Source organism: Psammomys obesus, unplaced genomic scaffold (assembly GCF_907164565.1).
Source record: "Psammomys obesus unplaced genomic scaffold, mPsaObe1.curated_primary_1811, whole genome shotgun sequence".
NCBI classification, from domain to species: domain Eukaryota; kingdom Metazoa; phylum Chordata; class Mammalia; order Rodentia; family Muridae; genus Psammomys; species Psammomys obesus.
Window position 1 is genome coordinate 24667788 of NW_026593286.1, and position 125627 is coordinate 24793414.

The following is a 125627-nucleotide window of genomic DNA, read 5'->3' on the forward strand; positions in this document are numbered from 1 at the left end:
TTCTTTCTTTCTTTCTTTCTTTCTTTCTTTCTTTCTTTCTTTCTTTCCCTTTTTGACAGGGCTTCTTTATGTAGCCCTGGCTGTCCTGGAACTCACTCTGTAGACCAAGCTGGCCTCAAACTCAGAGATCCTTCTGTGTCTGCTTCCCTAGTACCGAGATTAAAGGTGTACACCCTATTCTCCCATGGCAGGCCTGGCTGATCTAACGTCATTTCTAATTCTCAAAAACCATTAATAGGGCTGGAGACATGGCTCAGTGGTTAAGAACACTGTTTGCTCTTCCAGAGGTCCTGAGTTTAATTCCCAGCAACTGCACAACCAGTCTATACTGGGATTTGATGCTCTCTTCTGGCATGCAGGTATACATGCAGGTAGAACATTCATATATAAATCTTTAAAAACACAGGTTGATGTTAAAAACTATCAATAACTGCCCTTTAGGTTTCACAGTACAATATCATCTTCAGAGCATGTTAAAATATTGAATGCTGTTTCTAGGCTTAGGCTTTGTTTTCCTAAACTCACGTACATTTCAGGTGACTTTATGTTCAGGATGTTTCTTTTCACTCAGGATGTTGTTTGGCCTTTGCTTAGAAGTCCCCTCCATCCCATTGACTGTCCTTTTTCTTTTCCTGTTGTGGCTTTGTGTGAACATGGACTCCTATTTATCCAGTGCTCTGATTAGTCCTGGAGGATGTTTCCTTCTTTTGTCCCCAAATGCCTCTGGGGCTGTAGGAGACAATACATTCCCATTTGATGTTGATGGTCTTTATTCACTTTCTATTTAGAAGCTGATTGACATCAGGTCTCAAAAAGAATGTGTGTGATAGTTTGAATAAGAATGGCCCCCATAGGTTGATACATTTGAACCCTTAGTCATCAGGGAGAGGCAGTATTTGAGAAGGATTAGGATATGTGGCTTTGTTGGAGGAAGTGGGGTTGGGATTTGAGGTGTAAAAAGCCCATGCCAGGCCCAGTATCACACGCCCCCCCCAACACTCTTCCTTTCTCTCTTGTTCTGCCTATCAGGAAATAGCTCTCAGATACTTCTCCAGCACCTTGCCTGCCTGCTGCCATCCTTCCTGCTGTGATGATGAGAATAAACTTAACCTCTGAAACTGTAAGCCACCCCAATTAAATGCTTTCTCTGATAAGAGTTGCCTTGGTCATGATGTCTCTTCACAGCAATAGAACAATGATGACTAAGACAATCCCCTTCTGTGGTATGTATATCAGCAGTGGATGTAACACCAAGGGATCAGTTAAAGGATACACACTGAAGACGAGTGTGGTTTGATGTGAGACCATTAATAAGGGTTTTTATTTGGGGCCCAGATTCAGTGTTGTTTTTGGGTCACATTTTCTGTTTAGAGTAGACTATATGCTAGCTTCTTAGATTAATGCAGACATCCAGGGGGCTGATTAAAGGGCTTTGAAATGAGATCCATAAGGTTGAGATAGCGGAAGACATTGGATTTCTACAGAAATCTAGAGCTCAGGAGAAAGCCGGCTGTTCTAGATTATGATGGGATGATGCTGAGGCAGGAGCATCTCCACATCTGGAGTTGTTATGGTGAGGAGTCTGTGAAGGCCAGGAGAGGCTCACAACAAACTGTTCCTTTGCAATAAAAAACTTTTTTTTTCCTTTTTTTTTTTTTAAGGGAGAGAAAACTCAGAAGCATGAAGCTGAGCTGAGCTCTTGGGTGGGAAAGAGGAAAGAGCTGTTTTAAGCTGCAGGGATCACAGAATGCCAGTCTCTAAATGTGTTTGACCTGCCATTATGCTCTAAGCGTTATCATTGAAGGCTGTAAACACAGCAACTGCCAGGGTAAAAAACAAACAAAATAAACAACAAACAAACAAACAAAAAACTGAATTTGCAGAGAATACCCCAAATGCCACGCAAACTCTCAAGTCCACGGTGTTTATTTTACATCATCAGGATCCAAGTTTTGGTTATTTTATCACTGGATTTTAATATTTGAGGCTCTTGGTAAAACTTTCTCCGAGTAACAGGGTTTCATTATCAGAGTGATTTGAAAGTCATGGGTCTGCCTAAGTCTTCAGCTTGCATCATCAGCGAATTTCTCAGTAGAATAATGTTTACAGATCTGGAGACAAAGGCAGGTTTGTGTTTTGATCACAGTTTGCAAGTCAGTCACAGTTATTCATTGTACTGGTCATATATAGAGGGACATAGCATATTGGTACCCCGGTGTCTACAGAATAAATGCTTTTGCTTTTTCTACATTTCAGTCAGAAAAATGGCTGAGAAACCTCTGCAGTATCTACTTCTGTCTTCATATCCTGATGTTAATATAATCAGCAAACTTTTGCTTATGAATATTTAAAATTAGAAAGATTATCTAAAATATATATTCAAACATTTTCGTATTTCAGGCTGTAAGCTGTGGAGCCTTGTTTTTTTTAAGTAAGGATTAAACTGACATTTAGACTTGTAATAAATGCAGGGAAATTAAATGTAATGGTGTGGCATCAGAAAAAAACCTACAGCTTCTAAGAAAGCTAAATGGCACTGAAGGCAAGTTTGCTATTGAAATAATTGGTCACTAGAACACTGTCATAAGTTAAGTTTATGGAAATGAGAAAAACTAAGAGACTCTAATTAAGAAGAAGAAGAGGAATAAAAACAAGGGGGGAGAAGATAAACTAACAGTAAGGATATCTGAAAAGTCTGGAGAGGGACCATACTATCATCTTCATAAAATACCTATATATTAAACATGCAAGTTGATATATACATATAATATATACATATAGTGGCATATATGCCTTGGATGTAACCAACAGCTTTCTAATTTGACTTAAGACCCGCTCAACAAAAAGAAAAATCATGTACCAGAAACCTAGACAGCTACTCAAGGCTAGTGAAGTCATGGGTCTTGAAGGAGAATGTAATACTGCCACTTACTTAAACTACAGAATCCTTAAATACATTCTAAATATTTCTTCTTATACCCACTGGTAACTGTGTCCTCATCCCTTATTAAGGAAGCTTCTCCTTGCAACATATATAGACCTTTACAGAAAACCACAAGAATCAAAATGCAAAGTGCAGTCCCAACTGATAAACCTACAGTACAACCCCTGAAACAAATGCTCAGTGATCACTGAGGAAGAGAGGGCAGAAAACTTATAAGAGCAAGAGGAACAGTGAATTTTCCTTGAGACTGTGTTTCCTAGAAATGCCAGAAGCTACACCCATAAGGCCTCATTCATCAACATGGCTGTTTAACCATGACTTAAACATGGATGACACCAAGAGCCATGTCAACGTGAGTGAGGGATGGAGACAAAGAACTAGAGGTAAATAAGGAACTGCAAAGAGTAAGAGAAAGACTCATCTCCAGGGAAGAGCACACCAATTAGTTACACAACACCAAATTGTCAGCCCTGAAAGCGTACCTAAAAACAGCTTTATTCAGACTGAGCAGGTTGTATTTATGTAAGTGTGAGTGTATGTATGTGTGTGATATATATTATTGAACACACATACACACATATAATTAAATAGAAGAGAGGTCATGAATTTGAAAGAGAGCAAGGGGAGGGGCCAAATGGGAGGTTTTGGAGGCAGAAAGGGGAATGATATAATTATATTATAATCTCAAAAGCAAATGCATATTTAAAAATTTTTAAAGAGTTCTTTATTATTCTCAAATTATGATTCCCAAATCTATGTGTTAAAACATTTGCTTGTCAAACAATGTGGGCTGTCATTCAATACTTCACCCAGTTTTCCTAATACCTTCAAGTAAGTTGTGGATTTTTAGGAAGGACTGATCTTTGCTTGACACAGACACCACTTGTTAAATGATCTATCTACTGAGCCAGGCTTCTACAAACAATTGCATAAGCTTCTACCAGATCCTCAACTCACTGTCACCAGATGACTGGCATTTATTTCAGAAAAATGATTTTGTCTTTATGTGACTGATGGGGAGCATTCATATTCCTATTTCATCAGATGCTGAAGTAACAACAAACATGAATGTTTTTCTTCTTCTTTAAAAACAATTCTTTCTCATACAGTGCTTTCCAGCAGTTCCCCTCTCTTTCAGATTCATCTCTCCCAGTTCCTCTCTCCCTCAGATCCACTCCTCCTTCATTTCCAGTTTCCCTTAGAAAAGGCAAGCTTCCCAGGGATATCAGCTGAACATGGCATAACAAGTTACAATAAGACTAGACACAAACCCTCACACCAGGGCGGGGCAAGGCAACCCATTAGATGAAAGGGGTATCAAGAGCAGGCAGAAGAGCAGTGAATGGTTTTAAAGACTGTACTGCTGAAGTCTTTCCAGAATGTCTATTTGATGTCTTCGTAATTGGCTGTTATAAAATGATTGATTAAAATATATGATTAAATCAAACCGTTCATCAGTTGAAAATTCTATTTTAGACTGCTTGCGTTTAATCCTGAGCCAGTCTATTAAATTTTAAATATCCTCTTTTCCCTTAGTTTCCTTATCTATGAAATGGAGCTGCTGAAAATCATAGAACTCTTAGGTTGTAGGCTTTGATTTTGCTTTATTTGGGGTTCCTGAATGCCTCTCCCTTCAATCCCTGACCCTAGGTAGGAGAAAAGGAAGGTTAGTAGGGACAGGGGATTTAGGCCTCTTTAGACTCAGTTTCCTGAGGCTTTTACTCTTTATTGTCAGGATTTCAGCAGTCCAGCCAAACAGCAAACAACAAGCAACAGTGGAATGAATCAGCGGCAGCCCCCTGAAGCATTCTTCAGAGCATTTCTCTCTAGAAGAGTCTTGAAACCCTTTCTCTCTCTCCTTCTGTCCATCTCTCTCTCTCTCTCTCTCAGCTCCTATTTATACCCTCCCACAGTCTGTACAAGGATGCTTTTCAGCTGGCAAAACCCATAACCCCTGCACAAGGCAGTTTCCAACTGACAAAGATCACATGCCCTCTCCAGGCTGTTATCAGCTGTGGATAAACTAAAAGCATTCCTACATTCTACACGTGTGCTTACAACAAAAATCAAAACTTCTATTACACTTAGGCCTTAGAATAAATTAAAGGAATACCTGTTGTGATCACTGAATAAGTAGAAAATCAATATTGTTAATGGCTATGACAGTTGGGCTTTGGTGGGGGTTAAGGTGGGGACAATTTCAATAAAGACCATAAAAGGTTTTACCTTACGCATTTTTAACCCCAAGTCACCCCTTGGGGACACAGCTATTCTTTAGTACTTCCATCTGTCATTGGCCTGAGGAGCTCCACCATGCCTCCTTTGTCCCTGGTCCTCATCATGATAGCTCAAAACTTGTGGTTACTGCAGTTTCCGTAAGAAAACCACATGAAATGGAAGTTTCTGGTTTCTTCAGAAACTCAGTTGTGTCATGTGACTATGTTTTCTGTTTGGGTCCCAAGTGTGGGAAGTGTAAATGTTTTCCCCCTTCAGAAAACAGCCCCCGGAATGTTGGTCAGCTGAAAGCTATCTTGTTTGAGGGATGTGGATTGTATGATCTGTAAAACATCCTCCTGGACTCTAAAAAGGGGTGAATTGGGTTTGGCATAGAATCAGTTCTTTCTTTTTCAAGCAGTTACTCCTAATTTTGTAAGTTTTTTTTTTTTATAAGTCTTGGGCCTCACTCATACTATTCTCTTAGAATAGAAAACCAGATGTCCACTGAAGATCTAGCTCAGAGGTGGAACATTTCTCTGGTGTGTACACTGCCCTTGAACTGATGCCCAGTAGTAAAAACAAAACAACAAAAACAACAACAAAACATTTGTTAGGTAATATAGAATTGCCTTCTGTAGAGACTGACATCACATAAAGGAATCTGATAGATAACTGTGGCCTTTAAACCTTAGTTTTTGTTTGATTGAATGAAATAATTTGTGTGTACATGTACATATCACAGGACACACACACACACACACACACACACACATTTTTCTCTCCAGAGCTGAAGAAACAATGTTTTTTTTTTTTTTTTGTTTTGTTTTTTTTTTTTTTTTTAAAAAAATCTCAAATTTGTAGTTAGGTGACAAGCAATTTTATTTTGCAAAACAATCACTATACAGCAACAAATACATTTGCAAATTGATTGAAAAACATGAACTAACTACAACCAGCCATTGAAGAAATGCCTTTCTATGGTAACAGGCTCTAGAATTATCAGAAGAAAGACCCCCCCCCCCCCACAGATTTGTAGTGGTGTGTCAGAACCTTGGGATCCCAGCATACAGAGTACACTTTGTGTTGAAAAATATTTCTTTCCTTTTTGCTAAAGTTGAAGTGGACTTTCATGATTGGCATTTTTTGGGGGGTTGAAATAAATCTTTTTCCTACAGAGGACTCTTGCCTCATTCTACATGTTCAGGCTCAAAATTCTAGGTATAAAAACCACAAACACCAGTGCTGATTTTAGCATATCCGTCTTTGAAGAAATGCCTGAAATTTGCCTCTCCAACCGATTAATCTACTTTTCTTCACTACTTCTACTACAAATCATCTCCTTTCCTGTGGCATGAAAAATAAGAGGAAGCCTATAAATGCAGCTACAGCAGAAGCATGCATGTTTAGATTATTCCTTTACTACTACTGACATGATGCTCCATTCGGCTGCTGACCTCCCTTCTACGCCACTTCTGTGTGTGTGTGTGTGTGTGTGTGTGTGTGTGTGTGTGTGTGTGTGTGGAGAAGGCCAACCGTGGTCTGTTTCCTGGACCTCTTCCTTCAGCTACCTTCAGCCAAACTGAGCTGGAATTGCACAGGCATCTTTCCTATGGGTTGGGATTTCAGCCCCTCATCCTGCTGGAACTCAGCAGGCGGATCCAGAGAGAGTTAGTTCCTAAATGAACACGGCCTTTGAAACTCATCGTAAGCTCGGATCCTTCCTGCATTGTTGCAAGGTACCCAATTTTCAGGCGCAGGAGACCCAGAGTGCATGAGTTCACTGGAAAAGTTGGCCTTCAAACTCTTCAGAGCTCTGGATACTTACGTATTCTTAAACAGGTTCTCAAAGGCTGGGGCCCGAGAGAAACTGGCATTAGTGGATCTAGAAATAGAACCGTGAAGCTTTCATTTCTAGATCAGCGTATGTGTATCCCCACAGAAGTGGTGTGCAAAAAGCTTAATTTGAGTCATTATCTTAAGAGAGTAGGTACGGTGGGATCCATCCCAGATTCCCATAAGAAAATGGTTGTAGCCTGTGCCTTTCTCTGTCTCTGACTGGTCCAAAAATTCAGGTCCTTCGTGTGGTGTCAACTTGATATAGAATCACATTTCCACATAAAACAGGGAGTTGTATTCATTATAATTTTCTTGACATTAGAAATAAATGATTATTTTAGTACCAGATCTATTAACATTGGGGCTTACATAATCTCATTTCATTTCCAACACACGTTCTAAGAAATTAAATTTTAACACTTAGAAAATGTTCTCTTACTCTTAATTTTTATAATAAACTAGGCTGGAATTATTTTCCTTATAGTTTAAGACCACACTAATTATCCATTCACTTCTTTCTTTCTAGATAACTTCAGTCCATATCTAGCACTATCAAAACATGTAAGAAACAACTGTTCTTCTCCACACACAATTATCTCTTTTCCCGTTCCTTGTGCATTTCGAGAGAAGGTAACGGATGAATTGAAAACAAACATTATTCAGCAGTTTTGAAATTATTCCAAAAAGAACCAATTTAGAAACAAGGACATGTTTTTGGAGTGTGTGTGTGTGTGTGTGTGTGTGTGTGTGTGTGTGTGTGTATGTGTGTGTGTGTTCAGCCTCTTATCTGAGAAGGCAGTCTCGGTTTGATGCAAAGTTTTCCATGTGGCTTTCCATTGGTCATAATGCTCCATGGGTCACTAAAACGCCACCTGTCTCTCTCCAGTTTTGCATCCCCTTGCCTTCTGTCTTGGATACTCCGACACCTCTCTGTCCTGTTCATATTCACCTTCTCCTTTATTTTCAGGGCTTGGTTTGTTTCACAGACATAAAAATAACCTAGCCAATTTCTCACATTTAACTCTTCAGAGTCAGTCTACCAATCCTGAGCAGGAAAAAGAACAAATAAAATATTAAGAAAAAAGTCCACCCGGTTTGATGATGCTTTGTTCTATTTTGGGCCATTGACTATTGCTTATTCATTAAGTATTATTTTTAAATTGAATTAATTGAATTGTGATGTCTAGACTGTATTTGAAACAAGAAGAATAATATTTACTGATAAATAAGTCATACCATGTTCCTGTACAGATGGCAATGTGGAATCCTGGAGCGATGAACTTAGGTATCTGTGTCTCAAAGTTTTTAATGTATGTAGCTTTTTAATATGTTGCCTTTTTTTGATCAAGGGGTCTTTGGGGTTTGGAAGCCAAATATCAGAGAACTTAATCAACAGATACTATTTGGAGAACAGGAGAACATATACAAAATCATATTCCTAGTTTCAACTTTAGCAAATGGAAACAAGAAGAAGAGCGGAAACAAATAATAAGGAATCGGTTTCATGAATGGTTATAGGAATAAAACTCCAGTTATTCTGTGGCTGAACATAAGCTCAATCCATGATCCTTGAACCAACAGTCTGTAAACCCTTCTAGGTATAACTGGACCCACTCCACAAACTCCATGTCGGTGAAAGCAAAGAAAAATAAAAATTTCTAGCATCACGGGAGAGACTTGATTCTGCCACTGAAACAGGGTTACAGCTTTAAAGTTGTTACAGAGAAGCAAACTTCATGCTAAAACTTTTCGTCTTTTTAAAATGTAGTTTTAAATAGGGAGAGAGAACCCTGCTAACATCTACTCACACATACCTAAAATCGCAACACCAAAGGGTGCAGGAGACACAGATACTGTGAATAAAGATGTATCATATTCAAGTATATGAGGAAGTATCACAAATGGCCACAGAGAAATATATATATATATATTTATATCTATAATACTGTATCAAACAGATGAAATGGGGGTGTGAAACTGATTGTGTGGACACAAATCTAGCCAATCAACTTACATTCTAATCAGACACAAGCCCATCCTGAAGTGCATCACTCTTGACAGATGCACTTTGACACGACTTCTTCAACCGCAGCTCAGATGCTTTATATCTAGCTTTTAGTTAAATAATTTATTGGAATGGTATACTCTGATATAATCATCCAGGTCCCAAATGTTAATAACTTAGTTACATCTTTCTTCCCATTTATACAAAATAACACTTTTAAAAAAATGTGTTTCTCACATGCTCTTTCCTTCCTGCAATCAGACTCCTTGATTTCATTTAACCTGTAGTAAGTGACAATGGGCAGTTTTTAATAGTTTCAACCATAAACAGAATAGTGAAATGAGCAGCTTGGATTTTTAACAAGGCCTTTCAGAATGTATTGGATAGCCTTCAGGCACATGAAAGGTAAAAATGCAATTTTTAAAAATTATAATAATAATAATAATACTCCATGCAAAACAGAGCAGAGCGAAAATAATTGTCCAATTGTATCCATGTAAAGCCATGTGTTTCTGTTGCGGATGGAAATCAGGTCATTTTCTGCATATACTATTCATTTTTTAATATAAAATTGTAACAATTACTACAGTTTGGGGGATGAGATTATTTATCTATGGTTTGTAGAGAATGAATGTGACACCTGCTCAGAGCCCACTCCTGCCAAGAGCTCATGCCTAAATATTACTCCAGTGCTAAAGGAGAAGTATTCACAAGCCCTGCTTAGCAAGCGCAGCAGTGACGTCCTCAGCCAAAGTGGCAAGCTGAGGGGATTCGAGCAGGTTGATGCTCCCAGAAGAGGAGACATTACTGAGCCGTCGGGGGGATGCCACGCTTGACCTGCTTGGGGACTGTGTGATGATCTCAGCCCCATGGTCTACGCGGGCCTTTGCATGCTCTCTGAAGTTCAACTTTTGGCTGTCAATCTGTGAAGGAGAAACAGTAGTCCTCATTAACGCAAGCATCATCCCCTGTCACCAGCTCTTTCCCTGTATCCCCCAGCTGTTAAGAATAGGATGTCTATTCAGGTCAGCACCCCTCCTTCCTGTTTGAGAAGTCCTTTAGCCAGAGATCCATTTTGATCAAGCTATTTCAGAACATTATGCTGGGTTACTAATGTGGTAGTTGTGGGTTCTCCTGTTTAGGAACATATATGCACATAAACATACATATATGTATGAAACAACAGCTAATTAAAAAATAGCCACGAATTTGAAAAAGAAAGAAGGTTTCAGAGAGAGGAAAGGGAAGGAGGAAATTATATAATTATACCATAGCCTCGAAAATTTAAAAAGAATATTTCATAAAAAAATATGCTTGCACAAGCATGTGACTGGCTCATGGCCTCATCTCTTACCTTCACATTACCACCTCCAGGTACATGGTGAGCATTGTCAAGTGAACCAACTTTAGCTTGGGCCTTTTCCTTGAAATCCAGTTTTACACTCTCAATTTTCACACGGCCACCACCTTCAAGAGGAGAGAGCCTTGTAAGTGCCTTCCTGAAATGAAGTCTTGTATCTATAAAACACTACCTTCACCAAAGGATGGACCATATAGAATGCCAGAGATGTTTACGTTCTTCTATCCTAACCCGTACATGAGAGGAACCTGTTAGCATTTTCAGTCCGCACCATTTCTCCTTACCATCCAACATCATGACATCCTGCCTATACATACCACTGTACCAGATTGCCTCATATATTACTTCCTTATCAATGCCTGCCTTAGAATCCAGAGAGGTTTTCTTGTTATGATAAAACCTTGAACACAACAATGAAAATACCATATTGCATCCTTTCTAAAATTTCAGAGGTTAATCTATTATTTTTTTATTGGAACAAATGAAATGGAAATGAAACTGTTCTTTATCAGTCTTCACGATGACAAGCCCCTCATCTCGAAACGTTTTAGGGTGGGTTGGTGCATGTCCTGGACAGCTTCAGCTGTTAACCTGACATACCTAAAGTTATCTGAGGGAACCTTAATGGAAGGCTTGTCCAGGTCAGACTGGCCTGTGGCAGCTGTCTGTTAGAGATTGTCTTGTTTGCTGATTGATGTGGGACGGCCCAGCCTACTGTGGGTGGAACCTTCCCTAAGCAAGTGTGCCTGGGCTGTAGGAAAGCTCGATGTATATGAGCAAGTAAAGGAACTAGATAACAACCGGGGAAGCAGCCATTTTATGTAAGAGACCGGAAGACTGGGTATCCACATGAAGTCTTGGAACCAATCCTCTGTAAACAGTGAGTGAGAATACTGCTTTCCCGTGTAAATTTTCAGCATCAACAATATGGCTGACAAAATGTGTCAGGAGTTGGGTCCTCTACTGCTTCCCCTTCAATACAGAATGCTAGACTATGACTTTGTAGGTTCCTATACAGGCGCTCATCTGACCTCGCCACGGGATTTCTATCATGCCATTTCCTACAACGCTGACAGTCTCAAGTGTGAGAACCTGCTGATGGTTATGACATCACAACAACCCTTAAGGGGTCTTTTCTCCATCCCTGTGTGCCTTTCTCAGACTTCCAAACACAGGGGTTTCTTCTACAATAGTAAGTGGTAGCTATTCAGTTTCTCTCAGCCTGTTCTCAAGCATGGCTGAGTGTTTGCTGATATTGTTGACTTAGAAAGGTAGACTAGAATCTTTTCCTTAAATATATATAACTGCACCTAAGAGATTTGTTTTACTTTCGTAGGGTGCTTCATTTCAACCATGTGCATTTGTCTGGAAGGAGTGCATCTTGAACCTTTAATCTTATATTTCCATGGGGGTTTTGATTTGAAAAAAAAAAAATGGTTACAAGGATTTATAAAAACATGGAAAAAAACTTTTCAGTTTGGAGTTCTTGATGCTTAAGTATCTCTAGTATTTTGGGGGTCAGTTTTTCAGTTCCACATATTATCCAGCTGAGTGTCCCACATTTGGGAAAATCGCAAGGGTCAGCATGTCCCAAGTGCGCTGGAGGAGGCTCACCTTGAGAAAACTTTCCTGATTGTAGTATCCTATCTGACAGATATGGAGAAAGAGGTCTCATGAAGATTTAATCTCGTGTCTTTTAACCTTGTGGCATCTCCACTGTGCTAAATCTAGACATAAATGTTAAGACCAAACTACAGATGTCTTGAAATTGGGAGGGACTGAAATACTTCTTCAAAAGCACTCATTTTTACCTTATACATCCTAATGTGAACTACCATGTAAGGAGATACCTCTAAGTATGTGTCCTTTCATGGGGTTGTTCTTATGCTTTTTTCTAGGCTGTGGGCCTCACGTGTTGGTTGTGATGGGATTAGCTTCATTCTTAGCGATTCATGTAAATGTAGTTGTCTTGGTTAGGAGCTGGAGGATGTTGAGGCTCTCAACTAAGGACTATTGCTTCAGAATCTTATTTTTTGTTTTTTTGGTAATCTTTGGAGGAAATTGCTCTCTTAAGATTCCTTTCTTTGTATGCTGTGTCAACATAGTTCAGTTAAAATGCTACTGAACTTTTTCTTAAAAGGAAAGGAAAATGATATATAGACACAAACAACACCCAACAAAGGATGCTTGCACAGGCTAGCTTTGTTGGTGTCCTGCTAGACAATTTTATATGTAACATTTAGACAAGCCCATTTGTATTTACAGATATATGCCTCTGGCTTTAAAACACTTTGGCATTCACCGTGAGCAGTAATTATGAAAAACTATAATCTTCATCAGGCCTTAAACTGAAATGTAGGTATTTTGATTTGTGCCTTCAGGTGTTGAGCTGTTTTCTTTGCTTTTGGTGTGGAGAATGCACTTTCTCACAGCAGCTTTGTGAAAAGATTGCTGTTGTCAAGGATCACCACACTGACATGTTCTTTATGAATTTAGTCATCCTCTGATTATAATAGAGGAACCAGATTTAGAAATAAGTGGGAGTCTGTGACAATAGTCTTTTATGTCCAGTAATTCATACACAGAATAGTTCTTTATCTCTGTGATGGTTTCTGAGTATCCAAACTCCAGGTGAATTTGACTAATTCCATCTGTCCCGAATCAAAGAAACCAACATTTTCTTTTGTATTCAGCAAGAAAATTGGCAATGTGGAAAAAATACCTCAGTTAAGTTACAAATTGTACAGTACAAGTCAATTGTGCAGTGGTAAACCACCTATGGACGGGTGACTTTGAAGATCTAAGCTAAAAGACATGCTCCTGTGGCTCATGAGCAGAGAAGACAGACCCACTGGAGCAGCTTTGCACACAGCAATGCAGATTCCACATACAAAGATCCAATCTCCTTGCTTTGTCATTAACATCCTTTGGCACAGTGAAGACTTATTTCTAACTATTTCCAATGTGATGGTTCACGTTGAGACTTGTTCTGCCCATCTTTGTATCCAATCAAAAGTCTTAATCAATTCCTGTCCCAAAGTCTCAACTCAGTTGTTGCTATATCTCATTTTTGATGATATTCGAGATGGTAATTAATCTACTAATCTACATTTGGTTTATATGTTAAGATGACAAACATATGACTAGATTATTTAAAATAAAGCCAATTATGTTGCCATTTTGTAGTCCAATGGTATCCTATAAGTTGTAGAGTGTCAAATTATCTTCAAAAACGTAAGACATTTGACAGTTTTCTATTATCATATATGTCTGGAGGTGGAATTTAGCACAAATAAATTATTTGTGATCCTCAGAGCAATGATGACTTACCTCATACTTAAGCTTTTGAAATGAGGAGGCCACCACACAGGTGGAAATTGTAATTTCTACCTCATAGTACTACCCTGTGAGATACCCTAAAAGGACAAGAAGGTGCCAAGTGTGTTGGGATGCATTGCAAACTCCTGAGGATTCCCAGTGCTTAATTACTCAAGAAAGGGTTGCAGGACTGAGTTAGATAAATGACTTTCTTCTGCTGTGATTTCAATCCTATTTCATCTAATGTAGAAAACCTAATTTTAGGAAAAATATTTGGAAATCCTGTCTTTGGTCACTGTTCCCATCTGTAAGGCTTGATGTATACAGTAGTCCGCATGTTCTGAAAGAACCCCAGTGTCCATGCCTGTTTTAGACACATGGTCTCTTCCAGGTAATTACGTTCACTGATGCTTTGATAGTTTGAACTTAAGTTTTTATTAATAAAAGTATGAAGTACCAAGAGTTTGAAACATTTTTTTCACTCAGGTTTTTCACAAAAACTATCAAGAATATTTTTGCCTGTCTACTTCTTCAAGTCCAATTAAGTATTCTTAAATTATTGCAAATATCTTATTTTTTTTTTACCTGGCCTGTGACGGATATTCTTTAGAGAGCCACATTTGGATGTCACATGGCTTAAATCTATCTTCTTTGTAACAATCTGTACCTGTGTGAATCACAGAAAACGAGCTTAAGATATTTTAGACATGGAAGGCCCTCCCACCCCAAGCTTACATAAAAATCTGGACATGTACCTCACATTCAGAAATGTACACACACACACACACACACACACACACACACACACGGAACTTCCTGTCTGTTCCCCTATTTGAAACTGGAAAGAACCCGAATAAGTGAAAACCCTGGAATAGAAGTTTCATTAGTAGAAAACAGATAACACAGTAAGAGCACAGGAACATTTGTATTAATAAGGCAAGCATCCTTGGAGAAAAAAGCCCCACCGTGTTAAACTTCTCCATAGCAAAGAGCCAAGAGGAGGATGGATGGATGATTTCTTATAAAGCGGCTTTTATATGGAAGTCACTAACGCTGCTCACAGTAACAAGACCAGCACAAAGACAGAAGAAAATTCTAAGTGATCTTTCCTAAACTGCTCTCTTAGCTTAGCTAAGTGGAATTTTTCTTGCACGCTGAGCTAGAAAATGATACTGTCTTTTCTTGCTTTTATGTTTCATTAAAATGTTTCACCTGTCCATATCTAAAGCAGTATTCCATTGCCTATTGGAATGGTCCAGTGTCCATCAACACTGGAAGAATGTAAGAATAGAAGAATTCCTCAGGGAATGTGCTCAATAAAGCAAACGAGTCCTCTCTTAAGGAAAGCTTCAAGCTACTGTCTTGTGGGTTGGAAGCTCCTACTCTATGTTAGTATAAGATCATAAGTTATTCTTTACTGCTGTATTGGAAACAAAGGCATTTGCCATTTAGGACAGCAAGGTCCATTTTCTGCTACTCTCAAGGGAATGAGCTGGACCAGAACTTCTTCTGTGGAAGAGCATGTGATGTTAAACAACTGAGTCAGTGTGGATCCTGATCCCGAGGCACAGACCAGCATCCATGAAGGAGCCCAGAAAACACCCTGTGGGATTCCCATGGAGGAGTCCACTTTGCTCAATCTGCTTTGATTGTCGGGTGACATATTTTCTTTTTAGCACTTAAATCCATTTCTGCCCAGCGGAAGAGTGAGAAGGCAGAGGAATCTTAGACTATCGAAGATTCAGGCTCTGACATCCTGTCCATTACTTAAGTCACAGATGATCAGCGTCTCATGTTTAGATGGCGGAAAAATAGAGTCAGCTTGAGTCACATGTTGCAATTATCCTATTTTATAAGGAACCATGCTTTCTTTAGCTAGAATTTAATTGAATACTTCAATTTTGCCTCAACCAACATGTACCAGGTATGAATTCAGTATTCATCTCTTCTCATAAGATATTATTTACACTAAATGAAAGAGACAGGAAAAATCTCATAGGACAGAATGTATGCTAGAACCGTAGTCTTTTCACTTTGAATTATAGATGAGCTATGCTTTGGCAATTTTGTATTATTCCAAAAGCTATCCTGATTTTCATAATGAGCCGTGGAGGATGGACAGTATATTCTGAGCATTTTCATATATACTGGTCTTTGCCTCAAGAGTAATTTAAATAGTATTAGAAAAGTGTGAGCCTGGCTCACTTTTTCAGAGGAACAGAGACACCAGTAGAAGTACCTCGATGGCTGAAGAAGGCCAGAAAACCGTTAGCAGGTGAAGAGAGTTTGCCATGCTGCATCTAGCAAGCTTTCCTTTCTCAACTGATCTGACAGGAAAGAATGGGATGCCCATTACCAAGAAAGCAGGCGATCCTACTAGATGGCACCGGCGGAGCAGGTGATGTGCCACGAGGAACGTGAGGAAGGAAAGAAGGTGCTGGCTGTGCAGGAGGTGCCACACAATCAGGGCAGCTTCCTCAGAGGAGGCTTCTACTTACATTTCCGCCCCCAGCAGAATGTTTGATGTTATCCTTGGAACCACATCTTGACTGAACTTTGCTAAAATCGATCTTCTTGTTTAAAATCCTAACCTAAAAGGAATCGGAGGCAACGTTTTTTCTTTCCAGACACTGGGCAGAGGGAGCTAGAATGGGGAGTATTGCAGAGGCTCTCAACTCCCTTCCGCCCACGGCCATGTAGGAAAAGAAGCTACGCTACCGTGAACTATGAGACCCTATTTACCTGGACCCCCAGATTCTAAGAGCTTTCCAGTGTTAGGCGTCCTAGCTCTAGAGATACAGTCTGAAATGAAGAAGAATGAAAAGAATAAAGCTGGATCCTGGGTGACAGGGAGGCTGGCGTCCCAGCGGTGCTTGTTTACTCCAGCACACGGTAGGTTAGCCCAGGGTCTCCGGTACGCTAGCGCTCGCAGCCCCACAGTGACAGTCCCTTCTTGCCCGTTAGTTTACACTGCATTAGAGAAGCTCAGGGTTGGTCTGGCTGACAGTTCCAAGTCAGGATTCTCATTCATGAAAACATTCCCGGTTCCCCAGGAACATCAACAGGGAACCCCCGTGTCTGCTTTGGCAATGGCTGTGGCCTTTGAAGGCCTCCTTCTTGCAGCTGCTTCTGGGCAGCCATTAGCCATTAGTGGCCATGGGGAAGCACTCTTTCCAGTTGCCAAGGTAAGAAAACCAGAACCCATCAGTCAGCTGGCATATGTTAGGTCATCCAGATGTCAGCCAGGCTTTGCTGCAGCCTCAAGACTTCAGGCAAATGTTTTATTTCTTTATTCAAGAAGTCAAGCATTCATCCTGAAAACCACAGCAAATCAGGACCTGGGAAATATTACTGTGTTGTAACATACTTAAACTCTTATAATTTCTTTCATTTGTCTTTTGAACTTGGCATGTTTTGAAGGACAAACAAAATAAATATAGAAAGAAGGATTCCGTTTTGTTATTCTGATCGCTATCCTTTATTTGTTTGTTTTGGAAACTTCTCCCTCATAGATTAAAAAAAAATCACATTGTTGTATCTTTAAGGTACAGTTTATCCTCTATCCAAAACCTCAATAACTGTAGTTTAAATGTACAGTCTTCTTGAGAACATTAACAACGCTATGGGTGTTTGCAGAAAAGAATCTAAAATTCGAAAGGGCATAGAACCCTATTTTTAGCTGGGCAAGGTTTGAATTGTGCCTGTCTAACAGTGCCTGTCTAACATGAACAAGATAGCTTGTCCCTCGCAGAGAAATATCATTGGCAGCTCTCATCAGGAGCCCAAGGCAAGGACTTCTTGTCAACATTTAAATTCAGAAGACATGATGGCCAGGCTGCTCTCTAGGGCATAACAAATGTAAAAAGTGTGAGTTTAGTGCAGGTTGCACAGCTGCCAATAAATGTGCCACACTCTTAAAGGGTTTTACATAAGCTGTGGAGGTAGTTAATTTTAACACTGTGGAGACCACTGCATTTAAAACTTCAAATATAAGTTAGTTTCAGAAGGCAAATCATATTGATTTACTATGCCCAGTAATAACATTTTAAATAATTCTGGAAATGAAATGGAACTTATATAACCATTTTTACTAATCTGTGAGAATGAAATGTATTTCTGCTTTTATTTCACAAATTTCAATTTAAGCATTGAAGTCAAGTGACTCACTACTAAGTCATTAAAAGTCAAACATTGACTCTGATTCACTTACTGCAGGAATGGAAATCCAAGTTCAGTGGCATATATCTTTTTGACCCTAATGCTTAATTAACTATTTGGTATTTTTTATGATTTTCAAAACACATAATCTAAATAATGGCTAAATGTAAATGTTTAAAGGTGGTTCTATTCTCTCTGATTTTACTCAGACACTGGACATTGACTAGCATAGGTGACTTTTTATTCAGATAGAGGTCATATAACTATGAGGCTGTACTTAATAAGTAAAGGTTAATATATCATTAGAAATTTAATCCGAAGTTTGAAAATCTTACTAATTCTGTCTGTTCTTCTACCTTGTTTGAGAAGCACACAGTTAATTTTTGGATACTCTGGTGGGATTTTGGCACGGCGATTTAATTGTGACAACTTGTCACCATATTCTGTATATATGATAAACTGTTCCTTTAGAGGGACTAACATTTCCCCCACCAAAAATGGGTTTTTCTAGGAAAAGGCAGGAGAAGGGCAAATGTTAGTAGTTATGAGCCTGTAAAACAAAAGAAGATAAATCCCTGAAGGACCGTTTTAACAAAACTATACAAGCCTGAGTCATACATTGTGCTACCAACTTTAATTTCTTGTACGAGGAGAATTTCTTTATTTAGATACAGGGGAATTTATTTATTTATTTAGATACATATTGAGGCTTCTGCCTTTTATGTAAAGAACCATGTGTCAGCCTCATTGTTGAGATACAGTTAATATGAGTGTGTGCCAAAGTCAGGACTCTGTGCAGTCTCCCAACACCCCGGAGTCATGGAGCTTAGTTGCAAACCCATTGCCTTCTCCTGTCTGAGTCTGTTTCATAAGAAGACCCCCGTGAAAAGGAGGGGGACAGTGACCTCCAATTGGCCTCTCAGGAAAACGGGCATCTCGTTCGATGTTGACTATTTTTCAGCACAGCTTAGAGTGAAGCTCTCCTTTGATTACAAAAATCACCTGCCTGTCTCTGAGGGATTTCCCACCCCACAGCTACAATGGAATGGAAATTGTTGATCTGGTTGCTTGAAAGACCACCGAATGAAACAAAAGCAAGAATATGTGTCCTTCAGGTGTCCTGAAGATGGGAAGTTGGCCATGCTGATGATACCCCTCAATGATTTATGAATCTGAAAAGCTTATATTCTGATGAAAACAAGTTTTTTATTTAGAACCACGACTGTTAACTCAGAATTTAATTAGCCATGCCTATAAGGTCCTCAAAATTACTTATATCAATGTAAATAATGAATATTCTTAAGTAGTCATTTAAGTTGAAATAAATTTATATCAAATGTAGAATTACATAAGACTTTAATTACATAAGACATTGTGAGGAACTTGGAAAGTTTTGTCATTTGACACACTTCAAGACTTCAAAACAGTCTCCTAAAGGAATGTGGAAGGAACTCGTAAACACAGCAGTCATTGTAATTCTAGAAAATCAGCAGGTAATGAGTCCTTTCAAAGTCATACACTATAATTTCTTCATATTAATGTTTTCTATTAATGTACATTTTTAGAAAATACTAAGAACTAGAAGACCATGTCATTGAAATGAATTAACTTCTAAACAATCTGCTCAGCTCCCACTGCATACTGAGGGTTAGGCTGTTCTTGTCCTTATTTTAGCTGAATGAACAGCAAACAAAATGGGGCAGTACAGACTTCAGTCTTGTGAATTCAAAGCAATAATTTTCTCAGAGCTTTGAATAATTAATATTTACAAATACGGCTCTAATATTTTTGTTAACCTACAAAAAACCCTTTGAATTACAGTTTATCAATCTCTGTTGAATATAGACAGGCCCATTCATCTAAGGACCATCCATTTTGAGATAGCAATGGCTTTAATAAGCAAAAGGAGATGCATACAATCAGTGAATAAGTCTCTTCATTATAATGTAATGAACTTCAGCGAATAGTTCCCCCTTTTATACTAGGGTGACTGGCACTATTTTAACTTCATAAGTTATTTGATTTTTCATCTATTTGCCACTTACCTTAGCCTTAAATAATTAAATGAAAGTAAGGCAGGAGAGGAAGACATAAGAAGTCAAAGCAAAAACTGTCCAATCTGTCTAAATTTAGACACCATGTCTTGTTCTCTCTTGTCCTTCTGTCATAAACCAATGGTCAATCCTATTGTTTGATTTTTCATATGTGACTGAGAACAGTCTTATCTGCTCTCTTTGCCTCACTCTTTTTTCTTTATTATTATTTACAGTTTATTCACTTTGTATCCCAGCTGTAGCCCCTTCCCTCATCCCCTACTAATCTTGCCCTCCCTCCCCCTTCTCCTCCTCTGCCCCTCCCCCAGTCCACTGATAAGGGTGGTCCTCCTCCCCTTTCATCTGACCCTAGCCTATCAGGTCTCATCAGGACTGTCTGGATTTAGTAAGGGGGAGGTGATCAAAGAGAAGACAACTGAGTTCAGGCAAGAGATTACCCCTGCTCTCCTTTCTAGGGTACCCTCATGGACACTGAGCTGCCATGGGCTACATCTGTGCAGGGGTTCTAGGTTATCTCCATGCATGGTCCTTGGTTAGAGTATTAGTCTCAAAAAAGACCCCTGGGCCCAGATTTTTTGGTTCTGTTGCTTTCCTTGTGGAGCTCCAGTGCCTTCTAGGTCTTTCTATCTCCCCTTTCTTTCGTAAGAGTCCCTGCACTCTGCCCAAAAGTTTGGCTATGAGTCTCAGCCTCTGCTTCAATATCCTGCTGAGTAGAGTCTTTCAGAGGCCCTCTGTGGAGTGGAAGGTACCTGTCCTGTTCCCTGACTTCTCCCACTGCAATATCTATCCTGTTTGCCCTTCTGAATGAGGATTAAGCCTCTTCCCTAGGGTCTCCCCTTGTTGTTTAGCTTCTTTAGGACTATAGATTTTAGTGTGTTTATCCTATACTATGTGGGTGGCTAATATCCACTTATAAGTGGGTTTATACCATGTGTGTTCTGTTTCCTCTTCAGGTTGTATAAATCTTTCACCTTTTACTTTGCCTCACTCTTTTTTGGAGAATCCACTATCTTTGAATCAGTTAATCTGAGAATGGCACACTGAGGAAATGAATTCACAATCAACCAAATTCACAGGCACAGCCACAGCTTTGCTTTCTCTCTCCCTCTAATAACGTGTCACCTGAGAAAACAGGTTCTGTTGACTGGCCCTGTTAGTAATATGCAACCATTACAGGGGCACATAACTTGTTTTTGTTTACAGGGTCCCACTATGTAGCCCAGGCAGGCCTTGAACTTGAAATCTTCCTGTTGCTGCTTCCCTATTGCTGGAATGATACTGTGTGAAATACCATCCCCCCGAAGAGCATTTGTTTTTAAACTGACATCGATACAGGTGATGGAGAAAAATTAGAAATGTCTCAACACATTTAATCAAATGTATATCCATATAAATCCATATAAATCAGAGCCCTTATATAAAACCTGATTTACAGAAAAAGTAAAACAGAAGTTTTCATCAAGCTGCTTACATTTTATTAAGCTATGCATTTGTTTAATTGAATTTTTAAAAGGCAAATGTTAACTTAGAACTTAGATTAAACTGAGATAGAGGACCTGGCCGCGGATAGCTTCAATTTAAAATATTTTTTATTAAATTTTTATTTTTTTATATTACTTACAGTTTATTTACTTTGTATCCCAGCTGTTGCCCCCTCCTTCATTCCCTCTCAAAATTAAAATATTTAATAAGATAGTTGCAGTATACTTTGAGTTAAATGAGTCAAGTTCACTCTCTCCAGCAAATTCATGGTTTTGTTTTTTTTCCCCTTCTTGGTAGAATGAGCCTATGCTTGAGCTGAGAGGATTAAAGTATATTACTTTCTGCAAAACTCATCATATAGTCTATTAAATCACCTATTCCATCAGGCTCTGGCGTGTCTCATTAAATTGCATTGAGCTTCTTTGCTGACAGAAACCAGACTTTAACATAAGAGATAAGAAACACAGGTACAAAAGCTATGCACCCAGAAAGCAACAAATATTCTATTTGGCAACCAGTGACGAGGTTGCCAAATTTCTGCATGCCACCGTTACAAACCTAGTTTCTGCACAAAGTACAGGTTGGTCTGTCTTCTTTGATTATTCTGGATTGGTTGCTGCTTAATCAAAAGTTCAGAGATAATATATTTGTAACTGAAAGTAGCATGTCTGTGGTTTTGATTTTTTCCAATGGTGTGTATTTAGAGATGTTCAATCAGATAATACAAAAGCTTTTAACAAATCGGCCTGATAATTTCTATGACATCTTAACATGAAATATTTTCCATTTGTTCTATAAAGGAAAAGCAAAAACCTCTAGTCAAACTCTCCAGTGAACCTCCACACACAGGCTTCCTTTGTTCCTAGTATTTGAGAAGATGCAGTGTAAGGGGGTTCTTTAGGAGGAAAATGCCACAGTGTTGCGATGTAAATATAGTCTGTAAAGATAGTTCAGTTTATAAATTTAGTTAATTCATACCATCCACTACATATTAGAGAACAAGTATCTTCTCTCTGCTTCTCATCTTGGTGAAGAAGTACATCCTGTTTCTGCAACAAAAGTCCTACATCATTTCTCTCTTGTGGATTTTTTTCCCCCTAGTTGTCTGGGGCTGAGATAGGATGCTCTGCATCAGGCTAACACTGGCCCAGTGAAAGAAGATATTTAAAAATAACATCACGATTTTGAAGCTATTTTTGTTCTTGGTGTAATTTTTGGCTAATATGTCTTAACTAGCTCTTAAGCATTATCTCTGGGGATCTCGGACATCAAATAAAAAAAATAAGGCATTTCTATACCAACTGTATGAATTACCAACTTTAGAAGAGGCCAATCTGGAGTGGATCTGGGGACACAAACAAAAAGAGAAGAAAATGGACAACCTATTTTTTTTGTATTGACTTAATCTTAAAGAATCTTGCAAATCTATGGCTTAAACAACAATAGAAAGGGTAGGGTAACATTTAGGAACTCTAAAAGAAAAATCTTATCTTATACAAGTTCTATAATGATATCAATGTCCTTTTATCTTTTTTACATTTTTCTCTTCAGTCTCTATATGATGTTACAGAAATGACTTACATTTTTTGTGAATCAAGAGTCTCCCCCTTTCGGTGGATTAGGGGAAAGGGATGGGGAGGGGGAAGTGGGAGGGAGGGTTGGACTGGGAGGAGATGAGGGCGGGGATACAATAGAGATATAAAATGAATAAGTTGTAAAAAAAAAAAAAACTTAAAAAAAAAGAGATAGATAGATAATTTAAAAATCAGTGTACTCCGGGACACAAAGAAAGCTACATTTAGTGAAGGAGAACCTGGGGACAGGAGGGTTTTATAACAAGGGAACCTTGTTATTGCGGGCCTATAATCTCAGCATGTTACGAGCCGAGGCAGAAGTGTTAGTTAAAGGCCGTCTGGGCTTTGTAGCAAAACCTTGTCTCAAAACAGGTTCATTCGTTTTAGACACCATGCTTATAAAAAGCGATAGTAAAGAACTTTCCATTTAAGGGAAGGAGGAGTGGGGGAGGGGCAAGGGAGGAGAAGAGGGACGAGGGAGAGGCTACACCTGGGATGCAAAGTGAATAAATTGTAATAATAAAAATATGAAAAAAAGAACTTGCCATTTAAGCTTAATGATATATTAAACTGATTTTACTCAAGTCATTCTTCTAAATGATTAACAAATAATTATTAAGAACGCAACATGTGGCTATTTCTAAATGATCCAAAAGGTTTTCTTCTCTTATATGGGTAAAACTGATGAATATAAGAATAACGAGATGACTTTTATTCTTTTTTTTATTTGTAGGATTTGGGTTATATTTTTGGTTATATTAAAGGTTTTATACACCTCATTTTCGCAGCACCTTCCCATGAAAATGTATTTGTCTGTGACCACACTATTGCATCAGCTCTTAAAGGAATCCACCCCTCTCCCCCTCCCTGGCTCATAGGTTGATTTTTTTTTTTCTTAAGCCCTCAGGTTTCCTAGAACAGAATTATAATGTAAAACCCAATGAAAGCTGATGCTAAGGATGGAGCAGCAAAGAATTTTGGTACTGACGGTGGGCAGGAATGCTTGAAGGCTTCACACTTCAGCAAGAGCTTTCTCTGAAACCTCCTAAGATAGAATTTTCTTGGCAAGAAGAAAGGATATCAGAAATCAGAGGCAGAAATTATAGGAGACAAGCAGACGAGTGATAGAAAGAGCACTAAGATTCAGAGGACTCTGGGATCCAAAGGAACATTGTGTGTTTGTTCAGAGACAAAGGCAGACCCTGCATTTTGTTTTTCATTACAAGAATAATTTTATGAAGTTGAACCATCCAATAGTATGTTAATATTCTATGAGACATATTAAACAATGTTTATACCATTTTTTTTTTCCAAGAATGGTACAAGGGCAATCCTGGCCAAAACAGGATGAAGAGCCCTCTGCTTAGAAAGCAAATGAGCTCTAGACTTGCTGGCAGGAGGAAAGAGAGCTTTCCCACAACAATCCAGTTATTCTTCCATGCCACTGACTTCCATTTACTAGAGCTACATAGGGTTGTCTGTTAAGTATCAAGAAAAAAACAAAACAAAACAAAACAAAAAAAAAACACCTGCCCTTTGCAATACCTAGGCACTAACAGGCAGACAGCAATTTGACAAACCACATTGTGATTCTGAAATAAAGATAAGGAAATGGTAAAGCATAACATAAGACGCCATTGGTCATGAAGGAAGAAGTTAAAAATTGAAATCACTGAAGTGAATAATTAGGTGAGGACATGGTCTGAACCCAAAAGAGAAAATTCAAAACTGTATTTATCATGAGCTAACTTTAATAGATCCAAATCTACAATGCTGCAGAGACCCATCCAGAAGTCAACTAAAGGATCCTTGCATGTATGGCTAGGCCAAAACCAGTAACCATTAATGACCAGAAGGAAATGACGTATCAACTGATTTTCAATGTATTTCCTGAACTTGATTCTCCAGACAAGATCCAGACTCAGCAATGAGTGGCAGCCGGTGACCCTGTGACATCTCCCTTTCCTGGACACAGGATCATCAGATTCTAAGGCATGAAAAGCAACTTAACAGTGAATGGGACTGAGCTTCTGACATCATGTGTGTGCTCATGGAGCTCTTACCTGGCCCCCCTTAGGCTGGTATTTGATGTTGTCAGTTGAGCCGATTTTGGATTTGACATTCTTCAGGTCTGGCAGGGGCTGGTTAATAAGCCGAAGCTGCTTGGGAGTGGCTGGGGACTTTGGAGGAGTGCGGATGATTGCAACCTTCTTCTCACTGGGCACCAAGATAGCAGATTTGGGGGTTCCTGGTGTTCTGGGGTAACTGGGAGTTCCAGGGGTGCCTGGGGTGCGTGAAGAGTAGCTTGGGGGAGTGCCAGGGGTGATTGCGGTGGATCCAGGGGTGGTAGGTGTTGAGGTGCCACTTTTTCCAGCTCTGCGAATTGGCTCTGACCCTATGTTAACAATCAGGCAAGACACACATGCGCGCGTGTGCGCACGCACACACACACACACACACACACACACACACACACACACAGAAAAAGGAAAAAGAAAACCACATCAGAGCATTAGAAAATTCTCTTCAAGATACAAAGTCAGTCCTCATACAGTACTTAATTCAAATGCATTCTGAGCATTTTATGAAAGACCATAGTAATACTCAAAGAGGTGAGAACCCCCTTTCCTTTCATCAAGTTCATAAGCTGGTGGTATTTTTTGATATACGTTAATATACAAATTTAGAGCTTGTACTTTTTATTTTTCTATTTAGTCTCACAGTTTTTATCGGGAATTCGTGGGAAGTATTCTTCCATTTGTGTGGTTCGTGAGGCATATGGATGACCAGAGGCAGGAAGCAGCCTACATTTACCATGTTCTGTGGACTGCTTGTGGGAGGACTCCTGAATGGCACATGGATCATCCAATTCTCTCTGCAAGTACATCCATTCTGAGACTCAGACATACACACGACACAGCAGAACTGTGTATTTACTTCCCATAGTTTTAGCCTGGGGGAGGGGTTAAATGTTAACCTCCCCAGTTTGTATTGAGAGCTCAGAAAGTTCCAAACTAACACATTTAATAAGATGGTTTTATTGTACCTTGAGCTAAGTGAACCAAGCGCCCATCTTTATCACATCCAGGATCACACAGGTTCCATTCTCCCAGCAATCATGAGATTCCTGCACAGTGCTGTTTCCTTCAAATCTTTTCAAAGGCTGTGTAAATGCCAGGACATTCCCGTGTGTAGTTAAGGAGACAGCAGGCAAATAAAGGAGGGTGAAACGATTGCCCTTCTAGTTGTCTATGTATGTTTTTGCTATTGCTGTGCACAGCTAAAATAGACTCAATATTTGTAGATGTCCACATGTCAGTTATACTTGCTATCAAATGACACAATGCGACAGACTTGTGAACAATGTGAAGTTAGAAAATCATAGCAGGATTGGCTCAGAACATTATACGAAGCAGTTTAAATACAGACAACCTCTTAAAGGGCAGGACAGGGTGGCTCAAAGAGGTGGGTTTATGTGGAAAGTGCCGTTTTGTTTCTATAGCAACAGATACAGGCATAACTGAAGCTGTTCTTTTGGAGAACATCTTTGCCTCACCCTCCTCTTGTGTATGTATGTGTGTGTCCAATTCCAACCCTAGATATTTGGAGAGAATGTCGCGTCCCTAGAGATTCCAACTCTTACATATCCTCTCTGCTTGTTTATTTCAACAATTTATTTTTGCTATGGAAAAAGAGTTTTGAAGTTTTCAAAGTGTTTCTATCACAGACTTCAAAGGATGCAGATATTTCCTAAAACTAAATGACGTTGGGCATAAGTCTTTAAAAGACGAGAATATTTTCACTGTAGACAAAATAGCTAAGTATCATGTTACACCTCAATAGGACAATTATTATTACCATTTTCTGAAAGCAAATGTTGAATTAACATCAGCTCCAATATGACAGTAGTGGCAGTTTCCATCATTATATACAAGTTTTTAAATTACCGAGGTCTGGTTCTCCACGTACTTTTATAGAGCATACTGTTTCTTCCAAATCAGTACTGAGCTGTTAAGAACTGTGAAGTTAGCAGTGGACTGAAGACCAAATCCAGGTGCCTGTGTAGCATTCAATACGGTTCTCCTGTCTGTTAGGTTAGTTTCTTGTCACCGAATCGAAGCTGCTAACATATCACCATCAGAACTGTTAACTCAGTCAAGTAGAAAGCACACCTTAAATGTTTTGTGTCTAATACATGCTAAAAGTGGTACCTATTTTCACTGAATGGATAATAATCGGATACAGGATTGATAAGACGGCCGGCCCCCGGCAACAGTGTAAACTACGGTGTAAAGACTGAAACATTACACACACCACACAGCTTGCTATCACTGTGGATCAGTCCACCGTGGGCCGAAGGAATCAAAAACGTTGGATAGGACACATTATGTTAAAGGTCATTTGGCACACATTTTTTTTTTTTTTCCTGAGAAACTGAGGAGAACTTTCATTTTTCTCTCTGTGTCTGTTTATGAGTAGGTTATGTGTGTAGAAATTTGGGGTTGACATCAGGTGTCTTACCGTTCTCTGTGTTATATTTTGACTCAGGGCCTCTTGCTGAACTTGAGGCTCATAGGCTTGGCTGAGCTTTCTGGCCGCTGGAGAAAGGGACTCTTCTGCCCCACTCAGGCCTGGGGTTATAGATGCCCAGCACTGCGCCCAGTTTACACCAGTGCTAGAAAGTTCAATGCAGGTTCTCCTGCTTTTGTAGAAGTACTTTACCTATTGACTATCCCTCTAGCCTTGAGTTTTTGGTTATTTTCATTGATTTTTTTTTCCATTTAGATTTTAAGATGTTGAATTCTAATAAGAGTTAACCTTGTTTAGATATCTATAGCAACTCGATGGGTGTTTTTTTCTATTAATTTCTTTTCAGAGACTTGAAGTTTTTTTCAAACAAGACTTTCACTTGCTTGGTTAGAGTTATAACCAAAGTACTTTATGTTATTTGTGGCTATTGTGAAGGGTATTGTTTCCTATTTTCTTTTTAGAATTCTTCTGTTTTAACTTTGAAACAAGAGAGAAACATCTTTCTAAAAATGACTATCTCCAACTCAGTAGATATGAATACAATCTATTCCCATTTCTTCCATCAAAGAATTGTTTTGGAACAATCTACCACGTAGACTTTTTAATTCTTACCTATGACAATAATGTCTTTTAAGTACAAGCACATTGTACTTAAGCATTTCTTTTTCATTTACGGGATTAGACAATGATCAAAGCAAAGGCATCTAGGATAACGTACTTGTGGTCCGTCGTGCTGAAGAGATGGAGCTGTTCAGAGAGAATGAGTTCTCCTCCCTGTCTCCTGACACACCCCTGCGAGGAGGGAGGATGGAGGAAGGTCTCGGGAGGGAAGATCGCTTTTCCGGGCTCTTGGTTATTCCATCCTGATTAGGAAAAACAAAGACATTAGGTTCATCCTAACTACACAACAGCGTTTCTGGTAAATTCTCTTTCAATACACCACCAAGGTTAATATGCTAATACAACTTTCTATTTCATTATGTAGAGTTTATAGTTTCCAGGTGTCCTATCAGACTGAGTTTATTATCTTGGAATCACATTTTTGAAAATGAATTGTGAATTTTAATTTTTAGACAAGAATGTAGATGGAATGAATTTATAAAAGTGTTCTTCAGACATTGCTAATCTGACGAAAAGCTTCATTAGCATGACTGTTTATTAGTAGAATGGACTAGACGAAGAGCTTTCTAGTATAACATTCCACTCATGAACACAACTACCTGTTCCCTAGATATGTAACTATACCATATCGTTATAATTTCATTATTACTGCCACATATTATGCACATTCCCAGGACTCTTTGACAAAGTAGAATCCTACCCATGAAAGAAAACAAAAAAGTACCCAATAAATGAAACTATAAAGTAGAAGAAAAATACAAAATACACAAACACGTAAGAACCTAGATGCTTGCTTTTAGTAAAACCTTCGTCACGCAGCTATAAACAGTGACAGATGAATATGTGAGAAAAGGGGATGCTTACTGAGTAGCATTTTCTTTTTCAAATGGAATTTAGTCAAGCTGTATGTAAACGCAAGAACAGTGCTAAGCATTTGAGCCAGTATGTGTCTGATCTAAAACAGACATCATGCTATTTACCTTTTTACTTTCAAATGCTCTGTTTATGCTTCACACACAGCAGGCAAACAATTAATAATTGTGAAGTGGTGATGAGGCAGTGGAAGTAGCTGGAAGAATGGGAGAATGAAGAGTATTGCTTAGGCTCAGACACTGGAAGCCCAAAGCATGTGCACTGTCACGTGCTCAAAAGATGACATGACATGGGAGCCAGGAATTTTAGAACTTGACCAAATGAGATGAAAGACAGGACTCAGAGTGGAAACACTGTAACCAACCCCGTAAAATGGTGATGTGTAAAACAATTATTATTATTTTATTTTTATTTTTTAGGAAGAAGCAGATTGGCGTCAAAAATCTCTCATGGCTGAAGGTCATACTAGACGTTGGTTCTGAAGTGTGGATTCACAAAGGAGGCATGGGCAATCCCTGAAAAGACATGATAGGCTGTTCTCTTCTGAATAGTTGTTCAGGAAAAGGAAACATTTCGAGGTGTTCCTGTCTCTCTAAATAGATGGGCTATTCTGAGTAGTCAGCTATACAAGGTTTGTGACAGCAACTCCCATTGCACATGCTATGCGCCTGGATATACATACATAATGCACATTATTTTCAGTGAACTCACTTTGAAAGGAAGTTAGTTATTTCTTTTTCAGTGGCTTTGTGAAGGCAGGGGAAATATGCTCTCTGAAGTGTTCTTTATCTGGAGGTGAAGAAAATTGGCACAATGGCCAATCATGGGAAATTACAAACTGCTAATATTTTTTTGTGTGTGTGTGAGCAAAATCACCCCAGTTACAGGGATTTCAATACGAGTCCCTAAATTCACAAATTCCACATTTCAATTAAAAAACTGATCAGAAAATCAGCCTAAAGATAAGAATAATATAATGGCAATAAGCAAATCTTATTATGAGCTAGAATAAGAGACAATGGCAAACGGTAAATTCTGGATTGCCTTAAGGTTTCATATAAGGTTCTTATTTAACAAGAACAGATAAAATATTCTTTACGGATTTAATGTATGAGGTCCCCACACAGTCTGCAGATTCTCCGGTTATGCTGCAGTTAGAGCGTGTCACTCATAGGAATTGCTCCTCTAATAAGTGTAGCCTTTATGAAGGTCCTACTAGCCAAATCTTGATCAAGTTTTTAAAAAATCTTGGAAGAATGCATATTTAAGGCACAGTCACAGTAAATATTACCTTAAAGATGAAGAAAAAATTATTTTTTAGATCATCTGCATGAACCCAACGAGAAAGATGATAAGAATCATTGGATAAGACCATTTTAGGAGCAAAACCGAAACCGTCCAAACTATTCTATTGACTTAATATGATTCTCATGGGTATACAACAGTCCTATGATCAGCACTGAAGAGATTACCAACAAAAGATCCACAGGATTTAATTTACAAGTAAGGCTAAATCCTGGGGAGGCTGCATGCAGGGAAAAGTGGGTTGGATTGGTAACTCTGATAGAGGCAACGATGCCTGGGAGATACTGTTAGAAATACGGGCAGGAATGACGAAACCAAGAAAGATTAACTCAACAATTAATTTGACTGAGCTGTTATAAAAATAGAGGATGAAACTGAGGGTTTCATTCTAAGCTCTAACTCCACAGACCCTTCTGCTCTCCTTCCTCTGCAGGACCAGCACTTTGAGTGGGAAGTGTAATTGCATGAGCACAAATCATCATTTCTTGACTGATCTTACCAGAAAAGAATGAATTTCAAAACCAGGAAAGAAGAATGCAATAACTAGATTGCCTCTAATTGAAAAATGAGACAGGCAGTGATATTAAATATACTACTACCCCAAATCTAAATGAAGTAAAAGGGTTTGGTGAGTTTAATAATGAAGAGCAGCTGAAAATTCTGGGTTGGATTCAAGTTATTAGAACTACACCAAATGTGAAGGAATTCGAGGTTTTTAACAAAATACATTAGGTATTAGGAGGAAACAAATGATAAAACAAAAGTAGAAACAATAGAGTAAACTTTTCTTTAGAAACATGAGCTAAATGGTATTTAAAAGGGAAAACATTTACTTTATGGAAATAATGCATATAGCATCTGTTTAAAGTTAATTATTAAATGCCAAACAAATGAGTTACTTGGTCCTGAGGCAACTTCAAAATTTTCTAAAGTTTTTCCAAATAATGTCCACTTGAAACTTTTTCTAAAGAGGAACTTTTCAGAGTCATTTTCTGTATCTGTGACTGAATTATTTTGTATTTTAAAAATAATATAATATCAACTAATAATTAGTCTTCTTTAATGAATATTCAATGACTACTATATGTAGGTACTATATTATTTTATAAAATTACTATGTTTAATTTTCTTAACTAAATAATTATACAGGAAATTTTAGAAAATTAAGATATAGGAATAAAAGATCACATAACTAAAAATATTTAAGATTCAGACATGATAAAAATACTAGTTTTTTTAAAGTCAGAAATAGACACTAGTGATCCAAATATCACTATCATATTGTCATCAAAATACAGCCTCATATTAACTAAGTCAATAAATAAGTTATATTACTTGCCATTTATTAAGGCATGTGTCTAATTTGTAAGTACTCATATAGAGTTTTTCCCCTTATTAAATAAAGACCCTGAGTTTGAAATGATTACCAAAAATTTGGCCAGTATTGGAAACAAAACACCGTCTATATTAATAGGAAAGTAGAAGTATAAAGTGTTACCACATCTGATAAACTAAGAACTGTGATTTATATATCATATGTGATTGTGGGATGCAAAATTGTCTCATTAGCTACTTATTGGCATCAAACTGTTCACTATAAATATATGATTTCTTTAGTAGAGCTTTTTATTTTTCTTCCAATTATTAAAAGAATAAAAGAACTTCATATTATTATTTTTTCTTTTTAAAACATAGTGGAAAGTCATGTTGTCATTAAAATGGTTATTAAGCATGCTTACTATTAGGGACTGAAAGAAGAGGAGGGAGGGGAAGCTATGTTGGAGATGTAAAGTAAATAAATAAATTAATAAAAATTTAAAATAACAAATACTGCTTACTATTAAATTAAAAATCAAATACATGCTGTTTCTTTTTTTGTACTAAACCTATAAAGGAAAAAAATAAACTTTTTAAAAATCAACATGGTAACTCTAGCCATCTTTAGTGAAATAAGTTATACTTAATTTTACTTCTTACTCATCCACATAGTTTCATCTAGACTTACTTTGTAATGAAAATGTAAAACAGTATAGTAATTATAAAAGCTAAAGTTGGTTCTATGAAATATAAGCGAATTGCTCTTCCCCATTTTTGCCAACTCATTGTGCAGTTTTCTGTGTTCTATCTTCCCTATCTTCCTAACAGAGAGCAAGCCAAACTGTGTCCTCACCAACTGCCATGAGTGATCATTCTAGATGATGTCAGTTTTGGCTTGGATGCTCCAGAGATCATCTTGGGTGAGCTAACAGTTTTCAACATAAAACATAAGTAAACATTTAAACATTTAAACATAAGTACAATTGTCTTCACAATAACTAAAGTTTGTAAGACACTGGATGAATACCAAAAGTAGAATGGAGGACAGGACAAAACTTGTTCTACTCACAGTGACTTTGTCCTTCGCCTGTTTAAATGCACTGGGGGCCGGAGCTGATTCACCACTTGCTGCTGTTGAAAAGGAACAAACAGTTAAGTCTCTAAAACCCACACAAATGTGTCTTCTAATATTGGAGCGTTCTACTATGTCCTGAGCCTGATGCAAAGTGCAATTCTCTTGCTTTTGAGGCTCAAATTCAATAGCCAAACAAACTTGGGTAACAGTAATGCATTATGTGGCTCCGACTAGCATGTGCAAATTAACACAGATCAGTGTCTACTCAAGTACAAGGGAGCACAGTGCACACCCTCATTTTCTATGGGTCACCAAGGTGCTCTTTACATACACATACAGTCTTCAGACCAAAAGTCGCAGAACATCAAAGCAAGTGCTGCCTGAATAAAGGAACGGGATATGATTTTCTTTTTCTTTTTTTTTCTTCTTTTTGGAGAGATCGGGGGGAAGGGGGTTGGAATGATACAGAAATGTCCAACCCTCTTTTTCTAGAAGCCACTGGCTTACCTACAGCTCCTTCATTTTACCTCCTAGGGTGTCATGATCAGCAAACCCTTTGCCTGTGCAACTCTTCGCTTTGCAGTATGATTGACACACTTGTCTGAGGTGAAATTGTACCGCAAGAAGGGAAGGAAAACAACTTCTCAGGGACAGAGAATGAGAGACTTCAAGCTCAGCAAGTACAAAATGTGTTCTAGGCATGCACTTCCTGTATGACACCGTTACCACATCTGTTACTGCTGTTGTTTGCTTCTGGTCTCTTTAAATTCCATCATTTCCAGCACATTCTGTGTGGATGACTTACCTGACTTGATTAAAAAAAAAATCTCACAATATAAGACAATCCTTTGTGTTTAAAAAAATCAGTATTTGACTAATATCCTCAGATATATCCTCAGAAGGAAAACCCTCTAGCCTGTATGTTTGCTTTCTCCTTAATTTTCTTTGGTAGAAAATCTTCATGAAAAAAAAAGTAGCCTTAAAAGCCATTTCTGAAAAAAAAAAAAAAAAAAAAAGATCCTATGCTATGTGAGCTCTTACATCGAGGCAATGCCTGCCTACAGTGTACTTTTTTATGTGCAGGACAGCTAGAAGGACTTTGCAGATAAGAGCATTGATTTTTTTTTTCAAGAGGCAGTGAAAATGTCATCCACTCCTTCTATGACACATCTGAAGTTCCTGCAACACATATATGTAGTTTGTTTTGATTCAAGAACATCTGCATTTTGTATACGTTTCCTGCTGGGTTCTCTTGACATTCAAGCAGAATAAGGGAAGACCCTAGTCAATCTGAAAACTTAAATTTCCTTTAAGAAGAAATATAAGGAGGGAGGGCTGGATTTCCGTATGGCGAAGTGAGTGCCAATGACATGGAGTCATGTCATACAAAAGATTAACAAACTATTTAATATTTCCTCTGAAATTCCACAACTCTATAGCCTCTTCGGCTTTCCAGGTAGGATACAGGATTTCTTAATATTCAGCTCAAGAGATTCTACTTCCCTAAGCATCTCTCCGAGTGAAATAAAACTTCTGACAACTTAACAGACTTAGTTAACTAATCAAAACACAAGATGCGGAGATGGTATGTTAACTCCTGACTTCTAACTTTGAAGTGCTCTGTATCGAGTCTTTCTCAAGATTTGTGTACAGAAGAGCCTTCCAAATTCAAATCCTGGCTTAGGTATTATTCTTGCATAAAAGGCACCATCTGGTTCCTATATGTAGAACACAAACACACACTACTTGGAACTTTGGCCAAGCATGGTGTTGCATGCTTGCAATTCAGACACTGGGAATGCTAAGACAGGAGGATCATGAACTCAAGGATGGCCTAAACTATCTACAAATACTTTGTCTCAAAAAACACAGAACTCAGAAATGCAAGCCCCCAATATAAAATCTAAACAAACAAAAATACTAGTGACTTTTGGTTCTAGAAGATCAATGATTCTGATCTTTTTCTCAGTAAGGTTCATGATGCCACTCCCAATCTTTAAAGTGACCCAAAACTTTATATTAAGCCATTTGTAATGCATAATCAAAAGGAGCATAGTTTTTCTTGATATTTCATAGAATAGAAGAATATCTATAGAAATACCAAGAAATTTTAAAATTAAGATAACTGTTCCATAATTAGGTGCACAAAGTAAATACTGCTATTCTACAGTGAAATTTCAAAATAAAATTGCATTGTAGAGAGGTGTATAGATTTTCACTACGATTGATTTAAAAAAAATATGTTATTGTATATGGTGTTTTGCCTGAATGTGAGTGTACAAGAAATGTGCAGTGCGCATAGAGCCCAGAAGATGGGACTGAATCCACTGTAACTGGAGTTATAAAGGTTGTGGATTGACATGTGGTTTCCGGGAACTAAACTCAGGTCCTCTGTAAGCACAATAGATGTTTATAACAATATATGTTTATAATGTTTATAAAGCCGTCACTAAAGCCCACTTTCTGATGATTTTTTCCATGTTTCATTCTTTTGATCTACCAGATTTTTAAGCTATGGGTGTGTAGTTTTGGGAGAATCAGAAGTAGGTGGGAATCAAAGCTGAAATGTCTCCCTCTCTCATATGTAGCCCAGGTCCCTCAGTGCGGCCCAGACTAGACTCACGCTGGAGATCTGCCCAGACACTCACCTGCCTTTGCCTCCCCAGGGCTGAAATTATAGAAAATTCATTTATTTCTAATTTAACTAACTCTGAGGGAGTGGAGTTTTAACTTAGAATCCTACACATTGTTAGAACATTTGACAGTTTGGATGAATATCTTAAAGAAAATTCCGAAGTTGAAGCACAGGAGACTGTAAAGGTGTTCATTTTGAACATGACGAATAAAATCTGATAGGATAGACATCACTTCCTTCCTTCCTTTCTTCTTTTTTTTTTTCCATCCTAAGAAAAATAATCTTGAAAATTAGTCTTACTCCAGGAGTTTTTTCATTTCCAATATCTAAGTCAGTATACATTGTCTCAGTAAAGTCAACATCAGTAACAGATTTGGCAGTAACAAGAGAGAAAATCGGACAAATATACATGGATTTAAGCATGGAGGAGATAAATAAGCAAAATAATGAGAATGCATACCACGGTTAAATTCATCGCCATCGTCTAACCAAACACACAGAATGAAAATAGGGATCCCCAGAACGTGACACTAGAGCACAATGCCAAGATACAATCACGCACTGTTATGTCTGAGCATGACAAAGAAACAGATGGTCATGACCTTTTCTGCAGGGAGGGAACAAAAAAAAAAAAGAATAATGATACGAGACACTTAATAGCGAAACTGTTCATGATTGCTGAGATTTGGAAGTAAAACAAAACGAAGAAGCTTCTACAGTAATGAGATTAAAAAAATACACAACCATGTTTGCCAGCCACATTGCAGAATTGAACAGTCACCTGTGGTTTTCCGCTTAACACAGGAGAGATGAGTTGGTCTAGTGTATTTGATAGCAGGTTTTAAAATGAATTTCCTGGAAGGAGAGTGGGCCTGAACTTCTGTTTTTTTAGCAAGTTCAGCCTTCTTATAAACTGCTATGAATAAGAAAACACAAAAAAAGCATACCATCAGGAAAGAAAGTGAACAATTGGAACAAAAATGAACAAGATTTTCATAAGTAACCAGTTAGGCAGTTGCTTTTTTTCAAAAGAGTAATAACAAATTAATTTAAAAAAAAAACGCATTTGAAAAGAAGTGATTGTTAAATGAACCTTTTTTCCTTCTCACTTCATCCCTGGAGACCGCGCTAGGTTCCTTTTTAGCTACTTTTCTTTCAGGAGTGGAAATTCTGCCTCTCCCGGTTCTAAAAGGTTTTTCTTTTCTATGTTTCTCGAGAGATGGTCTCCGAGCTTCCTTCTCAGCTTTCTCCTCTTTAGGAATAGTTTCTAACTGTTCTGTCATGATGCTTCTATCATCATCTGTGGATCAAAGCAAACCACGGCAACAAGAACAGTGAGAACATTAGTGACAGAGGCACAAAACCCTTCATATATTTAATACAACGTAAAGTAAATACAGACTTACTTCTTTTAAGGTTTAAAGTGAAAACCAAATTCCCCACTAGGCTACCAGTTTTTTGTTTGTTTAGGAGAAGATTGAAAAAGAAGCACACCTTGAGTGTCCACCCACAGGCTGTCGGCATCCATGATGGAGTCATCAATGGTGGTCTCGTCCTTGTAATCGTCATAGGTTTCTGTTTTGTATTCCGAGTATGCAACCTCTTCTTTCTCAGCTGGAGCATCTGGAGAGCCATCCTTGGGTTCTGCCTGGGCTTCTGCTGCCATCTCTACCTCAAGCTCTTCATCATGAGGGCATGGCCTCCTTTCTTCCTCAGGCTGAGCTAGAGCTGCAAAGCGCACACTATGGGACCCCGACTCCCCTTCATCAGTCGTGGTTTGCACTACAGTGATGAAATCATCCTCGATGGTCACCACAGACTCAATCACACCTTTGTGCTCACCTGGGCAGGTCTCCACCAATTCCTCCCTACTTCCCGGGACAACCAGGTCAGTCATCTGGAGGGTATCTGAACGGAAGAGCAGTTTGTCATATTCTCCTCTAGCTTCTATCTCTTCTTCCTCACTTGGGACTTCTGCTGGTTCAGACACAATTGCTTCAGGCTGTGGCTGGGTGACATCAGAAGGTATGGCAGGTATATCCGGAGTCTCTGTGCTCTCTTCCTTGGGCAGCTGAATACATTCCATTTGGACCTCAGCTTTCTCATCAGTGGATGAACCAGCCTCTGAAACAGGAGGCGGGCAAGGGATTTCCACAGACAGTTTTAGGGCAACTTCATCTTGAATGAGTGATGACTCTGGAGAGATTTCCTTCTTGCCCTCATCAGGCTTCAGAGACTCCATGGTGAGGCTTTCGTGCTCACCACTAGACTCGTAGGACTCTTCCTTGTCTACAGCCTCCTGATGCACCAAGTCGGGCTTTGCCACCTTCTCTTTGACTTCTGTTTCATTGACTTTGACACCTTCTTTCATGTGGCCAGACTCAACACCCATGAATGTATCTGCTTCTTGGGGTAAAGCCTCGAACTTAAGCTCTGTGGCTCTTCCAGCATCCACATTCATCCCCGATGCCATCTGTCCAAAGTCACTGACTTTTATATCTAACTGACTCTGCTCAGCTAGCTTTGCAGCAAAATCTAGACCTTGATCGGCTTTTGTGGTTTGCTCTACCTCAGCTACCTCTGGCACTGAACTGAGACCTTTTTCTGCTTTCTCAGGCGATGCATCTTTAGTTGTTGTTGCCAGTACATCGGTGGAGGCTTGCTCATAGGTTATACCTAATCCGAAGAGCTCTACTTTATCACTGGCCTCTTCTGTCTCCCTGGCATGTTCTTTTGAATCGACATGCTCTTCGCTCTTCTCTAGGACAGTATCCAGTTTGTCGCTAGGTTTCCTGTCATGGTCGAACTCCCTACTCAGTCCTGATTTGTCAGCAGATGTGGGTGAAGATGCCTCTTTCTTGGCAGCAATCTCTTCTTTGACCCTTCCAGCAGCTGCAAGTTTTACTTCAATCAGGGAAAGGTCTGTGGCCAAATCTCTACGGACCTTGTCATCGGTTCCTTCATAAAATGAACCACTCTCTCCTGACAGATTCTCACTGTCTTGAACTGGTGATGGGAGAGGGACTGTGTATTTATTGAACACACAGTATCCCATGTCTTCAAGCTGACTGTCAGGTTTTACAGTGACTTGGTTTTCATCAGTGACAGGTGGCAAACCTGTACTACTCTCAGCAACCACAGCCTCTGACGGGACTGATTTCCTCCTGGCGACCTCAGCCTCTGCACTCACAGAAGCTAATCTGGACCTGGTTCCTGCCAGATCTAGCATCTCAGGCAGATCAGGGGCCATGACAGTACCATTTTTATAATATTCTTTGGCTGGGAAGGGTGACTCAGAAGATGTTTCAACTTGAATGGTCTGCTCGCCAGTTGTTTTTGCTTCCTCCGTCTTCCCTTCTTCCTCTTTGCTCTCTGTTGAGAAGCAAGGGACTTTCTCTACTGCCGGTGTGGTGGGCGGCAGGTAATCATCTCCTTCATCCATGCTTCCGCTAGTGTTGGTTAGAATATCAGAAGCCAGAGGGGAGAGATCATGGCCACGGCCAAAGTTAAACCCAAGGGCAATGGAATCGAGGCAAGACATGGGCAAATTGATGGACATGCTTCTTTGTTCTATGGCAGACCTACCACCAAGCCCTAAACTTCGACTCAGTGTCAGATCATCCTTGTTCTTACTGTGAAGGCCTCTTTTCTCCCCATAAACTTTTGGGTCAATAGTGAACATTCTTTCTTGAGGAGAACTTGGTTCTTCAGGTAACTCAGGTGGATAATCAGATGGATAACCCTGGGCCAGAGTGCTGTACCCTGCTTCTTGTGCTGGAGCGCTCGGCTGGGATTCTTTGGCCGGAAGTTCCTTTTCATCGGGTTGATTCTTGGGAGATGCAGTGTCAAGTGATTCCTCGGTACTTCCTCTCGCATCACTCAGTTCATAGTAATCACTGCCCAACTGTTTGCTCTTTGTCACTTCTTCTTTCAGTGTAGATGTTTCAAAGTACTTGGACATCCCAGATTTATCTTCATAAAATGGCACATCAACCTCAGCTACTGTTGCAGATCCAACTCCTTCTAACTTATCTTTGATAGCTATGTTCTCCTCAAAAAGTCCCTGGATTTCTCTCTTTTCACTCACTGCCTCTGGCTCAGTTGGCACTTTTTCCAAGGTCTTGGAGGCCATGGCTAGATCTGTAACTGCTTGTTCCAGACTTACAGGGAAGGAGTCCTGTTTTAACTCTTCAGCTGCATGTCCTTGGACTTTCTGTTCTTCTTTGGAGATAGAATGCTCAGTGGAGATCTGAATTACATCTGTTTTATCATCCCTCAATTTTGGGGTTTCATGTTCTTTTGCCACAGCTTCTTCAATGGAAACAGTTGTTTTCTCTTCAAGCTTTGTCTGTGGTTCATTTTCAGTGAGCATTGGCTCCTGTACACTGGGTGTTGAAGTTTCTTTTTTCTCTTGATTTGTGATACTCTCTTCTTCCCCTGAAACATTGTCCCTGACATACCCTTCCAGAAATGGACTATGAACATCTTTGGGTAAAGTGGCAGCTTCTGAGACTGGAACATCTACCACCTTGTCTGCTCTATCTTTCTGTGGCTCCTCATCTCTGGAACTATCTTTGGCAGTAGCTAGACCAGTGGTGTCCTGCAGAGACGTTTTGTCATCTGGTTGGAAGAAGACAGGGGCAAAGGGTCTGGACACTTCTGCAACTCTCTCATTCTTCATAGTATCTAAGGGAAGAGTGAAACTTCCACTGTGAAAGGGACTTGGCATGGGCGAGTCAAACTGCTTCCCTTCCCATCTTGGGATATCCTCTAGTACATCTTTTTCCCTCATGGGTGTCAAGGGACCAGGAGATATTGGGGCAGCTAGACCCCACTCATCCTTCTTGGATTCCATCGGCATTTCGATGAACCAGTCTTTCTGACCTTTTGGCTCTGCAGAGAGGCCAATGCTAGGTACTGCTATGCTTGCTTCTGGGCTCTGTTTTATGTCTTCAAGGTTGGTACCAAAAGTCTGCGCAAATGGAATGGTAGGTGACTTTTCTCCTTCTGTGCCTTGGATATCCTTTTTGTCATGGGGAGTTTTAGTTGTCTCTGGCTGAGGAACTAAGGCAGTGTGTTCAAAGTCTTCACCAGGCTTGCTCTGCATCTTGAACTCCTTTTCATCCTTGTCTAAAGGCTCAGCGAAACAGGAAGGCATTTTCTGCTGCTCAGGGAATTCCATCTTCGAGGCTGTAAGTAAATCTGAAGTAATCGGGTTGATTTTTAAATAAGATAATAGGCAACAGCTTTCTGTCAGTTAGCTTAAAATCATACTTACAAACAGGAAATGAATGGCAGGAGGGAGAAGGAAGCTATGAACCATGCAAGCATGCTGCTCACTGAAAATGAGCATGGAGATGTCAGGACTGGAATCCTTATGTCCTAGTACTGGGTAAGGTCCTGTTCTAAGTGAACTGTGTACATGTAACAAGAAAAGCTTATTGGGTCTCTTCTAAACAGCATATGGTGCATAATTAGAAGGAAAAAGAAAAAAAAATTCTATTCATTCTATTGATAGAAGTTGAAATTAATCCATATCATGGAAGTAGATAAACAGGGTACAAGGACTTATATAAATAAGGATGGTTATTGAATAGTTCAGATTTTCTCACTTGAAAATAAACTGGCAGGCTGTGGGTCAGATGCCAAGAAATACATAATGATAAAAGCATTAGCAGTTTCACATAACTTGATGAAAAATTGCAAGGGCCCCTATGGGCAAACTACAAGTTACTGGCACAAAGTTTTAGAAGATAGCTGTGATTAAAGTATATATTTGCTGTCAATTTTATATACACGACCTAAGAATTGATGAGCCAGTTTATACTTAATCTAAACTTATTAATTCCCAGTCATGACTTCTGGATTATATAAACGGGAAGTCACAAGAGCAAGACATTTTTTTTTTCAAAAGAGTCAACTATTACAATATTTTTCTTCCAGAGTCCTGATTTCATTTCTTGGACATGGCCAGGTAGCAACATATTGGCTAGTATCGGCAACATATATACTTGACATCAAATAAATGGCATGGTCTTGCTGTCATTTATACGCCAACCCATGAGTCTCTGGAGTCCTTGTTATATTTTAAATTATTTCCTGTGGTCACCAGAGCTGGGTGTTGTTCTCTGGAGAGGATTTGACAGTGACTTTCTGGAAGATGGGTTATTATGAACTAGACTTGTGTGTCCTGTTATAGTGAGAGTAACAAAATATTTTAAACTTGTAATGAAGGCTAGATGAATGAAAACTCAAGCGATGCAGGCATGATAAAGAAGTTGGCTGCCCTGGAGAGACAAGGAGAAGAGAAGCATTGATGGGGCACCTGAAGGAAACCAAATCAGCATTTGTTGAAGCACGTAAAAAAACATAGCACTCTGCGGCTGCAAACAAAAGCGATCCTATCATTTAAGCCTGTATGTGCGAAAATCCAGCTCTAGGGTTTGAAAAAGAAAAGCATATGAATTGCTGTCGCAAAACACAAAAACAAAAAAAAAATATACATGTATTAGCAATGTGACTGGCAAACACTGGCGATGAGGAGGGAGGGGATAAACCAAGAAGAGTTCACACAGCATTATCAGCCCGAGGCAAAGCGTATTGTATCATGGCAAAGGACAACCAGCTACAGCGGGGACGACCAAGCTCTCACAGCACCTGCGCAAGCCACACTCTCTGCTCACGAAGCCTGAGATGGTGGTCTGATGATCATGAGAAGACCCAGCGGGATGCGCCAGCGTTGGAAAGGCATTCGCTTGGGGAAATCCACGGCAGCGCATTTGCAGCAAACATGCAAATCCTGACAGACACACACCTTCCTTGGCAGAGGAAGGAATTTTTACTTCTGGAGCCACTTCCGTGACCTCTTTTACACTTTTCTCATGCGGAGCCCCTGCCAGGGCACTGTCTTCTGGAACTATATGCTCCTCTGCACTAGATTCCACTCGGCCCCCACTGAGGCCCTGGGGGTGGGCTGAGGATTTAGCAGCCCCACACTCTTTGCCCGGAAGAGCGGCAGGTTTCATTTCCTCAGCCACCGCACCCTCTAGATTTTCTTCTTCTTGGGGATGAAAAAGATGTTGACATCATGACCACAGAACAACACACACAAGGACAGAAATATTATTCATGGAACACTTTCAGCTCCATTTCAATGACCTCTCCTCAGCGTCAGGTATATTTGCTTTTTCCATCTGCACGAGGGAATTAGTAACTGAATGAAAGGCACAGAGTGTACGTGGCTGGAGAATTAGGGTGTATAAAACAGGCTGATAGAAAGGCCTTTTAAAACTCCAGTTAAAAGGCTGCACGACACGCTTTAAAAATTGAGAGCTGAAAGGGTTTTATGGACTCATCAGCCTTAGTGGGGACAGCAGCGAAGATGAGCACGTGGGGATGGATGGCTTGCTGGGAATCGGAGATGGTGTTGCCCCAACAGATGGTGGTGAGGAGAGAGATGTGCTGCTGTGCTGAAAAAAGCCTTCCCATTGGTTAGACAGGTGGTGTTTTCTCCAACGTGGGAAGTCCCTACATAAGAGCTCCTGATGGCTTTGTTTAAAAATGTACAGTCTTTGCAAAAACAATTTTAGCCATGGAGTAGGCTTAGCCTCAAAGTGATACCTGCCCAGTTGCCTAACACTTTTGTCAAGAAGTCCATCAGAGCCCTCTAAATATAATACTTCTAAGAAAGGGCTAGAGAAGTCAATTCGTGTTGCCTCCATTGAATTACGCGATACTCAAGGAAAGGAAAAATTGGAAGTAAGATACTTTTTAACTTTAAAATTTCATCATTTACTAAAGTATTTTTATCATATATAGTTGTTTTGATGCTACTTGAAACAATAATAATTCACATATAGTTCTTTTTGACACCAAGGAAAAGTGTCCATATCAGCAATACAATCTTACTATGCAACTAAAAATTAAATCAGTAAGAAAAAATGACCAAGAGGCATTTAGGATGCCAAAAAATATCCCCCTAAAAGTATAAATGACATGAAAAAAATATTAGCCTTTAACTGAGAACAGCAAGCTTCCGAAGGGCATGAATTATTTTGTCCATTTGTTCCTCATTTACAATTTAAATGCCCATAAGTAAAAGTAAATCCATTTTACCCTTTAATAAATGAAAGGAAACTACATTAGCTATTTTAGAAGTCTGTAGTGGGAAGTTTCTTACGATATTGCCATAAAAAAAAAAATGGACATTGTGCAAAAGGCCCTGTGGGAAAGACTACAGATGGAAAAGAAAAGGAATTTTCTTTTTTTAAAAAAGAAATATTAACACCATGGATGATGGAAGAACTGCCTCATCTACATTTACCATACAGACAATTTTGTATCTGTAATTTAATTTTGTAAGTGATATTTCAGAAATTCCAATTCTTCCAAATTATTCAGGAATTTCTTTATAAGGCATAGATTTTTATTCTAGTTAAAAGAACTTTAAACAAATCTAACTTCACCAAAGCCAGCTTATTAATGAGGTCTAACCAAGTAAATTTACAGCTTCCAAATCCATGTGGCCTTAAATTACTTGACATAAAATACTTCTTAGCTTTGAGACTCTATTATTTACAAAGGCATTTCTTTCTCATGTACAGTTGTTCTCATACTACTCAAAACTGTAATAGTTCATGTATAGTTCTTTTAATTTAATGACTTAATATTTTGGCCTTAAATTTTTAAATTTTGAATTAGGCATGTTCATGTCAACTATACCGATCTCTTAATTGAAAACCTCCCATATATTTTTTATTAAACTTCATACTGTTGAAAGGACTTATTTTCATTTAATGATATTTATATTTCCAAGGGTGTCAGAGCTGTAGGAGCTCACTGGTTTTCGAAAGGACTCTGAGAGATCCTGTCACGAACGTGGCTGGTGAGCTGTGAGTTGATTCCTTGTTGCCTTGACATTGTCTGTCCTCCTGTCTTTATCATTACATATTGTCCCAAATGAAAACAAGCTCTTCTGTAACCAGTGGGTCACTGTCCTCACCTGAAAATATTTCTGTCTGAGCAGAAATACCTTAGCTATACTTTCTTCTTGATAAAAATCCCTAGTTAAAACGAGACAAGTTGCAGCCTGCCATCCACTTCACGTTGTCATTCTCAGGATAGTCACTTATACGTCGCTAGCTCGGCTTTATGGAACAGAGGTTCTGAGTCAAATCCTTCCTTTCAGCCCTAAACTGAGATACAGTCACCTAGGAAATCCCCACAGGTTCTGATTTATTGATGTGGAGACATAAATTCAACCCCTAAAATTTATTCTGCTCTAAGCAGGTTCTTTATTTTTTTCTGTTCTAAAGAACAAATGTATGAATATAGTAGTAAAAAGGTGATTTTTCATTTAATGTTGGCTCTAGTAATAGTCCAAGGAGGAGAGCATATAATATTAGGGTCGTCATCTTTAGTTTAGGTAAATAATATGTTCTTACCGAATAATTAATTTATTTGCAAGGAACAAAAAAAAAAAAAAGACATCATGCTTTAATTGAATTACTTCTTGTTCCTTTTTTCTTTTTCCCTTCTCATCTCATAGGAGAAAAAAATGTAAAAAAGAAAACAAGAGAAAGTACTTGTTTGTTTCACATTACGAATGTCTTTTATATAAATGTTGAGGCACTTCCGTGTATAACTCCTTATATAGGGACTTCACTTTCATGTGGACAAAACAGGCTTGTGCCCACCCCGCCCCCGCCCACGCGAAAGAACACTGAACATGACGCTGAATGTGGGCAGGGCTGCAGGGCTGGGGAGGAGGAGCAAAAGGGCACCATGCTCCCGTTCACCTTTCTCCCGGCCTAAGGGGGCCTCTGCACTCTGCGCTGTGACACTGGGGAGCACACTAGTCCATTCTGAGCTGAACAAAGGATGCTCATAGTACTCCTCATCCGAATTGTAAGGCTCATCATCAGGCACAGACACGGAGATGGAGGGGGCTAGGAGCCTACGCCTCTCCCCGCTGGTGGCAGGTTCATGGCTGGGGAACCTGTGTAGAGGACCCACTTGATCCTCAGCCCCTTCATCTACAAACAGACACATAGGAAGACACTGTAGGGAGAACTGGACAAGACAGACATGAGGTCAGACAGACAAGACAGACACCTACAGAAGGACACGGAGGTTCACCGAAGCAGCACAGCAGGATGGAAGGGGCTGAGACAGACGGAGCTGATGAGAATGGGAGGCAGTGACCATGCTTTGCTGGGTACTTAATTTAAACTATCACTTAGAAAATTTTGCCATTGAGATAAGAAAATAATAATAATAATAATAATAATAATAATAATAATAATAATAATAATAAAACATGGACACCTCTGCTGCAAAATAGAAATTATCTGCACATTCCTCTCCAGTAACTTAGAATAACCAAGGAAATACTGGAACAGAAACAAATGTCACGAAACAAATGTCACAAAACAAATGCATTCTTTGAAAGAACTTCCTTCCTGAAGGGGAATTCTAAGGCATACAACAATACAATTAGAAATTAAGAAAGAGAAACATTGTTGGGGTGCCATGTCTGCTCAACTATTGGGGGAAAACTGCTCAACTATTGGGGGAAAAAGGGCTCCTGTTGGAAACTTTGATTATCCAGTCATGTACAAACACTTGGCATTTTGGTTAATTTAAGTTTTAGTTAATTATTTCAACCAGAAAATAATACAGTTCCTGAAGTTCACATTGTAGATTAGTCAGCTTAGGAACATTTGGATTCTCTTACAAGTCAACAAGCTTTAGGAACTGTTTGGGTGAACCCCACTTGGCTTTTGATATAGATGCTGTCTCTCAGACTTATGTCCAGGTTACTCAGTATTCATTAGTCACTATTTCTTATATCTAGACCCAGTTAAACTTCCTCACCCTCAGCAACAGAAACCAAACCTGTAATATCTTCCTGTGTAGTATTAACCTTTCAGATTTTAAACATGCAGCATTATGACATTATTTTGCCAATGCACTGTATTTTAAGGACTGTAACTTTTTTTTTCAACAGACAAGTACTGGTAACTGAAATTTAGTTTGAAAGCATGAATATATTGAAATAACACTCTGTAGAGAGAATGTTTTTAATCCCTTCAGAATATTTGTTATTAATCAGCAAACTGGGTATTGATAGTTCTAGGGAAATTGTTTCTGGCTGGGTGCTGAGAAACTTCTCAGCCATGTTATTTACTATACCATGGGAAAGAACCCAAAATGACATTTGACATTCTTAGTAGCTGAGCAGATAGTTTTTCAGGATCTGCTCTGTGACAGGGTCTAAATGGTGGATCTGGGCTTCTGATGTGTCCTTGTCAATCACATGTTCATCAGGGCCTTTCAGAATTCCCGTGAATACAAATTAATCCTACAATGTCTAACTTGCTCAACCAATTGCATAGGCTGCCAAGTAAGTAAAAGTAAGGTGTGCATTTTTCTGCTTTTCAGCATTTGTTTTCTGGGAAGCAGAGAAGACCATGGTACAAATACAAACACTGAGAACTGAAGGCTGGTAGAGAAGAGGTGATGGATACTCAGTGACGTTTCAACTTTCGGAAGCATTCCGCCTCTGTTGTCATTATTGTTCTGTTTTAAGTGCCAAGACATAAGAAAACAGCTCAGAGATCTGTAACAATTCACAAGAAGCCTTATTTTTCTATCACAAACACATTTGTGCTAATCCCAGGGTGGCTGAAACACTCATGGGACCTTTAATGGCCCCAGTGGAAGACCATTTCGCCTTAGTCTCAGGTCTCGTCATTAAGGCAGTCTCAAATGTGATAGCTGTTTAGACCTCTCCTAGGACTGTGCCCTCTAAGAAATCCACGTGTATGCTCAGAACTTGTGAGCAAAGACCCTGTATGATGCAAGCTCTGGGGATAAGCCAGGTGTGTGGGGCATGGCTAAGTATGAAAAGTGCAGGGGTCTCTAAGAGGGAAGTCAGATGACATTAGAGTCTTTGTTACAGACATGAGATGTAGATGGCAGGTGCTTTTGGTTACCATGCACTAGGACAGATAAACAAACAAACAAACAAACAAACAAACAAACAAACAAACACATAAATGAATGAATAAGGAATAGAGTTTGTAGTTGAGAGAAGTTTTATAACAACCGACACAAGAATAGTAGCTTGTAACAAAACTCCTATCTGAAGGCAATTAATTTTCACAGTCCTGCAATAACAACTCGGCGGAAACAGCTCTAGGGAATTAGATGGAAGACTGAGGCTCAGATATAAATTAGAGCTAAGCCATTTATCCAGATGCAAACGATGATATCCCTGACAAAACATGAAAATCTCTGTCTCCCTGGGTTGCTGGAAGAAATAAGTGAGAATCTATTTGCGAGACTATCAAACACGATGTGTGACTTATACAAAACAGTCTACTACATTTTATTTATTTACCTATTGTGTGTGTGTGCGCATGTGCACCTGTGAGTGTGTGCAGGCATTTGCACAGGCGCAGTGGATACGGTGGTTTGTATGTGGAGTTTAGAGGACAACTTAGCTGTCTCCTTCCCCAGGTGGCCTTGGGGGTCATGCTCAGGTTTTCAGGCTCGGGGGCAAGTGCTGTTCACCAGATGAGCAGTCACACTGACCGTGAATGTGACTGCGAACATGTCTGCCTACTGTCTTCCCTCTACCCAGCTTCAAGTTCTCTTCTTCACCTTCATTTAACGTTTGAACTTGGAATTGAGCAACTTAGGGAAAATCTGAACTCACTGTATATTCTACTCTTAGATCTAAGGTAAAAGTTACGTGCATGAATCCATCCTTTATCATAAGAAAACATGCTTCGCCAACTCTGTTTTTGTCACAAAATGGTCTACCTCATTTGGCAATGTAACCTATAAAAGGATACTTTTATGGGATGACCTTGTGACCCTTGGCCTTGTCAACATAGCTCTTTTGCTATACGTTTTTTTTTGCTACCGTTTTCAGGAATGAAATTTAGCTGGTTTTTGACTGAGGAATAATTTCCTTCTAGTTTGCTTTTATTTAAACATTATATTAGCACATTTTATACTGGGTAAAAATAATACTTATTATTCTAAAATCAGCCCTGGTTAGTCAGACCATTCTGGAATGAATTCTTAGTTATGTTTATGAGAAACTAGGTCTCATGGGATATCAAGGACTAAAGACTACTGTGGCTTTGTGGTACACAGTAGAAGTCAGGTGACCCCCTGTGCACTGTCCTCCACCATCTCTAAACCTTTCTCTACTTCATAAGATTGTGACCAAAGCTTCCTCAGTTTCCTGATGGTAACTGCCGCCCCCAATTGATATAGTCTAGACATGTTATGGCTAGACCAAGGAGGGAGGACAGTTCGTGAGAAGACATTCTAATAGATTTAGCGTGTTCTCTGATTGCACTTAGAACACTTAGGGGAAGGCAATTTTTTTTTCCCATCCTAGAAAACTGACAACTGTAAATGTGCCACAGTTTCTCAGCTATTAAAAACAAGGAAATCATGAAATCTGCAGGCAAATGGATGGAACTAGAAAAGATTGTCTTGAGTGAGGTAACGCAGAAACAGAGAGACGCATGGTATACACTCACTTATATGTGGATATTAGACGCATATAATAGGATAGTCATACTAAAATCTACAGACCTAAAAGAGCTAAACACTAAGGAGGATCCTAGGGAGGATTCTCAAATCTCATTCAGAATGGCAAACAGGATAGACACCAGAAGTGGTGGAAGAAAGGAAACAGGATGGGAGCCTACTATAGAGGGTCTTCTGAAAGGATCCACCCAACAGGGGATCAAAGCTGAGACTCATGGCCAAACTTTGGGCAGGGCACAGGGAGTCTTATCGAAGAAGAGGGGTGTGGGGATAGAGGGACAGGGAGGGGACAGTAGTGCCACAAGGAGATCAACAAAGCTGAAAAAAAAAATCTGAGCCCAGGTGGTCCTGCAGAGACTGATGCACCAACCAAGGACCATGATGTAGCCTATGGCAGCTCAGTCTCCACGTGGGTTCCCTAGTAAAGGGAGCAGGGGCCGCCTCTGTCACTAACTCAGTTGCCTGCTTTTTGATCACTTGCCCCTGGTGATGCAGGCATCTTGCCAGGCCACAGAGGAAAAGGATCCAGGCAGTTCTGATGAGACTTAATAAACTATGGGCAGATGGCAGAGGAGAACTCTCCTTTTCAGTGGACTAGGGGAAGGGGATAAGAGGAAGAAGGAAGGAGGGTGGGACTGGGAGGAGTTGAGGGAAGAGGCTTCAATTGGGATATTATAATGAATAAATTAAAAAAATAAAATTAAAAATACACACACACACACGTACACACACATGAAAACTGAGAACTAAGATTGACATGAGCATGAGTCCATGTCTAATTTATTCATATTTTCACTGTGCATTGTGTTTCTAGAAGGAGTAGATCAGGTGAATCACCTGTATCGATGGGAGGAATCTATTTCCTTTTCTGCTACAACTCCAATTGAGTAAGGGGGAGTCAATTATAACTACCTCAGATTTCTGGAGTGGGCCAGATCTGTCAACATCATAGACCTTTCTGGGTTAGGAGGATTCTAAGGCACTCAGTGGTTTTAAGTAGGAGCTCAGAAACATTGTCAGTGACCTGATGAGAGGAGTACAATTGTCACACACAGCTTCTTACTTCATCCTGAATGAAATCTAGGCCCTTGGCCCAAGCTACTTACCACCCTCTCTCCATTTCCTTAATCCTTTCCCCCTTTCTCACTACCAGTGAGCCATGGTTCTCTGCCCTAGAACATGACGTCTTTTCATCTATCTGTATGCAATTGTACATCCTCTTTCCTCTGCCACCTTTCCCTGCTGATTTATTTTCTCTTATTTTGGAACTAGCCATACAGTAAGAGAAGGATTCCCTTGCTGTTCTTTCTGGAGGCTATCCTGTTGAAATATTTGTAAGTGTCTTCATTGCATTTCTGCTCACCATGCAGTTACCCCTTTGAAAGCAGGGAAAATGTATATCTGGTTCTCAAGCATTTGCTCAGAATCTGAAGTTTCCGGGACACTGTAGATGCTTAGTGAATATGGCCCAGATGACTGGATAAGCGTAAGTCCAAAACAAAACAAAACAAAACAAAACAAAAACCCAAACAACTTTCAGATATATGAATGATATTATAAATCACATTTAAAGGGATTAACAATAACCAATAGCTGTTATACACTAATTACAGTTGCTAAATCTTCTTTTTTTCTCATAGAATGATTTTGCTTAGTTAATGTTATTTCAGGTATCAGATTAGATTTCTCAATTAAGAAAAGTCTTGCTTTTAAAAAGAAAAGGTGTTGCTTAAAAATCTGTCATAAAAACAAATCAGAGTTAACAGTGTGCAGTTGAGTAATTGAGCTTTCTGTATTTAGGAAATACTGAAATGAATCAAATTATAAAATATAAAATGATAAATATTTAATGATGCTATTTATCCTTTGCATAGAAAATGATCAATGAAGTGACAACATATGGAAGAGAAAATGAAGGAGAAGATGAATAAAATGGTCTTTGCATATGAAAACAAGCCACTCTTGTTCCTCTGAGTTCAGCTAGCCTTTGTGTGTATTCTGAGTGTCAGGAGAAGGCTGTAGCACTGTGATCTAGTGCCTTTCATCTCACGTCCTGAATGAATGTTCTTCAAAGTGTCCCTCTGTTTTCTCAATGAGAACTAAAATGCTGACACGGTGTTCTGTGTGGAGCAAGTACATAAATGTATTCATGGATGGTAGTAGCTCTCAGCGGGGAGGCCGCCACGGTATCAGCTTCTAGTTCACTGCTCTCAGTGTCCATTCATTAGCTTCGTGGTTTATTCATTAATATTTGTGGAGAGTTTGCTATGGAGCAGGCTCTGGGGAAGGTCTTGGGAATACAACAGTGAGTGGAATCCATAAATTCTGACACATCCATGAGAAAGTACTGACTCCTACTGTCATGGAGAATATATGTTATTTCTTTTCATTCATAAGAGAATTGCATCGTGCCTGTCCAACATCTCTACATTACGTTAACTGCTTATAATTATCCCAGCAACTTGAACACAAAGTTTTCTTCACATAGTCAATCTTCCCATTTAAGGAATAGTCACCATATTCCTACTCTCTTGATTTTGCACAGAAAACTGATCCGTTTTTCAGTTATGGGGTTAATGTCTTCTTGATTATCTGAAACAGTACCAGTCCTGATCTACATTACCTGACACCCGCGTCCCTGGCTGAGGACTGGAGTTTATTAGTTATGGTTTTGAGAGAGGCCCAACCCTGCCAGGTCAAGACCTTACCTTCCTCCACTGCTGCTGTTTGTTCTGAGGCTGGCGATGGTGGTGGGGACGGTGGCAAATTAGCTGTTTCTTCTGCTGCTACAGGTCAAAAATGGAGACATGAGACACAACAATTAATTCTCTCATCCCAGTGGTACTCCAGTCTGCAAATAGGCACCCATGAAACATTATCTTTTACCTGACTTACATGTTGACAACTTAGAAGATAAACATGCCATTTATCTTTTTTATGGAGAAAATCACTTTCTCCATACAAACGAATTGTTTCTGTCACAAAGTTGTATTTGTAAAGTTAATTATGTATTTCATTTAGCTGTGAGATACCAGGTAAGCATTTTGGTTTGGATTAGAACTGTCTAATTAAAAATGAAACTCTTTGAATGGTCTGCTAGGTCTAGAAACAAATACTATCTTGATGATTGAAAGTCACATTATGTGACAGATATTTTTACCCCCAGTTTCAGTTGAAATCTCTTTTCTCTTTTACTGTCAGAAAGGAAAAGTGAAGTTGGTTCAGACTATGGTAACCATCAGACAAGCCCCACCCACCCAGTGGGAGCTGGGGAACCATCTGGAAGATTTTGGTATCACTGTGAATTAGTGTGGTGGGAAAGGCTCTGAACCCAGTTGATGTCCTCCTGGACACTTACCTTCCTTGTAGCCTTCCTATGCCGGGAAAGGACTTCAAAGGAAACAGTCCTCAATTAACGCAAGTGGCTGAATCTATTTTATAGATTATGTGACTTGAAATTCCATAATACAATGGTTAGCTTAGTAGAGATGGCTTGTGACAACAGTATTTAGTTCCTTGACTGTATGGGATTTGTGCCACATATTTTTATGAAAAAATTTTTGGTGTTTTTTTTTAAGACAGGGTTTCTCTGTGTAGCCTTGGTTATACTGGACTCACTTTGTAAACCAGGCTGGCCTCAAACTTACAGAGATCTGCCTGCCTCTGTCTCCCTGAGTGCTGGGATTACAGGCATGCACCAAAGATTTCAAATTTTAACACCTGATTTTTTTTTTTAAAGTAACAAGAACAGGAGTGAATGATAGATTAAAGGTTAATTTCTTTTGTTTCATTTCTTGTCATATTTATTCATTTTAAAAAAAATTTATTTTTAATTTATATATTTACTTTATATCCCAATTGTAGTCCCCTCCCCCTCCCAGTCCCACCCTCTCACCTTCTTCACCCTGTCCCCCGCTCCCTTTCTCAGAAAAGGAGAGTCCCCCCAATACCAATCAAACCCAGCACATCAAGTTGTATCAGGACTGAGCTCATCCTCATCCACTTAGACAGGGCAAGGCTGCCCCTTGAGAAAGAAGTGACCGAAAAGTAGGCAACAGCGTCCATGTCATAGACTGCACTTGCTCAACTTATTAGGGCACCCACATGAAGATAATACTGTAACTCACAGGCCCAAAGAAACTAAGTAACAAGGAAGGCTCAAGAGAGGCCCTCCTTGAATCTCACTCAGATGGGGAAATAGAAAAGATAGCAGAAGTGAATGAAGAAAAGGAACTGGGTAGGGGAGGGTAAGGAGAGGGAAATAAGGGAGGGTCAGATATGGGGAAAGTGGGGTGGGAAGGTGAGAGGGCTTGGAGAAAAAAGAGAAACTAATGGTGGGAGCATCTCTGAATGAAGGCTAATGTTTTAAATTGGGTATTTTGTTTTTCACCGTTTCTGCTCATGAGAAAGTCCTTGATAATCAAAACACTCCTGATGATACAATACTGACTGTATTCTAAACTCTTAATCATGGAAAGAAAAATATTCTTATTGTTTATTTTTAGTAAACATTTCAAGAACTCTTAATGAGGAAAACAAATATTAAGGCTATACTGAACTATAAAATAGGAAAAAAATTAGGATTTAGAAGCCGTACCTTTTGAAAAATTGGGCAGATGCACCTATGAAATAGATACACTAAATTCTGGAAAATATCCTCCCATTTATTTTCATGTATACAAATATATGTTTATCTATTTACTTCTCCACCTACCTATAATCTCACCATTCTCTATCTATAAGATTGTATACATATTGTATACATATTATATTGTATACATATCTATAATATTGTATATATACATATATATGTGTGTGTATGTATCAGTCTATCTACTCATCCAGGTATCTGTGTGTACCATTTAGCTATGTATCTATCAATCATCTATGAATCTATAACTTATTGTTGTATCTATGACCTATCACGTATGTATCTATGTGTTTATGTATTTACCTACACACCTATTTTCAAGTGCTGGATAATCTATCTTTCTGTGCAGGGCAGCAAGTCTCTGGATGAGTGCCCTCCTCTGTGATTATGTGTTACACACCACTGTGGCACAAAGGGCATTTGTGACCGTGGGAAGGAGCAAGGCTATTGAAGTGTCCTCAGATGAGCTATGTGGTCAATTCTCAGATCACGCATCAGTCTTTCCTGTGTGATTCAAGTCACTGATGACTCCGACAAAGTTCTAGCTACTGGTTTTGTGCAGGTGAACCCACAGGGAGAGACAGTCATTTCTAGCTGAAGTTTCGGTTCACTTTCTTTATGTGCATGGAGTCATAAAATCCCGATTTAATAAATAAAAGGGTCATCCTATTTAACAACAACCAATTACCCCAAAGCCTATCGGAACATCCCAGTGAACCCACTGAGGGGTCAAAACAGGTACGTCTTCTTCTGGTAGAGGTGACAGGTGAATGCCACATATATGAAATATGTACAAAGTAGAATATAATCTCTTGAACATGTAGACTTTATACTGGGGCAAGGCTGTGTTCACCCTGTGGTAGGCTCTTCCCGTTTACCTAAAGGCAGAGCTGCAGGCTTGTCCTTGTGTTGGGCTTCCTTCTCCTGTTCACCTTTCAGGACTGCCACAGCTTCAGCCGTGACGACTTGAACGATCCTTGCAGACACCTCCTCTGCAAATAAACAGTAACAAAAGAACATACAATGACCAGGGGTCCGACCAAGTAGCTTCAAGGATTGCTCAACAGTATTAAAAAAATAATTTTAGGCTGGGCACAGTGGCGCACACCTGTAATCCCGGCACTCAGGGAGACAGAGGTAGGCAGAGCTTTGTAAGTTCGAGGCCAGCTTGGTCTACAGAGTGAGTCCAGGACATCCAAGGCTACACAGAGAAACCCTGTCTTGAGAGAACCAAAAACTAAATAAATTTAAAAATAAATAAATAAATAATTTTAGGAGTAAGGAATTCACAAACACATTACTTGTTCAGTACAAGTCTAAAATTTAAAACTCCCCAGTTGAGAGCACTTCTAGGATTCTAGTGTTTTATGGGAAACTGGGAGCAAAGCAAAGGTAGGACAGACATTTTACAAATGCATAATTATTTCATATATTTTGGAAGAATTTGACATATTTTAGAACAGTATCATTTGAACTGGAGTCCTGAGTACTTGAGTGTTTGTTAACTTTCTACAGTCTAAAACTTTTAGAATATGAATTAAAGCTCTTTTATTGGGAAAATAATAATTGAAAAGGAGCCCAAGTATCATTAGTGAATGTGGTGAAATTATAACTGAATGTTACAGTACTTCAGTCTTTTGTGTAGGACTGCATGTTGGTTTCAAATGGGAATTATTTTAATTGTTTATTAACATAATAGGACTCCATTCATAAAGAATGTATTCATACAAAATAGCCAAAAACAATATTTTGGACATTATAAAGCAGCTTTAAGATAGTCTAAGAAGAGACAAGTGAGGAGAGAATTGAAGGCAGGTCCATTTGCCAGTGTAATCACCGTCACTATACACAAAACAAACTGTATCCTTATTATCATGTTTCATTGGTGAGAAGTAATTTAGTTTCAGCTTATTTTGGAAAATAAATTGTAGGAAACTTGAATTTTATTATTCTTGTTAGAGAAAAAGCTAACTTAGAAACATATTTTTGGTTTACAATTTAATATAAATTATGAATGAGGTAATTTGATTTTTGCACGTTTAAGCTTAATTGTCAGAAAGTAATTTTAACATGATCTTGGAAGGCTTGATAAACTTTCGTTTTCAAAAGAATTTATCAAGAGCCAGAGAAGCAGTTCTGTGATACTGCACTTCTCTTGCATGTGCAAGGTCGTGGGTTCCATTTCCAGCACCCATTTTTGATTAAAAAACACTCCTAAAAGAATACTCTGATAGTATCTAAGAAGTCAAGTTCATACTGGTTTAACTAATGTCTTCTAGTTGTTTGGAATAATAATATTAAGTCTTTTCAAGCAGAAGATAATATATCATCTATTCAAAATTTCACAGCGTGTTAGGGAATACATGACCATGAACAGGTGCTCTGGGAGTTTCGTTTGCTCCAGCGAACTTACAATCTTCCTTGAAGGAAGCAAACGAATTTATCAACAGGACAGCAATTGCTATTTTCCCTGCAGAGTAAGAGATGGCTTTTTATCCCCCTAGCAGAAATGCTATTAGAGATCTCCCGGGTGGACTTTGCATCCCCGCTGCCTGGCTCCTGGGACAGGAACTTATTTACCCAGAGCTTGGGTATGTTCAGGGAAGATGAGAAAGAATAAATGCACCAAAGCAACACAAAAGACAAAGTGTGGTGTTCATAAAGTCAGAATAATAAAAATATCATTGTGAAGACCATGATTCTTGTCTTATATGTATGCTTATTATCTTTATATATTTAATCATATATTATATGTTTCCCTCATGCTACATATATATCTATTGCTTCCATCCATTTATCAAGCCATCTGCCCACCTAGCCACTCACCTACCCACGCATCCATTATATTTTCACCTACTTAGGGGATTACTGTCCCTTAGGGTAAGTTATTAAGAAGTTACCACTATTTGACTGGTGTTCGATGTTAAACTTGTGATAGTCTTTATTTTATCATTAATGTCAACATGACAACAGCAGAGTTTCCACACTTAATGAAAGTAGCTTGGCTGTAAAGTCAGGTCAGAGCTAAGAAATGTTTGTAAGGAAATCTTGTAAAATATTAATAACCCAAGAAGTAGATCTGATTACAAACTATTTGGAAGGGAAACATTAAAAAAGTAGCTTCCCCGATTCTAATTCACCTCATAGCTTTTTTATTTTTTTATTTTATTTTATTTTTTACCAAGTTGTAATGTTGTTGATTACTGGATAGTGTGAGAATAAGTGACATACAGATAGCCTAAGGAACATTGAGATAAGTAACATACCACCACTTAGGAAAACATTTGAAATACCTCCGTGCTTGAATGCCTGGCTCTGGCTACCAGACAACACATCAGGCTTTTGACACTTACAAACTGTATCTAAACTAGGCTTGCACCGCTGTTCTACTTTAAAGCTCCATATTTAAAGCTCCAGCCCTTTGTTTCTCTCCAGCAGATTATTCACACTGCACCGTTGCTAGGATCTTTTTGTTCACAGTCTTCATCATAGCAAAATTTTAAAGGCAGGCCCAGGATCTGTGCTTAGCATATCTTTGTGCTTTGGTTACTCTGATATCAATAGAGTAAAACCCAGTTAGTTAATAAAATTAATGGAGTTGACCATCTCTCAACACCTCAAAATTCTAAGCTGCTTCTTGAGTGAAGATGTAACATTATTGGTTGCCCCAATAATTGTTGTTGAATGTGCAGCCTGTGGACTTGGAGCAGGACCAGCTGGGCCTCTTGAACATGCAATGGTTCACCAGTTAGACTGTCAACACAAAATGCAAGCAACTCAGCATATGCCCGGACACATATTTTTGTTGATTTCTTACAGCTTGTTAAAAGTGAACCAAGATGCATTGACAGTAAATTCAACCATATGGATATAAAATCCACTAAATGTTTCTGCTTTGAAGCATCGTGGGTATAATGGTGTGTTAAAAGAAATGACAAATAAGTCTACCGTACACTTGCTGAAAAAGGAAAACAAAACAATTTAAGACAGAATGCTCCTGTCAAGAAGGTTTTTCTCAGTGGGATACAAAATGGTTGCCTAGGAAACCAATGTTAATTGCTGCTGCTGCTGGAATCTAGTCAACAAGGAAAGCACTGTGTAGCTCCAAGTGCTCTGCTAAACAAACACCCTCCATAAATTCACAAAGAAGAGAGCAAGAAGGAAAATTCCTTGCTTCTTCCTGCTTAATTTGGAGAGTAAATGGCTACTCTGAACGTATTTCCTTGAATCAGCTGGCCATGAAAGCACTGAAGGAGCAGATTGTTGAAGGGTTTGGTTCGCCTGTTTCCCTCGCATCTTTGCTTTAATTAAGAAGGATTGCATTTTGCATCGGCATACCCCACCATACCTCATACTGGTGCCCATCATCACAACAGGCAACCTTGTGGCTACACATCTTTGCTCAGCAGCCATTTCTCTTGAAATGTTTCTTCTAAGATATGGTGATTGAAAAAAAACAAAGCTCCCTCTTATTTAAGGGGGCAAATGAATTGTAAGTAAAGTCAACTTATGAAGACAGAGGCATATAAGAAAAGAAATCACAGTTGTATGAAGTTCAGTCCTTTTCTTTTTCTTTTTTTCTCTCTTTCTCTCTTTTGAAGGGAGCCTATTTTGTGTCTGCTGCAGACAATGTAAGGATGCTAATCCATCCCCGGGAGATGGATTAACAAAGATGAAACATAGCACCCGTAAGCACAATTGTGTTTTGAATTGTTAACACATAGGGTCATCTTATGGAGGGATGTGTTTTGTTTTTCTTCTTCCTGATTTTTCTTTAGTGGCCACAGGTTTTTGACTGGTTCATCCATGGCCACGCATAAAAACTCTTGTTTAATATCCGTGTCCAAAAAATTAGGAATGATGATTATAGGAAGAGTTTCCCGTCTCTTAAAAAGCAGAATTATGTGCATTAAGAAAATGATATGTAGATGTGTATTTCTGTATATGGGTATGTGCAGGTGGTAGCAGGTGTTCTTGGTGGCCAGAGGTATTGGACCCCCCGGAGGGGGAGTCAGAGACAGTTGCAAGCCATCTGATTAGATGCTGGAAGTTGAACTCAGGTCTTCTGTAAGAACAGCACATATCACACTTTTAACCGCTGAGCCTTTGCTCTAACCCTCCCGACTCTCTCTATCTCAACCTATGTATTCAATCCCAGATCTGAGTATACCTTCGCATATTCAGACAAACTCTTTAGAGATTTAACTGGACTGGCCTGACTTTCAAGTTTGGTTAAGGAAAAAAAAGCGTAGCAAACCGAGATAAATGCCACTGAGAGGATACCACAACTCAAGGATGCTAATGTAGCAAGACAAAAGTAATTGTACAAGCACAGATCAGGATCAGCACCTACTGGAGAATTTTATTTCTAAATTTAGTGACCCAGATGGAAATAGAGGGAAAAGTATTTGCGCAAAAGACACAGTTAAGTGAATCTGATGCCAATCTAGGTTTATATACTTACATGTTCTAGTTTAAAATTTGCGGGCGCTGATTTCTAGTATTACCATACTTTTAAGCTTATGTTGCAACTTGTAGCCAATACATTAGAAATTTGATAAGTCAAGTATAATATTTCACTGATATAAATTAGTTGTATGAAGAATTTACTTCCTAAAACTTTCAAACAGGTTAAATCCCCCAAAATTAAATATCACCATTTTGGCATTGAGGGATCGATAATGCAAAATGAGGGATTTAAATGTTCTATGTTATACCTTCTTAAAGCTTTACTATTCTGGGCAGACTTCTGAAAACTTGCAGTGTCTTCTCTGCTAGGTATTAAAACATACTACACTGTAACATGATTACAGTATAGAACATTATTAGAAACATTAATGTGAAAATAAATGATTGAGAATGAGACTCTGAGAGATGAGAATCTGAATAAATCTACCCCTAAAAAGAACTGTGGAATAAAAACAAAACATATACATTTGTGTACATGCGCATTCCTGTCTGTATATGTCAGCACTTATTGATACAAGAGTTTTTTCTTGCTTTTAAGGCTTTGTCTCTGTTCAGATACCTTGAGAGGCTTCGGCACCAGGAATAGGGGGAGGGTTTCATCTGATGAAAGTAATGTTAAGGGAGATGATAGGATAGTAAAATGGAAAAATGATGTAGACTTTTAAAAAGTCATTGGGATGAAATTTGGAAATGTAAATCCCCTTTATATCAGAAATAGTTTTTACTAGTTACCTAAACACATTTTTTTTTTCTATTGTAACCTATGTTATAATAATATGGTTAAAGCCATTAAGTTGGTGAACATTTGCTTCCTCGCCTTCGCTTATCCTCAGCACAACTTGACCAAGTTTTAAGAGATCTTATATAAATTAAAAATTCCCTTCTAGGAAAAATTACTTTTTCCCAAGTGTTTTACAGTACGCTCAAACAGCATATGGAAAAGGCAGCATGACTTCTGCGTAAGTACAGTCTGATTGAACATTCAGTCCTAACACATTCCTGAGAGTGCGTGTACCATTCTCTGCAGCAGCATCGGCTCGGCCTCACGAACTACAAACTCAGCGACTGTCCATAGTCTAACCACAAATTTTGTTTAGACAAGAAAATTGTGGAAAATATTGTTTACTCATTTCTTGTCTTAGCACTTGAAAGGACTTTAATTATAAGTTACTTACAGTAATTCCTTATAATGTATGAATTATAATGACATATATACATAGAACCACAATCTTAAGAAGTACAATGAAATTATGAGAATTTTTAACCTACAGTTAAAAAAATAAAACATAGAGAAGTATACACATAACCAACCTTGTATTATTAATAATATAGTGAAAAGTTCAGCCACAGCACAGCATAAGTAGATGCCTTTGTTGGAAATTTCCACACAAGCATAACTGATGATTTTTAGATGCACTCTTCTAGGATCAATGAGTAGCAAAGTGGAACTATTTTTCAAGAGCATAGTTTTAAGGAGGAAGAGAAATGTAAAATCCAATATTGCCTTTGTAGCTTGATATAATCATGACAATAAAAGGAAACCCTTTGATAGATTTCCAAAAATTTCTTCATGCCAAAAATATCCTAAAGTAATGATTAATTTTTTTTTCTGGACTGATGAAAGTATCCCTTCCACCAAATGAGACGAAAGGTTCATTGTGCAAGTTATGTAAGGAACAAACAGCAGTAACCCAAAAAATATCTGTATAAACTTATAAAGGAAATGTGAAATGTATACAGGGGAGCTACTAAAATAAAATTTACATAGATGAGTTGGCTTCAGTATTGCTTAGTTTTCTCAATCTCTATTGGTATTCACTTATTTCAGTCTCTATTACTATATTTATTCCTTGAATAGGAGCCCAGGAGAAAGATAAAGGTGCATGCGCTTTGATGTTGCTGTAGAAAGAAATATGAAAAGATAGGATGTCATCCTGGTGGGAAGCTGTAGGGAAAGGTGAGTGGGCTCGGGAAGAGGGAAACAGGTGAACAGCTCATGTATGAGCCTGTGAACACTGACAACTTGAAGGAACCAAGGAAACAGAATTGAGAAAGCCAACAGAAAAGTGCTCGGGGCATGTTTGAGTTATTTCTGGACTTTGCCTAGGGTATGATGCTGTGGCCTATTCTACATTCTATAATCAATTTAGTATGGGGATCAGAACCCTCTGGAAGAGATGTATGAGCTTCCCAAGGATACAGAGACTCAGATTTCCTATGGAATTCTACAACTTTCCCAGGAAACTATGTTAATGAGAATTAGTTGGTTCCTGTTTCTAAAAGTGTATCTAAGACTGCCTAGTTACTCCGACCTGTTTTCATTCCATGTGCATTGATTAACTACTTATCCCCAATTTCTACAGAGACATCCCACCCCTCAAGAGTGTTGTGTTAGCTGGCAGTGTGGGTTTAGTTTCCTAAGGAAGAAAAAGTAAAGCAAAAACTCCCAAGAAGTTCAAGAACCTGTCTGTCCTCCTCCCGCACTTCTGTTTTGCTCTATAACTGGGAAATGTAAGAAGAAATAGTGTAACATGAAACAACGAGGCAGAATGACTTGGTTCAACAAACCTCATAGAAAGAGAAGTTTTCAATACAGAGATATATTAATTAGTGCCTTCTCTGACAATTTGAGACCATCGTGAAGGGATATCTCAAAGCTGTAATGGCGGTGGTGGCACACGCCTTTCATCCCAGCACTCGGGAGGCAGAGGCAGAGGCAGAAGGATCTCTGTGACGTAGAGGCTCTACTGCCAGAGCTGAAGGTATCGTTACGCAAGGCCCACAAGGCTCAGAACATGGTCTTCTCAGTAAAGAAGTGCCAGTATTTTTCAATGTAATATAAAAAAGGAGGATATAGTTTCAACACTAAAACACTAAATTCAAATTTGTGAACCGACACTGGTTATAAAACGCTAACTCACAATTAACAACTAGAAAGGAGACCTATGACACCAACAGCCAAGCTCTTGAGCATAATCCCAAATGGATCAGCTGTACAAACTACATGTGTTCCACCGAGAATCTTAAGCACTGAGTGTTGCTTATAAAAGGGAGAAAGGTCATTGCATGGAGGCAAGAAGTGACTGTGATCCAAACTAAATAAAATTTCCCTCCTATATTATGATTTTTTTCATCGTGGCTACCTTTTAGCTTGCAAACTTAATAATTTGTTTTCTCCTGAAATCAGGACTTATAAAAATTAGGTAAGAAATGGCCTGGGGACGGTATCTACATGCTTTATAATCCTGTGTCAACATAGCACTTTGTTTTTTGAGGAAGAGGTCAATTTTTCAGAGCTCAGTTTTGTGTATCTGTGTCAAACACACACACACACACACACACACACACACACACACACACAGAGATGGGTGGGGGAGAAAGAAGGGAGAAGGCAGTTTTCTTACATCAACATGTGTGTTGTCTTTTAGAAAAGCACCAAGAACAGCAATTGCAGTCTAAGGGGGTTTATTTCTCAGTACTGGGGCTTAAACACAGGGTTTCACACATCCAGGTAAGAAGACTACAATGATCTATATTCCAAGCCCCTAGTGTAGTCTTTTCAATGCTGTAGTTTCAAATCTTTGCTTTTCAATCCGACAATAATCAATAGCTCTCTTTTAAAAGAAGGTGACAAGTTTGAGCACTCAAATACAACACTCTCCACGGACAAAACATCAATTATTTGACTTTCTGTGCTGCTTTTAAGTGAAGCAGGTACTTATAGCTCAATCTATTATCTAGAAAGAAAGGAAAATGACGCATCAGAAGATGGACTCTCCCCTTTAAACAATGAGACAAAATAAGTCCATCTAATTGAAAAGCAAAACCGTTTTCCTAGGCTAGTGATGTGGCCCTCCACGGAGTGCTTGCTCACCGTGAACAAGGTCCTAGGCTCATTGCCCGCCATGTCTACAAGCAAAAATTACGTTTTCTGTAGTCAGTGTATGATCTTCCCATTCAATATAGAAATACTATGTACTCTCTAAAACCTTACCATTGGCAAGTCATTTTACAAACTCAGAGATAAGCCAGGAGAACTGGTTTGCTCATTCATAATTTGCTCAGTCACAGTTTGCTCACTTTCAAATTTGAGGTAACATCTTTGCAAGTCCATATTGCTACATCCCTCCCTCCAACAGAGTACAGTTAAGCCCACGATGGAGAACATACAATATACTTCAAGGCCCAGGTTGCCCTTCTCTCAGAATTGAGATATGCTGTGTTCTTGGCCTAGAACAGCGAACCAGTCCTTACCTTACAACCGGAAGATCAAAACCAACTGACTGACCAACACCACCATTGCCACCACCACCACCATCACCATCACCACCACCAGCAACAAAAATCCCACATACAGGCCTGTGTTCCAATCTCAAGAAATCCTGGGGACTTTTTTTTTTTTTCAATCCAGGCCAATGATACATTGGGTTTAGTTTTGTAAGAATGAAAAAAAAAATACTTAGCATCTATATGATTCTGATCTGTTATATTTTTATGTCTCTCAGAAGGTAACTGATCTTCACCTCTCATGTTATTTCTAGTTCATCAAGCAAATGTCTCTGATTAGATGTGCCACATATTTTTGTTATTCTAAAACCCTCCAGCCTGAACCCTTGGTACCAGAGAAAGTCAAGTCTGGTAATACTTTCCCCACTGAAGTATTAGAGGGATTCCTTTGAATTACTTTCTGAAACCAACAGATCTCTCATTTTTACAGTGAATCTAGCCTCCTCTCACAGACTCTCAGTTTATTCTTACATTCCCGCTGTATCATTGTAATGTATTGCAACATCCCTTTTTGTACCACAAAAAGGTCTATGGGGTTTCCGTTCTTAACTCCATATTTATGGATTCTCAATCTCTTTCTGTATTAACTAAAATATTTATTAGCATCTAAACCAGTAAATAAACAGAGTAATCTATGTCAAAAAGAAGAGAGAGAATCAAAGCACAGGCTCAAAGCATTTACAGCTTTGGAAAAAACAAAACAAAACAAAACAAAACAAAACAAAACAAAACAAAACAACTAGGTAATCAGTAACCTTAGTAGACAAACACTGGAACAGATGTTCTTAACAACATATAGCCAATAGCCCCGCCAGGTGTTTAGGAAAGCTTCTCCAGAGAATGAGATCACAGCAGCTCTCTGCCTTTGCTGGTAGACTTCCCAGAAAAACTTCTTAAAGATTGCCCTACTGTGTCACAATACTGCTCTAGAAAAACAACAACAACAACAACAAAAACATTATAGATTGGCTTGGTACCATGCAACTGTGACACAAAAAGAAGATTTTTCAGTCCAGGCAGAAGACTAATCATTCAGGCTAAAGAAAGCCATAAAAAAAAGGGGGCACTCATTTGCCAGTGCAGCCCCTGATCTGTTTTTCCAATTTAGACTCAAGTCTAATGTTCAGGCTGCTCTACTGTAGATGCATTGTCCCGGAACTAGGAGTCTTCTTCTTATCTACCTAAGTATGTAATGTTTTGTGAAATCTTGAGTATTATTGCAACAAACTCTAACTACATTTCACTTTCATATTTGTATTCTGGTAAACACCTAGCATTTGCAGAGCTGTTAAAAGCTGAAGGAGAGCCCAAGGCATATGTTTCGCTGCCCTCCCCACCCCGCTCTGCTTAGCAGCTTAGCTAGGTTAGAACTGTATTTTTTATGAGTGTAGCTGAACAGTGTGACTCATTTGCTGAGAGTTGCTGCCGGTGAGCTGGTAGCATGTGGTTCAGTCTTTTCCCCCAGGACTCACAATCCCTGGTCAGACAAGGCTGAAAGCATCGGGGTTGTAAGGCAGCACCAGTTGTTTTATTCATCTGCTTTTGATATGAATTTCCATATTCCCCCGAGAGCAGGTGCAAATGCTCTATGTAACATGCGAAAGGGCAATGAAGCACGAAGGTACCGGGAGGAAGGGAGAAAGCCTCCACAAGCCAAAGCAGAAAAATCACTGTATCTAAGTAGCTTGTGGAAGAGCGGAGTGTTGACTGCCAAGTAATCGTCATCTACTGAGTAGACTCCCTACTGCAACAAAGGCAAACTCCAAGCCCAAAAACATGGCAATCAGTGCCAAATAGTTTTCTGATATAAACTAGCAATATTGTCACAGCATATAATATGGATGTATGGATATGTAAATATATATTACTATACAATTCAAATGACACATTAATGCTTGATGATACATATGTTCTCAAGATGCCTGAAAAATTATTTAAAAATTACAACCACATTTCTTTCTCCCCTTCCCTTTATCTCTCTTTCTCCTGTTTTGTTTTGTGAGGAAAGAATGCTTAGACAGAGCATCAAAAGATCCTCTATAGTATTAATCAAGTCAAAGGCTTACTAATCAAATTAAATCTCAAAAGAGTCACTTTCATTACTGATTATTTTCCCATATTTATTTTAGTTTTATTTTTTATGAACCTGTGAGGGTTTTTCTCTAAGTGGAGATTTGTTTTTTTTTTTTTTTTTTTTTAACTTTTTGAAACTGGAAAGCAATGAAATAATTCACAGTGACAAAATATAAGAGCCAACCAGAGAGGAGAAAACATGTAAAGTTTTAGAAAATTTAGAATTAGGAGAAGTTTGAAAATCATAAAATATAATTAAGTTATACTTACAGTTAATTTTCTCTCTCTCTCTCTCTCTATTGGCTCAAATAGCTCTATGCACAATTCTATAATGCAAATTCAGTAGAATAGTTTTTCCAGTGTCAATCAGCCAAAAGGGTCTGACAAAATACTTTTTATAATATAATCATTTTATAATCATCCCTGACGTGGTTCCTTTATTTAATGGAAATCAAGACAAATGAGATGGTCCTTCAATGCACGGGAGACATTCAAGAACACAACAGAGGTAACCATGTGAAATAAATGAGCATATTAAAGTATCGCATTGTATTCTGTGAGACAGAACTTGCTAATCTCAACTCAGACATTTGTAGGCATTTAAAATTCCAAGAAAGAAAACAATTCTTCAATATGTTGAGTCATTGGGGTCAATTGAAACAGTCTTGAGAAACCAGTTTTTTTTTTTCATTATTTTAATTCAGAAATACCAGCTTAAGACAAGATCATCCCATTCTGACTTTGACTGAGAAGCAAGCATGATGGAAGGACCACCGTAAGACTGTACATTTAAGTGGAAAACTTTACTCGGTGCTCATCCCTTCCTCTGTTGTGTAAAGCACATAGAGCTCGAGCTGGAATTACCTGGTCTATACAAGCCCATTCCTCCCCAGGAGCAGGAGCCATCACTCTTTACAATACTGTCCATGTAAGCTGGCCCTGATAGGCTCAGACGCAGTAGGTATCGACACAGCAAGACGCACAGTATGACAGAAGTGAACACCCGCACCCGCTTCATCTGGCAAAGACCACACAGGACAAAGCAAACAACCACAGACACAAACCTCATGGAGCTGCCTTAATTAAAAAAGATCATCCATCTCTCTCTCAGGCTTTGTAGCCCAAATGCCTAACCTTCATGAGGAGAGAACTGAAAAGAGTCCCGTTTTCTGGTCTCATCCACCGGTGTCGCCAGGCCAGACGCTGTGCAGTGAGGCTGTGTGTTTTTCTGCAGATCCACCCTTGAATGCTAAGTAACTGCTCTGCACACGCCTCTCTCTGCGGAGCTCAGGGAAATGGCAGCCAGAGCAATGAGTGGTTGGCATGGCAACAAGAAGAAGAAAATCTGCAACCTCTTGTATTGTTAGGCCTGCTTGTTTATTTGCCTCAGGGGCCTATGCAGATAGCTTTAGTCATTTTGCTGGAGAAATGGCGCTGTGCTATTTTGCCTGGTGTATGTTAGTGTAGTACATACAAGAGGTCCTGTTTTAGAGGGGGTCTCAATGTAGAAATGAAGGTAGGGTTGGTGGCAAGTGCCTTTGATCACTTCCCCCTGAGAGGACTGCCCTACCAGGCCAAATGGAAAACTAAACTCAGTCCTCTTGTGAACAGATGAGCTGGGGTGTCCGGATAGGAGGCCCCCATATTTTGAGGAAATGGCGGGGGGGAAGAGGATACAGAAGGGTGGATGGGACGGGGAGGAGAGGAGGGAGGGACCTATGACCAAGATGTAAATTGAATTAATTAATAAAAGAATTTACAAAAAAGAAAAAGACATGAAGGCAGGGACGGTAAGAGGGTAGCAAAAAGCAGGTTTCATTTTTTTTTTAAGGTTGAAAAATAGAGAACAGAGAGGAGCTTAGAGCTATTTGCTATTTGCATATGAGTGGTACCAGCCTTTGCCTCCACTATGTTTCTTCCAAGCTTCAACATGTAGTCTTTGCAACAATTATTTTATGTGTCTAGGTCTGTCACAGGGCTGCTTGAGTCATGGGGATGTTCAAATGTAGACATACCACCTCCCGGGGAAGGGGCAGACCTGGAAATATAGACATGCCAGAAAAAAAGTCATTGTAGGGAATAGTTGGGATTAAGGTAAAGAAACACTCTTCGGTTTTTTATGTTTACCCCAAGTGATATCCAAAAATGAGCCGCTTCATTGGGAACATGTTTATTTTTACTGTTAGTGTTTGGAGCATCATGCCTGAGGACAGCAGAAGTCACCAGAGTCTGCTTTTAAACACTTGCATGTTTTGACATATATAAATATCCTTTTCTTCTCTGCCTCCTTTCTTTCTCCACTTAGGAGGAAACTGAGACTCACGCTATGATTTCATTCCATGCTCCAGGAGTGTGAATATAAGTTCTGCAACAGAAATGTGCACTTTGCCTGCCATGGATGACTACTGGATGAGGGCACCCCATAGGAGCTCTTTTCTCTCAAGCAAGAAGCCTGGGCTCTGCAGCAAATGCTCTCAGGTGAGACTACACCCAAAGAGGGATGGATGTGAAAGTGAGTATTCTGGATCCCTTCCACGGATCCCTATCTAGAACCATGGCAAGGGAACGGCCAGATTCCATGAATGTTTTTCAATAAAGGAAAAAGGTGATGTTCACAAGTTTGATTTTGAGAGGCAAGAAAAAATAACTCTACAGGAACCCTGAAAGCCTTGACAGTCAGCAGCCTGCTTAGAAAGTAAATAAATGGCAAAGTGCACACAAAGATTACATGTCTCTTTTGGGGGAAAAGGACAATTCAGAATGAGACCAAGTTGACACTGGCCACTGGGCTCTCAATGCGGCACCCTCATCTCCTAACTGTGCATCTCTAAGTCACTTAAACAGCCTGTGCCCAAATTTTCTCATTTGAGAATGAAAACACTAATGACAGGTATCTTTGTGGACATCCCAAAATGATAGGATGTGATCAAAGTCATGATGGTGCATGAACTGAAGAGCCAGGTGGGAGCACATGATCTATAAATATTTTCAAGCTGTGGCTCTGAGTACACAGTTGTGCTTCTGTGTCCTTGTGGTGGGGACGATGGCAGTGGGGAGGGATGGCTTCAGGATCCCTGCAATATCAAAATCTGCTGTTCAAGTCCTTATGTAAAATGTCATAATGTTTGCATAAGGCCTCTTCAGTCCTCACATATGGCTTAAGTCATCTCTTGACTGCTTGTATTACTGGAAAAAGCGCATAAATTCTACATTAATAATTGATATAGCGCATTAAATAAGGTGCAATGACTAGCAGGAAAAACACAGTTATTCTTTCCTATTAATGTTCTTTCAAATTTATTTAATTCACAGTTGTCTCTATTCAGGGAGAGCAGATAAGAAGAACAGATTCCAGTTTTTCAAGCAACCCTTGAGGAATGAAAAGGAATCAGAAGACTTTTCTATCTCTAGATAGATAAAGGTGTTCAGAAAAATGCAGAATTAATTAATAGTTTGCAGGTCTAACTTTTATAATTAGCAAACATTATATTAAAACGATTTCATAACTAGACTCAGTAAAGATAAGATTTAATGCCACAGAAAACAGGACACCAAATGAAGTGAAAGCCAGTCACATTGCCACACCACAAGCACCCTGACTACAAAAACTGTGTCTTCACATCCTTAAAATGCCACTTGAAAGGTAGTTTTCAATACTTCCACTTCCTATAATGATGTTCTGATCAAAGTTTTATACATTTTTAGATACAAAGAGTTACTAATTTTATAGATACAAATCAACCTTTCTGCCTTTTTGCCAAGTAACCCCATTTTACTTTAATATGAATTCTAATAACTTTGAGCCTAGAACCTGGATAAGAAGCTTATAGGTGAGGTGCCTAGTTGTCACTCTGGTTTGGAAATCTGTGTGGGCCAAAGTGTATTTATTGTGCTTTCTTTAATAAAGTGCAAAAGAAAAGGATGGATTATCACAAGCTCTTTTTCTTCTCAGTTATGCTTTGCAAAACAATATAAAAAGAAGAAAAAAAAACTCTACCCTTTGTTTAGGTGGCTTGATTCTGAATAGCTTCACATATTTTTACATACTCCTATGACAAAGCTTTAAAATGGACACTTTAGTACAGAGAAAGAAAACATCAAAATTAGAGTTGAGAAAATAATTCTACCCACCTTTCTATGGGCTTCCCTTTACACTGTATGGAAGGAGACAACATCTAATAAGCGTAGAGAAATAAGATTTAAAATGTCTTCTAACATATCCTGCTCTCCAACCTGATCTCAGTGCACAAGAACAAAATTAAGTTGACCACAGATGTACATGTTTAGAATGTCCCAAAGCTCATAAATGAAAATGGACATTCAAAGGGTGAATGAGAGAGAAGAAGGTAGAACACCAGGCTAAAGGAGGCCCAGTCTTGAGAAAATATGATGTTTCCATCCTTGATGATTACAAATAAGCTTAGGGAAAAGACATCTGGAAACGAAGAGACAACCACAGCCAAGAAGAAAACAGAAGAAACATTTTGTGGCCACCTCAAGCATAGCTAAGGACGCCCCTCCCTGCTGAGGAGCTCTTTTTGGGAAGAGTTTTGTTTTCGAAGATTATTCTTTGTGGAAGAAATGTGATATATGACTGCACTGTAGATAAATGAAGAAAAGAATGAGCTCTTTGGTCCTCCTTGAAGTGCCCACCTCCAAATATAATGCTAGTTCCCATCAAGTCACCACCTTCAAAGCACAGGATTTTAAAAATGTCAGATTTAAGATTTAAGAGGATTTGCTTATACAGGTGATTATTCACAACACACATTTTAAGGAAGTTATTTATAAATCACCAATGACAACCATTATCACTTTACTAAACTCGTTTGGAGAGAAGCTGATTCCATATTGCGTATTCTTTGTTAAGTATAAGGAAACCAAGTTTTACATTTTTCTTTCCCTATAGCATTCCACGCTGGCATATCTCAGAGACTCAATAATTGGCCTGTTATTTTTAGAATGGAGTTAGTTTTAAAAAATTATGGCATAGTTTGGATTGAAAACATCACTATGGCAACCCACAGATGACGATGTACCACCTCTGTCCCTGTGAGCATACATATGAATGCTTAGAAATCATTTTTTCCCAAGATAACATAAGACTAATTTAATACATGTTGAGATGATTCCACAATAAACACTGGATGTTCCTGAAACCACCACTCGAAAGAAATACCTGTGAGTTGGATTTAATTTATCTTATTTTCTGAAAGAAGCTGGCAAGGACACACTGACCTGACAAATATATTTTTCTGATGCTGTTAAATACTTCATTTAAGACCACTGAACGAACAGGATATTAAATACTAGTTGTCCATGGCTTGAACAAGCATAATATATACAGTGATTATTTTTTCTGTAGTTCATTGTATTGCTCCACAGTAGTCAATAAGGGTCATGTGTTGAGTATCCAAGAGACAAAGCTAGCTAGGCATGGTGGCTCATACCTGTAATCCCAGAACTTGGCAAACTGAGACAAGGGGACAACCTTGAATTTAAGGAGAGTCAGAACTATACAGTGAGTTCAAGGCCAGCCTGGGCTTGAGTAATACTCTCCCCCCAAAACAAAAACAAAGTCAAACCAACAGCAGCAGCAGCAGCAGCAACAACAACAAAGGCCTCTATAATCAGAGGATAAAAGTATAGTTTCAAATGAATTTGAAAAAGACGGTCTTTGCATTTGTCTATTTATTCAGTCACTGGCCCTGCACGTTTATTGACTGCATCCGTAAAGCCCGGGGCCGCAGGATTTGAGGCTGAAGAAACTCTTGATCGACACCATTATCCCTTTCTTTCCTCCTAACCACGGCGCTGTTGCTTATTCTCATCCCTTATGCCTCAAACCTATCAAAGTCCATTCAGTGTGGAGTCCCATCCACAGCAAGTTACACTGCACTCAGCTAGCGATAAATAGTCCTTGTTCAAGAGTGTCACCACCACTGTCAGTCTACAATGGTGGTAACTACCAGATACGATGCCTGGGAGCATTGGCTTTATACTTTTTGTAGTGTTTGCATGATCCTCACTATAACCTATACAGGTTCTCAATTTCCCTATTCAGTCAACCTACCACCGTCCTCTTTTCCTGTTCTCACGGAATTCTGCAGGGCCCTGGCGTTGCACCAGAGCAACTGTCCAAGATTCAACTTAGTAGAGAAGATACACAATCTTTAAGAGGTGTGCAGTGATGAAACAGAACTGCCAGGAGCTAATGGCTTATGCAGTGTTTGACAGAGGCTGCGTTACTCTGAACTGCACTGAATATTTATACTACCTTGCTATATTCCTGTGAATTTATTTAGCATCCCAGGACACATTTGGGAAGATCTGCTTAAGTAAAAACAATCTTTAAGAGGTGGACAGTGCTCATCCCCCATCTCTTTGCTCTCTTTCTCTCTGTTTCTTTGGATTTCATAGTTCTTTCTATCCTGAAAAGAAATATGCTTCTAATCTATCTGTTAGACTTAGTCAGGCCCAATTTCACTCAAGGTAATAAGAAGAAAACATTGTGATTTTTTTTTTCCCCAGTGACTTAAAATACTGACAGTTATAACAAAATATACATATACTGAGTATGTGGCCTATAAAAATTGAGGTGGTGAAAATTAAACGGGAAACAAGATTGAGACTACAACCAAGTTGGGGGAAGTCAGGCCAACTGCCACGAAGTTGGCGCTTGCCTTACCAGGGTGTCTAATTCTCCTGACTGGACTCCAGTACTGGCAGAGTGACAGGGCCGGCTGCTGTAAATGAATTCACTTTCAGAGTGACCAGACTACAAAGCACAAAGACATCCTTGCAGCCCTCAGTTACCTGCTGTTTCCCTGTCAGCCGAGGTCAGTTCTCCATTGATCCCATTCTCTTTGGTATCTGAATAGGTGCCCTGTGAACTGTGCTCCCCGAAGGCGCCCTCCACCTCCTCTCTGTATGGAAATCCATTGGCGCTGCGGCTCAGCCCTTCCTCTGCCCCGCCTTGGTCCTTCATCTCTGGAGGGTGAGGGTGTGCAGCTGCCTCTGTCCAGTGTGGCGCCTTTCCTTCGTCTTTCCGCTCATCCGCCATCTTTAAGAGCTCTGTACTGTCTCCTGTTGATAGAATGTATGCATGTTAGTTTATCACTTGGGGGAAATCTCCTGAAAATATTACTGACAAACTAGGGAAAATCTGAGGCCCAGTCAGTGGCTTGCTGTATCAATAACTGTTCTTTAGGAAAAAAAGAATATTAACAGATACTACTGACACCAAAGCTTTTACATTTACATTGCTTCTGCAGAGCATTTCTGGAATGTTCCATGAAATTACATATAGTCTTTACAAAACAACCATATCAGGACACATCTTCACCAATGTCTTTGACATGTAGTCTGAATATTGACTGGCAGTCAACCAAAATTATACACCAGGGGAATCTTCAGTACGAGAGAATTGAGTAGAAAAGGCAGAATGAGAAATGGCTGAAGGAAATAACACATTATCAGACATGACTCAACTACCCTTTAAAAACAAGTTTCAAGGGAATTTGGAAGAGAAAATACCCAGCACCTTCATTTCAGCAGTATTCCAGACAAGCCCATTAGATACAGTTTTCTGAGCACTACAATGTAACGAATGATGGGTACTGACTATATTTTCCAACAAACATTTTTTTATAACCCTATGTATAACTTAAGAGGGTCTGATGCTTTTCTATAAACACAAATTTTGCAGGGAAAAATGAAAACATAGTGTCCTGTTTAATGACATCATCCCACTATTAAAGTAAGATCTGAAAATGCTATGTCATTGACATGAGTGAGGAAGCTGGGAATTATAGTAAAGATGGTTCATTGTGGAGGAGGCATGTTCTTAACCTTAAGTGTGACGTTCTCTTACATGGGGATGCTGCTAAGTTTAGAGAGCTGACTGACAGGATGATTCACCCCTCAGTTTGGAAAGCTGTTGCCGGTGATGTAGTCTTATTGATGGCTTATTGTCCCCACAGAATGAATGACAACATAAGTAATGACTGGCTCTAATGGAAACCAAGAATGCTTGTGAAGACTGCCAAACAAACAGAAGCAGTGTTAGGGGAAATCCAATTCTGAGCACCAGCTGCTTAGGATTCCCACATATAAGTTAAATGCCATCGAAGCAAGCTTTCCTATAAGATTTCCCAGAAGCTCTTGTTTGTTTCCGAATTTGTTTTTGCTTCTTGTTTCTATGTATGCACAAGCATGTGTCAGGCTGTACCTGTGGTTGTCAGAGGACAATGTGATAGAGTCGGTCCTCTTTTTCCACCTTTATGTGGGTTCTGGGGACTAAACTCAAGTCATCAAGCTGGCATCATTGGAAAACAAGCATTTTTATTTGTTCCTTGCTGAGGCATCTCACAGGTCCTGCTTCTGAATTTCAGTGTCCTTCTTTGCTTCCTATTTATATCAAAAAGAATGAGACAACAAGCCCATTCATCTAAAATAATTATAAGACCAAAGTCCCTCCAAACTTGTTTCCAAAAGTATTCTGTTTATCGTCCATAAATAGTACTTAAACAACATATAAAGAGCTTTGCCTTACAAACACTGACTGAAGGATTCGTGGATAAACTGAGTATCTCAATATCACCTACAATGGGCAAAGAACTTCACATAACAAAGAGTTTCCTCAACCATTCCTAGTTTGACTGATTACAAAATTAAAGCAAACGATGCAAAGGAAACATCAGTAGTTATGCTTTTTGTGGTCATAATTATTCCACCATTTATTGTACCATCAGTCAGTACATGTAATAATTTCAGAGAGTTTGTCTGCAATTTCTGGTGAAATCACAGGAACTTGAAAACTTGGTCAAGTACACGTGTGAGAATTACTTGTGAATCTGTCCTGAGCTCTTAGGAAGGACCCCATGGGCACCCCGAGAGGCATGACAAATGTCCCAGCAATGGAACCTGATGGGAAGGACACGCTCTCAGGACTAACTCCCCTCTGTGCACATATGAGAAACTACATATGTACACTTTATAAAGGTGATCCAGCAACGTTCAGTGTCCCCTATTCTATTCTACACTGTGTACCGGCCAAATATCAAAATACCTGATGTAAGCACTGTGCCTTTTAAACTGTCACAGCATCTTCACATATCTTAGACTCAAGTAGCCACCATCTGGATACAGACTTACCTTCCATAGCATCCTAGTGCCTGCATGCCTTTTTACTATTCCTGATCAAAATTCCCATACTTTTCTGTGGCCCTATCTATTTTTGCATGTGTGCAGAGTAAACAGTAAATACAACAAACAAACAAACATCCTAAAATCTTACATAAAGAAGCCCTGGCTTACATAATGTATCTTTTTGAATACTGAATAGGCTTTGTGTTTTATAATACTTTTAGATCTGCAGAAAAATTGAGCAGGTAGTATAGAGTTTCCACAACCTCAATGTTAATAAACTTTCCAATTTTCAACACCTTTCACTAATATGACACACTTATTATAAATAATAAATAATAATAATAAATAATAAAACAATGTTAATACATATAGCTAGAATCTATAGTGTAGATTACCCAATATTATTTTTTGTTTGTCTGCTTCAGGGTTTCAGTTAAGATATTACATTACTATAGATGGTTGTGAGCCACCATGTGGTTGCTGGGAATTGAACTCAGGACCTCTGGAAGAATAGCCAGTACTTTTTACAAAGTGAATAAAGTGTAATTAATAAAAATTAAAATAAAAAAGAATATGCATACAGCACTTTCAGTGGACTTCTAATAAATATAATATAGAAATATAAAAAAAAGATATACCACATTTAGTTTTCTAAATTTAATTTCTACTAAACTACATTTAATTAATAGAGGAACTCTAGGTTCCTCTAAGACTTTAACCTCCTGGGTTAGAAGTACTATTCAAATAGTACTCCAGATCATACAATTGGATTCTATTGAAAACAGCCTGTTTTTTTTTTTTTTTTTTTTTTTTTCACGATTAGTGTTGGTATGTATGTTTATGAAGGAAATCACAGGGGCGCAAACAGGTGGAGGAGGTGCTAGTCCACACAAGTGTGAGCCTTCTCAGAGTTTCTTCCCCACGCTGCTGGGGATTTCCATTTCAGGATGATATGATGATACAAAATCTCACAGAACAGAGGCCAGGAGCTGTTTCCTCGTATCATATACACTAGCATATCTATGAGGACCTGGGAAATATTTAAGTCTGTAGTGTATGTTCAACTCTGGAAGTTAGGATTTTATTTATCTTTTTAATGAAATGATGTTTAATTCAGAAACGAAAGAACTCTGTTCTGTGCAGATCAGCGGCTCTCAACTTTGCTAATGCTGCGGCCCTTTAATACGGCTCCTTGTGTTGTGGCGATTCCCAACCACAAAATGATTTTGTTGCCATCTCATAACTGTAATTTTGCTAGCTCTAGATTGTCATGTAAATATCTGATGTGGAGGTCATGACTCACAGGTTGAGAATCACTCGGGTATATATATTCATTAGTCTCTGTATGGGTCAAGAAGGGAGCACCAGATCCTCTGGAACTGGTGTTACAGGTGGTTGTGAGCCACAAGAGAGCACAACTAGGTCCTCTGTAAAAGCAGTATACATTTCTGCACCATAAAACAAAACAAAAACTAAAACAACAACAACAAAAACAAAAACAGACAAAATAGAAAACCACAAACAAAAACCACTCACTGATAACTCCACCACCTCTAGGAGCCCTGGACAGTCAAAGGAAATACTACAACAATTCACAGCCTCAAGTAAAATTTGCGCTTTGTCCCTCGTTCCCAGGATTCTGGAACAAAATTTTCAGTGAACAAAAAACACCCATCTTTCACCCACAGACCAGTATCTAAATATTTCATTTTTGTTAGTGATCATCTACTTCAAAGACTGACATCGATTGTTTCCAAGGGACTAAACCCTTACGAAATAGATTCCTGAGTGTTTACTGCTTTACAATTTTTGGGTCTCTTAAAAATTAATGAAATCTATTAATTTTGGAGGAAGGGCTACCTAAGCACAGTAATTTCACTTCATCCAACAAATAAATCAAAGTCGTGGCCTACAAAACATTACCCGACTACATGACAAACTGCAGGTTGCTCAGTGTATATAGTCTAGAAAAAAATCTAGTAAGCATCCTCATTGCGCTGAGCAAGCTACTGTGATAGGAAGTATGACTAGAAAATGCTGTTGCTGCTTTAGAGGAAAAACTTCTTACGTCAAAGGAGACAACATTTGATCGTGCTCATTTATAAACTGACTATTAAAATAGCACACACAAGATGATTGGTTTCACTTAAGTTTGTGATGGAAGCTTTGGGGTCACATCTGTATTTGTGTGTCATGTTGACCAGAGTAGACTTGTGATGACAGATTTTGATGGGATGTTATTGAGAAAGAGCCACCACAACATTGCCCCATGGGCATCTCTCTGGGACGTCTTTTTGATTGCTAATTGATGTAGGAGGGTAAAATCACTGTGGACAGTGCCACCTTTGGGGCAGGTGGACCTGCACTGGGTAAGAAAGGCAGCAGAGCAACAGAGGTGAAGCAAGCCAGGAAGCAGCATTCCTCCATGTTTTCTGCTTCAGTTTGTTTCTGCCTCTGGGTTCCTGCTTTTAAATTCCTGCCTTTGCTCTCCTTGAAGATGGACCGTAAGCTGTAAGATGAAATAAAGCCTTTCCTCCCCAAGCTGTTCTTGCTCAGTGTTTTATCATGGCAACGAAATCAAACTAGGCTAGCGAGGCAATAGCTTGATGAAAAACATAGAGACTATAGAAAAACTCAATTCATGACCTCAGTTCTCATGCACTGCAATTTCCAATTACTTAGACTCTAAAAATAAAAAATCTAACATGTCAATTAATGTATGCCCTTGGAAAGCCATTTTATAGTTTATGGGTAGGTCTGCTCATTTTATCAGTGCTGTCACTCAACAGATTTTTACCATATTGAGATTATCTAATATTTAAATACATATTTTAACATTTTCTAGACTTAAGGTTATAATATTCTATGTCTCTAAATGAGCAGTTGGCTTGAGCATCGGTTTGCATGTATAAAAGAATTCGTGTTTTTGTTTGTGAGAAAAAAAATTTGAGCCGACCATGGGCAGCCCAAAAGTCTGCCTCCAAATATGAGAACGTACTACTTAAATATTGTGTTTTATTATATGACTGGCCCTTATAGTAAGAATCTACGTAACTTACATTGAAATTTAGAAATAAATTATCATATATTTTGCTTTTTTGAATAATTATTAATGTACCAAACAATCTCTATGTTCCCTCATGTTTAACTGGTAATGTTTATCAAATATTTTCTGAAATCCAGTAGGAGCTATATTATAAGCAAGCAATTATCTTCAACATTTTTCTTTAAGGTGTGATTTTTATGAGATAGTCAGGTATCATTCAGCCCACAGTGAGCTTCGATTCATGTTCACAAAGTGAATTAGACAGAAAACAGAATCAGTCTTTTCTACATAAAAGCTTGTGTAAAACTTCAATATTTTAGATTGTTAGGTGAGCATGCTCTAGCAGAAAAAAATATGCTTTGTAGAATAATTTTTAGTTTTACAGTAAATTTTTGTTCATCTTTCTTGGAATAATATTCTTTTAATCATTTCCATTCAAACATTGCTGATAGGCAAGTGCTAACTTTAAAGCGACAAATGACCAATGACTCATGTTAGTGATGACAGGTTAACAGGCTTTAGTAAGTTTTCTTTATTATTTATAAAAACCGGATTGGCACATTATAACATACTCCATATATCAGCTGGTCTAAACCACAGAGTGTTTTTCTGTCTCTCCTTCCATCTATGATCAGAATGCCTGGATGTTGCACATGAAAAAGATTGTATGTCTGCTTTGATGATTCCTGTATTATCAGCTCTTTAGAAAAAGTAAGAGATATATATTTAAGTGCATGAAAAAGTGGTTCTTTAAAAATAGACCCTCTGGGCATGCAGAAAGGAAAAAAAAAAAGAGGGATACAGTTGCCACACTGCCTCCGTTGTTTAAGAAGGAGAAACATGGAAGCAGAATGACAGAGGAAAATCTTCCAGACAGTTCTGACATCTGAGTTACCAACGACTTTTTTTTTTCTCCAAGAAAATCTAGGACCAGACTCAAATCCGGACATATTTTACAGAAAAAGAAGCCGCTTTCTCATTTTTCTACCTATCTCCTTAATAATTTGAAGTTTTCCTCTACCCTTCTTTTCAAATGTGAAAGAGGTTAGTCAAAGTAAGATATATTCAATACACTACAGGAAAATAAAATCCAGCAAAGCATCGTCGAATGGGTTTCAGATATTTGTTGAGTATTGAATGAGTTGTCATCAACTGTTTACAACGGAGGCAGACACAAGGTGAAAGGTACCATCAGAAATGATGTTTGGCCACCATCATCTCCAGAGAAAAGGATGAATCTGAACCTCATTTTGGAGCTCTGGCAGATGGGGAAGTTTTAACTTAAGTTAAAACTTAAGTTTTAACTCAATCAAAAGCACAAAGAGTAGAACAAATGAATAGACCCAAGCAAGAATAAGCAGGTATCACAATGTGTGTAATATGAGTTTAGAAAGATCTCTACAATAAAGTATTTCAATCCATCTCACAAAAGTCTCTTAAAATTACAAAAATGAAATGATCTTAGGTTATCAACCATTCCAATGCCTCCTCAAGTATTTTCAACACACTACTTCTTAAATAGATACAATAAATCAGAGTTCTTTGGGGTAGGGCTTGCAAATTAGTTTCTTAACTGGCGACTGTGATAAAGCTTGAAGATTAGTGTTTGCAGACAAGCCAGTTGCTTCAGGGGAGAGAAGTAAGGGGCAGAAATACAGAAGAGAAACATCATTGCAGAAGGACTAAAGGATACGGTGAAGACAAGTATGTTGGCTGGTCACATGCGCAATCTTAAAAATAGAAGCTATGTCTTTTGTGACCTTTGCCCAGGACTTTTATGAAGAGTTAACAGAGTCCAATCATGATATAGAATGCTTTTATTATTCTGCCTTACATGGAATAAGGTGATTTTTACTTGTATTTAATTCTACTTGAAAGAAACAGAAATATGTTGAAGAAACGTTCTTTTTAAAACTGTCCCTTTTCTATGACAAGACAACGACTCCATGTTGTAAAATGATGGTGAGACTCTGAGCATTTTCAGATTTTGCTATTAGTGTTTACTTTTGCTTGATTACTGGCATTCACGAATGGGCTATTTAAGTAAGCCGTTTCCTTACCGATTGCTGGCTTTGGAGATGAATGTGAGGAGACTCTAGATGTAAATATGTGGCAGATAATTCTGAATTTATCTAGATAATTCAGCCGTATGTGCTGGACCTGTCGAAGTGGAGTAGAACTTTCTGCTTAGGCTTCCCATAGAAGCACAAACTTCATTGTTTGCCTTTGGATTAAATATTGGAATGATCACAGAACATTTAGTCACCAATTATAGTTATTAGCATGCAGCATTAACTACTGTCAAAAACAGGCAAAAGGGAGAAGTTTGGAAAGTTTAAAGGAAGACTATATTATGTGTCAAATGGCAGGTCTCGATTTTTATAGTGTCCTTGGCACAGGTAGTTCTAGGGCGTTTTCTTTGAGACATTCTGCCCTATCATCAGGAAACATGCAGTTCAATCATTACAGAGGGCGTATAATTTTGTGTTGTGACTTATCTAGAGAGGAACAAAAGAATCAAACAACCAGTTTCATAACAAAATTAAGCAAATGAATACTGTTTCTCCTCTCATGTAGGCTTGATTATGTTTTGTACTGTTACTGCCCATCCCAGAACCACACAAAAGGAACTTGTTTTGATCGCTAAGAGTATCATAATTTTATGTAGCTCATATACCTTTGTGTATGCTGGGGGTGTTTCAAAGCTCAAGTATTTGCTAAGAAAGGGCTTAAAACCCCAGATTGCTACCCTCTGTATCCCATGTAAAAATCAAAGGCAATTTTCATAATGACATGAGAAAGTGAAGCTTTTGTTGCAGATCTTGTCTGCTTGACTCAGGCTGAATGGAGAAGCGGTTTTATCAGGTGACTTGGTGGGCACAGAAGACATTAGCTCTGATGGTGATGGACACAGAATAGAAAACCTCCCATTGCTATTGTCAAACCCGCATGGTACAAGTGAGTCACAATCCTAAGCACGCGGGAAATGTTCACTAAATGCTGCTTCACCATGCAACGTCACCCATCATCTCAAACTAAGGGTTGTGCTGCTGTGACCTTGGTTTGCAACACAATTTCACAATTGAGCAATACATCTAGGCTCTTTTATACATCACGCACACAGAAGATCAAGTTCCTATCAGATATAAATACTTGAAATGCTCTACCCTAGAATTCTGGCTCTATTAATGATATGTAATTCGGCATTTGTACTTAGATGCCAGAGAAGCAGTGAGAAAAAAAAAAAAAAGTAGTAGATCTCCAATAACAAAACTAAGGTTGAATCACAGTTCTAGTGTTTACTAAGTGTGTCAATTTGCACATGACATCAAACCTGGAGGTTCCTTTCGTATTGTGTAATGAACTATTTAATCAATGACTAGATAGAATTTGATCCCTAGGTCAGTACAGTTAATGTTGAAGATCACTCATTACAACTTTAATAATGTTTTTAAATGAGCGGAAACTTAACCATGAAGATACAAAGCTTAAGAAGAAATTTGTAAATTGGATTTTGAAAATGGATGATTTTTTTGTTTTGTTTTGTTTTAATGATACTCAGCCTCAACTGTGATCCACGAACTGTCAGGCTTTGTTGAGTATCACGTAGCAGGCTACTGTGAAATCTAATCTCCTCTGGGTACAAAACAGATGAAAATTGTGTAGAATTACAGATATGAAAGGAGATTTGTAAGCCATGGGTGTTACACCAACAAGGGATGAAGAGCCTTTGGCTCTGGAAATCTGAGCTCCACGTGAGGGGAAGGCACTGGTTTTTTCCTAAGTTTGCAACTATAAAAAAAAATAATGGTTAGCGCCTAAGGATCAAGTGCACTAATTATTTCCTGCCTGGAGGTTGTGGTATATGTAATCTCAGAGGCTGTGTAATTTATTATGAAATGAGATACTAGGCTTTAAAGCTAGGTCCTAAATGTTGGAGAAAGAACTTATAGTTCTGAAAAAAAAAGAGAAAAAATAAAATAAGGAATGTAAACTTGCAAATAAAAAATGTTTTAGAATAACTTCAAAGTCTGAAAGCTTTATGATTTTCATGAGTGGGATCTGCTTTTGGGAGAAGAGCTAGGGTTTTTTTTTATAATTTCATATATATATGAAATTATATATATATATATAATGAATTTTTATTACACTCCCTCTTACCTCTCTTACTTTCTTCCTATGCCTTTATGCTCTGCTTCTGTCAACCAGCCCCTTTCCTAGATTCATAACTTTTGGTTTTGTTTTGTGAACCATTTAGTTTAACCAGGGTGAAAACTATCTATCAGTGCCTGGTGGGATTGCCAGTGACTACACAACAAAGGCGAAGACTCCACCTCTTCCTGTAAAATAGTGACACCACTCCACCTCTGCCAGAAAGATGTGTTCAACAGTGATGGGCAGTGTGCCTTGATCCCCTCCTCCACCCATGCCTGGTTGTTGATGTAATTGCCCACTCATGTGCGGAGCCAGGCATCTGCCGTTGCTGTGAGTTCCTGTAGCAATTGTGCTTTTCCCATAAAATGACATTTTGTAGCTCCCCTCACTATCTTCCGTCTTCTGTATTCTTTTAGTCGTATTCTGCAATGTCCCCGGAGCCTTCGAGTGGATGGCATAAATATTTTGTTTAGGGCTGAGCACCCAACCATGATTAATATTCCACATATTGCGAGACTAAGCTCATCCACTAGAAAGTGAGGATTCTCTGATTAAGACTGAGTAGTGGAAAACATAAATATCTGGAAAAGAGTCTGAAGCTGTGCCAATTTAGCTAACATATTAAGTCCCCCGCTAAGCGCTGTAACTCCACCTTCCATGTCTTCTGACTTGGTTCAAGGTACCAGACATAAATTTCCTTCTCGAGAGTGGGCTTCAGATCTGAGCAGAGAATGGTTGGTTACCCTATAACATTAGTGCCACTAGTTCACATGTGTGCACAGCTTGGCAGGTTGGAATTGCTGTTCACTAGAATTCATAGCTAGGTAAGACTGTTGATACCTTTCCTTTCTTTCCCAGTAGCCTTCATAGAACCTTCTGACACTTGAAAACTAACCAGCAGAAAGTGTCCTCATCTGTGGTATCCTACCTTATAATTCTGGTGGGTAACCAAAATGTCTGCCAAGAGCCTATATTGTTTGGGAAACCTCTGGGCCTCCTATAATCGATTCAAAAGGTGATATTCTACATCTGGTATTTCTGTCTAATAATCCACTGGAAGCAGCTTTCCCAGACATGCTGGGTATCTACCTTTGAACCTTTTTAAAAATATAAATTGTATTTTAAAATTTAAATTTAAGTTAGTAATCCTTTGATGAACCATTCTCCCTCTAAGACACAAGTCCCATAAACGAAGTTTTTACTTCTAGCATGTTGAGATTAAAATCTTATTCCATGTCTAGTGGGTATAACCAGACACAGACAGCCATCAGTCAGAACACTTGTTGCTTGCATATTTTGAAATTCATATACACTTTGTCAGAGCATGTGATTAAGCAGATGATGCTAAATGGCCATTCTGTCACAAGCATTACAAAATCAATTGCTGTTTAGTATGATGGAAAGCTGGACTGCATGATGCTAAGACGTCCAACTCTAAGAATTACAATTCTAATTCATCAGACAATTAATTATTTTACTCTCCAAAACATCAAAGGAAAAAGCTTAGTGTATCTGGGAACCAGGAATGTACTTCAAAAGATACTGTTGTATGAGGTCATAGAAAAGCAAACAAAAATATACACCTTGGTATGTGCTTTAGGGGAGACAAATGTGAGGGCTTAGGGGTGCATAGACACCTCTATGACAGCACCTCTCATGAGAGGCACCATCTGCATATAGAGCACGAATAAGGACATAGCAGAAGATAGCTCAGGAAGCTTACAGGGATAACTATGATGCCCAACTTCCCCAACACACTTTGCTTTGTTTTTTAAAACTTACGCTGGGAATAACTATTAAAAAGATAATCCCGTGGGTGCTTTCCCAGTATTCTCATAACACTATACTTCACTCCGGGTCAGAAGTTCTTCACTGCTCCATCCATCCCTCTCACAAAGCTGCGAGTTGCAGGAGGGAATGCTGTGTTTAATTCATCTATGTACATATGGTCCACGTGGTCCCCCAGTAGAGAGGAGGTTCAGGCACAGATGCTACTGATGGATCAAGATAGGACAGATGTAAAGCACGGATTGTTCCCAATGGTCCAGAAGTGAAGGAAGATGTAGGGAAATGAGGCTGATGGGCAGACAGAGACAGAATCCTAAAGAATCAATGAGATGTAGTAAGTCATACCCAGACTCTGTCCTGGAGGCCCTCAGCTATGTGAAAGAGGAAGGGTGGGGCTTATTCAGGTTTATTATTTAGAATTACTGATCCAATAATGGACCAATGAAGTGTCAACTAGAAGAAGACACAACTATACATGGAGATGCTCTTAGAGACAGTTACTTTGGAAAAAGCTCTTGTAACTGCTTCTTTCTTTGAAAGGTACCAATTTATAAATTGCTGAAATGAGATTATGTTGAAGGTTTATTTAATATTTTATCAACTTGGCTATTATGCTTTCCTACCATTCATTCAATAAACATTTCTTGCTTATCAGCTTTATACCAGAAATTATCTACGCTCTAGGAATAAAATGCCAATTACAATATGGACCTTCTCCATAAACATCTCACACTCAACTGAGGAAGACAGATGAGTCTGAAGAGTTCAATCACAGCAAGTGTTGTAAAGGAGAATGAAAGGATGCCAAAGAAATGGCAATCTTCCAAGTCATTTTTATCAGCCAAATAACTGTAGACACAAACTATTTAGATTATACATATTTTGATAAGATCCTAAACCGTGATATTGGTGGCGAGATAAACCCAGTTAGTTCTATCAGACACTGTCTATTAAAAAGATAAAGAGCAAGTCATGTAAAAGAAAAGTTTAAGTTACATAAAACAACAAATTCTTTTCTTACTCATTTGTTTTGAATCTGGGGCAGACTGTGTGTTGTGGTGTGCTGCTGGCGGTAATTGTGACTCACAGGAATTCCGAGCCGAGTTCAAAGGTGTCTTGCTTACTAACATCAGTGAGCCTGGCCCGAATGGATGCCTATAGCACCCTTATCTGGAATTCCCTCACAACTCAGGTGGGATCCAAATGGGTCAACCGTCATACACAGTTTGACTTCTCTCTTTGAACAGACATGTCTTTGTGCCCTAGAGTGAATTCTAGAAACAAGGTCAATTTTTATGGCTGGCTACTTGCATTCTGCCAAACTTCTGAAGCGCCAGAATGTGACATAAAATCTTGAAAACCCTCAGGCTTGAAATGTATATAATTAGTCCAAGGTTATGAGATGTAAAAAAAAAAAAAAATATTCTCATATAAGTGAAAAAAAAAACCAATGCAATTAGTTTCTCTACAGATAACTATTCCTATCTTATATGTAACATCCAATTAAATTATCCCCACAGATATGGCAAAATAAAAAAAAAATCACATCTGACTGGGTTTAGGATATTGTTCAATGGTAGAGTAGCTGCCTAATGAAGCTTAATGTCCTGGGTTCAGTACCCAACACTACAATAAACACCCCAAATCAGAATAAAAATATATACAATTAACATAACACAGACTTCTAGAAAGTAACAAACACTACAGGGAAATATACTATTTTTTTTTAATAGAGTCAAAATGTTCCGTATACATTTTATTAAACTCAACTAATGTTAACATTTCATCAGGGACCTAGCTATGAGAAAGAAGAGAAACTCTAGGCTTTTTAATGGCAATAGGAAGTGAAGCAAGAGGTGAGTCTGCTTAAGAGCTATGATTGGTGACAGAATCATTTGGCAGGAAAGCCATCAAAGGCCTAGTTCTTGTCATGGGTACTGAGTATCTGAACTCAGGTCCTCGTGCTATACATGCAAAGGATGTAATGATGCTCCATTAAGAAAGAGAGAGTGTTGTGGGGAAAGGGAACTAAGGAGGGATGCCAGTGTGTTGTGGGCAGAGAAGCCATAATAAGGTGATAATGTGCTTGGTGTATGTGAGGCTGATTTAAGACAAAGGTAGAGTGCCGTGAGAACTGTTTTCATGGACAGTTTGCTCAAGAGTTTGGATTTACTTCAAAATATAATGGGAGCTTCTTTTATTATTAGTTTTTTAATTTATTTTTTATTTATTACAGTTTATTCACTTTGTATCCCAGCTATAGCCCCCTCTCTCATCCCTTCCCAATCCCGCCCTCCCTCCCTTTTCTCCTCCCATGCTCCTCCCCAAGTCTTCCTCCCCTTCCATCTGACCCTAGCCTATCAGGTCTCATCAGGAGTGGCTGCATTGTCTTCCTCTGTGGGCTCGTAAGTCTGCCCCCCCCAAGAAGGAGGTGATCAAAGAGCCAGCCACTGAGTTCATGTCAGAGACAGTCCCTGTTCTAATGGGAGCATCTTACAGGGTAGTGATACCCTTAAAAGATCATGTGGCTACTATGTGGAACAGAGAGGGGGTCATAGTGGAGCCATTCAGTTAGAGGACCCTTGCAGTTACCCCATGAGACATGACAGCAACTCTGATGGCGGGATGCTAAGGTAGCAGAGGAGAAAATGGTGGGTTCTTGATGCTAGGCTCACTACCTGGACAATGGACTTCCCACAGTGGAAAACTACAGTGGAAAGAATAAGGCTAAATATGCTTTTTCCATGCAGAAATATTTCAGTTTCTGTTTCTGTTTGCAGGACTAGGGGTTGGATCTAGGGCAGCATGCATGTGAGGTTAGTGCTTTTATCCCTATCCATTAACAAATATTTCATATTATGTGGTGTAGTTACTCCACTCTACCATAAAACTATTATATCCGTAAATACATGAGTTTGCTACTTTCCTGCAGAGCTTCATTGTAAATGTGCCAGTCTTTTTGCTCTGTTCTAATAGTATTTTTTTGTACATAAATAATCCATTATGTATGTGCGTATGGTATTTTTATATGCATGTGTGTATATGACACTGTAATTTGAAAATTCCTCTTGGTTTGTCAACAAATATTCCTTGAAAATACTTATTTCCCAAAATAAGACTCACTGTAATTGTAAATATATGCCCTGTGGAGTACACAGGCAAAACCCATCAAGACTTCAATAAACATGTCTCTATGTATCAAGGACTCACAGAGCTACGACACTGTGCCACTGAACAGGTCTTTTGTATTGTATTTTGGCCTTTGCTCAGTATTCAGGATCGATTACTACTGGGTCTTACCCCATGTTATGCTCACAGTGAGTTGAAATGACTCAGGCGCTAGCTCCTGCTCACTGAAGTATCTGCCTTACGCGAATTCTCAATTTCTCTTACAGAGACTACAGTTGCCTCTGAATCAAACTGCCTTCTGGAGTAATAGCTGAGCACAACTGGAATCCTTGGCATTCATTAAAAATCAGTGCAGGTGGGAGCGAAAGGAGTAGAAAAAAAATTACAGGGAATTATCATGGTTAGATACATCACTACGCGTCTTAGAAGATTTGACAGACACACCCGGAAAGCATCAGCCTCCAACTTCAACCATGTGGTTTTTACTCATTGCTTATCAAATTTCTCACAGTTTGAAGCACCAATTTGTCTTTATTCATCTACTGAGCAAATAGGCAGTTCCCGTGGGACTTATTTTAAAAGCTCTCTAGTGCCATGTGTATGCGTTTAAAGTGCCACGAACTCTCAAAGGGAAACAAAGTTTTAACTGTCAAGAAGTAAACAGTGATCACACACTGACTGTGAAACAGTTATTCACAATTCCCCCCACACGTTCCTTAGTCACAGGCAAGTAACACTTTGTGACAGAATTCGTTAGCAAATAAGCTGATTTTACAGACTACTGAGGTGTCAGAATTACCTTTATACAACACTGAAACAATATTGTGCTGGATATTTAATGTCAACTTGACACAAGACAGTTATCTGAAAGGGGGAACCTCACTTGAGAAAATGGCTCCATAAGGATTTTTTTCCCCCCGCCTGTAGGGATTTTTCTTAATTAGTGATTGACAGGGGAGGGCCCAGTCCATTGTTGGTGGTGCCATCCCTGGGCTGGTGACCTTGGGTTTTATAAGCAAGCAGGCCGTGCAAGCCAGGCAAGTAAGCCAGTAAGCAGTACCCCTCCATGGCCTCTGCATCAGCTCCTGCTCTGCTTGAGTTCCTGTCCTGACTTCTTTCAATGATGATGAAAAGCAATATAGCTCTTAGAAATTCAGTTTCTACAAAGAACACTTATAAAGAAACATATCTGTGTACTGTTGTGAGTATTTAACTCTGACAGACCGATTTGCCTACTACATTTACTGTTTTAACATGATCTAGGAATTACGATTCACAACTGTATCTCCACAGTCTGACTGACACCCGGTTCTGCAACAGCTTAAGCTATGTGATCGATGTATGCAGCGGTGCTGATTCACAAAGTTCTACGAGAACCTCAGAGATTTTGCTAGCAGTTCACAGAACCTTTTCTCTTCATTAAATGCAGTCAAAGTGCCTTTCTTTTCCCAGATGACGGAGAAAGTGGCACATGAGGAAATGCAGACCTGGCCGATCGCGTGCTCCTCCTTGATTTCTGCCCTTCCACTATTTGAGTATAGGTGACAATTGAAGCAAAATCACTAATGGCAAACGGCAGGGTCCCTAGTTAACTACGAAGATGACAACCAACCTCCCATGCCAACCAGTACTGCTGAAGGAGGCCCAAACAAAACTGTGGCAAAGTTCCTGAACTACTCCTTAGAGCCTTGAGTTAACCTTGATTAACATACTTAGTTGGATGAAAACCGTCATACATTTTTAGTTTATTTTAGAAATAAAAAAGATTTATTTTTAAGTGTGTGTGTGTGTGTGTGTGTGTGTGTGTGTGTGTGTGTGTGCTAGTGCCCACAGAGACCAGAAGGGAGTGTCGGATCCCTTGGATTATAGGCTGCTGTAAACTGTTCAGCATACTTCCTGGGAATTGGAATATGGTAGTCTGTAAGACCAGCAAGGTCTCTTAACTACTGAGCCATCTCTCCAGCCTCCACTTATTTTTTTTCCTGGGGGGGGGGGTGTCCATGGCCTCATGTAGTCCAGGCTGACCTTGACATTACTAGGTAGGCAAAGACCACCTTCACCTCCTGATACTCCTGCCCCTACCTTCCAACTGCTGGGTTTACGAGGAGTGTGACACCTTGTCTGGGATATTCAATTTTTAAAGAAGTTGTTTCTTTTTTTTTTTTTTTTGAGATGACAACAGAGTAGATGATAACAGAACATTCACAAAGGATGATACCAAGAACAGGGACAGGATTCAATGAAATATGCTAAAGTCGATCTCCTCAGGTTGCTGCCTGCACAGACAATCCTCATGGCAACCTCAAGAGCTGTGGGAGTTGGAGTGGGCGAAGTGGAAGAGGAAACTGGAAGAATGGGCATTTCTCCGATTTGCGCTCCCTTGCTGTTTGGGGTATGGCTGGAGCACAGATGGTCCACCCCTGGGCGGGTCCTTTAGGAACAGGTGTGATAGGGGAGACAGAATTTGCAGTCACTTTCCTAGGAGCACGAGACAGTCTGGTATTTTCCAAGGACATGGTGAAAGCACCCACTTTCTTAAAGTGAAGGATGACGGAACTTTTGCACATGTCTGTCCCTGTGACCCCAGTCTCTTGTATTTGCCCCTATTATCACATTAGCTTTTGTTCACATTAATCTATCTGATATGTAATATAGTTTCCTGCCTTTTCCTACACTCAGTTACCTTAAATAATATTCTGAAGTCTCAAAGTGCCAGCCAGTGTCATCCTTTTTCTTTTTCAGTGAATACTAGGAATGAACCCTTTTTTTCTATCTAAACACACACACATACAAGCAGACACATACACACATACACACAAACACACACACAGTCATTTGCATACATGCACTTAGCAAATACAGACACAGAGGAGAATGTCAATAAAATCACCATGAAACCTGTAGTCAGGACTTCATTCACTTCTCTATTACTTCATTATTGATTATTTATACTCTTTTCAGTCCTTAATTGCTCAGTAACTACTATTAACAATTTATTATTAAGAAGTAGTCACAAGTTTAAATATTATTTTGTTCATATCTACTATTATTGTTGAAAAGGCATAACTATAGAAAAAAAATGAAATATTTGTCTTTGAGAACATCACCAAGCCATGGAGACAGAGAGAAAAATAGTAACATATACAATGTGATTTTTTCTTTAGTTCAACACTACTAAAAGACTATGCACATGTCTTATTAACCAGAGACACAATTAATATAATTCTTTAGGACTAGAGAAATTATTCAGTAGGTATAAACTTTGAAGTGAAAAAATATAAGTCATCTATAGCCAAAATATAGAAGGGAACTGAGGACCTTCAAATAAGAGTAGCAAAGTTAATAAAGACAATGAAAACACATGAAAGATGTACATACTAGGAGCAATTCAGTTAGGGAAGCAACAAGTATTCTACTGAGGTTGGAAGGAGGGAGAAACAATGGTATTAGTGATGGAGGGGTGTGTAGAAATTGTCCTGAAATATCTGCTTTGAGCTCTGTTTGGGTTGATCTGGGAAATTTTTATATGGCAAAAAGAAGCACTGCAACATGTTCTCAGTATCACATAGGCATAATACAGAGATGGGCACTTATTTATAAGAATCAGGGACACAGCCGTAAGGTTCAGACAAATGTACTGGAGGCCTGGCCTGACAGGGTTAAACTGGGAAGAAGGAAGCTCAGCTTTCTGAGATCATAGGTGAAAACTGAAGAAGACTGACAACGTCAGAGTAAAACTCATTTGCATATATGCTAATTAAAAATAAATCCTTAGACTTCCATCAGGGTGCCTCCATGGGTAGTAATGGAGATGCTTAAGACTTTGATAGCCAGAAACAGGGAAGGAAAGTAAAGCTGGAGATGGAAGCTGTGCAGTTCCTGATGCTTTCCGGTCCCTTGATACTAACTAATAATTTATTGTATTTAATGCTGTCAGTTCCTTTGTTGCATTTAGTGCGGTATTTTCTTTATTCTCCTTGATTTCGCAAGCCTTTGTATAAGAGCACTCTTGGTTCATCTTAGGCGTGAGTCCTTTCATACCATGCTAACCTTTTCTGTTTCTCTTCTTCCCTTCCCCACAAATGTGAATGTCTCTCAGTGTTCTTTACTTTTATTCTGGCATTATATCCATAGTAGTATAGTCTGAATGCTTCATATATTCAGTAACTATATATGTCCCCAGTCCATAAATCCATTCTGACCATCACCACTGGCTACCAACCTACAAAGCCTTTGTCTCCAGCACATGTTGAAGATGGATGTGCTCATCAACAGTGAGCTTCTCCAAGTCTCCAGAGTTGACTTGTTAATCTATTGGGCACCTTTGCCATCTAACGAAGCTTCACAGGAAAAACTATTCTGCTCAGAAACCTTTGTTCTGAGAAAAAGTGTCACTCTGTAGCCTAAGCTTCTAATTCCCAACAATCCTCCTGCCTCAGCCTCCCAAGTGCCATGAACATAGGTGTGACTGGCCACATTCAGCTCTTAGAACTTTTGCCTTCTAAATTCACACCATCTAATGAATAAAGCAGAAACTGCTTAGCTTTCTTTTGTGTCTCCTCCATTCTTATTTCTACATACTCCTACTAACTCCAATAATTCCTCCACTCTACAAAACCCTGCTGAAAAGGACTTGATGCTTTTTCTTTTCAAGCCGGTAGTTTCCTGCTTCTATAATTCCTCGTGTGGATTTCCCATTCTTTATAGAATTGAGGCCTGGACAAAGAAGAAATCAAAATATTTTTAATGAATAATTGAAAAAAATCTGGGGCAGGCTTGGTAGCACAAGCTTATAATGACCACACTCAGGAGACAAAAGTAGAAGATCTCTTATGAGTTTAATATTTGGTCAATGCAGTAACTTTTAAGCCAGCTATGGCTACATGAGATCTTGCCTCAAAAAAGAATAAGTTTTCTTCTCTTAGTTCACTACACAATTGATTTCCCTTTCTAGTGAAAAGTAGAATGATGGGAAACGTTTGTGCATTTCAGTGAGGATATATGCCCTGCACAGGAGTTACCTTAAAGTCAGACAATGAGGACCGATAATTGCTCCAGGGAGCAGTGATGGCAGAATCCTTTGTTTTGATTTTGAAAGAAGGCATCAGGGTTGGCCTTGAGCTCTGGACAATCTTCATACCTGAGCCTCCCAAGCACTGGGATTACAGGCACAATCTTCCAGATCATTCTCCATGGTTTTGTGTTTTATTTTTGTGCAAAAGGGACAGAAACTGATCATACAGCTACAGGGAATGACAAAGTAGTTTAGGAGGACATAGCCAGATCCCTGGGACAGTAGCTAAGTGCTGGCTTGCAAAGTTCCTCCTAACAGTTACTGTCCCTGAGGAGAATTCGTCTGAATTACCACAGGACTTTGAGTTGATCAGGATATAATCTCAGTTATTTGTGTAATAAGTTTTATAGAAATGTGACTTTTTTTTGCAACTGTCTATTGAAATAGGTGTGCATGTGAGCGCACATACACCTATAAAAATGTGCACACCTCTTGCTAAGTCTACCTAGTTCATCCTTCACCAGGAGGATCAAGTGGATGCATCTTCCAGAGGGTTTTATTTTTGCATAATGAATAGAGCTAAAGACGGAATACCAATTGCAAATGAAACATTCCCTCAGCCTACTTGCCTATTTCCTGCTGTCGCTGGGTTTTTCAATTCTCTCTTTACATGGTTTCTTGGTATGTAACTGTCCTTAATCCCCAAAAGTTCTAACTTCTCTTCCAAATGGCAAACAGAGGGCAAACAAAATCATCACAGGATCCTGCATGTCCTTACATAGCTTTAGAACACTTGTTGGGTTATGGAACCCTCAATACAGCAATGGGACATGAAAGTTATCAAAGAAAGAGTAAAAAAAAAAATTAAAAAAAAAGAGTATATATACTGTGGGAAATAAGAGGAAGAGAACAAATGGATTTCACCGAGATATTTTACTGGCTTTGGAGGTGTTCATCATCATGCCTTTCTTGCAGTGAGCTCCCTTTTTCTTTTTTCTTTTTTAAATTTTATGTTTATATTAACCACAGGTTGTTTACTTTGTATCCCAGCCATAGCCCCTTCCCTCATTCCCTTCCATTCCCACCTTCCCTCCTTTATCTCCTTCCTGCCCCTTTCCAAGTCCACAGCTAGGGGAGGTTCTCCTCCCCTTCCATCTGACCCTAGCATATCAGGTATCTCCAGGACTGGCTGCCATGTCCTACTCTGTGGCCTAGCAAGACTGTTCCTCCCTCAGGGTGGTGGGTAAAGTGAGCTCCCTTTTTCTTTTCTACACCGACAAGCGTACAATCCTGACAACCATGAATGTACTGTCTAATTTATTTTAGTGGTCATAGCTTATTGGGTTAAAGTTTACAGTGATTAAAAATTGATAAAACAGGGCACAAACCTGGCATTGAAGGACAAGCAAGCTGGTGAGTCATGGGTGAGTGAAAAGTAATGAGAAAATCTTGTGTTCATGTAAAAGAAGAGTTGTAGACAATCATGTGGAATGAAAGCAAGGAAAGAGAAGAAGCTGAGGAGCCCCAGAGAGAACTGTGGCCTTGGCTCATATCCAGCAGCTCCTTCGCTCATGATGTCCCATTTCCCTACCTGTCCTTGGATTATGAAGTATCCTGCGGGTTGGATTGTGTCTCTAAGGAGTTCATATACTGAAATTTTATCCCATCCTGAGGTAAGAAGTGAAGAAACTTAAGCAACAATTAAAACTCCAAGGTTAGCATAGTGGGACTAGTTAGAGTTAGAAAAGGTTATATGTAACTGAATTTTTAGTTATTTTGTGAGAGGTGAAAGAGAGACAAGATGGTACATACATTTGTCTTCTCTCATATGTAATGGCGGCATTGTGATACTGAGAGAAGATGGCCTAGACCTTAGATGTGAAGGTTTGAACCAAAACAAACCTCCTTTCCTTATAAGGAAGTTTCCTTCTGTAACAAAAGTGTTCTAATAAAAGGCTCCTAGGGAACCTATACTTTTGTTTATAGGAATCTTATATTCACTACAATCCACGATATATATTGGTTGATACAAGGTCACCACTATTGGACAGCAAATGTCTTCTGAGTACAAATATCCAGGAAGACTGGATTGTCAAACCTTCTACTTTCCTTTTAAACCTTTCTACCTATTCTCAAATCCAATGAAAGAATTAACTGGATAATAAGCATCACTGGAATAACTGTTTTTACTTATTTATTTAGCTATTTGCTTGTTTATTCATTTATTTATTTGTGTGTGTGTGAGAGAGAGAGAGAAAGAAAGAGACAGAGAATGTGTACAGGAGTGTGCGTACACTTATGTACCTCACTGCGTGTGTGGAAGTCATTAGACAGCTTGCAAGAGTTAGTTTTCTGCTTTTACCCTGGAAATGGAACTCAGACTGTCAAGTATGGTGGCAAGCACCCATGATCGTCCTAACCTTTTCAGCTCTCCTAGACCACACTTCTTGTATTCAAACATTGAAATAGGTGCTTGTCAGTACCAAATGTTTTCTTTGTTTCCATTTCCATTTGGCCAAACTGTTAAAAGACAATCCTTAATCCCAGCAGTCTTTTCTAGCAGGTGGTGTCCACCTCTGCCTCCAGAACTCCAGCCCAAACAGTCTGCTGAGGACTGCTGAGGAAACGGAAGAACGTACTTGTGACTCAGACTGGTGAGTAGGAGGATTGTCATTGTTATTTCAACTCCTGCCAGATACAGGCAACTCTTCTTTTCCCTGTCCCCAGATAACTAAGTAAAGATCCTTCTTAAAAACCTCTCAATATCCATATGGTTTCTCTAGTGTAGGGAACAGGGACTGTCTCTGACATGAACTCAGGGGCTGGCTCTTTGATCACCTCCCCCTGAGGTGGGGAGCAGCCTTACCAGGCCACAGAGGAAGACAATGCAGCCAGTCCTGAGGAGACCTGGTAAAATAGGGTCAGATGGAAGGGAAGGAGGACCTCCCCTATCACTGGACTTGGAGAGGGGCATGGGAGGGAGGGTGGAATTAGGAGAAAATGAGGGAGGTGACTACAGCTGGGATATAAAGGGAATAAATTTAATTAAACAAACTCACCCAGGCTTAGGTCTTGACCAATAAGAGCCAAAGAACCTGGCCACCAGGTGTGATTAACAGGTCACAGCACAGAGTGGAATTGTTGTGGTCAAAGCAGTGTCAGACACGTGAAAGTTACCAATCAAATTTATTTTTAGAATGCATAATCCCCCTTGAAACTGTCTCTGTGGATGTAGATAATCATTGTGAGGTAGTTATGAGTACAAGCCAAGGTATTGATTTTCAGAGTAGATGGCAAAAAATACCAGTTTGTCTTCTCTTTTTGTTAGCTGTAGGCTCATTGTGGCCACACTGTTTGTTTCTCTGTTGCCAAATGTTCTCAACAACATAAATAGTCATCAGGTGTAGCTCCGTGGAATATCGTTAAACTAAAACCATCAACCGCTTATACAAAACAATTCTTAAAAGATGAACTCCCTCCAGCTATAAAGGAAGAAAAGATGAAAATGTTCTGAAGGAACAGACAACGTAGGTTATGTCGAATTGTGGCAATTTATGTTTACCCATGTAAAATACTTCAGAAACATTTCTTTTATTCTTCAAGTATTTCCCTCATGCCCATCCAGCTAGCTTATTTTTAACTTTTCTATGCAATTTAGAGACTTTTGTGTCCATAAATTAGGATTTGTGAGGATGCAATCAGCAACGTTTTTATCCCAATACTGTAAAAATCAGAAAAAAAAATTATGGATTGAGATCAGGAAAGAGCTTGAACGCTAACAAAGCAATAGGTTCTGCTAGGACAAGTAAAGGAATTCTTTAAGAGGCACGGACCATTGCCGATGTACGTTGTGGACATTCTGTGGGCAAAGCTTTGTTTGCCAGGAACCTCTGTATACCCTAGTCATCCCTTCAGCAAGTGAGAGCTCACCTGGGAGATGGTAGCATAGGTGTGCTGGGGGCAAAGCTCAGAACATGATATCATTTCTGCCATCAGAGAGTAGAAAAAAGATGTTAAGATGATGTTGGCCGGTGAAAGGATGACAAGTCTCTGCCACATTGTCTGCTCTGGGAGGTGGAGGATGCATTTTATACACGTGACTGTTGGCATATTTGAAACAGGGGAGTCATATCAATCAAGGACTTTTGTACTCTGAATTCTACTATGTAGACAAAAGACTATGGGGGTGCAAGACTGAACTCTACTATGGTGGTAGAGGTGAGGGATGATGAATTTTAACTCTATAAGTACAGATGGAGAGACCTGGTAATATTTTGGTCAGTTGTAAGTACTGTTATGTATGCTCTTCTATGGGGCTTAAAGAGGGCAAGTTATATGCCTATAACAGGTGGTAGAAGCTAGAGGCAAGCTGATTTTCAGAGTGATTAACATTGCAGTGTAATATCCAGTGAGCTTTGTGTGAAGAGATGCTGATTTAATGAGAATTATAAAATAAACTTCAAAGACAAAGATCTACCTTTACATTTGGGATTGCATGTGTTATGCTGGAAATATTCAATTCTGAATTTTACACAATATAGCAATTAGCAGCATCAGTGAATAATTTCAAAGAATGCCATTTATAAGACATTTTCTCTGTGACTAGACCATTCTGTATAATGCACTTGAAGGACTTAGTGGTATTTAAAGATCATGTGGTATTGGATAACATATATAAATAAAAATACCTGCATAAATGTTCTCTTTTGCAGAAAACACGAATCTTCATGCTTTCCAAAATAATGTTTTCTCATTTTAGATAAATATTGTCTCTTCTTGCCTTTCTTAACAATAGACCCCAATAATACAAAAAGATCCCAACAATACTGATGGGATAAATAACTGTGTACCTGTCAGCAAATTCTAGAATTACTGTAGTGTAAGGAAATAATTAAAAAAGGGTCTTTATTAAAACTCCACTTGTAATTTTTTTTGAGAGAATCTAAGCAATTAACATGTACCTTCTAAAATGTATTTTTCTTTTAAGTATCTTAAATTTCATATGTAGTATTTATATTATGTTTGGGAATGTTCAGAATTTCATCTATGGTGAAATAAAACCTATGTTGATTATTATATTATGTCAGACCAGTGAAAAGCATGGGTCCCCATAGACTAGCAAAATCCTTATATGCCAATTAAAAGATGTGTTTCCAGCGGGGGGAAAAGAAATAAGACATAAAAAGGCTTACCATGGTATCATATATAGAGAGCGTCAGCTCCCTTAGACGCAAATTTTAAATACGCGTTGAAGCTATGTTAGCATTGAATCTTCAAAGTGCTATAAGATATTTAGACGTAATAACAAGCACCAGAGATTACTATGTAAAGCAGTAACCATGGTAACAGCTGGAATGAGCCAAACCGATGTCTGTGTGCCAACACTGCTGTATTTAAATACAGCAGCAAGTGAAGGTGACCTACAAAGATGCAACTGTTCCGCGTTTGTTTTCCACATGGTAGAACGCACAGAGGACACTATGCACCTTTACAATTCTAACTCTCACCGGGAAGAAAGCAGGAGCGTGCGAAGAAAGCAAAGAGTGCTTTTGCTCCTGTGATAGTTTATTCAGAGGAGATTTTTAAGATAGCTGTATGTGGCAGATGCTTAGGTGTTTATCATGATGATGTTAGTGTCCTGCAATGAACGCTTTATAAATTTTCACTCAAAAATAGCATGAAGAATTAATGAAAGCAGTAAGGTGAACATTGCTGTGGCCAATTATTGATAGCATATTCAATACCTTTAATAAAAACAAGTTAGACTAAAATGCACTTTATGAAATGAGAGATGACTCCTTTGCAACCTCTGCATTTTATTCCGCCTTTATCATAAAGGAGCAGAGTAAAGGAAAACAGTTTCTGTTTGTAAACTGAGCTAAGGTGCTCATTTTTTTATTCATGCAATTATTGGCTATGTGACAGATGAACATATACAATAAAATTGGACCTGCCATGCATTGGCTGCATTTTCAGCAAATGTTACTTTCTTTTGTTAATCTAGAAGAAATTCATGTAAGACACAGGAGAATCTGGTTCTTGGGCATTTCTTCCTCAAGTGTCTTTCCCGCTGAGTGTATCACCACTGAGGCTGCGGCCCTTTCTCCTGTGAGTACAGTTTGGTTAGCCCTGCCTCCTGTCCCTTTGTCTCGCACCACTAATCTGTACCCCACAGAGCTGACAGAGCAAAATATGTATTAGTTTACATAAAGCCATGCAGGAACATGCCCAACACATGATAGGTACAAAGGAAGTATCATTGTTATTATGGCTAGCATTAGCTGAAGAGAGGGGCTTGGTTCAGTTCTCATTTCTTTTTTATGTTATTATTTATTGTTATTATTTTCAAATTTTCACTTTATATCCCAACTGTAGACCCCTCCTTCATCTCCTCCTGATCCCACCCTCCCTCTCTCTTCCTTCCCTATCCTCCTTCCCTAGTTCACTGATAGGGGAAGTCCTGCTTCTCTATTGTTTAACCCTAGCCTATCAGGTCCCATCAGGATTGGCTTTATCCTCTTCCTCTGTGGGCTGGCTAAGTCACCCCACCAGGGAGAAGAGATCAAAGAGCAGGCAAGCTAGTTCATGTGAGAGACTGTCTTTTCTTCTCTTACTAGGGAACCCACATGGAGACTGAGCTGTCTATGGGCTACATCTGAGCAGGGTGTCTAGGTCCTCTCTATGCATGGTCTTTGGTTGATGTCTCTGCAGTATCACCTGGGCCCTTCTTTTGGGGGGCTTTATTGATCTGTTTGTGGGGTTCCTGTCCCCTCGGGGTCCTTTCATATCCCCCTTCTTCCATAAGACTCCCTCATTTCAAAGTGAGGTCTTGTGGTTTAGTCAGTCTAAAACCTGTGAAGTGGTGCTTATAATTCCCAGTCTATTAACTGTGAAATTCAAAATGCTATCTCTTCCTTAAAAATAAATTAACTTAAAAAATTAAAATTATGATTAGCAAAAAAGTGAAGTGTTTCTCGCAATGGTGGGACACCTTTTTATGGTGGAATAAAATGGGGTCTTACCTCGTCAAGGAAGTGGTAAAGTAGTGACGTTTGTTATGCTGTGTTCTCAAAGGGCTGGTGGTATGTTCTGGCTTCTTTCTGTTTAGAGAGAAAGAGAGAGAGAATTCATGAATTAATGTCTTCCCACACATGCCAATCATATCTTTTGAATTTGGGTAAGTATGAGACTAAAAGATAGATTTCCTAATGTCTTTATTTGTGACCTGCTCTATCTCAGACATGGGGCACAGAGCAGTGATCATACAAACTAGCGAATGCTCTTCATGCCTTTTTGCATCACTCTAACAATGCTTTTTTAAGGGTAACATCCAAGGAAGAGTAAAATTTTAAATTGTTCTCAGCTAATAAATAGCAGAAGATTTGTGTAATCTCCCCAAAGAATATGTTCATAATTGTTAATTATATCTAGCAAGCTTTAAAAGAGACTGGGCCTCTAGCCCAGTCTGCATTGATTTTTATGAAGCACAGGATTGGAGAGGGATTTTTTAACAACTAATTAAATCTTCTCCATAGAGTCCCACATTTACTTTGACATTCCAAACCCTCAAAGTCACTCTGTGTTAGCAATTCTGCCAAAAAAAAAAAAAAAAAAAAAAAGACACTGAGTGTCATATGAACTACTCCCCACTGAAGTGGTTCCTGGAAATAAACAGAATTACTGGAAGACACCGGGCTTTTTTCTACCTTACGAGCTGTCCGGGTGCAGTCACCCTCACATGGGGGCAAGACTACAAAAATGTACAGCGAGTGAATCCCTGTCAGGTCCAGCCCTTATGCACTGGGTTTCTAAAACTGCGTATTTACGCATTTTTCCAGAGGACTGAATATGTTCATCCCAGTAGAATATACCTTATCCCATTTCCAAGGAAGATGTTATGTTATTGTTAAAAACCTTCAGACCCATATGGGTAACCACTACATATCGTTAGAATCCAGAAGAAAATTCAAACAGAAGATATGTATGAACTAGTTGTTCTTTCACCTATTCTGTAATATTTTCTTTTGATTATGACTCCAGAGATCAAATTGGGGCTATCTACCCCGCCCCTTTCTGGACCTTTAAGGAGTACATTCACATAAATACAGGAGCAGACAGGACTTTGATTCAAAGCAACAAATATTGATTGTGGTTTGTATTTCTTTTATGTTAGCTCATTTGACCTGTGAACACTCATAATGTATAAGAGCAAGTATGTCTGCTGACAGATACTTAAACTGAAAAGACTTAACATCTAAATAACCATAAGGAAAATTCCACAATCAAAAAGACACATGATAGTATATGCCATTCACTGCAAAAATTCAGTAACCATTTCAGTAAGAATGATTGCTAAAATCTTGGCACACAGGTTTTTGTTCTTTTTGAGAAGTATCTGGGTTGCCTAAAGAGATAACAAGCTATCTATCTTTTATCTATCTATCTATCTATCTATCTATCTATCTATCTATCTATCTATCTATCTCTCACCTATCTGTCATCTGTCAATCATTTGCCCATGGAAGAATCACCAGGAGAAATTCATGCAGAGTGATATATGTAATAATTTAAGATCACTTAAAATTGGATTATAAGTAAATGCTTAGCTTGGCTTTCCTTTTGTTAATTTGGTTTTTTGTTTTTCTTGTCTGTTTTTCTGCCCAGTCTGCCTGTCTTTCCCAGAACTCACTAGGTAGGAGGTAGCCTCAAAATCACAGAGATCAGACATCTGCCTGCCTGTCTCTGCCTCCAGAGTACTGGGATTAAGGAAATGCCCACCATTTCTAACTTCCAGGTTGGTTTTAGAACAAAAATAAAATGGTAGAACAGAGCTCAGGATCCTGTTCAGATAAAGGAGTCTTCGAATATTTAACAAATGTGTGTTAAACAAAATATACTTTTTTCTCTTTTTTTTGCATTGAGATCATTTATTTTATTTTATTAATTACACTTTATTCATTTTGTATCCCCCCATAAGCCCCTCCCTTTTCCCTTCCCTATCCTGCCCTCCTTCCCCCTTCTTCACGCATGCCCCTCCCCAAGTCCACTGATAGGGGAGGTCCTCCTCTCCTTCCTTCTGATCTTAGTCTATCAGATCTCATCAGAAGTGGCTGCATTGTCATCTTCTGTGGCCTGGTAAGGCTGCTCCCCCCTCAGGGGGAGGTGATCAAAGAGCAGGCCAATCGGATTATGTCAGAGACAGTCCCTCTTCCCATTACTATGTAACCCACTTGGACACTAAACTGCCATGGGCTACTACTTTTTTCTCTTTAAATTCAGTATTTCCTTTAATGTTAGAAAATGCTATTTTTGCACATTGCCTTTATTTTCCAACAAGAATACATGCATGTGTGTATGTGTTTAAGTACATACTGTGTTTTTGTGTGGCTGTCTTTTACTACTGTAACAAGGAGATGAAAAGAATTCTCCTGAGCAAAGTTCAGGAAATTAAGGTTCATGAGATGGCTGCATTCTACTGCCATCTCTTTTCCCAAATACAGTGTTGCTGGTTCTAGCCATAGGGACATAAAGCTCAAAATGCTTACCATTTGGGTACTTGTGTTCTTACAACAGCCAGTAGAAAAGGGCATGTTGACAGTGTGAACAATATTGCCAAAGACTGTCCTCTCAAGCCTTCCAAAACTGAACTCAGCAGTTACACATGAAAGTAAAATTTCAGTTCTAAAGATATAAAGGACCAACTTCATCCCCAAAGAAATGGGAAGGTATTGACCACAGGGTGAAGTGATTATTAGGAAACTTGGTGCCCCCACCACAAAAATAGCACTCCATGTACCCACAATCTCCACTTTTGCTGGGATTTTATTATACAAAAGAAAATGACTGCCTTTTTTTTTTTTTTTTTAGACTTCAATTTCTGTGAGATATGTAAATGCCATCTGGGTTTATTTTATTTTTTTTAAAGCAACTTATGAACTATTCCATAAGGGACATTAACTTGAATGGTCAATTTCAGTTAATCTCGTACAGACATAATTGTCACCTTTAATTCCATAGCCAAATGGTTAAACTAACACAGCTTTTATCATGGATATTTATTTATCAGTTTTAACATCAGACACTTCCCATACTGTGGAATGTAAGCCAATATTAGCAGACATTTATCGACTCTTATTTGCCCGTGTTCTGAGTACTTCATACAAATTAATTTATTCTTCACCATGTTCCTTTGACTATTATATCCCCAGTTTATATATGGGAAAACAGGACACAGTAGTGTAAGTACCCATTCCAGGCATACACTTAGAAAGTGGCTAAACATTTCATCTGTGAACCAGCTCTTGCTATTAGTAGTCACAGGGGGCTGGGTTTGGGTCTCCATCTCTGTCAAAGGACAATCTCAAGCATAAAAGCTCAGGGCTCCCCCCAGAAGTGCAATTTCACCCATGGCAGCTTTCAATTTACCAGAAACAACAAGCACATTTATTGTTCAGTACATCCAGTTTCTTGAACAAACTGAAATCTACTCGGCAGCGGCTCTTCCTCTTGGTTGCTCCGTTGTCTCTATCGGGTTTGCCTCTGCCACTTCCCAGGAGCTGTGAGTGCTGGACGCAAACATTGCTGAGGATCATGGCTGACAAAGTCGTTTGGTAAACCGTTACATTTAAGACCTAGTCTGCACAAGGTAGAGAAGAGTGTGCAGGTGCATGCTTTACCTGGCCTCAAATGCTGAAGTGGACACAACATTTAAGAAGGAATACAATTGAAGTAAACCTGTTCAGTTCCACAGGAAACTAAGTTTCCTGTTAGGGCACTCATGTCTAGGGGTGCATATGTGAACATGGCGGCTAGTGGCCTTTCCGCATTGCACTGGAGTGTATTTTTTTGAGACAGGGTCTCTCCCAGGGCCTGGCGCTCACTGGTTCAGCAAGATACCCCGGCAGGAAAGCCCCAAGGATCCTCTTGTTTTCACACCGATGCTTGAACTTGGTGGTGTGGTTCAAATGAGAAAGTGTTCCCACGTGCTTTTGAACACTTAGTTCCTAGAGGACAGTACTGATTGGGGAGGTTATGGACACTTTAGGAGGTGAAGCCTTGCTGAAGGAAGCCTCTGGGGTAGGCAATGAAAGTTTATAGTCTAACCTCACTTCCTATTTCTCAGTCTGTGCTTCCTGTGTGTGGACAAAAATGTGGTTGTTCAGCTTCTGACTCCTGATACTATTATGCCTCCTTTGCCTCTTACTATGCCTTCCCTGTCATGATGGGTTCAATTCTTCCCTAAGACAAAGTAAAGCCCTTTCTCCTTTTAAGTTGCCTATTTTACCACCTCAAAAGAAAAGTGACAATACAACTGTAATTTTGACATGGGTGCTTGGGACTGAACTCCGGTCCCTCAAACTTGAGGGCACCTTCTTCAGTTCTCTAAATTAACTTGATAGGCTCCTTTATGTTTGGATTGTATGCCACATATAACCCGTGAGGTTAGAATGGGAACTTCATGATAAAATCTTCCATCTTAAACTTGGTTGTACTCCTCCTTTGCCTTTGAGCTGTTTCCCCACCCCAAGTCCCAACGATCACTTAGTTGTTTAATGTTACGTTTGCTAGAATTTCTCAGACAAGCACAACAGACATGGTTGAAGTTGCTGGGGGACTGTGTGGTCGCTAAAACCTTTCTGCAATTGGAACAACCAGCATTAGCTGTTATTCCATCAGCTTTAAAATGAACACTAGAACTGTTTCCTGCTCATTTATCAGTCCACTTTATGTTGTTTTGAATTGTCCATATAACTCAGTGCACTTGTCAAAAACTAAAGATTTTAGCTACCGAGGACTGGACTGCTGTAGTTTTTAAATAGATTTTCAGTTGCCAACATTGCCATCTAGTCTAAAAAGCTACTAAACCATTTCTACTCCCTAATATGTTTAAATCACTTCTCTACACATTTGTAGATGTAAGAAAGCATGCAGAACCAAAGCCATCAACGGTTGAGAAACATCTCTCTTTGGGTTACTGTGATAGTTGTTTTTCAAACATTATGTTTATTTTGAATGAAATATTTGTCAAATATGCATACTTTAAAGAAATAAGAATTGTTACGAAAATCCTTATTCACAAAAAATATGACTTCATCTGAGAAGAGCATCTAGATATGGTGGCTAATCATCACAGTGGCATTTTATTCTCAAACCTGACACTCCAGGCTACTGCTAAAAGCTGGGTTAAGCTGCCTTAGGGGAAGTGATGTATGTCTGTCCAAATTATCTCAGCATAATATCGTACTAGGTGACGTATCAAGGATTGGATCAGTGGGGAAAGCCCATCTCAACTTGTTGAGAGTTTATAGAATTAATATTTATATTCAGTCCACACAAATTCTGATGGACAGAGAAGTCTCTTCCAGTCACTTCTCTTTCATTCATAGACCAAGCTCTTTGGCTACGTTTTTTCTTGTGACTCACAGGTTTTTGGAAGTATACAAGATGGGCAAGGAGGTTATTTGGGGAGTGGAGCACTGACTCTACAGAAGAGACGTACATGTCACCATCTCCTCAGACTTAAGTGGGCTGAAAGGCTTTGCCTATATGTCAGTAGTTGAAGATACGTGGCTGTTCTGTGAACAGATCATATCTCAATTCCCAGGCCAAATGAAGCATCATGATGGTCCAGTAGTTACTGTCAGAAGCCTTTTCTTCTTGTAAAGGGTTGATATGTAATGACAACCCTCCATAATGTAGACTTAAAACTAGTATATTCCCTAAATTGCTAACATATTCAGACTCTGACTGTGGGTGTGTGTATAATAAAATGTGAATTGATACTTTGATATAAAGTACCTTGAGCAGAAATAAGGCACACATGTCAGTATTTTGCTTATTTATATATTTCATTGCAATTTTCTGCCTAGCATAAAAATTTATCTGAAGAAATATAACACTTCCTTACTTGACAGAAAGCCATCTGTTCATTTGTTTCTAATTTTCATACATGTGTCAGATATTTTATTTTATTTATTTTAATAAAAATATGTGTACTTTACATTTTAAACAAATGATTGTAACATACACTGTTATATACATTGTTAAGTGGCTAAACTAAGCACATACACATATGAATATATATATATATATATATATATATATATATATATATATATATACACACACACACACACACACATTGCTCACATTGCCATTTTTATGGTGAGAACACAAATCTATTCTTCGGTATCTTGTGCATATAGTAGATTATTGTTAACTAAAGTTACCATGTTTCTTAATAAATCCTAAAACTGTTCTCTCCTAACTAAACTTTTGTGGTGTTCTTTTCACTGTCTCAATGTTCCTCTGCCATTTCCCTTACCCCTTGTAACCATAGATCTCTACAACGCTTTCATGAGATCAACAGTTTTAGATTCTATATGAATAAGATGAGCCTGTATTCATGTATGTGTGCCTGGATTATCTTCTTTAACATAACGTTCCTTGAATTTATTCATGTTGTCACAACGAATAGAGTTTCCTTTTTTTCGGTGCCTGGAGAGAATTCCATTATACATGTATATATCAGTTTCTTTTTTTCATCAGACAATAGACACAGGTGGATTCTATATCTTGGCTAGCGTGGTGAACAGTCCTACAATAAACATCATAAACACGCCTCGATAGACTGGTTTCCATTTCCTTTGGGCACACACTTGGTAGTGTTAGAGTTGGATTATGGGACACTTCTATTTGAGACCTTGTACACTGCGTTCCATATTGGCTGCAATAATTTACATCTTTCAGGGTGTCTCTGAACCCTTTTGAACCAGTCCTTGATGTTATACAGAACTAAGAGGTTGTGTTTATATATTTTTGAATACATTACATATATGTACACACATATTTGTAACAAGAATTAAAGAAAATCAGGCCATGAATTTGAAGGAAAACAAGGTGGAGTGCATATTGAAGGGTCTGGAGGGAGAAAAGGGAAGGGGTAAATAATCTAATTATATTATAATCTCAAAAAATTATAACTAAAGTAATATATAAAAAGACCCTCTGAAAATTTCCAGTATCTGTTACTCTGTAGCAACCAGTGTGAAGGTAGACACCTATATGCCAGGAGGAGAGTCGCCACAAGAAACCAAGCCCTAATTCTCAACTTCAGAACAGTGATAAAATAGCTTCTACAGGGTCGGTCACCTAGTCTGTGATATGCACTCAGGAGAGCCTGGGGAGGGCTAACCGCCATAAGACATCATCACTATTAACGTATATAAAATGTGTGTGTTTAATATCTACCCCACCCCGTTCCAGATGATCTCTACACTATAGGAAGGTGGGTGCCGCTGTCTACTTACTTTGCTACACCCTGTGTGGTAGAAGATGCTTGTTCAGTACTGTTTAACAGATGAACGACTGAAGTCTGTAACAAAAGATGTGCCTGGTGCTAGTCATCTTTGTGTAAATGTACTCCTGTGTCATAAGCAACAGAATATTCTTATACCTAGCTTAATTCCCTGATTTATAAGCATATAAATAAAGATCTGACAAATATGAATGACAGTGGATTAATTTTCTTAATGTGTCTTAATGGAAATTAATTAAATTCAGGCTTTGAAATAAAAAGACTTCAAACTGTGTTGAAACTTCAGCTGATCATTTAGTGGCTGTGAGGGGTGGGCTTCTAAATGCATGAATCTCCAGTGTTGCGATAGTTAATTATGAGACTCCTCATAGCGATCTTGCAAAACTGAAACACACACATGTGGTCAGAAAAGTATTTTGAGAATTGCTGAGCATTGTGAAGTATCAGCATCACTCTTCAAGTGCAATATCATCACCGTTTTGCACTGCTCTGCACTCTGATAAAGAGACAGGCATTGCCTAAAGCAGATGTCCTCTGTTCAGATTTGCCTTTGTGGGCTAAGCTTCAACAAAGTTCTAGTTTTACTTAGCATCCCCAAGCCTTCTGCAGATCTTTTAAGACATAGAATGTCTTTGAGAAAGGTTTTGCCAATGAAAGGAATCATTTCACGTACTGATGGACCAGCGTTCACCTGCTAGGGGCCATCTGTCAGTCTCCAGCAGTGTAAGAGGATTTGATAGAGCAGGCATTTCATCTAGACCAGGGAGACAGACCATCAGACAATCTGGAGGTCAATATGAGCAATCAAATTCCAGCTGCGGTATAAGGAAACTGGAATCCGGCTGACCAGCTGCTTCATGGTGTTCCTTTACTGAGTCCTACAATTTTGGCTGCATTTCATTTAGAAGGGCATGCATTAAAGAAAAACAAAGGAGGGAGGAGGAGACTATGCCACACACCCAAGAGAGGATTCTGTTCTGCTCATCTAAGCAGAAAACTGGAATTCTGATAAATCCATTTTAGTACTATAGAACTCAGAGCTCTAAGCATAGGTCACTGGAATCTGGGGGAAGAGTCTACAGTGAGCTCAGGCTGCTTCAGGTTCAAGAGGCATCGCACAGCAACTTAATTAAAATTGTGGGAATGAAGCATTCCCTCCCTCTGTACCTCTAATTTGAAATATCTTTTTGCCTTCCTAAGTTATTTTCTTAACAGCGGAAGCCAACATTTTTATTACTACAGAAATGGCCTGTGGTACTCATTAGAAAAAATGAGGACCGCTTGAGTGAAAATATTACTTACCGACTAAAACAATAAATCAGCATAAAACCTAGTCATGAAACACATCTGACTCCCAAGTGTTCTGCAAATTCTATAACAATATTCCTGTATGTATTAAACAATAATGTTCACAGTAGTAATCTTAGCTGCACAAGGATGTATCAAGATTCCTCCCCCAAGAAAAGGTGGGGCTAAGGATGAAGGGTGGAGATAAGGCATAGAGACATTAGAGACAAATAAGAAAAGACAAGACTTTGTCTCTCCATAAATAGAAGACAAAGTAGGAGGTAGATTGTCTGCTAGGGAGCTCTTTTACAGTGTTTTCCACTCTCTTTTATTATTTTGTTCCTAGCTCTATAGTTCCCCTCCTTTGTTCTCTTTTCACAAGGGTGTTCTATTATTATACTTTGTTTAATTGGCTTAGATTTAAGTAAATAGATGTCACTGAGATGAAGGGCAATGGGAATGCAGCAAGGAGGAGTATAGAAATTAACACAGGAGGTATAAAGGCAAGGGAGAGATAGGGACCACAGAGGGCGCAGGCAACCCTGTTTACCCAGCCAGCTGTGTTCACAAAAGGCTTTAATCTGCAGCTCCTAGTGGCCACTTCATGCCTATAATCAATCCACATGTATCTACATAAATGTATAAAAATGAGATTAAAGTCTCAGCTGAAAAGTAACAGCCAGTGAGCCAATGAGACTAGGGTGATTCCAGCTGTTCTAATGACTGTTGTTCCCAAGCAGCACAGCTACTGCTGTCGACTCCTTGCTTGTGTACCCCTGGGACCACACCAACCACCTTTGGTATTTGTAGGCACAGAAGTCTAACTCAGTAGTAGGTTTCTAACCTCACACTCTTTGAACGGTTTCAGAGCCTCCTCTAAGACGGTAATTAAGCAAAAAACTTTTAAAACGCATTGTCTTTTCAAACTGTGGCCCTGAATCACTAACATTTTAGTTTGTAAAGCTCCGTGGTGCGTGTGAGTGGCCTGTCTGGTCAACAACACCCACCCTTGACTTCTCCCATCTTATCTAAAGTCGCAGTCACTCTTCACTCGGTGGGTACCCCATACAACTCATGACTTGCACCAGTTCATCGACGGCACAACATTTGGCCTCAAGGGAGAATGTAGTAAAACTTCTGAGGTTACATTTAAGTTTATTGATGATTTTGTTTTGTTTTGTTTTTTTTCCATTTCACGTGTATTTTTTTATTTCGGATATATGTCTTAACTGAAAGTGCTCCAGTTTAGGTAAATTCATGAAGCTAAAGACAGGAGAAAGAGGTCAGAAGTCACTTGTGACATCCCTCGTGGCTCAGGCCTTGGTCTTCCATGAGGTGGCTGCGTCCAGTTAGCATGAACTATGCTTGCCCTGATCTTTTAAAGCGCTCTTATAGACTTTTCCTTTTTTCCTTTGGAGACCTACGGCAACCACAGTGATGTTAAATATTCATGAAATAGAAGAACCCCAACCAAAGGAACAGGGTCACCCACATTTAGGAGGGTTGTTCCTATTTCAATTAACCTTATCTAGATAATTCATCATAGACATATCCAGACTTGTTCCTTCAGTTATATTGTCATTTTAAAAATCATACTATTACACACATGGAGAGACACATACAGAAAGACACATACAAAGATGTACACACACACAGACATATACAGACTCACTCACACAGAAACACACACATATACACACAGAGACTTAAACACACATGCATACACAGACACACACAGACATGAACACACATATACACACACAGACTCAAACACAAATACACACACACACACACACATACATACATACACACACACACAGATACCATATACATACTGGCCTTTCCTTTCTCCTCCTTGATTACACCTCCTTCCCCAACCCCCATCTCTCATTTTGACTTGTCTTGATCCTTCCCCCCTGTGGCATAAGATAAAAAAAATCTCGGCTTCACCCAAATCTGCAATCCCAAATGAGAGAACTGCTTATCTTTAGTTGGGAACATGGGAATCATTGAGTTCACTAAAAATAGATATAAAGGTGCTGAGAATCAAGCAATAACAAAACACGAGACACAGTTTTCTACTAATATTTTTGTAGAAAAACACAATATGATGGGTCAGCCAAAATATGCCACTCCTTATCTGTCACATGTTAGAAATATGATTTCTAAATATGAAACTTGTTGTGACATTTTTATGCCTCAAGGAACCCAGGTGTGAAAAAAACAAACATTTATCATTCATGTCCCATCATGTTCTGGCTCTATCAACATCATATAAGGATTTTTAATTTATGAAATTATATGGCAACTGGTAAACTAAGTCTCATCAGATCTGATTTCATAGTTCTCAATTTCATAGAGAAGTGTGCAAATGGAACATTGTTTCTCTTAAGTAATTTGAAGTTGGTTTTTCCTCCTGAAAGAAATAGTCAGTGAAGACATTTTAAAGTGTTCTTCCAATATCAAAACACATTGTGTCTATGTGTGAAGGTGTCAAAAAAACACATCATGTAATAATTAATGTAAGGTAATAAAAATGAATGTTTTTCTTATTAGCATTCAATAGTCTTTCATGAAACGAAACTCAATCCATGAGCATGCAGCCATCACAGAGCCACCTCTGTCTGGCAATCATCCTGTAAGACTCGTGTTTTAAAACAACTCAACATCTGTCTTTCAATTCCTTAATCAAGTCACACAGAATGATTTTTTTTTTCTCTTGCGGTGTGAGGTGATAGGCTCTGGGGTCACCTTACACGCTGTAATGTTTGTTTTGTTTTTTTTTTTTCCTTCATATTTTTCTCCTTAAAATGTAGAATCTTGGAGCAACTTTCTCACATTCACACCATTCTTGCCAATGACGTGTTACCTCTGGAAGCTTCTTTTAGAAGTGTCAGACAGTTATTCTTCACAAGGGACTCATGATAGACTTTTCTCATCTTAGGACTCTAACTTTGCTGGTGACCACAAGTTTCTGTGGTGCTCAATGCAGCCGTTACAGGCTCAGATAAAATTCTATCACCTTTCTGGGTACTTCAGAGGGTACTAGCATAGCAGTTGCAAGAGTTTGTAGACAAAATCCTTGCAGCCATATTTATATGCTTCCTTCTACAAACTAACTTTACCTTCATTGTTTGGAATAAAAGGCTTGTATCACCATGCCTGGACCTAAGCTTTTCTTTACCTGAAACTTGGGCTATACCAGACTGGCCTTGAACTCAGATCTGCTTGCCTCTGTCTCCTTTGATTAAAGGTGTGTTTGTATTCCAGCTGGATCACACAGATCTAGAAGGTCTTTGGATATGATCTCTTGCCAGAGCAGCCATATTCAAAATTAAAATTCCTCTACATAGAAGTGTGAATGAGTCCAGGAATCTACATCTTTCATAAGTATTTGGTATTATTCTAAACATGTGATCCATGGAACACGTTTTGAAAAATAACTGCTATGTAGCATTTGATTGATTCTATTGGTATAATATTGACCATTTTTGACTGCAACTACATCAGTTTAAAAAACAAGATATTGTCATCAAGACAGCAGTGTGGTAATAGTTGTTAGGTAAAGGTTTACTTTTAAAAACTCTATGCACCTAAAATTCAATAACAGTTTTTGTTAAAGCACAAATATTTTTATGCCTAGTAATGTATGAAGTATTTTTTTCTTCTTTAAAATGTTGTTTTTAATTTTTATGTTTTTGATGGATTTTTGGCATAATTTAATGAAAGCTTTGAATTCATGTCCACCCAGGCATGGCCTTTGTTTGTATAAAAGCTTCCTGGGTCCCATTCATACACTGCCTGGGAGCAATGGACCTCAAGTTAAAAGCACTTGGGCTAAAGAATTGGGTATTAACCATTGGCAATTTTGAAAAAAAAATGTGCTGTACCCTTTAGATTTCACAGGTCTAAAACATGACCATTGTTCAATGGAAAATGTGACCTTTACAGATCTATTTATTACTTACCAAGCAGCTTTGATTGCTTGTTCTGTAGGAGGGCTGGAAAGAGTAGTTCTTTTCAAAATTGAGTTGGAAAATTATAATAAGCAGGCTTTTTATTGTGTCAAAATAACAAAAGGGTCTATTATGGATAACAAAGACGGCAGTAAACACATAAAATAAAATGTGTGTGTGTGTGCGTGCAGATGCATGTGTTAGAATGTGCATGCCATAGCATGTGTGTGGAGATCAGAGGACAACTTGAGAGAACTGAGTTTTCATCTTCCACCAGGTAGGTTCCAGGGATCAAACTCAGGTTGTCAAATTGGCAGTAAACACACCTTGTTATGCTGAGCCATCAATCCAGCCCCAAAATAAGAATAATAGATGCTGCAGATTTAGTAAAAACCCAGGTTGGGTATAACAGCAACGTACTATCCAGCAAGTTCTAACTTTCATGATTAATCCTTCTGAGCCCTGGTAGAAATGAATAAAGGAATATGCATTTTCTTTTTGTTTTTAGTGTCCGGTGTTCTTAGGGAAAAGACTAAAGCTCTCTTCTTGCAGGCCTCACCTCGTCTAACTTTGCTGTCTCCCTAACCTCATCACACACTCTGCCCCCATTGTCCCTTTAGCCTTTGTCATTCACCCTATTGGCCCTCTGAGGAGAATTTGTATGCTCCCCTCCTTGGTCTGGTATATTCTCTTCTACTATTCCTGCGTACTTAATTGCTACTTATCTATTCTGACAAGGTTGTTAGATAAAGTAATCACAGCGATTTTTAACAGTTGTAAAAATTTTTACAATGGAAAGACTCTACCTAGCAGTGTTTCAAAGCAGACACTAAGACTCATAACCAAACCCTCGGCAGAGTGCAGGGAATCATATGAAAGAAGGGAAGTTAGTATGATATGGAAAGGATAGGAGCTCCACAAGGACCAAATATATCTGGGCACAGGGTCTTTTCTGAGACTGACACTCAACCAAGGACCATCTATGGATATAACCTAGAACTTCTGCTCGGATGTGGCCTGTGGTAGCTCAGTAACCAAGTAGTTTTCCAAAGTAAGGGGAACACGGACTATTTCTAATAGGATCTCAAGGGCAGGCTGTTTGACCCCCACCCCAGGGGAGGAGCAGTCTGTTAGGCCACAGAGGAGGACTTTGCAGCCAGCCCTGAAGATACCTGATAAAACAGGGTCAGATGAAAGGGGAGGAGGTCCTCCCCTATCAGGGGACTTGGAAAGGGGCAGGGAGGAGACCAGGGAGGGAGTGTGGGGTTGGGGAGGGAATGAGGGAGCGGGATACAGCTGGGACACAGAGTTAACAAAATGTAACTAAAAAGAAAAATAAAATTAAAAAAAAAATTAAAAAAAAATTAAAAAAAAAATTTTTTACAATGACTCACCAGCCCAAATATGCAACTGGTGGCTGGATTGACAGGATGTGGTAGATCCATTCGGTGAGCTATTGGTTAGCCTTTATGAAAAATCAGTCAAAGCCCTCCTAGTCATGACATAGATGAACCCTGAGAACACTGAAATGAGAGAAAGAATTTTCCCGAAACAGACCACATTTGTTTAGTGCTTATGAAATATATGAAAGAAGAAGATAATCCACAGAGACAGTCTGTTTCTTGCTTTTTTGAATCAATTAATTTATTTATTTAATCCCTTGAAAGCCTGCTCTCAGACCCCTCCCTTTTCTCCTCCCAGTCCTGCCATCACATCCCCCTACCTCCACAGTCCCTTCCCTTCCCTTCCCTTCCCTTCAGAAATGGGTACTCAACCTCCCTGGCATGTCAAGTTGTAAGAGGGCTAAGTGCTTCCTCTCCCACTGGGGCCAGACAAGATAGCCCAGCTACTGGAAAGAGATCCCTTGGGCACTTTCTAGGACAACAGTAAGACAGAAATTGAGTGGCTGTTAGTGGTTACGGGTTTCTTTGAGGGCTTGTGAAGCGTTCCAAACTTAGACAGAGAAGATAGCTGTGCAACTGAATGCACTGAAAAGCCGCTGAGCTGTATAATTATAAGAAGTGAGTTTTTACATGTGAATTAAATTTCAATGCAGTTGGTTTGGAGAGATGGCTCAGTGGTAATGTGCGCTGTCACTTCTTCCAGATGACCTGGGAATGACCCAGGACCCACGTGCCAGTTCACAACCATGTGTGACTCCAGTTCTAGGGGATCTGATGACCTCTTTTGGCTCCTGCACCCATGTGCTACACAGACATACCTTTAGGTACAATACTGATAGCAAAAAATAAAAATTAAATTAAAAAATTAATAGTTGTTTCTAAAGGACAAAACAACATTCCAATGGACAGTATTAATTTCTGATCTTAATATCCAACTCTGAACTTAATTGAATAGTTTTGATGATTTGCTTTTGGACATTTAAGCTATTTAAAGAACATAGAAGTCTGAGCAATGGTAAAAATGTTCTTATAATGGAACAAGATTTTAAGAATACTCATTTAGATTTTCTTCATTAATGACTATATATGAAACACTGAATTATACCCTGTCCAGCTAGATCCTGATACAAATGCATACAATAGCCTCCTGGATTCCGAGAAGCATATATAATCATGTCTGGAGTAGTAATTAACTAGAACACAAAACACAGGGTGAGAGTACATAAGAAAAATATATTTCAGCGCTTTGCTGAATCAAAGGGGAAATTATGCTCAATATAAATCATTATGAAGAGTGTAGTAGTTAAGGTAAGCTTTGTAAAGCTACATGCAATTTGGACAAGGTGGCACTAGCAGCAGAAAAGAACACAGGGGGTTATAGCAGAAGGAAAACAGTATACTAATTCAGCGAGATAAAAAAAAAATCTTCAAAGACTAATTTTGGATTAAAATGGATGACCACATCAAACATGGGTGCAACAAGATTCACCGCATATACAGCGCCAGTGCTAAGATGATGGCAGTCTGGTAAAGACAACAATAAATAATTCAACTCTCTATCGCAGACTTTAATCAACGTGACATGTCAGGGGGAAACAAGTGGCCATGAGTGTCCTCTAATACGTGTGCTTGGTAATTAATCTTCGTATTAGACATCTCAAAGTCACTGATGGGTGATGGGAATAGGAATGAATCTTTGCTGCGGTGAAGACAGGGTCAGAATAAGGTCTAGCCATTCCATGTTTAACAAGGAAGTACGAGTGAACCCTTAAGAAAACACTGTAAGCATCTAGACGAGTGGAGATACGTTTTCCACATGAAAACTGAAAACCACCCACTGAACATGTTGCAGAACTGGTGGCAGCTAGCCTTTGGCTCCACCCAGGGCTGAGAAACCATCATGAGGTGGAGTCTCATAGAAAGAATGCTTGACATCGTAGGAGTGCTTTTAATATGCTACTGAGGCCTTGGCTCCTGGACAGCCTTAGTCCATGGCACCAACGTCTTGTGTTTCAGCACAAGCATCTCAACCTGAGTCAATGGACATGAGCAGAAACTTTTCATACTCTAAGTCCAAATAGACCCCCCCCCCTTTTTTTTAAGTTGTTTATCTCAGGTATTTGTCATAGTGGTGGAGAAATGACTAACATGGGTGGGAATAAAAAAACATCCATTGAAGTGCTAAGAAGAGAGGTTGACAGCTGTAAAATTGATGTACCTATGCTAGAGGAGGGTGAATAAGAAAAAAAATAGAAAGATTGTAGCTAAAAATAGGAATTAGCAGGGTTAAGCAGTCACTTTTCATGTAGTGCCTTGAGAAGGGAGGGTCAGAGTACCAGACCCAGGATCTAGCAACATAGTAGAGATAGCTGTTAATCTGAAGACTCTAAGGAGGAGATACTTGTTTATAATTTTTAAAAAATCTGTATAAGTTTATTGCTAAATCTGCCCCCTCTCTCTTTCTCTTTGTGTGTATGTGTGTGTATGTTTGTGTGTGTGTTCTGAAAGAGATGAAGTACAGGGCCTTGTGCAAGCTAGGCAAGCACTTTTCCAATGAGATATATCTCTAGCCCTTGGCATTTTTTGAGACACTCACTATGCATCTCAGGCTGGTTTTTTAATTCACTATCTAACCAAGTCCTGTCTCAAACATATGATTATCTTATCCCTTCTTCCCACGTGCTGGATTTATAGGTTTCATCATGCCCAGTGGAACAGTTTTGTTATGTTTTGTTTTACAATATCTTTTTGATCATAGTGGTCTGTGCTCAACGAAATAGTTAGTTCCTTTTGCATTTAATTATATATCTCAAGGTACTATCAGAAAAAGTTAAATATTCAGAACATTAAAGTTTTTGAAAATGTTCTAAACGATAAATGATTATATGGCTCCCCAAACTATTTGAAAGTAGAATTTAATTTACATAGGAATGTACTTTTGACATGTATTTTGTGCAATAAGATGGATTGGTGAGTAGACAGGCTTTGTGGTTATTATCTTGGATTAACTGGTAGATGCTGTTACTTATCATTAAACACAGCAACTTCAAAGCAGATTGGAAGTTAATAAATATCTCCTGCTAGAGATCCGTAGGAATGCATCATCAAATGATAAGCTTCATATCATGCATGCTATTAATTTATGGTGGAGGATTCTTAAAACACAAATAGCAGACCTTTGCCACATGACACTTGGGTTAGCTTTTGACATTTTGTAGTTATTGCCGCTTTAAACGACAACTTAATTAGGCAGTTACTCAGCTTCACAAAGGAAAGGCCGTTCACAGATGCAAACCCGAATGACTCACAGACATGATCTCAACCATGAAATGTCATTATTATTATTTTTACATTCAAAATGATGTCACCAAGCAGAGGAAGGGATTTGTACAATTTTTTTTTTCTAGTTCTTCCATGTGCCCAAGTACAAAAGGATAGATGCTAACTACTCTCCTACTAGATTTGTCCCCACAGTGACGGGACTACGGCTTTAACTTCAACTTCTTTCTTCTGTTGTTTCTTTCTTTCCTTTCTCCCTCCCTCCTTCTTCCCCTCCACCAGTCATATGACTGCTGCACAAACTAAATACAGTGGGAATTTCTCAACAAGGCTTAACAATCTTCATCCCCTGATTATACCATAACCATCCAGTCTTTCAACAGCTCCTGGAATCCGCAGCATTTGTATGGAAAGGCCATTAGCCATGGGAGTTTATTCCAGTCTGCAGAAGTATTCTGTTCTGGGGTTTGCCAACACTAGCACTTTGTCTTTCCTGTCTGTTTCTACAACATGCCTGGCAAACTATAATTATCAGTGTTTTCTTTTATAGCGAGATAATTATTTGTTATTTTAGCTTAAGTAATAAAAGAACCTCACAGTGTTTTCTCCACAGGCAAGAGGCATGTGCTGAGTGTTAAGCCTGCCTGTGTGCACAGGATGAAAAAGTTCTAAGGACTCTCCACCAGACAGACGGCCATTGTAGGTTACTCCGCTGAAACTGGTGAAATCATTTATAAAACCTTCCATAAGGACGTAAGACTATCACATGCAAAAGAATATCCCTTTCCTGAGTTCTAATTATACCTTACCTCCTGGTATTCATACCAGATAACAAATACATCAACAAAATAGATGCCCAATGGTTTTCTGAAGAGCAAGAACATATATTTTTCCTGCAATTTATGATTGTGTAGACAGTGCACAGAACTCCTATGCCATTCTCATTAGTTGACTCAAGAGCCAAACTACTAAATCAGCTCAGGCAGATTAATCCAGATTAAGATAAGGATTTACACAGTATTTTTGTTTCAAGGGTACTTGGTACAGAATGCTTGTAGTCTCTTCTTGGAACACTGGTTATGATTTTTTTAAATTAAAATCTAATTAAATTTGGGAATGTGTAGCCTGTCAGCACATAGACATGGAGGTGTTAATTGACCCTCGGGAAGCGATTCTCTCCTTTCATGTTAGTTCTGGGGCTTGGACTTGGGTAGCCAGAATTGCTAGAAAACACCTTTACCTGATGAGCCATCTCAGCAGCCTGGGTACACTTTCTAAAAATGTGAATGTCTGCTCATCTGTTTTTTTTTTTTTTTTTTCCTTCCTGTGATCTACAGTTCTTTCACTGATACCACTCCTTCCTGCTTGGCAGACTCAGCAATGCTCTAGCTGCTTACTGATAAAGGCACTATCGGAGGCAAAACAAAACACCCATGAGAACCTGCAGTTCCTTAAGAAAGAACCCTTGTCTCACAGGAATTTATTGTGCCCTGTTACTAAACCTACACAATTCTTTCTCCACCCAGAGCAGGACATCTGTGGCTTTATTTTGGCATTATATGAACTTCTCCTAATCTCTTTCTTTCTGTTTGCACATATGGCTCTTAGATCTCAGATGAGCTCTAAGACTGCTAAGAACAGTTGTGCATTTTCTTACTAAAACTGAGGGCGTCCGAAGACTCCTAAACATGGAGACTCTATCAAGCATATGTGATGCCATGAACTCTGTTATGTGGCTGCAAAGAGAAGACACAGGCATGACATTGAGGTTACACGTGAAAATTAGAGGTTGGGACAAAACTATTAGATGTTAACATTTGTTTTCGGGGGATGGAGGGATGGCTCAGTGGTTTAGAGTGTTTGTTGCTTTTGTAGAGAACCTGGGTTTTATTCCCAGTACCCACATGTAAGCTCATGACTATCCTCATTCCAGGTCCAGGAAGCTAATACCCTCTTCTGACCTCCGCAGCAGCAGGCAAACACATAGTACCCATGCAGGCGAAACACTCATAAAAATAAACAAAAAGGAGTTGCCTACGCTGTGCAGTGAGTTTGAAAATGTTCATTTTTATGTTTATTTGATGCTTGCTTCCCCTCCCTCCTTAAAAAATAAGATGAGGAGAACGGCATTCTGTGTGCATGTACATTCTACTGATTCTTTATAATAAGTTCCATTTTCTTGAAGTATCAACATGAGAAGACATAGTGACGACATGAAGGCCCATTGTATGTGGGGAGGCTGTTTGGAAATGAACGGTGCCCTTGACTCCACTGACATCTACTTATGTTAGAATCTACATCATACTTCAGTTTTCACTAAACCAAGACCTGGCTCCACTTCTGTTGGGACAGCCAACCTTACTTAACCAGCTTTTATTCTCTCCATGTGTGCAGTTTGGCTCCAAGTTGGAGCCTTCTGAAAGATGCAAGCTACTCTTTGTTCAGAAGTTCTCGTGTCTTGGATGTTTATGGGTCATACATGTTTTACTCTAAATGGCTTCATATCAACTTGACAAGCTTGAGACATCTGTCTGCGAGTCACCAGCCTCTTTGCCAGCACTGCCAGAGATTTGCCATCACCAGAAATCACTTATGAGCTAGCACCTACCGTGCTAGGTAGCAGGGCAAGCTAGGGATTTTTTTTTCAAGATTCATTACATTGACCATGTTGATCTAAACAGGGAGCAGGTCACATTCATGCAAACCCCATTGGAAGTTAGTTCGGTTTTGCCATAGTCAGATTCTACTAAGGTTCTTAGGAGACCCTGGGTCTCCTTGACACCTTTTCAGGTTTCAAGAGCGCTGGCTCACGTTCTTCTGCGTGCATGTGCGTTTGTGAGTGTGTGTGTGTTAGAAGAAAGTATTGGTTTCAATGTTAGTGGCAAGTTGCATATTTAAATCTGTACCCATCTTATTTGTGCTAGCTCTTCCACGAGATTGGTGTCTGAGTCAATAAGTTTCCACAGGATAGCTGAGGCAGGCACTTGGCTTGCAGCTCCTGAAATCAGGTGAAGTATCTGATTGTGAGCAGCTGTGCTGTCACAACTGACCTGACGACCCGTGGAGCTCCTCTCAGGTTACTAACTTCGCAGAGTGCACCTGAAGAGTAGAAGCGGGCCGGTGCTCTTCATACCTGTTCTTCAAAATCAGTGGCGGCTTTAGCCTCAACTTCCCTTCACAGATTTTACTGCGTGTCTTACACAGCAGGGAAAAAAAATACTGCCAAGCAAGCACTTTGCCTCCCTCGGGACTAATCTGTAGTTGATTTAAGTCACTATTCACAGAACTCAGAACAAGTCAACTGTCATTCCGTTAGCACACACTGCCCACATCACTGGCAGCACACTAGGGGCATGAGAGACATAACTCCCCCAGAGGCACAGCTTAGTCGAGTATGTATTATGCTTCATTCGTTTCACACACGTTCTCATTATAAACTATGAACAAGTATCTTTTTAAAAAGCAGTGCTTGATGTATTAAAAGCTATTACATGCCTTCAAAAAAATAGCGTTTTATTTTTTTTGGGGGGTGAGGTAGGTTTCGAGCTAGGGTTTCTCTGTGTAGCCTTGGCTGTCCTGGACTAGCTATGCAGACCAGGCTGGCCTCGAACTCACAGAGATCCACCTGCCTCTGCCTCCGAGTTGTGGAATTACAGGTGTGTGAAACCGAGCCCAGCTCAGCATTTTCTATTTAAATACAAAACTTAAAGGCTCACACTATAAAATGTGGTTGGGAGAAGTCTCTCTCCTGTAAGATGCAGAAAACAATGGAACACTCTATGAAAATGTCCAAAGAGGTGAAACTGCATTTTTTTTTATGATAAAAAGAAGAGGTTTTGAAAAATTAACTGACCACCTATAACTCTAGCTAGTGTTTGCTGGAAAAAAAATAATGAGGATATTAGTTACATTTATTGTCTATGTTGAAGAGTCCGACAATTTTCTTATGCTTCTGTTTTTTGCAAGTCCGTGGGGTATTACTGAAGTTTGCCGGGGAGAAATGTGACTCTACAGAATAACTCAGCTGAGAGTGTACAACTGCCATTGGCAGAAGTAATTCTGAACCAAGGCGAGCTATTACCTTCTCAATAAGTCATGCTTTGTCATACTTTTGCATACATGTGTAGAACATGTTTATGTGATAGTCATATATGTAATGTAATACACATATATACAAAACGCCAAGTAAGAATCTATGTGTGTGAAGAGAGGGCGACCTCAATCAGCAGGCGAAGCTACATAGCCACAAGCCAGGTTCAGATGATGACATCCTTACTGAAACTGTGGGGCGAAGCAGCGCGTGTAATGGGGCAGTCTGGCTGCCACAGCCACGGTCACTCACAGACTCCCAGCTGCTAGCTCTGTGCTCACCCTAAGTGTCCTGGCATCACAAGGAGGTCTGCCGCTCTTTAGTCTACGGCTTGGACTGTCAGAGAGTTCATGGGACAAGCGACCACGAACAGCAAACGATTTTCTCGGTCATTTACCCGTCTTTGAGGCAGTGGATAAGGTGGGATATTGGGAATGATGCTGACACTCGTCAAGAGGGAATACGTTCTGGCAGATGACTGTTGGAAGCAGACTACAGGGGAGACAGATCCTGCTAAGCCAGCTGGGAGGACCGAGAGCAGCTGGTCATCCGGAAGCTAGAAGAGCCAGAGGAGGCTCAGTGGAGTCTACACTGCAGATAAGCCTCAAGGGGACAGCTGAACTCTGAATACCCTGCTCACACGCATCTCCTGACACTCAAATGGCCTCAGGTGGTGTAATTTAGCATGAATGCAATTTCCAGGCCTTTCTGACGACCTTGAATAATATATAACCCCATCTTTCCCACTGCTGCTTTCCATCTGTCGTTTATTTATTTATTTTGGATGGAGGGTTGGGGTGGGCAGAAAAAGGCAGAGCAGCTAGTAAAGAGCTCAGTGGTTCAAAGCTCCTCTCACAGGTCTTACCGTTGTTCAGTAAGGCGTTGGCACTTTACCATTCCGTGTACAGAGAGCATGGACAGCAACAACGATAGATACACTATGCATCTGTCTCATTTGCTAAACAGAGGATGGCAGAATGTAAACCTGGGCCATAATAATCACAAATAATGTGATTACTATATTTATGCGCTCTCTCAATAGTTTAATATTGGCGGCAATGTTATTCCTGTTTTACACAGTGGAGGTCCCACCATATCCCAGATGATAAGGGGATGACCCTGGATCTGAATGCAAGGGTACCTTATTCAACAGTGCTACACACCAACAATTGTTAAAGCCTGTTTTACGACTGGTATTCTGCTTATGAAAAAGTGTAGTTTACCAACTACAAAGTCCGGAGATACCTATTCTAGCAAGATGAAGGGTGATTACAGAAAAAAAAAAACCCTTTTAAACATCTGTGATTATTAAAACAAAACTCTTTTCTAATAGCTTGCCCTTTCTAAAGCATATCCCTAAAGCTGATTTAGGATACAGTCAACATATAGCTAAAGTCTCTCAGAGGATCACAAGAAAAAGCATGTGGTTAGAAGGCAAGAGCATATAGAGGGCTCTGATAGAATGAAAACCAGGTTGGATTTGGAGAAGTAGAACTTTGGTTGAGATGTTAAAGTTGCCTTTGAGGGGTGGAAAGCAGATATTGGATACATTAGTAAGACTCATAAGTCAGCAGTGTTTGCTGAGCACCCACTCTGGACAAGTCTCTGTGGGAGCTGTTGAGGGATCTAGTTAGGAATTTGCTGGATCATAGAGATCCCAGGCTCAGGGAGAAAACATACGTTACTCTGAGAATGGGAAATAGGTTCAGCTGTGAGAGAGCTCCAAGGTACCAACATAACAGACCAGAAGATGTAAAAACTCTAAGTCACAGTGTCTGAGATCTGGCCAGGGAGCAGGGTTTGAGTTATATAAAGAAGAAGGCTTGGAGTGGGTTAGGTGAGGAAGGGACGCAGAAAGAACACACAGGACAAATAAAAGTATATCCACTCCAGGGTTATCTGGCATCTGGCAGAGGCTGATCACAGATTGCCTGCAGCAGTATACAGAGGCTGGACCTTAGGGTGAATACGGGGGTGGGTATAAAAAGGTTTCCAGGCTAAAAAATGTCAGGACTGAGACAGAATGTGTTCTGAAAAAATTGATCCATCTACCATGGAGGGGGGAGAGCAACACCAAACTTTGTCAGCCCTTGGATCAGACACGGTGGAGGTTTAAACCATCGCTGTCCTGTGCGACGAGAGAGGCACGTGGATTTGAAGTGTGCTTGAGAAGTGATAGGACACGGTAAATGTGTGAATTTATATGGTTTAGAAATCAGATTTAACCTGTGTTTTGTTTGTTGTAATTTGTTTTGAGGCAGGGTCTCTTGATACAGTTCTGTCAGGCCATGTACCGAAGAGCCTCCTGTCTTAACTAATCGTGGGATTTTAGGCAAATGCTTGCCATGTCCTGCTAAGAAGTAATTGTAATAGGAAAGCTATTTAGGCCAGTAGCAATAATGCTTGAAAGTCTTTTAAAAGCAAACACAGGTTCAAAGCTATTAAACAGATATGAATAACTTAGGCTGTAAGTAATGGGGAAACTCGGATCAACAGTAACTGAAACAGGGATTTATTTACAAGGTTTTCTCTAATTGAAATTGGCTGCTGAGGATTCAGCCATTAAATTCTGTATTCCCACCAGCAGACAAGATAAAAAAAATGATGAATGTCATACACTATCTTTTTAAGTACCTGGTGTAAATTCCACATCTAACTTCAGTTTATACCTTTCTGGCCAGAGATTATTCATATGGCCACACAGCATTTCTAAAAGACAGGAACTCCTATTTTCAAAGGCCATATGTTCTGGAAATCTACCAAATAGAGGGTCTCTTATTATGGTAAAGGGAACAAGAAGGTATCCTGAGTGAAAGTAATGGGAACTCTTGCTCATTATAGGCTAAGGACTAAATCAAGCGTGCCAGCCCCTTGCAAAAATAGCAAGTTAAAAACACACTGGAAGATTTTGCTTCGGATTAGCACATTTTGCCTAGGTCTACAAATATGCTTTTAAAATGCTAGGTGAGCCAGGTCAGTGAACTGTCTTACCAACAGTAAATATAGATTTCTAATGCTTTAAGCAGTGGCACTATACCACTGTTTTGAGTACATTTGTTTACACTTTCCCTTTTCTTTTAATGGCAGCTACCAGCGACTGCAAAGAAACGGTACAAGAGTTAGGAGTCCTTGCTTGCTCTTCTAGAGGATCCAAGTTTGGCTCTCGGGACTCAAGGTGAGCAGCACAATCACCTCCAACTCCAGCTCCAGAGCTGACACCCTCTTTTGCCCAGTGCAGGCCGACATACCCTCACATACAAATGGAAACCTTGTCTTTAAAATACATATTTTTAAAATGCCAAACAGAGTCTATTCACGTTCCTTTGCATAAAGCCCTCAGTGTAAATCATATCGTGTCAGTAGACCCATTGAAGCTTGAGAGTAAACAAGACTCACACACAGACTCATATTCATTTGAGTGAGCACACACGGCTTGGTGGACTCCCACTGATGTGCTTTACACCGTCTGCCTGATGTGTTCTCACTTTGTTGGTGTGTTTGTTTATCTATTGGCTACCATAAGAGATATAATGCTTTAATAATTTGGGGGATAGCTATTTCTTCCCTTGTCCATAAATAGTTTCCAGCACGTTGGACTCAAAGGCTGCTATGACTGGTAATTTCCTTTCTGCATTTAATTTCTTAATAGTTCTTCAATGTCTATGCTTCTACGATATTATTCTTATTTTCATTGTTTAATTGTGTTCTCAATTTCACTTCCTGAAATTTAGCGATACTAGCCTATCTTAAAAATCTTCTTCCTCTGAGAAACTTATGTAAGTCCCACAATAAACACCTCAAGCAGGCAAAATTATTGTGTATTCCGGCTGAGCACACTAAGGATTTAAGGGGTTAAATAACGTTCTAAAGATGGTTAGTAAATGACAGGCTTGATGGGAATTCGAGCCAGGTCTCCCTGACTCCAGAGTTAGTGTTCTTAAACACTTGTATCTTTATTTTTTTATAATAATGATACAGGGTTACATAATGTACCTTGAGCATGCTTCCCCTACATCCAACTGCATGCCCTCATGCTTCCCTACCTTCAGCTAGTCACCTTTGCTTCCTGTGATAGTTTCAGATATAAGATCTACTTTTATGTAATCTGGGTCTCTGAGCTTTTACTAAAGCAGGGACATTGGGGATGACATGGCAATCCACCTAATGTGGATAACTTTTATTTCATTTTGCAATCAAGTCAATTACTAATACACACACACACACACACACACACACATTCACACTTTGGATGTTCAAGCCATGGAAAGTTAAATCTTTAGAGTCTGAGCAAATATTTCCTACAAGAGTATCCAGGCAGGTTGTTTGATTCATCAAACTTTGAGTTCCTCATCTGGAACAGGGATATCAAGAAGACAATCAAGTCTGCTTTTCTCCCTTCCCAGATTGTTGTGAGCGTGGGATATTGCATATCAGATAATACAGTGCACAAGTGAAAATATGGCTCAAACAGTCATTTTTTTTTCTTCTTGAAATCTCAATACACTATTCCAACAATGTATAAGCTGATGTTTCAGGAGCATAGCATAGAAAGCAGAATGAAAAACATATGTATGCCTTGACCATGATCTTGCACTTAATTGTTTCTCTCTTATCTTTTGGACTATCCACTGTCCTGGAAATGAAAAGTACAACATTATGAGCAGAGTCCAATGACTTACTGGGAATCATGAATTCTTCCCACATGCTTTTTCTCTTACATTTTTGATTGTTACTTCGCGTATTTCCGAACTACCAACATAATCTTGTCAATTATTTGAGAGATTTCTGCACCCACTCTTTGAGACTAGACAGCCTACTTAGGCCTTTATTTTTAAGATTCTGGAATATCTCAAATTCACCTAAGTACACTAAAATTTATGCTAACCCAAAGCACAGTGTGGGAAGAACCATCAATGTCTACATATTGTATCCTTTTCCTTGTCTTGAGTCACAAACGCTTACAACTAACAAGAGATTTCTAAAACCTACAATAAAACAGGAAATATATAGCTATTGTTCATCTTGGAAACAGAATAAGATCTTTCCAAAAAGAACCATTGTTTCTTTAGCTCCAATATATTATAAGAACTATATTTTGGTTATAAGGTGTTAAATGGACTAGCTTTGTTTTAAGTGATGCCAGATGGAGATCAATGTTCATCCGGCTTCTTTAATGGTCATAATCCAGAGTCATTAACACTGGGAGGGAATTTTAAGAAAGGTTAATTCAAACCATATGAAACAGATTCAAACCGAATCCATGGAAAAAGACAATTGACCGATACTTCTTTTTGAAAGGGGAAGAGGGATGAAGAGAGAAAAGGAAGAGAGATCTGTGTGCGCACGTGTGCGCATCTGTGTGTGTATGTGTAATGTGTCTGTATGAGAAAGAGAAAGAGAGACAGAGAGACAGAGAGATCAGAGGTAATACTCTGCTACTCTAAAATGCTCACCCATTTAAGGAATAGGAAGGAATGCCAAAATGACAAAGGCATTCAAATTCTAAAAAAAAAAAAAAAAAAAAAAAAAAAAATATAGTTTTAGCTTAATTATATAAAGACCACCAGCACTGGCCATATAGAAAGACTAACACACACACACACACACACACACACACACACACACAGAGAGAGAGAGAGAGAGAGAGAGAGAGAGAG

The 125627-nt window shown here is 39.1% G+C and overlaps 1 protein-coding gene across 18 annotated transcripts; it reads right to left on the minus strand.

Moving 5' to 3' along the window:
• Positions 1-7716: 7716 nt before the first annotated feature.
• On the minus strand, positions 7717-98737 carry Map2 (microtubule associated protein 2). 18 transcript variants are annotated; one of them, XM_055616453.1, is made up of 15 exons: positions 98661-98737; positions 72173-72442; positions 54406-54519; positions 51585-51662; positions 42119-42364; positions 36799-40506; positions 36398-36604; positions 36086-36217; positions 32664-32725; positions 28197-28341; positions 25012-25343; positions 16179-16271; positions 14266-14347; positions 10357-10469; positions 7717-9925 (listed from the first exon to the last, which is right to left on the minus strand). In XM_055616453.1, exons 2-15 carry the CDS (start codon positions 72417-72419, stop codon positions 9710-9712), a joined length of 5775 nt encoding a protein of 1924 aa, XP_055472428.1. In that variant the 5' UTR covers positions 72420-72442; positions 98661-98737; the 3' UTR covers positions 7717-9709. The 18 variants fall into 18 exon arrangements, with proteins under 18 accessions (XP_055472428.1, XP_055472429.1, XP_055472427.1 ...); XM_055616454.1 differs by having other exon boundaries at positions 32664-32722; positions 36086-36220; XM_055616452.1 differs by having other exon boundaries at positions 36086-36220.
• Positions 98738-125627: the final 26890 nt, after the last annotated feature.

Coding starts and splice junctions, on each gene's coding strand:
- Map2 (XM_055616452.1), bottom strand. CDS start 72,419: ATGGCGGATGAGCGGAAAGACGAAGGAAAGGCGCCACACTGGACAGAG. Junction 16,272..25,011: donor ACCAGCCTAAGGGGGGCCAG/GTAAGAGCTCCA, acceptor GATTCCTTTTAG/GTTAGGATTTTAAACAAGAA. Junction 10,470..14,265: donor GAATATCCGTCACAGGCCAG/GTAAAAAAAAAA, acceptor CTCCTCTTGAAG/GTGGTGGCCGTGTGAAAATT.